The 125,286-nt window shown below is 43.3% G+C and overlaps 3 protein-coding genes across 11 annotated transcripts in view; all 3 read left to right on the forward strand.

Moving 5' to 3' along the window:
- etv5a (ETS variant transcription factor 5a) overlaps positions 1-16,185 on the forward strand; it is a 16,443-nt gene extending 258 nt beyond the window's left edge. The window contains exons 2-13 of one of the 4 annotated variants that reach the window (XM_046363181.1): positions 1,503-1,636; positions 2,026-2,119; positions 2,195-2,254; positions 3,017-3,067; positions 5,742-5,865; positions 5,996-6,307; positions 8,178-8,470; positions 11,571-11,633; positions 12,146-12,211; positions 12,522-12,691; positions 12,938-13,045; positions 13,257-16,185. In XM_046363181.1, coding sequence (XP_046219137.1) covers positions 1,589-1,636; positions 2,026-2,119; positions 2,195-2,254; positions 3,017-3,067; positions 5,742-5,865; positions 5,996-6,307; positions 8,178-8,470; positions 11,571-11,633; positions 12,146-12,211; positions 12,522-12,691; positions 12,938-13,045; positions 13,257-13,493 — 1,626 coding nt within the window. In that variant the 5' untranslated portion in view covers positions 1,503-1,588 and the 3' untranslated portion in view covers positions 13,494-16,185. The remainder of the gene's footprint in view (positions 1-1,502; positions 1,637-2,025; positions 2,120-2,194; positions 2,255-3,016; positions 3,068-5,741; positions 5,866-5,995; positions 6,308-8,177; positions 8,471-11,570; positions 11,634-12,145; positions 12,212-12,521; positions 12,692-12,937; positions 13,046-13,256) is intronic. The other 3 variants (XM_046363182.1, XM_046363183.1, XM_046363185.1) reach the window with 3 other exon arrangements.
- A 3,312-nt stretch (positions 16,186-19,497) lies between these two features.
- rbm44 (RNA binding motif protein 44) lies at positions 19,498-30,963 on the forward strand. 6 transcript variants are annotated; one of them, XM_046361076.1, is made up of 18 exons: positions 19,509-19,597; positions 20,730-20,892; positions 22,345-22,393; positions 22,676-22,782; positions 23,003-23,077; positions 23,596-23,659; positions 23,789-23,916; positions 24,188-25,527; positions 25,616-25,677; positions 25,810-25,995; positions 27,569-27,734; positions 27,825-27,859; positions 27,946-28,202; positions 28,377-28,562; positions 28,734-28,801; positions 29,034-29,107; positions 29,301-29,568; positions 29,730-30,963. In XM_046361076.1, exons 2-18 carry the CDS (start codon positions 20,733-20,735, stop codon positions 29,985-29,987), a joined length of 3,483 nt encoding a protein of 1,160 aa, XP_046217032.1. In that variant the 5' UTR covers positions 19,509-19,597; positions 20,730-20,732; the 3' UTR covers positions 29,988-30,963. The 6 variants fall into 6 exon arrangements, with proteins under 6 accessions (XP_046217037.1, XP_046217032.1, XP_046217031.1 ...); XM_046361075.1 differs by lacking the exon at positions 19,509-19,597 and adding an exon at positions 20,268-20,371; XM_046361078.1 differs by lacking the exon at positions 19,509-19,597 and adding an exon at positions 20,268-20,371 and having other exon boundaries at positions 28,377-28,496.
- A 1,959-nt stretch (positions 30,964-32,922) lies between these two features.
- On the forward strand, positions 32,923-120,176 carry itgb5 (integrin, beta 5). The gene is made up of 15 exons (XM_046363186.1): positions 32,923-33,559; positions 34,134-34,219; positions 34,674-34,881; positions 37,297-37,546; positions 40,449-40,617; positions 46,632-46,793; positions 57,642-57,737; positions 59,601-59,690; positions 62,052-62,186; positions 82,312-82,741; positions 106,975-107,197; positions 107,938-108,038; positions 109,395-109,514; positions 114,498-114,664; positions 119,138-120,176. Exons 1-15 carry the CDS (start codon positions 33,478-33,480, stop codon positions 119,231-119,233), a joined length of 2,415 nt encoding a protein of 804 aa, XP_046219142.1. The 5' UTR covers positions 32,923-33,477; the 3' UTR covers positions 119,234-120,176.
- The last annotated feature ends 5,110 nt before the right edge of the window (positions 120,177-125,286 follow it).

Below are 125,286 nucleotides of genomic sequence, written 5' to 3' on the forward strand. Positions count from 1 at the left end.
TATATCTCTGCCATGGGCTAAAACGGATCGCCATCTTCTCCAAGAAAGCGTTTACTTTAGCAACCATTTTCTTTCGCTTTGTATTAAGTTGTGCTATGCACTATATTCCTGTTTTTAAATTGTGCTGTGTATTTGCGTGTACCTTTATCTGAGTCTGCATATTTTAGTTTTCTAATCTCCGAGGTTGATCTGCTGTTTGTGATTTTATGAATGGAGAGGTCAGGTTTTTTCTCTGTTCCATACGGATCGAGTTTCACTTCATTGACAAAAACAAGGGTTCAGTGAAGAGAGGGGGTGTTGGGTAGGATGTTATTCATCTCCTATTAGCTGCAATTTGCTTTTATAAAATGGCTAAGATTTTTTAGTAGGATGTTTTTTCAGTAACTATTTGAAACCAAAAGCGTCTTAATGTCATTTAGTTTTTCTAGCTTATAGTATAATTATCAAGTAATTTGTCTTGCTTTTCTTGATTGCCGACAATGTCCCACTACCGAGTTTTTGCAGAAGTTATAAGATCGAAGGCGTGAATTCCATTCAAATTGTAGCTTTATTAGGCTATTATTCTAAATTGTGATAGCGTATTTTGGAATAGATATGGGCCATTACCTAATGCTACTGTTTTCACAGCTTGTCAATATGTGCATCATTGTGTACACTATTGGACTGGCACATTGTATGCATTAGTAAATGCATCTTTTCAATGTGTTGCTACTATATGTCTCTTTAATGATTGGCCAGCTATGCCTTTATTCGTCAGAATAAACCGGGGTTAAAGTCTAGTGACTGACTCGTATCACTCTTGAGGAGGTTTAGAGCGCGAGAAGTATCCGTGTGGAATGGAAGGACATGTAGGCAGGCTAATGTTACTGTTTTCTATTCCCGGACTTTATATATTTTTCACTGTAACGTGCTTTGCAATGCCCAGGGGACACGACAGCTGTGCTACATTTTTATATTTAAAGGGCAGTATCTACTACAAGTATTTTGCCCCAGAATGGTGGCATAGTAAAGAGCCGTTTCCATTGGACTTTATTTATAGAATGTTTTTATGTCTTGTCTAATACTGTTCTCCACTGTCTCAAGTTGTTTTGGGGTTAAACACTGTACAGTAACACTCATCTGTGCTTCATACAACGCATGGTCACCCAGTGCAGTATCCTGAAATAGGTACAGGACTAAGACCCATCCTTAAGTTTTCCCAGCTCAGTCTTAGCTGATTATTATTGCAGTCTCCTAATCGCCTGCACAGATGGTTGGCTTTGCCTTATGTAAGAGTTACATAAGTCACACAACTACAGAGTGTATTTACATTGTGCATGCTCTTAACCAGCATGTTCACTTAAAAGCACGAGGGGTGGAGATTATTGTATAGGTGCTGATTATAGCTCGGTAGTAAGGTTTCAGCTTGCTTTCAGGTCTGTCTATGAGTGAAGGATAAACTAGGTGACTCCCAGAGTACTCAAGAGTTTTGATCTAAACATGTTTCTATGTTTTGTCCACAGTTGAACAGCTAGTACAAAAAGTGACCCTCGCGCTATCGCTTTAAGGCGAATACCTTTTTCTGGGAACCTTTGGAGACCCAGTTAACATGGACCGATTCTACGACCAGCAAGTCCCATTTATGGTCCCACCCAATGTAAGAATGCTCCTCATGTCTGGTATTCTTCATAGAATTACTAGAACCATTGAATTTTGAATGGTGATGCTGGTTCTACTTATTCTATTTCTATGGTTCTCTTTATCAATCCTAAGCATGGACATCATCATACGCTCCAATTCAATATCTACACGTCCATACTACTTGGAATGCAGAATGTATTGGCCATGTATTATAAATGGTATTCTAATGTGGATATTGGAGGAGAGCCATAGATTTAGGCTTGTCAACTTTCCAGCTAGAAGTGGATTGGATGGGACGTGGCGTTCAGTCTCAATCATGAGTCACACCAGAGCCATTTACATACATAAATGGCTCTGAGTGACACAGACGGCACTAACATGTTGGTTGTGTTTTCATCATTGCAGCAGAAATCTCATGTGGAGGAACCATACAGCAGACCAGTCATCGACAACAGGAAAAGGAAGTTTGTAGACACAGAACTCGCCCAGGACACGGAAGGTAATTGGACAACTTAATTCCCCTTTGTGACCTTGTCATAGCATATCATCATTTTTAATTTAACCTCTGTTTCAGACCTGTTCCAAGACCTCAGCCAGTTACAGGAGATTTGGATTGCAGAAGGTGAGTTATCTTGTACGTATACCATAGAGTTGATACCGAATGCTTCCCTTTTCTGCTGAATTTATTTTGATGTATTCTGTTGCTCTCAGCATCATCTAACATCACTTGCCCTCTGGTAGACATTGGTTATGTTAATTAAAAACTGTCCATATCTGACAGCTTTGGCCAAGCATTACAATTCCCCTTGAAGTAGCTGCCTTCTGTGCATGCAGAATAATAAGGCTACTATTTAGAAAATAAGGCTAAGTGTGAGATAATTGGTCAAATGTCTTGGGTGGTTTAATTATGTTTCCAACAAATGGTTAAGATTCATCGAGCAATTTGGCAGATTACCGATTAACCAAAGCTGGTCACTTTAAATATTACGGTTTTCTTTCTGTGCACTCAATTAGAGCAAAGTCCCATGAATGAGCAACTTTGCTGACTAGGATAAAGTAAAAATTGTTCTAGACTTATAACAATTCTTTAAACGCACCTTTTAATTGTCGTTATTCAATTTCTTATTAGACAGTTTCCCTCTTTTGGCAACAACACCAGTAGTGCAAAGGTGAATTCATTAGGGACTAGTCCAATGTTTTGAGATTGTGACAACTATAGTCCCTGTTTAAAGTGCCCAAGTAACGGCCAACTTAGCCCCCCCGCGGTGGGTTGAACAAAATACCTTTGGCTCTTTTTGAATCAAGACCCTAAGATGAGATTGACAGTTCAAATGTTGTTCACCGGGCAGAGGCCCAGTTAGTATCCACTTTAACTCTCCTCTCTCTCCCTCCACAGCCCAGGTACCTGATGACGAACAGTTTGTCCCAGATTTCCAGTCTGATAGCTGTGAGTACCTGAGATGTATTATTTCTACCAGGCTGGTATGTGGGACCGGTGGGATCCAGCCAGAGCCCTGTGTCTTCTGGATCTAGGTATCCGTGCTGTTTTGAATCCCAGCCAACTTTGTCAAACGTTTGAGTATTCTGCAGACGTCAGAGACCGTGTCAAGTGCCCCCAAGCACACAATGTAGCTAGATCTGATCTTGGGACTATTGCTGTGCTTGACAACCTAGGCCTGCAGGATTAAACTGCTTCACCGAACGAGCCATTTGCCCTCACAGTTTTACTCAGTTTGCTCTTGAAGTCTTTACTCTGCTACATTGACTGGGTTCATCTTTAAGATAACAACCCCTGACAAGATCTTGCTTGTTTGCCTTTTCTTTCTTGCTTTCATTCTGCCAGGTCCTGACTTTATTCTTTCCCTCAACCACCTTTCCTCTGGGAATATACCCCCCCACCCCATTTTTTGGGGGGATGTTATCAAGCGATTGGCATGGGGCATCACATGAGCCAAGCTCATCTGATTTCACTCTTTCATGCACTCACACTCAGCTTCTGGAATGGGTCTACCCACCTCTATCCAAAAGAGTGTCCAGTCTTTCTCCCACCTCCTAGAGTTTCTGTACAGCTCCACTTTCCCCCATTTGTCTGCAGTGTACAGAGCCTTTATATGGCAGCCAAGGGAAATATTTGAGTTATGTTCAATGGAGTGTATTTTACAGTTTGTTTTTGTCTGATGTGGCAGCAGAGACGGGACGTGGTTGCTCAGTCTTTGTTAGTGTATGGATCCAGATCTACATGGTAGCCCAGTGTGTTCTAATGTATTGACCGCTAAGCTGAGATGTTGCACCATATTATTGAGGTTGATGCCGTCACATCACGTGTGTTTAGATAGTGAGGCCCATGCTAGGGTGTGTGTAGGAGACTGTAGAACGCCAGTTTGTTCACTGTGGTTTCTGCAGTATAGTTCTTGACATAGCTGTGCGTTTGTAAGTGTGCAGGATAATGTGTGCGCGTGCGTATGTGATTGGCAGCAACCCCTTTAGCCAGGCAGGGGGCCAGACTCTCACAGGCCCTCTATTCACCAGCTCCATGTGGCCCCTGCCGTGCCTGCAATCATCCGGCCGTCACATGGCAGCCAATGCGCTGCGCACACACATTCCTCCTGCATTGTGCTGTACTGAGCCTTGCCCTCCCATCATCCCGACCCCTGTCTAGAAGGGGGGGGGGGTCCATTATACAGTCTTTCTCTCCTGAAGCATTACTGCATGTTGCCCTGCTCTGGGCTTCTATAGCATGCATATACAGGGAGTTTGGCTCATGTGCCTATTGTTTCCCTCGCTCCTGTCCCTGGTCCATCAGACCCAGGTTTAGGGTGAGGCATCCAGCTCCTGACACTCCTCTCGCCCGGGTATCCAGTTTCACTACACCATTATGTGGCGCCGGAAATGGGAGCCGATGTGAGACTGGAGATCTAGTGGGCTAATGGTTACAGTGAGGGGAGGAAAATCATTGAGTTACGGCCACACTGATTCATGGGTATTGACTGGGACTGCATCCCAAATGGCTCTATGGGCCCTGGATCAAAAGTAGTGCACTGAATAGGGTGCCATTTGGGACAAAGTCTGGGTCCTTAATGGAAATCAAAGGGGAGATTTTAGATGTCACGTGCAGACCGTGGTGATGGTATGATCCTGATGGAGGTTTTATTTGGTTGACCCACATGAAAAAATAGTTTACTTTTGAATACTACAGTTCTTACTAGAATATTGTGTTCCCTACAGGTTATAGGAAGAGCTGTACTATCCATTCAGGCCCCAGTCCTACCTACTTACAGGTTATAGAAAGAGCAGAAGAGCTGTACTATCCATTCAGGCCCCAGTCCTACCTACTTACAGGTTATAGAAAGAGCAGAAGAGCTGTACTATCCATTCAGGCCCCAGTCCTACCTACTTACAGGTTATAGAAAGAGCAGAAGAGCTGTACTATCCATTCAGGCCCCAGTCCTACCTACTTACAGGTTATAGAAAGAGCAGAAGAGCTGTACTATCCATTCAGGCCCCAGTCCTACCTACTTACAGGTTATAGAAAGAGCAGAAGAGCTGTACTATCCATTCAGGCCCCAGTCCTACCTACTTACAGGTTATAGAAAGAGCAGAAGAGCTGTACTATCCATTCAGGCCCCAGTCCTACCTACTTACAGGTTATAGAAAGAGCAGAAGAGCAGTACTATCCATTCAGACCCCAGTCCTACCTACTTACAGGTTATAGAAAGAGCAGAAGAGCAGTACCATCCATTCAGACCCCAGTCCTACCTACTTACAGGTTATGGAAAAATGCTCTTTTAGTATTTCTTCAGTAGGTTTTCTGAAGGAAAAATTCTCAACTTCTATGTCAAAACTCTATGTAATGTAATGTAAATACTACAGTTCACTTAGTCTGCAAAAACACTACAGTGAATACTAATTTTTGTACCATAGTACTTTTTTATGTGGTGTCCGCTGTCATTAACATGTGACAAATGGTTGAGGGGAGAAGACAAGAGACTGTCCAATGTCCATACCATTGAAAATGATCAACGAGGATATTGAATAAGCACCGATTTGTCTTCACTGTTTATGGGTTGAATTCGCTATAGCAATGTTTGATGTGTTGCCCCTCGTCCTCCTTCTCTCCTCAGTGATGTTTCATGGCCCCCCACAAACCAAGATTAAACGGGAACTGAGTCCTTCCAAAGAGATTTCTCCTTGTAGCCAGGACAGGAGTCTCATGCCGTACGGAGAGAAGTGCCTTTACAGTTACAGGTGTGGACCGTTTTTATTTTGATTTATAAATCTATCCTTTCACCACACCAACAAGACAAGAGCCCAGTATTATCACCATGCTGACCCAAGCCCTCTGTCTGTCTTTGTCTGTATCTCCTTCTCTCCACAGTGCCTATGAGAGGAAACCCAGTTTGGGCTACAAGCCATTGACCCCTCCCTCTACACCTGTGTCACTGTGCAGCTCTACCAACACCCCAGGGACACACCCACTCACTGAGCAGACTCCTCCCCCTCAAATACCCAATCAGAACCAGGTGCTTGGGCCACATCCACTGCAGCACGGGCAGTCTGGCAACCAAGCAGTCAGCTCCGCCCACAGCCAGCAGAGGCCGCTCTCCCTCCACAGCCAGAGCCCACCCTTCGCAGTGCCCTGCCCACCCTCACACCTCAGTCAGGATGGCACCTACAGCCCTGAGCACAGGTGAGTGGTCCTGTCATGCTGTGCTGCAACAACTCACCGGGGTTGAGTGGCAGGAACCCGGTTACTGAGATTTACTGCGCTTCACTGCCCAAAACCACTCCCCTTTTCCCAGGATAAATAACTGCAACCAGTCAATTATAATAAATGATTTATATGAACATCATGGTGTGAAATGGAACTGTTAAATTATATGCGATGTGTAAATCTGGCTTCCCTACTGCCTCTGCATAATGAATCAACGTCCAGGGTGGGGACAGACAGCCCATCTCATTATGGAGCGCAGTTCAATGCATGTAGACTTATCAACTCATGGTAAATGTTTTTCTTGTGACAGGTAGGCCTACATTTGCTGCAGCATAGTCTAAGCTACACTAATATAAAGACTGACTGTCTAATTTACCCAGCTCCATCTGGCTTTTGCTTCAAATTTTTTAATTGTAAAGATATACCGTACCAGTCATATGATTGGACACATCATTCAATGTTTTTTCATAAAAAAAAAAAAACTATTTTCTACATTGTAGAATAATAGTGAAGACATATAAACTATGAAATAACACATATGGAATCATATAGTAACCAAAAGTGTTAATGAAGTGTAACTATTTTAGATTCTTCAAAGTAGCCACCCAGCTTCACCTGGAATACTTTTCCAACAGCCTTGGAGTTCCCACATATGCTGAGCACTTGTTGTCTACTTTTCCTGCACTGTGCGGTCCAACTCATCCCAAACCGGACCTGTATATAGCCGCACTATTGTTATGTAATCTTATTGTTACTGTTTATTTAGCAAATATTCGTAACTCTATTTCTTGGTTAAGGGCTTGTAAGTAAGCATTTCACAGTAAGGTCTACACCTGTTGTATGTGGCGCAAGTGATACAAAATTTGATTTGATATGCTTTTGATTGACACTTCTGCTTTTGTTGGGAAATACCGGGTTACCGTGGAGAAAAGTGATTTATTGCCTCTGGTAAATATTCTGAATATGGAGATTAAACATCCAACATCGACCAACCGATGAAGGACTCCTTCCATGTGTTTACTAACATGTAAACTAATGAGCGTGTGTGTATTTCTCTACTCTGACTGCTCTAAATGTACACACCATCTTTATCTCAAGGAGACATGAGCTCATGTTTCCATTGCCCTGTGAGACCCAACGTGCCATTTAAAACACCAAGCTCAGTGGAGAGTGTCAGGCCTTGTGACCTTTCACTAATGCTGACTTTAGGGTTGGAAGTGCACTTATGATGTTGAGGAAGGGCCACGGGTGGCAGGCTCCTCCTTTGGAGATTGTCTAAACCAGACCCCCGTGAGAATGACCCACGTCCCCTTACACACCACCTGTCACCCCCACCTGTGACAGGACTCCTGGTCGGATGTGTTGGAACGCAGGGCATGTCATCACCAGCCAGTAATGTGGAACCAATGTGCAGCCAGAAGCCATTGGCCTTGTATCTTTGGTGTCCAGGCCAATGAGCTCCGTCTAGAAAAGGGAGTCTTACTGTCACTGGAGAATCTTTTTATATCTGCTAGCTAGTGACACCTGCCCCAACATCTCATTTACAGCGTGTATTCACTGGCTTGATTGCAATAAGTGAGCCAATTTGGCTCCTGAGTGGCTTGTGTGTCTTGGTCTAAAGCTGGATTCTCAAGTTCATCAATAGTTCAAGAGACTCACTCTTTTATCACCAACAGTTTTCATTCACTCTAAATCTGTTTTTATGCAAACAGTTTATCAATAACCATAAGTAGTTAATTAGAATATTTTAAACTTTCATTCAATCTCTGTTCAGTTTTTTTCTATATCAACAGCTTTCATTAATAACCACCATCCAACCACCCTCCCATGTCTTCCTCCACCCCAGGTTCCAGAGGCAGATGTCGGAGCCGTGTCTCCCCTTCCCTCCCTCTGAGAGCCAGGCTCGCCCCCAGTTCCTGGCCCAGCAGCAGGCTCCCAGCCACAGCACCCTGCCCAGGGATGGGAGGCCCCCCTACCACCGCCAGATGTCTGAGCCCCTGGTCCCTGGTCTACATGGCTTCAAGCAAGAGCTGCTGGACCCCCGCTACACCGAGGAGGGTGTCCCCTCCATGGGCTCTCAGGGTGCCTTCCACCCCATGTCCATCAAGCAGGAGCCCCGGGACTTCTGCTTCGACTCTGGTGAGTGGCTGGTTACCTCCAGGCTGCTCTGGATCGATCTGACCCAAGGCGGCTTGGGTCATAAGTTGTAGCTGACGCACAGGGTTCTCGTCGGGTTGAGGGTGTGAGTCTTTACTTCCAATTATCTACCCTTCTCAAGTGTGCACTCAATCTATTTCTTCCACCAGTCCTTTCCTTCCATAAAAGGGCGTGCGTATTTAGGAAAGAAGGATGGGTAAGCCGGACACAACCTTGGGGCTCTCTGATTATGGTTGCTGTCCTGGGAGAGTTAGTTAAAACCCCTCTTGCCTTGCACAGCGCTGTATCAACACTCACATGACCGCGTGGCTCTTAAATCACACTGCTCTCTGACCCTCAGGCCAGTAAACATGAATCTCTGAGCCCGGATTAAGGCTCTGCCAACAGGTAAATAGGTACGTCATCCCGGCCAGGTTCAAGGAAACCTACTTTACTAGTATTATGCTACCTAGGATAGATTTGGGCCACTACGCTGTGTTTACAGAGGGAGCTAGTATGCAAGTATGAACTTTACTACCATTACATTGAAATTAATTCAATATGCAGATTGACTTGCCAGATGCAGTTGTCTCCCATCTCAAAAGTCTTAGCTACGCAATCCAACACTATTTACCTATAGGTAAGGTGGCAAAATAAGAACAGTTGTGTACCCGCCCCCCCAGCTGTTGTCCCTCTTCTGCCACCAGTGCCCACCTCTCCTTCCTTCCCTCTGCCCAGGCCAGCTTTGCACTGTCCACCTCATTCTCCCTCTCAGCTTTGATTGAGAGGCCAGTGACGTAATGCTAAGCTTCTTACAGCCTATAAATACGTACATCAACATAAAGGCTCACTGGCCCAGCCTCTGTCTCCATCTCTCTCTCTCTCTCTCTGGATGGATTTGTGTATATGGGCATAGCCCATACGCACATACTTAAACAGGTGCCTGGCTAATAAAGAATACTAGTAAACAACAAGAAGGCCCGTACACTGTTAAAGCTCCCAATTCACTGCTTTTGACGATGATCCAAAACGGCTCTTCAGGTCAAAACGGAGTGTCTACATCCCAAAATATACACATTTCACCTCACGTAACCATTACGGACATGACACATGGTGGGTGAAAAAACAAATGTATAAGCCACCAGGGAGACTTATTGTGACCTCCATTGACTGAAAATATTCCTGCTTTTATAGTTTTTTTTTTTTTAACATAAAAAAAAAACATTTTGATTGAGGGAGGGGTGTGTCTTTAGCATGGACCTATACATGAATTCCCAGTTATGTGGAGACGGCTTTCCCCCCCCCATACCTCCTAAAAAAGAGCCTCCCCATCAGCCAATAGTCGCATACGCAGGATTTGTAGTACAGTGACCATGGCAAACAAGCCGCCCATCTGGATGAGCATTTCAGACAGCGGGGTTACCCAGAGGAATGGCTGCACGGCGCAAGGGAACATTATGAAAATATGACCCAGGGTGACAGCCTCACACCCAAACCTCCCCGCCCTTCGGTACTCCCTACTTGGTAAATAGTCCGACCACATCATTAAAAGACACTGGCACATCGAGCACTGATCCACAACTGGAGAAGACGTTTAAAGAGCCCCTGTGGGTCGTCTTCAGACACCCCCATTTGACTGATGTTGGGGGCGCGAGGTCTTCCACCAGCGCTACGTAGTACCTTTTCTAGACCATGTGCCAGACAGTAACTACAGAGGTGGCGGATGTACCCAGTAACTATTCCAACAAATGCACAATCGCCCTATTACGGGCAAGGCTCTTGAGATTGAGGGCATCATTACGTGTTCCACAAATATACCTGATCAGATATATCTATGGTCTATGCTACGTAGGAAAACTAGAATAGCAGAACACAGGAGTAATATCAGGAGTGATGACCTTGAGGAACCCTGTGGCTGCATATTTCATGGAGGCTCGTCGCAACATCAGCTCTCTGAGACACATTGGTATCGAACATGTTAATATAATAATAATAATGTTAAGACTCCTAGGAGGGGGGGAGGTACTGATAATCTATTATTGAGAAGAGAATTTTATTGCATTCACTGTGTAACATGTCTCATAGAGGTCTGAACCAAGAGTTAGCTATCAGACTATTTCTTACATGAATATCATTTGATTTGTGTTGCCTTCCAAGTCACCTACTTGGGTATTTTGTAAATGATATATTTATTTTCTGGAACTACATGTACCCGCATGACTACATGTACCCGCATGACTACATGTACCCGCATGACTACATGTACCCGCATGACTTTTGCATTATGATCAAAATTGGTGCTATATATATATATATATATATCAGTGGCATCCAATGTGTTGCAATTGGATAGAGCATATTATGCTGTAACAGGCTCAACTTGCGTTGACAGTACTAGATTAAACATTTTGTAGAAATGGCCCTGAAGTGTAATAAAGATCTGCTCCTCAGCAGAGGACCGTAAATGTAGGGTGGGTGGGGACACTTCACTTCCGCCACAATGACACAGAAGTTAAAGGGGGCGGGGCTTGATCCCATGGGCGACAGAGGCGTAACTTGATTGTTGTGATTTAATATCTGAAAGCCCAACCCGTTCTAATGCCGATGGGTAATCCTATTTGGGGGCTCAGTGGACATGCGAGGCCTGTTGCGCGCTGCATAGTGTGCTCTGATCAGGGCTTAGCCCGCTCCAACAGATGTGATGGGATAGCTAGTGGACTTTTCCAGCCCAGCTGTTTTGCTGCTAGGTCAAAGCCAGTTATTTAAGAGGAGGAAGTGCTGCAGCAGCAGGTAGAACAGTCGTAAAGCGTTTTGTTCCACACTGTTCATCCTCATGTCACCAACCACGTGAATGGCTGGGACCACAAATGCAACTTGAATAGTTTGTGCCACAATTCAAACAGAAACCGAACATATCCCAGTGACACACATACAGTAAATGGATACTTCTTGTATGCATGAGCTCCCTTTACTAGTAAATATGTACAATCTCTCTTTACTAGCAGCGGCTAAATATACTCATGGCAGAGGTTTTTGTGTTTAGAGTGTGAGAATGGAAAGAGGCAGTCAGTGTAACCTGTCTTCTCCCCTCCCTCTGTTATAGAAGTGCCTATCTGTCAGTCTACATTTGGAAGAGCAGGGACCTTCTACCAAAACAACCATGAAAGTAAGTTGTTGTAACCGTTTTCCTGTCTTAGCAGAGGAGGATTTCAAGTTTATTTGACATGTGATAAAAGCATTGTAAATCGTATTTATTAGAGCTCTTGCAATAAACATTACTAGGAAGGTGTGTGAATAGCAGCTAATAAAACAAGGGAAACTCTCTCAAAGCCATGGTAGCCGTTGACCCTGTTGGGACATATTTCCCTGTTAGAGTGCTGCATGGTTGGGTAATGGGGCAGGCCGGATGGTAGAGCTCAACATTAGAATGACGTCTCTCGGGATGTTGCATCTATCAACGAGTCCTGTTTAGGTTTTCACTATGTGAGCATTTCAACACAGCTCCGCAGCACTGCATGATATTAGCTCAACAGAATCTTCCACTCTTGGGAGGCTGCCTGGCTATATTGCTTTGTGAGCAGTTTAGTCCCCCTAGAACATTAGTAGCTGGCCTCCACAGCAAAATGGAGGCCGCATTCCCACGCCCTAGCTAATGTCTCTCTCTCTCTCATATTACAGGTTTCTCCTTCAGAGAGCTTCACCTGTACTATGACGATACCTGTGTGGTTCCTGACAGACTTGAAGGTAAAACATATATACTTTCACATCCCTGGATCCTGTCCCTTGGGGGGGATTTACACGCAGCACAGGGAGGATTCTCTCAAATGCTGACAGCAGTGGAACAAAGGACAGGATTATTAGGATGTCTGTTGCATCACTGACTAAAGGAGAAGAACTGTAGAAAGTCTCCTTTGAGCAGCTGAGATGGCAGGCAGGTGTAAAATGAGCAGCCTGCTCCACTTCACTGTCTCACCACCCTGTAGCTGACTGGTGGAGTACAGTTCTCACAGATACAGCTCTTTCTGTTTCTCGCTCTCTTTCCCCCTCTTCACAGGGAAGGTCAAGCAGGAGCCCTCGGTGTACCGTGACTGCCCTCCATACCAGCGTCGTGGCTCTCTGCAGCTCTGGCAGTTCCTGGTCACCCTATTGGACGACCCGGCCAACGGTCACTTCATCGCCTGGACAGGCCGGGGCATGGAGTTCAAACTCATAGAGCCTGAAGAGGTCCGTTGGGAAGATGTTTTGTTTAAATCAGGGTTTTATTGTACTGTTACATTGATAAACATGGGTGATTTGGTGAATTTTTCTTTTTTGAGCTAATCTTCAACAATGACTTAAGAGGTCAGGTCTGTGCCCTGGTCCTAATAATAGTTTAGACTATTGAAAGCTAGCTACTCAACGTTTTATTTTTGTTTCGTTTAAAAAAATATTTAAAAAAGATGTTCAGTATTTTCTGTCTTTTCTCTTCAGGTGGCTCGCCGCTGGGGCATCCAGAAGAACAGGCCAGCCATGAACTATGACAAGCTGAGTCGTTCTCTGCGATACTACTACGAGAAGGGCATCATGCAGAAGGTAAAGGCAGGTTCACCCTTTCTATCCTTCCTCATTTCTACTTAGCAACAGCATTAAGCTGCCTTCGGAGCAAGCTAGCTATTGGCTTACTTGAATAAACCTTGGGGGATGATGCTGCAGTTCCGCAGGGTCTAACCATAGTTGCATATAATGTTTTGTGTTTTATTTAATTCTGTGGGTCAAACTAACTTATTATCCTCTGATTGGTCTATTGCAGGTTGCTGGTGAGAGGTACGTGTACAAGTTTGTGTGTGACCCTGAGGCCCTGTTCTCCATGGCCTTCCCTGACAACCAAAGGCCCAACCTGAAGGCCGACCCAGACAGTCTGCCCTGCGGTCAGGTGGACGATGACACCCTGCCTCTCACCCACTACGACAAGAACACCCCTTACCTGGGGGATTCTGGGGAGCAGTGTGTAGGAGGCCTACCCTTCCCTGACGGCTACGGCTACTGACGCGCACTTCCCCTACTACTAAACCCCACCCAGAGATCAAACGGCTGAGGCTGAGCAAGAAACTATCAAACCCGAAACCTTCCTCTCCTCTTACCGCTAAATTACTCCTCCAATCTTAGATTAATTTAACCCTCCCTCCCCCTGAAAACGACTGAGGAGAAACCTGCACCAACCACCATCTCTGGCATCATCTACTGTACCAAGAGAGGGGGGGGGCCATGGAAGTGTGGAATGGACTCCAGTGGTTCCGCCAACTTAAGGCGAGGTGGTGTTGTTGCAATGGAGACCAAGAGGACGTGATGGCGGGCCAGGGGCTGCATTATGATGACAACATGCCGGAGGACTGTCTGATCGGTCTCTCTGCGCAGACTGCAAGAATTGTAACAATTCTGATTGACAATCTGCTTTTTCTGAAAGAGTATAATAAGTATCTTAAGTTAATTCTGACAAAATATATATAAATGCAGCACTATTCTGTAGTTGCCTTTTTCGTCCCCCATAATTATATATTTTCTGCCACATATGAACAATAAGATCTGTGTAAACAAGGACTTTAATTTGCAAAAAAACTCCAAACCTACAGACCTATTTGTTTCTGTAGGCTTAAACGTTAGTGTAGAAATGTCTGTAAGTATGCTGGCTTTTCTACAGTTGGTTAAAGATCTAGACCTAGTAGTGCTCTAACCCACTGGGACGTTCTATGGTCTCAGATTAGATGGATGGATTCCTCCAACCAGAGGCCTACGTTTTTGTTTGTTTAATGCCGGCCCGGCAATGTTTTTATCCAGTAATTATTTAGTGTTTGTTCTGTTCTGCTGGGTTACCTGTGAGTGCCCTACTAGCGTAAAACTCCAGGCTCTCAGAGCTGTGGCTACATCTGAAACGACACTATTCCCTATATATAGAGCACTACTTTAAAAAGCCCACCAGTCTATGGTCAAAAGAATTGCAGTATAAAGGAAATGGGGTGAATGTTGGATGTGGACTCGGGGCGACCAGACATTCTCCACACCCTTTATTTTTTTCTCCATAAACTCACTCCTTATATTGCCTCAGTTGTAACTGACTGACTAATTAGCACTCCACCTCCTTAAATAAAAACTAGGCACTGCAGGAATCCTTTTTCTTTTCCAAAAGGGACACCTCAGTCAATTTTTCCTAGAGATTTTGAATTTATACATGCCTAAAGTTATTAAAACGGTGAAATCTTATTTTTATCTTATTTTATTGGGTGCTTGACGTTTCCTCAGCAGTGAGTGTACTATATTTCTCAGATGCACTAGGATGGCATTGTTCAGGACTTTGCATGCGAAGGGGTGAAATTCTACACCGTTCCCTGGACTCCTTTCTGCCAATCACAGGTTGTCAACAAGAGACCTCTGCTTCTCTTTGCATGACGGTGTATTCAAACAAATAAACTGTCCACTAACATATCGCTCTACTCTGGACAAAGAAGCAGATTGTGAAACTTCTCTGCATTTTGTTCATGTTTTGTTTCTTAAATGGGGAAAAATACAAACTTATATAAATATATATTTTTGCTAAGTCTGCAACTGTTTTGATTTTATTGTATAAGCCTGTATAGTTCTGCCTATAACAACATATGCATCTTAAAAAATATATATCAGGATCCCTGTGACTCGACTATTACTGCAGACAGTTTGCTTTAGAGGCCATTTTTGGTGAATGAAAGGGTGAAGAACAAGAATATTGTCTTATTTATAAAGGGTAGTATGGCTGGGGTTCATAGTGTGTCTGCATTCCAAATGACACCCTACTACCTATATAGTGAACTACTTTTTGACCGGAGCCCTATTGTCCCTGGTCAAAAGTAGTTTACTATATACATTGAGTTTACAAAGCATTAAGAACACCTATTGACACCTAAGAATCACCCCCCCCCCCCTCCGCAAGGTGTCAAGTGTTCCACAGGAATGCTGCCCCATGTTGACTCCAAGGCTTCCCACAGTTGTCAAGTTGTCTGGATGTCCTTTGGGTGGTGAATCATTCTTGATACACACGGGATTGATACACACTGATTGTGAAAAATAACTAACACTGCAGTTGACAAACCGGTGTGCCTGGCACCTACTATACCCCGTTCAAAGGCACTTCAATATTTTGTCTTGTCCATTCACCCGCTGAATGGCACATACACAATCCATGTCTCAATTGTTTAAAAAGGTTAAAGGATTTTTTATTTTATTTTTTACTGGGGCGACAGCCTACTGGTTTGAGCGTTGGACTTGACCGAAAGGTTGCTAGATCGAATCCCCGAGCTGACAAGGTAAAAACCTGTCGTTCTGCTCCTGAATAAGGCAGTTAACACACTGTTCCTAGGCTCTCATTGAAAATAAGAATTTGCTCATAACTGACTTGCTTAGTTAAATAAAGGTTAACAATAAATCTACACTGATTTGAAGTGGATTTAACAAGTGATCTCAATAAGCGATCATAGCTTTCACATGGTCAGTCTGTCATGCGGTATTCATAACGTTTTGTACTTTTCAGTGTAGTGAAAAGGGTGTCATTTCAGATGAAGAGATGTGTGTATCTACCTATAGTCTTTTCCCTGACCAAGGGTTGTCTGCACTTGTATAGGCTTCACCTTCTCTCCCTCTTCACAACGTGTACCTTACACTGAGTTTATAATGATCTGTACTGGGTACAATAAAATGTCCTTTCTGCTTCACTTCCTGTGGTCTGGTCTGTTGTGTCCTCATTCCCTTTCCTGTTCCCAGAGGCATCATGCCTATAGGGGGACAGGGGCATGTGGCCCCTCAGATTTGTCCTGTAAATACATTTTTTTTTACGCTATCAAATTAGTAAGACAAGCTAGTAAATCTATCTTAGCTGCCATGCCTGCTGGCAAGGTTGGCAGACTTTTGAAAATCAAGCAATAACAATGTACTGAATAAGACACCTTCCTTTTAATCTTTTATCCAGATTTTAGCAGAGAAGCATATTTTGTTTCTTCAAAAGAACCACCAGTCAGGAGGATAGACTGAAGAGATGCTTAGATGTGCAGCAAATATGTATGACTGTATTACATAGAATTAAGCATAATGATTATGGCTCTAAATGGACAGGCGGTGTAGTCCCCCCCCCCCCCCCCCAATACTTTGTGCCCCCTCAGATTTTGCCCCTGCCTGTTCCCTCTCATCACTGACAGACTGCATACCAAATGGCCCCCTACTTCCTATATAGTGCACTACTTTTTCCTGACCGTCTGAATATCAAATGGCCCCCTACTTCCTACATAGTGCACTGCTTTTTCCAGAACCCTGGTCAAAAGTAGTGCACTATATAGGAAATAGGGGGCCATTTGGGATTCCACCCACAGTCAGCTGATCTGCACTGAAGGTCACTGTGCTCAGCTTTGCTAATTAAGGACAAGTCACATGCCTTTTCTCTGTTTGATATTTCCTTTGTTAAAGATTACCCTCGATTCCCATTGCTACCGGTTGAGCAACACTGAAGAAAGAATAAACCAGGACTCTGTGGAAAGCAGTGGCAATTGTCACTGGTTAAATAAGTAAAATGAATAAGGGCAGTGAGTTTGTTTGGCCCTTTTTTAAGCTGGCATGACGACATGTCAGAAGAATTGTTGAAAGTTGGAAGTGGTCATTTGATTTTTTCCTCAAGCAGGCTAGTTTCAACTCTGCGTAGGAAGATATTCCCTTAGCCTGCGCCTTTACAATGACAAACAATAGCTGCTTTTCAGCGATTATACATTTTCATAAGTTGGTTTACAATACAGTAGTCTTGAAAATACCATATTTTTAAATACAGTACTAGTATATTCATATCATATTTGTACATTTTACGTAGGGAAGTACGCAAAGAAACATGACGCAGGAAACACGTAAGCCTGACAAATTATGCAACAAAAAGGCAACCTGTGTATTAATAAATATTTCAATTTTTCTATAAATGAAAGATTCATGCTTTCATGACAGTCGTGCAAAACCTCAACAAATAATTCATAATCTAGAATTACAGGAACCTGTTTAGGACAGAGGAGTAACTTACAGATAGTGGTTATTTTACTCATACTAGCTAAAACAGGGAAATGCAGATCCTATGTTCTCGACAGAGACCAAGCACAAACTGTGCCCAGCTCTTTATTCTTTGTTAATCAAGGGCTCTTTAAAAGCTCAGAGTGTGTCAGGGCCAGAGAGGGGTTTGCCCTCCATTACTTGTCTGGCTCATCACTCTCTCCATCTCGCTCTCTCTCTCCCCATCGATTGGAAGAGCAGAGAAAAGAGTGCTTCTCATTGCTGTTAAAGGCCCTTTGGGGGTCCCAGAGGGACTCAGATGGCCCTTCGATCAACTGCATCTAGGCAGCTAGTGGGTTTCGCTGAAGAGCCCATTGTGTCTGCATCCCAAATGGCACGGAGTCTGCCTGCCCTGATGCTATGGAGCATCACTTAGCCATTAACTGATGTTTATTTAATCAACTCTGCTACACTGTAGGTGCTCGCCCCACTGTATGTTTCTGACTGTGAGTTCAAAATCTAGACACTGCACAGACGTTAGGTTATCAAGCCATTGATTTTCGATTATTCATTTTCACAGTTTTAAAGGATAGAACCGACAATCTATATAACATACACTACATTCCGGTACACTAGCCTACATCTCTAAGCCACTATAGGGACTCGCAAAAGGAGCCCAGGCCTACTTCATGTATATCGTAGAGACTAATTCACATGTAGCTTGTAATTCCTTCACAAAAACCATTCTTCAGTGTGAGGTAAAACAATACAAGATAGAAAAACTTTTTGTTTTCATGTAAAATGTATAGGTTTGCTAAATGGTCCTAAACTATAGTACTCTCTGTTTGTGAACTACATCGGGAAAACAGTTGCACTTCTGTATGTAAAATAGATGAGTAGGGGCGATTGTTTTGGAACTCTCTTGGAAAAACTGCTTGTGAAGGTAGTTGACTATTTTCAGTGGAGTGGTAGGCCTACTCAAAAGATGACACCACAAATTATGTTTATTCTACACAGTAAATAAATACAATCTAGTTCATTTTCAGAAATGTCTGACCAAAGTCTTCAATGTTCCTTCCAGCTATCTCTCTCTCTCTGTCTGTCGCTAATAATCTTCCCTCCCCCTCACACCCTCTCTCTCGCTCAATCAGGTTTTAGCACTGATCCCTATTTGATGGGCTTGAGCCACTTACCGAGGACGCAGTGATCAGATTGAGGCTGATCAGATGTCACATCACTGTGGAAATGTCCAGTCTTAGAAAGCCACTTAACCTTCAGCCCGCCCACTTCACTCCTCCCTGGAAATAATAGTGCATCTAGATAGCAGACCTGGGTTCAAATAGTATTTGAAATAATTTCAAACATCAACATACTTATGACCATACAGACAGCTGATTACTGCATCAAAATGACTTATCGATCCCCTCTCCAAGAAACAAGATGTGGCAGGCAGACAACTAATGCATACAGAGGTTTTAGTCCAGCACCACAGGGCCAGGACTCACTGTAGTTTGTTGCTTTCATGCAGTACAAGCGGTAGGAGACACCCTAACTCTCAGTGTTTCCTGGTTTGTGAAGAAGAGGAATGTTTGATAGGAACATTTAGACAATGTTATGAATATAATGTAACACTAACAGGCTATTTCTCTTTTTGATATTAAAATACATTTCTTAAAAGCATTTGGGACAACACAGATAATTTCTTTGGGTTTTCTACAGATAATTATTTCATGAAATACAACTAATGATGAAATGTGGCCTATTAAGGTCAATTAAAATACCAGTGAGTAGGATACAGGAACAGATATAGGGGGGAAAGCAAAAGGTGTCTATCCTCACGTTCACCCCTGATTAGACCCAATCCTGATCTCTCTCAGAGCTGTCACACTGCCCTTGATCCTCTGTATTACACAACAGACTTCACCTAGGACACACACACGCACACACACACACCTTGAGACGGAGAATGTATTGTACTACCGCTTCATTGAACCATACAGCCCTCCAGTGGAAAAGCGATGTTACTACATCTACAAAGAGGGCTGTGGGCAGCAACACGTGCTCGTTGAAAAATAAGAAAATCGTGATTGAATGATGATCTATTAGGTAATTCAAAACTGTATTATACAATTAATACTCAGGATTATAATTGGAAATGTGGATGTTTCATTGTGCAGATCTCAGTGCTAAAATCATCACCATGTGAGTAACAACAGACAGTGTTAGCTAACGTTAGCTAGCTAGCTAAATGTTTACCAGTTCATTATTTTAACCATAAGGACAAACATAAACCAGCCAACTAGCTGCATTTGATTAACTAGCTATTAGATAGGATCATAAAAATCGTGGTAAAAAGGAAGGAATATGTCTGTCAAAGAAATCCGCCAGCTAGCTAGCCACTTTAAAAAGTGAAGGTATTTCCGTTTTCAAGTTCTTACAATTTCCATACATGTTTTTGCTCATGAGATTCATAGCAAAAAGAAATCATAGCAAAGATGGTGGATAAATGAAGATAGTTCACACAGGCCGTTTACCATTGAAAAAAATGGTCAGTTACGGTCTCCCATAGACACCAATGTAATAGCAACTGGGTCTGGTTTACTTAATAAATTGACTAAGTAGACCAGACCCAGGTGGTGAGGTGTTTTGCTTCCTCTTCCGTCTCTGATTCATAGCACACCTCACTTTTTGTTGAACAACATAGTACAACAGTAGCAAACCAGATTAAATGCCTGAGCCTCTAATTACGTTTCGGTGTCGAAGAACCTGATTGGCTGTCAAAAATCAATCGACAGGTGGCGTGCACGTGCAATCGACAGGTGGCGTGCACGTGCAATGTTTTAAATAATCGCTTCACAACATAATCCCACTTCGACCAAGGTAAATTGACACAACATAATTTGTCAATATTTATCGACAAACTACTTGATATTCTTCGTTACAGTGATGTTAGTTAGAGCTATAATGTCACTGCTTTTAATGTATTGCAAACACCTGTAAAAAAGAAGTTTAGCTGCGTTAGGCTATATATAGTAATGTCATGGGAATGTTATAAATCGGCTTCCATATCTAGTTGAATTGGTTCATATTCAAATAAATCTAAATTACTCAGTTAAATGATCGTTATTAATAGCTAAATGACTAGTCATGTCCACATAAATTCAAACCGCATCTATTAATTTATGGCCTTCGTCAAAGTGCATCGGCTCCATCTGATAGTTGGTTGTATGTTTTTCAGAACATGTGGTATCCCTTCCCAATGCTCATGCCGTTGTCTCTGTCGCCGGAGCCACAGCGTCCATCAGATATTTCTCAAACGCCCTATGCATCAGGGATGATTCAGATGCATATGGTACCTTGTGACCAACGTTTCTTTCAAAATGCAATGAACGGGTTGGCTGGTAAGTCAGAGGGAAGTGCTTTTAAAGATGCAGTATGCAGAAATCGCGCCGCCATTTTCTGGTTGCAAAAATTCTAATAGTACGCCTAACTTCGTTTGTGAAAAAACGAGTATTTGATAATCATTGTACTATACTAAACCGCTGTGATATATATATATATATAAACCAAAAATATTGTATTTTCAGATGTTTGAAATTGGTGTACAAAACAGTAAAATATGCAAAAATGAAAGTACAGAAATGGAGCACTTAAAACAGATCTCTCATGTAGACTTTCTTCCAATGAGAATGACAGATTTATAACTCTCATTTCTATGTGCATTTGGTCAGGTCACCAAAAAATGGCAAATTGCAAGCTTTAAAACCACTGTTTAAACCCCATCCTCCTAGTGGTGCAGCGGTCTAAAGGTGCCTGTTCCATGCTTCCCAGCCAGAACAGTCCGAAAGGGATTGTGCATATATTATTATTTTATGTTTTTGTTTGTTTGGGACTTTTACAATTTTACAACTAAGATGTTTGATGCAGTATTTCTCAATAGAAAAATTTGCATGAAAAGGAGTTGGTGGTTGGTCAACAGTAGGTAGGTATTCTTCAAAGTCTTTGTCATTCAACGAGAGACTCGTTTTCATGCAAATGTTTTCATTGAGAAATACTTCATCAAACATCTTAGTTAGATGTAAAATTGCGCGACTTAGATTTCTTGAGTCATCTTAGATTAGTTGACTATTTTGAGGAAGTGTATACTGGCTATGGTGTCTCAAAAAGGACAAACAGTACTATTGCTGTTTTTTTTTAAGTGAAGGTCTTTTAAGAGTGTATGCAAGCACACACGTTCGGCTAGGTGCCAGCTGAATTGAAGTATGTTGACGCCTTATGGCACTGAATCTACAGCCTGGGGTTCGATCCTAGGCTGTCGCACAGCTGGCCATGACCAGGATCACCATAGGGCGGCGCACATTTGGCTCAGCACCGTCGGGGTTAGGGGAGGGTTTGCCCGGAGACTTTCTTTGGTTTATCACACTCTAGCGACTCTTTGTGGCAGGCCGGGCGCGTGCAAGCTGACTTCGGTAGTCAGTCGAAAGGTGTTTCCTTCGACACATTGGTGAGGCTGGCTTATGGGTTAAGCGAGCAGTGTTTTTTTTTTTTAAGCAGCTCGGCTTGTCCGGTCATGTTTTGACCTTCGCCTCTCCCGAGCCCATTGGGTAGTAGCAGCAATGAGACAAGATCGTAACTACCAAATGGATATCATGAAATTGGGGAGAAAAATGTTAAATTATTTTAAAGTTAAGCACGAGGGATGCTTCTTCTTGCAACTCATAACCAATGGAATGCACTTTCACTTTAACTTGAGCTTTACAAATTCATTACAACATATGTCCAAACCATTTATGTTCTCCTTCATTGCCTTGGGAAAAGACATGCATTAATAATGTGCCTTTACCTCAATACAGACCCTCCGTCTTTGTGGATAGAGGACTGCAGGAAATTCCTTCTCAACAGGTATAGACCATGTCTATTAGTCCCAGCACATTCTTCATGCTGTAATGTGAGAATCATGAACAAGAAATAATCTATTGTGCATCCCATTTCTCAACCCTTCTGCTGAAGTGTGCACTTGCACACACTCCCTGACATGGTCTCAATAATGGTGGAAATTCTGTCCAGCCAACACTTACACCAATCCAATGCTTTTAAATTCAAGAATAGGAGTATGCAAGTGCATACTTTGGGAGAGGTTTGGCGTATCGGGAAGCAACCTAGGTCCAACTCTGCATGTTACAGGTCTGTGTTTGACCTGGTGAAAGTCACCCATTTCCTGGAGCTGACAGACCCCAAGCTGCTGGGTTGGTACTTATCGCTGCCTGTGGAGGATAGGAAGCTCATACAAGGTACAGTGGTGACCAGGGAAGGTTATATAATAGACAAACAAAAAAAACAATAGTGTCCTTATAGTTTTGCCGTCAAATTACGAAACAGTTGTATAGAATCCCTATCCAGGGCTACCAATTGCCTGTAAAATATTAATCCTATTGACAGCCTACTTTCTGTAGTCTCAGTGAAAGCTGAGCCACGGATTAATTCTTTCCCTTTCAACTTTCTGTTCCACAGAGGAAGGAGGACTCCATCGGTTTCTGCAGAGGCATCCGGCTCTGAACGTAGCCAGACAACTGGTTTATGTGAAACGTGAGTTATGGCTCTGCTTGACTTTAACTGTTTTCTGTTGTAACCCTGGTTTGAATTATCCTTGAGCACTGGCGTACCAGTGCTCATAGCATATGAACACATCATAAACCATGTCAAAATGTGTAGATTAACAGGAAATTAGCTTTTAAAACAGCAAACCTTTCTTTCAGCCTCATGACGATGTGTAGAATATCATGATATTAGTTATAAAAATGTACATTTTGCTCTGCCCCATGGCTAAATGTGTAGAGTTGCAGGAAATGTGCTTTAAAACAGCATCTGTTTATTTTTGTCCCATGGCAAAATGTGTAGAATTACAATACATTTTTCTGAGAACAATGGCCCTTTAAACCTTGCAGGGGGCCTTGTGAAACAGGTACAACACTGTCTCAGAGAAAGAATAGCCTATATATCAGAATTACATATACCTGTAAACTGTCTTTACTCAATTAATAGTTGTATTATACTTTTATAACACTTTTTATTTGATCATGTTAAAATGTTTATTTTGTGTACAGAACAGGTGAGAGGTTGCTGGAAACCTCCTGCTGTTACGCAGACGATGTCGTCAAACCTAAACAAGTATGTGTTCTCTCCTGTCAATTCAGATAACTACATTTGTTGATCACCAGGTGTGATTCTACAACCAGTAGTTGACCAGAGGAAAAATAACAATTGTCCTAAATTTAGCATGGTTTCGGCTATTCTCAGATCCAGAAGGCCCACATTCTATGGTGTGATTCAGTGTCCCAACTGTGGAACCAGTTGTTCTTCAGGAGCTAAAATATGCCGACGCTGTAGCACACCTATCCATAAGGAGATCCCGGCATGCCATTCAGGTGTGGTTTAAAATCATAATTCAAAACAGACTGTAATATTTGCATTGTGTGGACAGATTTGCTATCTTGGAAGGAACATGCCCATTCATAGTCAGTTGTATACTAGTGCACAGTCAATGGGTAATATTAAATGTCTCTCATTCCACACTAGCAGTTAAGTAATATTACTTTATGAATTCCACAAAGTTACATTGATTTCACCACCATAAGTTGTTTTCCTTTAGCTCTGTTTCTTTATTTTGATACAACCATGTTGTTGTCTTCCTCATAGAAGAGGAGAAAGAGTTAGGTCTTCTTCCCAACAACGTGAAGGAGGAGCTTAATCTGTTCAACTGTTCAGGGCACGGAGGAGTCCAGTCAGTCCAAGCCCACCACCAGGCGGAAGCAGGAGCAGTGCAACAGTTCAGGGGATGTCAGCCTCAGTCCTTTACTACTACTACTACCTTCCCATCCACAACAGTGGGCTGTCTGGTCAACCTTCAGGATAGCTTCCAGTCAGCCTGTGGTGATACCAGTGGCAGCCATATTGGAGCCACAGAGGATTCTCCAGGCCAACAGGAGGCGCACTTCTCCAAGGTCGAGCTGCTCTCTCAGCTGTGGGAGGAAGGGCGGTGGCAGGATGGCAACAACTGCAGTAGTGTGGCGGTATATAAGGATCCGTCTGCCCAGACTAGCTTCTCTCTGGATATGGAGCTGGAGATACAAAGCCAGAGAGGAAAAACCCTGAGCCAGTCTGCCATCGAAAGCCAGGAGGGTGAATCCATGGCCAAATCCATGTCCATGCATGACCACATGGCAGACTTCCCCATGTTGGACCGGGAAACTCCTCCAGAGTACTACAGCTTCAACAGCACTAGGATGGACCGCACAGAGTGGAACGACACCAGCATCAACACCAGCCAGTTAGCAGAGCCGGACCGCGACGACTCACTATCACTCATGGCCACCATTAAGAGCACTGAGCAGCCTAGCGGCGCAGTGGAGGTGGAGCCACCTGAAGGCAGTATGGTGTCTTCCTGCGCTGGAGACCGCAGCGAGTACTGTGATTGGACTTACGACAACTGCCCCGGCAACCTAGCAAATGAGGAAGAGGCCTCAAGATGCCAGATAGAGAATAACGGTGTCGACTACCGGAGCCTCATGAAAGAGGATGGGAGTATTCTCATGTATAAAGCAAGTAATGAGGGGACACCTGACTTAAACGTGACACCCCCTCAAGGCCAAACCAAAATGGACCAGTCTGGTTGGTCTAGAGAGAGTCTCAGTGCACCCCAAACCCTGAAGAAAGAGGAGCTGTCCATCTATGAGGAGTCCTTCTTGTCAATAAGCCCTGGTGGGGCATCGGCGGACGTCGTGACCACCACACAGCATGAGAACGGTATGTCTACGTTCTCGCTAGTCAATCTGAACCAGACTTTTGATCTCTCGCCTTCACGGGTCACAGAAGCCAGGCTAAGCACAGCCGACCATTCAACATCTAAACATGTGTTGGTTGGTATTGACCACAGTCTAACAGGCTGCAACCAGAACACACAAACTCAGGGCACAGCTACAACTGACAAGTCTGTCATCACTGAAGTCCACATGGCAGACCTGGAGTATCTGACTGAGGTACAGTTAATGCTCCTCCTGTAATGTTCGTAATCATTCAGATTTCCTTTTTACTGAAATACATTTCTTCAATATCTAAATGTCTAAGGAATTCATCAAGCTGAAATTTTCTCAAGAGGAACTGAAAGAGCTGAAAGAGCAAATGGCAAGGTATTTTAGACACTTCATTCTGTTATACCTCCATTTCCAATTTTTTTTTGTTGAGATCGTGGAAAATATCCATGGTTCTATTCTATCTGCTGAGGTGCTGATCATGGCTATGTCTGTTGCTGCCTGTATCAGCTCTGCAGGCGGTGTGAGTGTGAGAGATGTAAGAGGCTGCGACAACGCGGACCGTGGGCAATGTGACTGTGGCCAGCGTGCCATGCGGGCAGAGCTGAACCTGCTGGCCCTGCAGTATGGGATGTGCCAACGGCACTGCTGGAGACGCTACTACACCTCACCTGAGGGAGACCGTCTGGTCCAGGGGTAAGGAACAGGACAGGAGATATGACAGCTTGGCACCTTACAAAGTTGTGCAGAACTGTCGTACATAATTTATTCCAGGGTAAGGGACAGGAGACAGCAGGGCACATCACGATTAAACTCATTGATTTATTCAATGAGTTCAAAAGATCATTGGACATATATCTGTTAGTGTTATTTCTATTTGATCGTACATTTCTCCTGCTGATCATTCAGTTAGGCATTATAATGGTCATGTAGCTGTTGCATACACCTTCCCTGTTATGGCAGCTCTAAAAATCCTCTTAATTGAACATTTTGTTTTTAGTCCAGGAAACCAACGCTATATTATTCCTATGTTATCATTCCAGTATGTAAACTCGGCAAAAAAAGAAACGTTCCTATCTTTCAAAGATAATTTGTAAAAATACAAATTACTTCACAGATCTTCATTGTAAAGGGTTTGAACACTGTTTCCAATGCTTGTTCAATGAACCATAAACAATGAATATGCACCTGTGGAACGGTCGTTAAGACACTAACAGCTTACAGACGCTAGGCAATTAAGGTCACAGTTCTGAAAACTGAGGACACTAAAGAGGTCTTTCTACTAACTCTGAAAAAAAACAAATTATTATGCCCAGGGTCCCTGCTCATCTGCGTGAACGTGCCTTAGGCATGCTGCAAGGAGGCATGAGGACTGCAGATGTGGCCAGGGCAATCAGACCATCCGCAATAGTCTGAGAGAGGCTGGACTGAGGGCTCGTAGGCATGTTGTAAGGCAGGTCCTCACCAGACATCACCGGCAACAACGTCTCCTATGGGCACAAACCCACTGTCACTGGACCAGACGGGACTGGCAAAAAGTCGCTGTTTTGTCTCACTAGGGGTGATGGTCGAATTCTCTGGAGCGGGATCGATTTGGAGGTGGAGGTTCCGTCATATTCTGGGGCGGTGTGTCACAGCATCATCGTACTGAGCTTGTCATTGCAGGCAATCTCAACGCTGTGCCTTACAGGGAAGACTTCCTCCCTCGTGGTTCCCTTCCTGCAGGCTCATCCTGACATGACCCACCAGCATGACAATGCCACCAGCCATGCTGCTCGTTCTGTGCGTGATTTCCTGCAAGACAGGAATGTCAGTGTTCTACCATGGCCAGCGAGGAGCCCGGATCTCAATCCCATTGAGCATGTCTGGGACCTGTTGGATCGGAGGGTGAGGGCTAGGGCCATTCGCTCCCAGAAATATCTGGGAACAGGTGCCTTGGTGGAAGAGTGGGGTAACATCTCACAGCAAGATCTGGCAAATCTGGTGCAGTCCATGAGGAGGAGATTCATTGCAGTACTTAATGCAGCTGGTGGCCACACCAGATAAAGACTTACTTTTAATTTTGACCCCCCCTTCCCCCCTTTGTTCAGGGACACATTATTCCATTTGTTAGTCACATGTCTGTGGACGTTGTTCAGTTTGTCTCAGTTATTGAATCATTTGTTGATACAAATATTTACCCATGTTAAGTTTGCTGAAAATTAACAGTTGACAGTGAGAGGCTGTTTCTTTTTTTTGTTGCTGAGTTTATATTCCCATCCCCCTGTAGGACTGAGGGCCCTCCTGAGAGCCTGGTGACAGTGCTGCAGCTCCTGGAGGTAGACTACAGAGAGATGAGGAGACGCGTCCTGTCAGGTATACCCCTGGACCAGCTCAGGCCCCTGTCTGTCGACTCCCAGAGGATCACCTCAGGGACCAGCTATGTCCCCCAACATGTAAATTCCCTCTGGTGCCCTTCCTTCCCCTCAGTACATTGTGTTTGTACTATGCAGTGTGGATCTCATGGTTGTTTTTCCCCTTTTCAGATAATTGACGAGTCTTTGGGAAATGCTCTGTCTGAGTATGTATTTGACTAATTGAATAATGAGTGAGTGAATGAATGAATGAATGAAGTTGGCTGTTTTTAAGATATTTTCTATCCTCCAGTGCCTCAGGTAGGAGCTCCCAGCAGTTGCAGGTAGAGGATGCCCGTGTCGACGACGCCAGTGCAGGTGGTGATGGAGAGTTAAACAGACCCAGTCTGTCCCAGTCTGTTTTATCAGTCCTTGGACAGGATGATGGGATTTTTGGCAGGATCAAGGTAGAAGGGCCCGTTGGTAACCCAAAGGATGAGGACTGCAGATCTGTGAAAGCGGTCATCCACCTCCCCCAGCAGCCTGTGGTCAACCGGAGGCCCAGGCCAGGTAATGAGACCTGTTTATTCATTCATCAATGGTTTATTTGAATAAGGAGGGATCGATACAAACACATTGGCGCATTGAATTTATAAACATACAATACGTTGCACTACAGTGTTCCATAGTTTTCACAAAGCTGGTTCCGATCCACCTGGATTTCAGAACTCTCGCACTCAACAGGTGGAACCAAAGACCACAACTCCAGCGAGGCGTGGTTCGATGCAGAGGAGGACCTTGAGCCTGGTGGTGTAGAGCTGAAGGAAGGAGGTCTGGCTGAGGTCCTGGTGGAGGAAGGAAATGGCAAGAATAGGGTTGAGGGGGAAAAGCCACATGACAAACATACCCCTAAAGATTTTTCGTTTACGGGTATTTGAGTTTCAAATGTTTCAATGTGTGTTGTACATAATTTGACTGAATCTTGCTGAATTTTATATTTCTGTAACACTACCTACAGGTACATAAGGATTTCATGACACATTCATAACCCACACCTAACAAGTTCATAGGCAGTGTTCATAAATATTCATTCATATTTAGGAATAATTGGGGAGAAGGATCAGAGCTCCTTCCTGTGCATCACAGACCTTCCCAGTGATGTAACGGAGGTAAGCCTCATCATGTGACAATGTCTCCAACTCAATCAATCTTCAATTCCTTGCCTCTGTTGCGTCAAATGTTTTGGAGAAGTTCCAAGGTCCCTTCCCTTGGACCTTCTTCTCCAATGCTGTTGAAAGGAAGCAAGGAGATTGACGAATCTCGGATAAAAATGGGAAAGTTGGAGTGATTTGGCCACCAGGGGCCAACAGACCCTAATAAGTCTCCTGTCTGTCTTCATAGAGAGAAGTTATGCTCTGGTTTGAGAAGTATCAGGCTTCTGAAGTGAGCATTTCCACCTTCAGCAACAACCTCCGGTAAAATAAAACCAGTGACCCTGTAGAATGAGACTACGTTAAGGAATGTATAAGCGTTCCAAGGCAACTTAACTGTTACATCAAGATTTCAATATAATAACATCAACATACTTTTGTATAAAGATATTGTCCCCTCACATGAAGCAATGGAGTACATGTCAATGTTAACACCTTCTCTCTCTGTTCCATGCAGAGTTGCTATAGTGACTGTGAGTGGTCCAAAGATGGCTGACAGTGCAGTGAGTGAGATGGACGGGTGCAGTATGCATGGACAGACAGTGCATGTGGCGCACATCTGCAGCCCAAGCCACACTGGTAACCAGAGCCAGAGCCAGGGTCAGGGGCGGCAAACCCAGCAGCAGCATATTCCCTCAGCCAGCACCAAGGCAGGGCCCTCTGGAGACACTCCATGCCCCCAAGACTCCAAGAGGAGAAACACCCATATCACCACCCCACTGATGGTTAGGTTCTCTACAGTTTTAGTTTTGTAGTCGGGGATTGTAAATGGGAATTTTATTTGTTTTCAACCTGTTGCAATGTGTGGATTGCTCCCTGAATTATTGGTCAATAATGATTGCTTCTCATGTCTTTGGTCTCTGTTCTTGTCTGTCTCTCTCTCCAGCCCCTGCAACTCAGCCTCCAGAAGAGGACCACCGTGTGTGACTCCCCCACCGCGTCGGGGACCTGTGTGCCCCAGCACTACGCCACCATGGGTAGTTTCGATACACTGATGGCCCATTTGTCATTGCGCCACCCAGAGGCAGGGAGGCAAAGGATTGTAGATGCCCTGCTGGACCTGAGGGCCAAACACCAGGGGTTCCTCAGTGGCCTGCCTCTCAAGACCATTGTAAACATGACCTCTGACCTGCTGACACGATAAGGACTCCACTTTCTATTCTATTGTTGATATTTGTTGTTGTTGAAACACAGGTTACAGGTTTGCCCAAAGCCAGGCTTTTGATTTACTTGGATGTAGTAAACAACTTATCCACTGTTTTGTTTGTTCCTCACATATGGAATGTTATTACTCTACTCTTTTGCTACAATACTCAGTGAATTGTTTTATCTACTTTTGAACCTGAAAAGTGCAAATATAAAAAATATAAAATTAGTTTGCAAATGGTTCAATTACAATTGAATTGTTAAGTTAATTCAAATCACAGTAGAATTGCAAAGGAGTTTTGCAGAATGTTTTATGTTCTGTTTCAGTTTAAATAAATCTGAGAACCTGAAATGTTCTTGGATATCAGGGTAGGTTGTGTTTAAAAATACATTTGTTTTGTTCTCAACAGGACAATTTGCTTAATGTCTGGAAGTGTAGTTCACATATCCTTCCAGATTCTACCATTTTCCCCTTTGTCCACCCTTTCAGTATTAGAATACTGTTATTGACAAAGCTACAGTGCCTTCAGAAAGTATTCATACCCCTTGACTTATTCCACATTTTGTCAGACTGAATTCAAAATGGATTAAATAGATCTACACACAATACCCCATAATGACAAAGTAAGCATGTTTTTAGATTTTTATTTTTGTCATATGTATTGAAAATGAAATGCCGAAGCATCTCATTTACATCAATGTTCACACCCCTGAGTCAATACTTTGTAGAAGCACCTTTGGCAGTGATTACAGCTGTGAGTCTTTCTGGGTAAGTCTAAGAGCTTTGCACACCTGGATTGTGTAACATTTGCCCATTATTATTTTCAGAATTGGTTGTTGGTCTTTGTTACAACCATTTTCAGGTTTTGCCATAGATTTTCAAGCTGTAACTCAGACACTCAGGAACATTCACTGTCTTCTTGGTAAGGAATTCCAGTGTAGATTTGGTCTTGTTTTAGGTTATTGTCCTGCTGAAAGGTGAATTGATCTCCCAGTGTCTGGTGGAAAGCAGACAACCAGGTTTTCCTCTAGGATTTTGCCTGTCCTCACTGCCATAATATTGTTTTTTGTTTTCTTTTATACTCCCCAGTCCTTTACGATTACAAGCATACCCATAACATGACGCTTCCACCACTGTATTTTCCGAAGGAACTGTACTTATTAGCCTGTTGGATGTATAATTTCAGTTTGGATATTGTTGCTTTAATAAAAGAGACTATAGTTTGGGATGTTGTGTGGGTTGTGAATTGAGTTTCTCTCTCAGCCCCAGCTAGCCTTGATGTGTTTGTATAACATGCATAGGCATACATCTCTCTTTATCATGCAAATTCTCACATTTCAGTTAATGGCCAGCAGATGGTGCAAGCTTCCAGGTTTTGTTGATCGCTGAATACTAGACTGAATAATCTACTGAGCTGGGCCAGTGAGGTGTAAACCATAGGGTATTACTGCGCATGTTAAAGCGGTGCTGATTACATGAGCTCCCCGAACATTAGTAATCACTAATCAAATTTATTGATAAAGCCCTTCTTACATCAGCTGATATCTCAAAGTTCTGTACAGAAACCCAGCCTAAAACGCCAAACCGCAAGCAATGCAGGTGTAAGCACGGTGGCTAGGAAAAACTCCCTAGAAAGGCCAGAACCTAGGAAGAAACCTAGAGGAACCAGGCTGAGGGGTGGCCAGTCCTCTTCTGGCTGTGCCGGGTGGAGATTATAACAGAACATGGCCAAGATGTTCAAATGTTCATAGACGACCAGCAGGGTCAAATTATTATCAGTGGTTGTAAAGGGTGCAACAGGTCAGCACTTCAGGAGTAAATGTCAGTTGGCTTTTCATAGCCGATCATTCAGAGTATCTCTACCGCTCCTGCAGTCTCCAGGGCGTTGAAACAGCAGGTCTGGGACAGTTAGCACATTCGGTGAATAGGTCAGGGATTTCATAGCCGCAGGAAGAACAGTTGAAACTGGAGCAGCAGCACAACCAGGTGGACTGGGGACAGCAAGGAGACCTCAGGGCACATGGTCCTAGGGCTCAGGTCCTCTGAGAAAGAAAGAATTAGAGAGAGCAATTCACACAGGAGAAATACTCCAGAAAAACACTGACCCTAGCCCCCCCCGACACAAACTATTGCAGCATAAATACTGGAGGCTGAGACAGAGGGGTCAGGAAACACTGGGCCCCGTCTGACTATACTCCCGGACAGGGCCAAACAGGCAGGATATAACCCCACCCACTTTGCCAAAGCACAGCCCCCACACCACTATAGGGATATCTTCAACCACCAACTTACCATCCTGAGACAAGGCCGAGTATAGCTCACGAAGATCTCCCCCACGGCACAACCCAAGTGGGGACGCCAACCCAGACAGGAAAATCACATCAGTGACTCAACCCACTCAAGTGACGCATCACTCCTAGGGATGGCATGGAAGAGCAAATCTAAGCCAGTGACTCAGACCCTGTAATAGGGTTTGATGCAGAGAATCCCAGTGGAGAGGGGAACCAGCCAGGCAGAGACAGCCAAGGGCGGTTTGTTGCTCCAGTGGTATACAATCTGATATACCACGGCTATCAGCCAATCAGCATTCAGGGCTCGAATAACCCAGTTTATAATGACTGTTGTTGCCCTGCCAGGCAAACATGGATGTGTGTCTGTTATCTGTGTCAATGCAACGTGTTGAAGTCATCTGAGGTGTTTAACAAACGAAAGGGTTAACCATAGAAAATGATAGAGGCCTCTAGTGGACAAAAGGCTGTTTTAGCATGGGCAGTGCCATTTAGTGCTTCCACCGTGCTTCCGCCATTTTAAAGTAGTAAGCTGGGTGGTGTTCCTATTGGTTGTAGCCTCAACAGCGACGCCGATGCTGTCACAGGCGCTATAATGGCATCGTAATGGAGACGACTCCTCTGTCTATCTCTATGGGGTTAACGAATGGGCGGAGACTAGCGGCTGGATTTGCAACTATAGAGACTGATTAAAACACACATTTGCTAGGGAAAAGCTATTCTAATGAACTGAAATTTTGTTCTACATTTCGACCGAACTTCTACTTTCAACTAATTTTGACTGGCAATTATTGCACAAAAATAAGGGCTTATAACCATTTGAAAAGTAATGGAAAACAATAACCAATGGTGTCAGTTATGAGTGAACTCCGGACATCATGGTAAACTGGCTCTGCATAACTACTTTCAAAAATCACAGCTTTTGACTTCTTAAACCCAACATTGCAAAATATTGTTTTCCTCCTGTTGTACGGAATTCTTCAGAAGGACAATGAATTGTAATGTTTGTCTGGAGGTCGCGTTTACATTATGAGGCCGATTAGCTTTGCTGGAGTTCAAATGGACAAAGAGAATGGTTCACTAGTCTTCACCGAGCGAGCAGACAGAACCTGGATCTAAAGTGAGGTTCAACTGCCGACTTCAGTGCCATAACTTCACAAACATAGACTTTTGAATATCGGACCCACTACGAGGAAATTATGTGGAGCCCATTGCAGTTGGTGTACCGTACAGCCTTCGGCTGCATGGTTCTGGAAATATTTATTCACAATGTTGCACAAGGTAAGAACGTTTTTTTTCTTCTTGAAAATGAGGAGCAAAACATTCTCGAAACGTGTTCTAAATGGCCTATACTGGCTGTAATCCACGGGAAGGTGTTCTAGAAGACTAGTTTTCGTATGCAGTCGCTTGTTATAGTGTATTAAAAGTGGGACAATAGTTATAGTAGCCGTGAAATTCATGCAACAATGTTGCCATACACACTCGATTGTTTCCCTGTGAAAACTAAATAGCCTGTTGTGGTTGTCACTCTTTCAAATGTTTGACACGTTGCATTGAAGTGTAAATTCATGTTTGAATGATAAAGGCTATTTCTAAACCAACATCTTCGATCATATACCTATAAATCGATTTAAGCACTATGTTTCACGCTGACGTGGAAGAAATGATCTAAATTGTATTTGCCATATTCCACCTGCGCTTGAATAAGAAAAATACTAAATATGTGTGTATTACATGTCTGTTCACGTGAGTTTGATTGTCTGGAAATCTAATCTATTGTCTGGAAATCTATGTAATGAACGATCAACACTGTTCCAGAGATTCTGTTTGGTTACTTTTACTACTTTCTCATTAGGACTCAATGTTTGTATGAGTGGCAGCGCTACATCCTGTGAAGAATGCCTCCTCATCTCTCCGAGCTGCGCCTGGTGCGCGCAAGAGGTAGGCATGTGCCTCACTCCTCCAGTGTTAGGTTTACTTACAATGTGGTGGTGAGATTAGTAATACTCTCACAACATTTCTAAATGTGACATACTGAACCCAATAGTTGTCTTAGTGTGAGGTGAGGACTCTCATACTGTTGTGTAGTGTTTCGAGTTCACATGCAAAACGAAAAGCCATCATCACTCCTGAGCATGTTTAGCCAACAGGATGTAGGAGTGCACCTGTGCAGTTCTGAAAATGTGTTCTCTGTACATAGTGGATTTTCTACACCTGCTTTCAGACCTACAATTGTCTCACAGAACTAAAAGAAAAATGTACAAGATTACTCCAATCCTTTAATTTCGCTTACCAATACTCAACTGAAGCGGAGAGGCAGGGCTGAGAGGCAGACAAGTGTGTACACTAGCTTTTACATTGCATGACAGGTGTCATTAGTTTGTTCTTTCCTCAGGAGTTTGGCAGGGCGAGGACCCTGACGTCGCGGTGTGACCTGAGTCAGAACCTGCAGAAGAGAGGCTGTGAGGCCCATAACATAGAGAGTCCGAGTAGCACAACTATGGTAGTGAAGAGCGAATCCCTCAGCTCCAAAGGCTCCGGGCCGACCCAGTATGATGTCATCCAGATCATGCCCCAGAAGATCTCCCTGAATCTTAGACCAGGTAAGCCCAGTCCTAGCCTAGTGATCCAGTCTTTTTGTGCCATGTAGGCCTATGTCATGTATGAGACCAGGCAAACACAGAGAATCAACCCTCTCAGAGCACAATGTGACAGGGTTTGAGCACAAAGGTAACAGAGTTTGAACCAAAGGTTGGAGAGACATGAGCTGTATATGGAACACTGTTTACATATCTTTACTGAACAAAAATATAGAAACGCAACATGTTACAGTTCCTATTAGGAAAATCAGTCAATTGAAATACACTTATTAGGTCCTAATGGATTTCACATGACTGGGCACGGGCGCAGACATGGGTGGGCCTGGGAGGGCATAAGCTTAGAAATAAGCTTTTTGTGCATATGGAACAGTTTCGGTTTTAGCATGTAATCTTGGTGGGGCAAAATAATATAAGTGGAATGCATGCCAGCAAAGCCACAACACTAAACAATACATGAATTGCACTATAACGGTGACAAAAGGTGCCCATAAACTGTTAAGGCCTACATAAAGCTGTCCCAACATCTTACCACTGCTACACCTGGCTATCAGCGGAGCCTTGTCTGGCAACGAAACAGTTTAATTCAGCCTAATTTACTGCCAAACTATGGCATAAGGGGACAACGAGCGCATGAGGCAATCGTTAATTTCGACTAAGACATTAATGAGCGAGAGATACTGACTACATCCATCATAACTATTTGTTTAACACTTTTGAAATGTACAGCAACAGAATTCAGAACATGGGCTGTTCTTAGTGTTCTCCTTGTACACCAAGTTAGAACCATAGGATAAATATAGAGGGCATATAAGCAGACAATGAAAGCTCTTACAATATTCAATTATTAAATTTCTCTAAAACCGGTTATAGGCTACATGTGCACCACCAAGTCAGAACACTAGGCGAAATTAAGTGGGTTAAATAGAACAAATTATTAGGGTGACGCACATGTGCTACTAACATCTTACTACACAACATACGCTTAGTATTACTTTCTTAACTGCACTATACATATCTCCCTGGCATATTACATAATTTATGCAGCAGCCTACAATACATTTTTGGACTCCCCTTGTTGTGCTGTGCTCACTTGAAATGGAAGGTGGTGCGGCGGTCCTTCGTGGGCAAATTTTGTCATCGTAGTCTGGCATTCTCTGTATTTATGGTGCTTTCAAAACCACTGGGAACTCGGGAAAAAACAAGGTTGATTCATGATGACATCATTGATCTCCGGTCGTAGCTCTAGAAAGACGCCCGGCTTTACAATTCAAAGTTGGATGAAAGTTGAAAACGTATTTCCCAGTCGTAGTTTCTTTATTCCGAGTTCCCAGTTGTCTTGAACGAACTAAAGTCAGATTTTGCCGTTCCAAGTAAACAGTTGTTTTAAGTGCTGCACAAATCATGCTTCATTGACAGCATGGCCGATGTTGAAAGTTTATCATTTTAAACTTGGAAAAGTGCCCTTTAATCCCAGGTGTGGGACCACACAGCCACTGAATAGCAGGCTAGTGATTGCTTTGCAATGCTTGCAGTTAGCCACTGTCACTGATTCCTTCCAAACCACTCATTGTTGAATTTGCGATTTCCAACTTGTTTTGTAATGTTTATCTCCAATGGCCGATGAGCTCTATGTTTTATCTATAATTTCTCTTCATTATTTATCTTCATATCACAAGGATTAAAAACGTTTTGCCAGTAGATTTTCGACTTGATTTATGATGACTGCTAGCTAAGATTTTGAAAGTATGATGATGACATGATCAGTCCAATCAAAGCTACTGTAGATGTCATTTTATCTGTGGCAAATAACCTTTTTTTTCCCCACACCTTTATTTAACCAGGTAGGCCAGTTGAGAACAAGTTCTGACCTTGAGCCTTCTTGGATGGGCTTTTCTTATGTAACTCTATGCCAGCACACAGGGGGATAGAATTTTCTAGCTCTACCCTCAGACTTGGCGGTGACGTAGTGCCCCCCCTCCCCCCTCCCATGAGTGACAGAACACTGCGCAACACTCTCTGCCTTACTCAAGAAACAAAAAAGAGGCCATATTTGTATGCGGCTTTATTAACTCCATGATATATATTTTTTTACATTGTTTGCAAACTGATATGTGACACGTGTTAATGCCAGAATAACAAGCAATAAAACATGTATTTTCTAAATAACAAGGCAAGTCTCAAATGACGGGTTGCCACTGGTTTGAAACCTTTTTCGGAACTTTTATTTCAGCTCATGAAATATGGGACCAACACTTTACATGTTGCGTTTATATTTCTGTTCAGTATAATTGGGGGAAAAAACACTTTTCTTAGAAAATATTAAGTCAACCCACTGTACAGGGAAAATGTAGGATGCTGTTTGATTTGTAAACCTATCAAAGCAATGGCACAAATCAATAAATTTCCCCCTCCCGCTAGGTGACCAGACCTCATTCGAAGTGCATGTGCGTCAGGTGGAGGACTACCCTGTTGACCTGTACTACCTGATGGACCTGTCTCTGTCCATGAAGGATGACCTGGACACCATCAGGAACCTGGGCACCAAGCTGGCTGACGAGATGAGGAAACTCACCTCAAACTTCAGACTAGGCTTTGGCTCCTTCGTAGACAAGAACATGTCACCATTCTCTTACACAGCCACCAAGTACCAGGACAACCCCTGCAATGGGTGAGAACTGAGGAAGGGCATTGTTACTGACTGCAAGAACACAACCATGTGTTTTCGGTTGATTTGGGAATCCAATAGGGAGTGCAGCTGAAATAATTTGGGTTCATGTTGGGATTTTGTGGATTTCATCTAGGATCAAGTGTAATATCAATATTTTAGTATACATATAGTATTTCTACTAAAATGGAAGTGAGGGCACTTTGCTTAGAATGTCTTCCTCCAAAACTAGAGTAGTAGTGTGAGAGAGGGAAAGACTGTATCACTGTGTCAGTTCACTAACCACTTTATATCTTCTTATACCATTCACACTTCAGGATAATTTTTCTGTGAAAGTGGTAATTGACCCTGTCCTGTCCACTCTGTTACAGTGGGGTCTGAAATGATTGACACCCTTAACGAGGATTAGAAAAATGACTGTATACAATAATTACTCAAATACTGAGCTGTAGAGAAAGAGACTGAAAATTAAAAAAAGATGACTTCTTAAACAAAGGTAGGAGTAAAAATGGACACCCCTGTTTTCAATACCTTTCTTTTATTTATTTAACTAGGCAAGTCAGGTAAGAACAAATTGTTATTTACGGCTTAGCAAAAGGCTTCCTGGGCCTGATTTACATTTTTTAAAATTTTATAATAATTGTGTGTGTATATGTATGACAAAACACACATCACAGCAAGAGAGACAACACTACATAAAGAGAGACCTAAGACTACAACATAGCAAGGCAGCAACACAGGACAACACAGCATGGTAGCGGTACAAACATTTATTGGGCACAGACAACAGCACAAAGGGCAAGATACAACAATACATCACACAAAGCAGCTACAACTATCAGAAAGAGTGTCCATGATTGAGTCTTTGAACGAAGACTGTCCAGTTTGAGTGTTTGCACTCGTTCAAGTCGCTAGATGCAGCAAACAATGCCTCACCCTGCGACGATTCCTGTCCTGAGCCTTTTTCCAAAATGTTTTTTGAAGAACACATTGGGTTTGTTTTTTGGACTGCCGCCTTCAATTCAAGCTCTATTTTCATGTCATCTGACCATATATTCTGGTACTAGGTAAAGTTCATGATGACATTAACCAATCCAAGTGCCAATGCCGTTTAGCAAACTTCGGGGAGATTACATTTGTTTGATGACATGAGAATAGAGCTCTTTGGCAATGCACACCAGTGGTGGGTCTGGCATCAAAATGAGAATAGAGCTCTTTGGCAATGCACACCAGTGGTGGGTCTGGCATCAAAATGAGAATAGATCTCTTTGGCAACGCACACCAGTGGTGGGTCTGGCATCAAAATGAGAATAGAGCTCTTTGGCAATGCACACCAGTGGTGGGTCTGGCATCAAAATGAGAATTAGAGCTCTTTGGCAACGCACACCAGTGGTGGGTCTGGCATCAAAATGAGAATTAGAGCTCTTTGGCAACGCACACCAGTGGTGGGTCTGGCATCAAAATGAGAATAGAGCTCTTAGGCAACGCACACCAGTGGTGGTTCTGGCATCAAAATGAGAATAGAGCTCTTTGGCAACGCACACCAGTGGTGGGTCTGGCATCAAAATGAGAATATAGCTCTTTGGCAACGCACACCAATGGTGGGTCTGGCATCAAAATGAGAATAGATCTCTTTGGCAACGCACACCAGTGGTGGGTCTGGCATCAAAATGAGAATAGAGCTCTTTTGCAACGCACACCAGTGCTGGGTCTGGCATCAAAATGAGAATGGGGATCTTTGATGTTATGGGGATATTTAGCTTCCGCTGGAGTGAGGCCCTTGTTAAGGTTAATGGCATCATGAACTTTACCCAGTACCAGGGTATCTTAGCCAAAAACCTGCTTACCTCTGCCTGGATGCTGAAACTTGAAAATGCAAGTTATTCTTCCAGTAAGACAATAACACTAAGCACACACAATATCAACATTTTTCAATGGCCGTCTCGGTGTCTGGACTTGAAACCCATTGAAAACCTGTGGTTTGAATTGAGGGATGTCCATAAGTGCAGATGAAGGATATCAAATATGTAGAATGATGCTGTATGGAGGAATGATCTAACATCCCTCCCAATGTGTTCTCCAACTCATTAAACATTTTAGAAAAATGCTCAGCAAGGTGAGGTATTGACAACAGGGGTGTCAATTTTGACCCCTAGCTCTTTGGAGGAAAAAAATAGTACTTGTTAAGCAAAATCTTTCTCTAAGCAATTGTATTAGTATAATCTAATTTCCAAATGTTTTTGAGCATACACTATAGCTCAGTATTTGAATTATATACAGTAATTTTTGTTCATCTTTATCAAGTGATGCTGAGGCTTGCTGTGGATGATGATGATGATGATGATGATGGCAGGCTGAAAGGGAACAGAATAGAACATAGAGGTTGAAAGCAGCCGCCCACACATCACACACCACATTTGCCCTGGAGGTGAGATTACGCCGAAATTACTTAGTGCCATCATCACGCATCACTGCCCAACTAGGTTATGCCCTGGGTCCTGTGTGTGGACTGTGTGTCAGTCAAAGAGGCAGTACTGCAGGAAAATGTTAGGGGCAGAGGACAGATCATGCCGTTTGGGCCTCTCGTCCTTAACACACCTCTGCCCTTGCCAAAACCATCAAATGCCCCAAAGGATATGTGTTTCCTCCAGGATGAATTGTGTGTTAGAATGTCACTGAGGTCTTCCTCTTGAGGAAACTGCATTATACCATGTTAAATGTAGCCAATATTTGAAATAGTTTGCCTGGATGAGAGCCTGTGTGGGGGTGCCAAATGGACAGGGTTTGCACTATTTCATTGGTTCCACTGTGCCAGACAAGCTCAATCAAACACAAACCAATACTATTTTAACCCAGGTCTGTTACATACATAGCATACTTTATTTTAAAAGTTCCCTCTCCACAGATACAAGCTGTTCCCCAACTGTGTCCCTTCCTTCGGGTTCCGCCACCTCCTCTCCCTGACGGACAAGGTGGATCGCTTCAACGAGGAGGTGCAGAAACAGATGGTGTCTCGCAACAGGGACGCTCCGGAGGGAGGCTTCGACGCCATCCTGCAGGCTGCCGTCTGTAAGGTGAGCTGAGGCCGGGGTGTGATTAATGGGATGTGACCGGCTGGTATGCCAACCTATAACCCTGACCCTAACCTTAATCTTAAACCTTAATCCTAACCAATCAGAACCAGATTTTCTGTCAGTCAAGTCCCTTTAGGTTTTCTCCTGTGAGCTGTCAGTCATGTAGACATGATGGATTGAGGCCCTGGTCGTGTTCATTAGCACACACAATGGAATACGAAAATGAGCATTTATTACTGAGTAGGTGTAGGTAGTCCCTCCCTGGTCTGATTGTCGTCGTCGTCGTCGTCGTCGTCGCCGCCCCCCATTTTGTGCTTAATGAACACAAGTCACAATTGAGACTTTTAGGGTTAATTGAGTCTGTTAATTCAAAGCACCTGGTGGTTGAACAGGATGTCTAGTCTGGTGCAGCTGGTTCAACAAGAAGACTCACTAACAGAAACAGGCCCAGTGATATCACAGTATATATCACAGAGAATGACTCCCTCCCTCCCAACTCTACCATGCGATTTGTTGTAACAGAAACTTGGATCGGGGCAGTCTGTTTTGCGGTTGCGCCAATACTTTCTTGATATGTTTGTATCACTCGGTTACGTTGTCAGAATATTACTTTGACTAATTCATAATTTGCTTTGCTGACCATTGTAGAATATTCAGCTAAACCTATGCCTCTTTGTTTCCCTGTAAAATATATATATATATATATACATGAAATGGGCATGGTTGCATGACTGTCGTACATAGTGAACTAACTACCACTCCAGCCAATACGCATTTGAAGCATGGCAGGTTTGTTTAATGTCTCTAGCATTCCAGCATGTTATTCAAAAAGGGCCCCGTATGCCAACTGCCAACCCACATCTCTTTCTATTGTGTACTGTGGCACATAATATTTGTATTTATTTTACCAGGTAAGTTGACTGAGAACACGTTCTCATTTACAGCAACGACCTGGGGAATAGTCACAGGGAGAGGAGGGGGATGAATGAGCCAATTGTAAGCTGGGGATGATTAGGTGACCACGATGGTATGAGGGACAGTTTGGGAATATATTGGGCTGGGCATCACAAATGGATGCCTTTTTATGTCTAAACATGGGTGAAAGGTCAGGTGTGTTTAGTGTTATGCTATTACTCGGCACTATGTTTAGTGTTATGCTATTACTCGGCACTATGTTAACTTTGCTCTTACACTTTTTCTGACCTCTGCTTTCCATTGATAATGACCTTGTTCTGGATAAAACACCTGCTACTCTCCTTGTTGATGTATGTGGTTGTCAAGCTTGTGGAAAGTGATAGTTTAATATAATAATAATGATGAAGTGATAGTGTTTTATAGGGGCAGGAACTACTCTTTACAGCTAGTAGTGCAGAGCGATTAGTGCATTTTGAGGTCGGTTTCGGTTAGACATTAAATGCATTATGTGGGTTGAATGCTGTAACACAGAATAAAAAATGTGTCCCATGATGGTTGTGACTGCCCGTTGCTGCTTATCACTTATTAACCATAATTTATTCACAATACTTTAAATAAAATATTTATTTTATTTGATGACCAAGTATGACCAAGTATTTGCTACTTATCACTTATTAACCATAATTTATTCACAATACTTTAAATAAAATATTTATTTTATTTGATGACCAAGTATGACCAAGTATTTGCTACTTATCACTTATTAACCATAATTTATTCACAATACTTTAAATAAAATATTTATTTTATTTGATGACCAAGTAATCTCTTCTCTGTACAGGTGGTGTCTATGCTCTCTGACAAAATCACTATTTTAGTAGTTCTTCAATGTAAATAAGGCATACTTTTCTGACTGCTGAATACCAACTGTTAATCACTTAGATCATGCATTTTCAGGTATGCTTTCTATTCCTCTTGCATGTTCTCACTTCTCTCTGTTTCAGTCAACGAGATAGGTCTCATTGTCTGCTCCACACATACCAAGACCGGACAAGTAAGCGTGCGCGCAATGGATTATAGTCATTGCAGTTAATTACCACGTTTTCTGCGCTAAACTATGTACAATATTGGCCTGTTGGCAACTACAACTCCCTACTACATTGAAAAAATATATAAACACAACATGCAAAATTTTCAAATATTTTACTGAGCTTGGTTAATATAAGGAAATCAGTCTATTGAAGTTAATTCATAAGGCTCTAATCTATGGATTTCACATGACTGGGAAAACAGATATCTGTTGGTCAAAGATACCTTAAAAATAAAAGGTAGGTGTCACACCCTCACCATAGAGAGCCCTTGGTTCTCTATGGTGTAGTAGGTCAGGACGTGACTAGGGGGTGATCTAGTATATTTATTTCTATGTTGGTGCTAATGTGGTTCCCAATTAGAGGCAGCTGTTTATCGTTGCCTCTGATTGGGGATCATATTTAGGTAGCTATTTCCCCACCTGTGTTTTGTGGGATATTGATTGTTAGTGTGTTTGGGCACTACGTCCTCACGGTCTTTGTAGTTTTGTTATTTTGTTTTGTTAGTTCCACATATTTATTTAAGTGAAACTATACTCATGCTGCGTCTTGGTCCGCTCATTTCCAAGAACGTGACATAATATCTCACCAAACAAGGACCAAGCAGCGTACAACGATGGGAAAAATAAGTTGGACCTGGGAAGAAATCATGGAAGGACAGGAGACCCTTCCGTGGCAGGAGTCGCAGAGGACACAAGAAGGATGACGCCGGGGACCGCGGCCACAGAAACCCCAAGATTTAATTTTGGGGGGTGGCACATGGAGCTGGCGACTGAGCAGAGGGACAAGCCAGAGAACATCTGGGAGGCGATGGAACAGTGTGAGGAGGGATACCGGAGAATGGAGTTGGCTAGGAGTATGCGGCAATGCAGGCGTTTGGAGGAGCATATCATCAGTCCGGTGAAACCTGGGCCGGCTCCACGCTTCTGGCCTCCAGTGCGCCTCCCCAGTCTGGTACGTCCTGTGCCTGCTTCCTGCACTTGCCCTGAAGTGCCAGAGACGGTCAGGTAGGCATTGGGGAAGTTAGGAAAGAGAGATGTTGTGCAAGTGTCTTCTGCTCAACATCTGACCAGAGGATCCAGTTAGCAGTCTGGTGCAACTTGGGCTGGCTACATCCTTCTGGCCCCCAGTGCGCCTCCCCAGTCCAGTACGTCCTGTGCCTCCTCCTTGCACTCGCCCTGAAGTGAGTGTCCCCAGTCCGGTACGTCCTGTGCCTGCTCCTCGCACTCACCCTGAAGAGTGTGTCACCAGTCTGGTGCAACCTGTGCCGGCTCCACTCATCAGGCCTCCAGTGCGCCTCCACAGTCCGGTACGTCCTGTGTCTCCTCCTCGCACTCGCCCTGAAGTGTCACCAGTCCGGTGCCACCTGTACCAGCTCTACGCACTAGGCCTCCAGTGCGCATTCACAGTCAGGAGCTTCCGGCGACGGCTCCCGGTCCGTTGCCTCCAGGCAAGGCGTCCAGTCCCGCTCCATGGTAGGAGACTTCCTCTGCACCGCTGCCCAGTCCAGGCACGGCGTCCAACCCAGCTCCATGGCCGGAGCCCTCCTTTTCGCCGATGCCCAGTCCAGGCATGGCATTCAGCCCAGCGCGATGGCCGGATCCGGGGTCTGGGCGGCGGCTATGACCTGCACCGGAGCCGCCACCGACACTAATCACCCCCCCCCCCCCCACCCTCCCCATTTGGTTTCAGGTTTTGAGGCCAAAGTCTGCACCTTTGGGGGGGGGGGGGGTGGGGGGGTGTACTGTCACGCCCTGACCATAGAGAGCCCTTGGTTGGTGTAGTAGGTCAGGGCGTGATCTAGTATATTTATTTCTATGTAGGTGCTAATGTGGTTCCCAATTAGAGGCAGCGGTTTATCGTTACCTCTGATTGGGGATCATATTTAGGTAGCTATTTCCCCACCTGTGTTTTGTGGGATATTGATTGTTAGTGTACTACGTCCTCATGGTCTTTGTATTTTGTTTTGTTAGTTTCACTTAAATAAATATGTGGAACAATACTCATGCTACGCCTTGGTCCGCCCATTTCCAAGAAGGTGACAGTAGGGGAGTGGATCAGAAAACCAGTCCGTATCTGTTGTGACCATCATTTGCCTCATGCAGCAAGACACATCTCCTTCACATTGAATTGATCATGCTGTTGATTGTGGAATGTTGTCCCACTCCTCTTCAATGGCTGTGTGAAGTTGCTGGATATTAGGGGGAACTGGAATAAGCTGTCATACACGTCAATCCAGAGGATCCCAAACATGCTCAATAGGTGACAAGTCTGAGTATGCAGGCCATGGAAGAACTGGGACATTTTCAACTTCCAGGAATCGTGTGCAGTTCCTTGCGACATGGAGCCATGCATTATCATCCTTCAACATGAGGTGATGGCGGCAAATGAATGGCACGACAATCGTCGTCAGGAACTCTTAACGGGGTATATGTGTGTTCAAATTGCCATCAATAAAATGCAATTGTTTGTTGTCCGTAGCTTATGCCTGCCCATACAGTAACCCCACCGCCACCATGGGGCACTCTGTTCATAACGCTGACCTAAGCAAACCACTCGCCCACACGTCTGCCATTTGCCCAGTACCATTGAAACCGGGATTCATCTGTGAAGAGCATACTTCTCCAGCGTGCCAGTGGCAATCAAAGGTGAGCATTTGCCCACTGAATTTGGTTATGAAAAAAACTGCAGTCCGGTCAAGACCCTGGTGAGAACGACGAGCATGCAGATGAGCTTCCCTGAGATAGTTCCTGACAGTTTGTGCAGAAATTCTTTGGTTGTGCATGCTCACTGTTTAATCACCTGTCTGGGTGGCTGGTCTTAGACGACCCGCAGGTGAAGAAGCCGGATGTGGAGGTTTTGGGCTGGCGTGGTTACACGTAGTCTGCGTTTTGTGAGGCCGGTTGGACGTACTGCCAAATTCTCTAAAATGACATTGGAGGCGGCTTATGGTAGAGAAATGCACATTAAATTATCTGACAGCAGCTCTGGTGGACATTCCTGCAGTCGGCATGCCAAATACACGATCCCTCAAAAAATGAGACATCTGTGGCATTGTGACAAAACAAACAGCAAATTTGACTTGCTTTTATTGTCCCCAAGCACAAGGTGCACCTGTGTAATGATTATGCTGCTGGTGGATGGATTATCTTGGCAAAGGAGAAATGCTCGCTAACGGGGATGGTAAACATTTGTGCACACAACTTGCGAGAAATACGCTTTTTGTGCATATGGAACATTTCTGGGATCTTTTATGTCAGCTGTGTCTTGCCAAGCTCTTTTTACATTAAATATTTTACAAACACTTTTATAAAGGCTTTATAGTACAGTTATATCTTAAATCAATTTCTATCAATGATAATTTAGAATGAACTTGTCTCTTTTTGTTCTTATCAAGCCTGTATTTCTTTCTTGATTTCATGGACTGATCCCCTGTGCATCTACGAAAGTACAAAACTACAGGTAGCCTAGTGGTTAGAGCATTGGGCCAGTAACGGGAGGTTGCTAGATCGAATCCTCGAGCTGACAAGGTACAAATCTGTCGTTCTGCCCCTGAACAAGGCAGTCAACCCACTGTTCCTAGGCTGTCATTGTAAATAAGAATTTGTTCTTAACTGACTTGCCTAGTTAAAAACTTTAATAATAATAATTGCCTACTGTAAACTGGAGGAGACTAAAAGGCACTTCATGGTCAATACGCCATCTGCACTGGCCAGGATCTACTGCAACGCAGACGTCAGGGCTTTAATACTACTTGCGCTTACCAGGGCAGAGCTATTGTGAAGGAAGTTTCCCCCACCTACCATCATCCAATCATGTCGATACGGAGCCCTCCTCATTGTTACAGAATTTGAGAGGCGCACATCAATGTGGTACGGAGCTTGATTTAGCCTCTGCATGCCTCCGGAGGCCACATTTTACGGCTCAAGCATAAATTGGCTTTAATTTACACCTCAGTTATTAGGTGTCTCTAAAACTTTCAGTAAAGTGACCATCTCTTCCCTTGTGCAGGAGAGGATAGGTTGGAGGAAGGAGGCCTTCCACCTGCTGGTGTTTGCCACAGACGATGTGCCTCACCTGGCCTTGGACGGTAAACTGGGAGGCCTGGTCCAGCCCCATGATGGGGAGTGCCACATGAATGAGAAGAACGAATACAGCGGCTCCACCAAGATGGTAAGACAAGGCATGGTTTCCATAGAGCTATAACATGGTTACTGAAGCGTTTTAACGTTATAACATGGTTACTGTAGAGCTATAACTTCCTTATAACATGGTTACTCTAGAGCTGTAACGCTATTGTAACATGGTTACCCTAGAGCTGTAACGTCATTGTAACATGGTTACTCTAGAGCTGTAACGTCATTGTAACATGGTTACTCTAGAGCTGTAAAGTCATTGTAACATGGTTACTCTAGAGCTGTAAAGTCATTGTAACATGGTTACCCTAGAGCTGTAACGTCATTGTAACATGGTTACGCTAGAGCTGTAACGTCATTGTAACATGGTTACCCTAGAGCTGTAACGTCATTGTAACATGGTTACCCTAGAGCTGTAACGTCATTGTAGCATGGTTACCCTAGAGCTGTAACGTCATTGTAGCATGGTTACCCTAGAGCTGTAACGTCATTGTAGCATGGTTACCCTAGAGCTGTAACGTCATTGTAGCATGGTTACCCTAGAGCTGTAACGTCATTGTAGCATGGTTACCCTAGAGCTGTAACGTCATTGTAGCATGGTTACCCTAGAGCTGTAACGTCATTGTAGCATGGTTACCCTAGAGCTGTAGCGTCAATGTAGCATGGTTACCCTAGAGCTGTAACGTCAATGTAACATGGTTAACCTAGAGCTGTAACGTCAATGTAACATGGTTACTCTAGAGCAGTGGTCACCAACCTTTTCTGAGTCAAGATGACTTTCGCAGTCAAAAAGCAAGCTGAGATCTACTCCTCAGAATTTTTTACATTTAACCTTACACAAACAGTTTTGTAGGAATGAGGTTTGGGCAGTAGGCCTAATACATTATCACAGCATATTGGTTATGATCGGCCTGCCAATATTGTTCATCAGACCATATTATATTTAAAAACTCGAGCTTTGATAACAGAATAGATCAGTTGGTTTAGCACTTGAGGCACTGTGGAGCATGAATTTAAATATTTATCTTTTTTATTTTACTGGACTGATGGTACCTGCATCTGATGGTCAACAAGGTCAAATGACGACATCAGTGTACTTCAGGTCAAAAAGTTGGGGGGTCTATTAATATTTAATATTCTTTAATATTAAAATCGAGACTATGAGCTTTTAATAATAATAAAATGCAATGCTATTGATACTTGGCTACTCATTTATTGCAGCTGCAGCCCGAGCGGAACTACGGAAAAGTGCCTTTTTGTAATAGTTTTGAATAAAAACAGTGACATGCTGAATATAAATTTAAACAAATATATACATTTAAACACACATAAAAACAGCAGCTCTTTGCTGTATTCGTTGACAATCTCTCTGTGGTCATGGTTTTTATTAGTTACTAAGTCTTATGTAGGCTAGTAGCCTGTTAAACTTGGCTGTGGTCAGTGTCACAGTCTTGACTACACCCCTCGCGTCGCGTGCACAAGCGTTGCAAAATAAATGTAGGAATCTATATTATTAAATTATTGCACCCACACTGCTTGCGCATGCCAACGAGGGTCTGCGTTGCCAAGGGCTAAAATAGAAGTCAGTTCTATTTGTGACGCAGATCGCACTGCAACTCCTGCCTCTCCCATCTCCTCATTGGTTTACAGAAGCAGGTACCCACTGAAAGACGAACGAGGTCGTGTTGGAAATGCACCTAATTCATGAAAGTTGCCCATGGCAATATAAAGTCAAGTGAAGAAAAGGCCTGGAAGGAGGAGATATGACTAGAAGTGATTCAGTTCACCGTTTTTATGTGTGGATTAGTTGTCGGAGTAGAGGACCTTGTGCATTTCAGGTAAAATAACAACTCAATGTTTATATCCCAGGACAAATTAGCTGGGCAAGTGCAAGCTAGCTAGCTAAATTGGCATCAATGTTTAATGCTTTTAAACCTGTCGCCAAATTTAATGTAATTGGTTCAGAGTCTGTTTAGATATTTTAACCTGCGTGTCGTGATCACTGTTGGTGTGGGGGGGAGAAAATGTATGCACGATGGCGCACGCGTGCAGCCAGTTTGGGTTCGTGTCATGGAAGCTCTGTAGCCATGGTGATTTGAGCTATCTGACGGGCAGCAGAGTAGGTGCACTCGATTCAGTCACAGATTTACCGGTCCGCCGGGTAGGCGGAGTTTGTCTCATGGGAACACTTTGCTTACCCGGTGCGCAGGACTTTTGAATCAAGTGCACCTACTGGCAACAGCTCAACACGATTTAAAAAGGAGTGTAAGCCTTTATCGTTCGTTGGCTTTTCTACCGAAATATTTGGTGATCGACTAGGAATGCCATGAAGATCGACTTGTCGACTGCGATCCACCGGTTTGGCGACCACTGCTCTAGAGTAACCATGTTACAATGATGTTATATCTCTAGAGCAGGAGTCGCCAACCAGTCCATCTCGGTCGACAAGATGATCTTAGAAGTCGATCGCGAGGAGTTTTCAAAATCAGAGGGTGAAAAAAATCAAATGTCAATGTTTTTATTATTTATGAATTTAATTTAAAATGTGCCATGTGTGCCCTGTGTGTAGTTATGGTGGTCGAGGTGCGGGGGAGGGGTATATCGGCCAATTAAATACATTTTCTAGGTTTGATATCTGACAAATTAAATCCCTGACTCCCTCCTTAACTAGCTCAGGCACTTGTTGTTATAATATCAAGCTAACGAAAAGCAAACTAACGAAACGATGGCGGAGGCACAAGGGAGAAAAGCAAAAAACGTCTAATTTTAATTTAGAATGGGAACACGATTTTCTGTTCATCGTAGTTAAGGACAAAAGGATTTGCCTGATTTGTCACCAGGCTGTAGTGCTAGCAAAACGGGGTAACGTGGAGCTGCACCGCAACACCATCCACCCCAAGTTCAAAGAAACTTACCCGCTAAAGAGCATGCTTCGTTGAAAGAAAATTGACCAGCTCAAGTCTATTGAAAGCACAGCAGTTGCTTTTTACCAAACCGACAGCTTAAAATAAGGCTGCAACAGAGCCTTCCTTCCGTGTTTAGCCAAGAGATGGCTGACATAAACTGTTCACTGATGGAGCGCTACACAAGGACTCAATGGTGGTTGCCGCCAAGACGTTATTTAAAGAATTCAAAAACAAAGAGGACATAAAAAAATGCTCTCTGAAGTGGGACACTATTTATTTATTATTAAACACTTGGCACTGTGACAAGAAGGGTAGAGTCTCTCGGATAACGTGAATCAACAAGTGCTCAAGGATTTATCACTGAGTGCTTTTCGCTGAAATTTGATGAATCCCAGGATATGACTGCACAGCTGATTTTCTTTTCATTTTTTTATATTTAAAAAAATTTTTTTAACCAGGTAAGATCGTTGAGAACATGTTCTCATTTACAACTGCAACCTGGCCAAGTTAAAGCAAAGCAGTGCGACACAAACAACAACTAGAGTTACTCATGGAATAAACAAGCGTACAGTCAATAACACATTAGAAAAAGAGTCTATATACAGTGTGTGCAAATGGCGTGAGGAGGTAGGCAATAAATAGGCCATAGTAGCGAAATAATTTATATTTAGCAGATTAACCTCTCTGGGATATGTGGGACACTAGCGTCCCACCTGGCCCAAAGCCAGGGAAAATGCAGAGTGCCAAATTCAAATAAATTACTATAAAAATCTAACTTTCATTAAATCACACATGCAACATAGCAAATTAAAGCTACACTTGTTTTGAATCCAGCCAACCGGTCAAATTTCAAAAAGGCTTTTCGGCGAAAGCAAACGATGCTATTATCTGAGGATAGTACCTCCGTAAACAGAGGGAGAAAGCATATTTCAACCCTGCAGGCGCGACACAAAATGCAGAAATAAAAATATAATTCATGCCTTACCTTTGATGAGCTTCTTTTGTTTGCACTCCAATATGTCCCATAAACATCACAAATGGTGCTTTTGTTCGATTAATTCTGTTGATATATATCCAAAATGTCCATTTATTTGGCGCGTTTGATCCAGAAAAACACCGGTTCCAACTTGAGCAACGGGACTAAAAAATATCTCAAAAGTTACCTGTAAACTTTGCCAAAACATTTCAAACTACTTTAGTAATACAACTTTAGGTATTTTTAACGTACATAATCGATAAAATTGAAGACTGGATGATCTGTGTTCAATACAGGAGTAAAACAAACTGTAGAGGCGTGTGACCAGAAAGCATGCTATCTAACAGTACACTTCAAGTGACCCTCGTTCAAGATGGCCGTACTTCTTCATTACACAAAGGAAACACCTCATCCAATTTCTAAAGACTTGACATCCAGTGGAAGTGATAGGAACTGCAAGAAGGTCCCTTAGAAATCTGGATTCCCAATGAAAACCCATTGAAAAGAGTGACCTCAACAACAACAACATCTGAATGGTTTGTCCTCTGGGTTTTGCCTGCTAAATAAGTTCTGTTATACTCACAGACATGATGTGGTCCTTCTGTAGCTCAGTTGGTAGAGCATTTGTAACGCCAGGGTAGTGGGTTCGATCCCCGGGACCACCCATACGTAGAATGTATGCACACATGACTGTAAGTCGCTTTGGATAAAAGCGTCTGCTAAATGGCATGATGCAAACAGTTTTAGAAACTTCGGTGTTCTATCCAAATCTATGAATAGTATGCATATCTTATCTTCTGGGGTTGAGTAGCAGGCAGTTGAATTTGGGCATGCATTTCATATGGACATGAAAATACTGCCACCTGTCACCAAGAAGTTAGCTCTGGAGTGATAAATGAATAGATGATGATGTGCAAGTAGATACTGGAGTGCAAAAGAGCAGAAAAGTAAATAAAAACTATATGGGGATGAGGTAGGTAGATTGGGTGGGCTATTTACAGATGGACTATGTACAGTGGGGCAAAACAGTATTTAGTCAGCCACCAGTTGTTCTCCCACTTAAAAAGATGAGAGTGGCCTGTAATTTTCATCATAGGTACACTTCGATTATGGCAGACAATTATTTTTTTTAATCCAGAAAATCACATTGTAGGATTTTTATGAATTTATTTGCAAATTATGGTGGAAAATAAGTATTTGGTCACCTACAAACAAGCAAGATTTCTGGCTCTCACAGACCTGTAACTTCTTCTTTAAGAGGCTCCTCTGTCCTCCACTTGTTACCTGTATTAATGGCACTTATTTGAACTTGTTATCAGTATAAAAGACACTTGTCCACAACCTCCAACAGTCACACTCCAAACTCCACTATGGCCAAGACCCAAGAGCTGTCAAAGGACACCAGAAACAAAATTGTAGACCTGCACCAGGCTGGGAAGACTGAATCTGCAATAGGTAAGCAGCTTGGTTTGAAGAAATCAACTGTGGGAGCAATTATTAGGAAATGGAAGACATACAAGACCACTGATAATCTCCCTGGATCTGGGGCTCCACGCAAAATGATCACAAGAACGGTGAGCAAAAATCCCAGAACCACACGGGGGGACCTAGTGAATGACCTGCAGAGAGCTGGGACCAAATTTACGAAGCCTACCATCAGTAACACACTACGACGCCAGGGACTTAAATTCTGCAGTGCCAGACGTGTCCCCCTGCTTAAGCCAGTACATGTCCAGGCCCGTCTGAAGTTTGCTAGAGAGCATTTGGATGATCCAGAAGAAGATTGGTTTCATATGGTCAGATGAAACCAAAATATAACTTTTTGGTAAAAACTTGTCGTATTTGGAGGACAAAGAATGCTGAGTTGCATCCAAAGAACACCATACCTACTGTGAAGCATGGGGGTGGAGACATCACGACTGGTCTGCCGACGCTGTGCCTTCATCCGGTCCTCCGTCGGAACAGATGTTCCTACTAGCCCAGGGCTACTAACTTTAAACGCTGTTTCGCTAGCGTAGTGGCGGCTCCCCTGTTCCATCTACTGCTGCCCCCTGGACACTATGATCACTTGGCTACATAGCTGATGCCTGCTGGACTGTCCATCAATCACGGTACTCCATTCTGTTTATTTATTTTTTATCTGTCGGACCCAGCCGCGAACTAAGGCTCTGTGTGTAGTTAATCCGACCCTCTATGCCTAGTCATCGCCATTTTACCTGCTGTTGTTGTGTTAGCTGATTAGCTGTTGTCTCACCTGTTGTTTTAGCTAGTTCTCCCAATCAACACCTGCGATTACTTTATGCCTCGCTGTATGTCTCTCTCAAATGTCAATATGCCTTGTATACTGTTTTTCAGGTTAGTTATCATTGTTTTAGTTTTACAATGGAACCCCTAGTTCCACTCTAAGGTCTTCGAAAGCCAAGTCAACAAACAGATCACTGACCATCTCGGATCCCCCCGTACCTTCTCCGCTGTGCAATCTGGTTTCCGAGGCGGTCACGGGTGCACCTCAGCCACGCTCAAGGTACAACATCACCACCCTGGATGGTTCCGACCTAGAACATGTGGACATCTAAAAGTACCCAGGTGTCTGGCTAGACTGTAAACTCTCCTTCCAGACTCATATCAAACATCTCCAATCCAAAATCAAATCTAGAATCAGCTTTCTATTTCGCAACAAAGCCTCCTTCACTCACTCCGCCAAACTTACCCTAGTAAAACTGACTATCCTACCGATCCTCGACTTCGGCGATGTCATCCACAAAATAGCTTTCAATACTCTACTCAGCAAACTGGATGCAGTTTATCACAGTTCCATCCGCTTTGTTACTAAAGCACCTTATACCACTACTCTAGTCGGCTGGCCCTCGCTACATACTCGTCGCCAGACCCATTGATCCAGGTCATCTACAAGTCCATGCTAGGTAAAGCTCCGCCCCGCCTTATCTCAGTTCACTGGTCACGATGGCAACACCCACCCGTAGCACGCGCTCCAGCAGGTGTATCTCACTGATCATCCCTAAAGCCAACGCCTCATTTGGCCGCCTTTCCTTCCAGTTCTCTGCTGCCTGTGACTGGAACGAATTGCAAAAATCTCTGAACATCAGCTAACCGATCGCTGCAGCTGTACATAGTCCACCGGTAAATAGCCCACCCAATTTACCTACCTCATCCCCATACTGTATTTATTTACTTTTCTGCTCTTTTGCTCACCAGTATCTCTACCTGCACATGACCATCTGATCATTTATCACTCCAGTGTTAATCTGCTAAATTGTAATTATTCACCTACCTCCTCATGCCTTTTGCACACAATGTATATATACCTTTTATTTTTTTCTACTGTGTTATTGACTTGTTTATTGTTTACTCCATGTGAAACTCTGTTTCTGTCTGTTCACACTGCTATGCTTTATCTTGGCCAGGTCGCAGTTGTAAATGAGAACTTGTTCTCAACTAGCCTACCTGGTTAAATAAAGGTGAAATTAAAAACATTAAAAAAATAAAAGCTGCAGCGATCGGTTAGCTGCTCAGATTGCTGATGTTTAAAGTTAGTGAGGGAAATATAAGTCTACAGCTTCAGCGATTTTTGTAATTCGTACCAGTCACTGGCAGAGGCGCATGACTCAAAGTAGCGTCAGTTTGTCTTCCTGTATTGAACACAGATAGTCCTGTCTTCAATTTGATTGATTATTAATGATTTTAAAAATACCTAAAGTTGTATTACAAAAGTAGTCTGAAATGTTTTGCCAAAGTTTACAGGTAACTTTTGAGATATTTTGTAGTGACGTTGCGCAAATTGGAAGCTGTGTTTTTCTGGATCAAGCGCGCCAAATAAATTGACATTTGGGAATATATCGACGGAATTAATCGAACAAAAGGACCATTTGTGATGTTTATGGGACATATTGGAGTGCAAACAAAAGAAGCTCGCCAAAGGTAAGGCATGATTTATATTTTATTTCTCCGTTTTGTGTTGCGCCTGCAGGGTTGAAATATGCTACTCTTTGTTTACTGTTGTGCTATCATCAGATAATAGCATCTTATGCTTTTGCCGTAAAGCCTTTTTGAAATCTGACATCTTGGCTGGATTCACAACGTGTAGCTTTAATTTGATACATGTGTGATTTAATGGAAGTTAGATTTTTATAGTATTTTATTTGAATTTGGCACTCTGCATTTTCCCTGGCTATTGGCCAAGTGGGACGCAAGCGTCCCACCTATCCCAGGGAGGTTTCTTAAAATCAATACATAAGTTGATTTGTTTTTTTTTAAACCTGCATATTTCGTTAATATTGCCTGCTAACATGAATTTATTTTAACTAGGGAAATTGTGTCACTTCTCTTGCGTTCTGGCAAGTCTTGATATATGCAGCAGTTTGGGCCACCTGGCTCGTTGTGAACGGTGTGAAGACCATTTCTCCCTAACAAAGACCGTAATTAATTTGCCATAATTGTGACAACATTGAAGGTTGTGCAATGTAACAGCAATATTTAGACTTAGGTTTGCCACCCGTTAGATAAAATACGGAACGGTTCCATTTTTCACTGAAAGAATAAACGTTTTGTTTTCAAAAATATAGTTTCCGGATTTGACCATATTAATAACCTAAGGCTCGTATTGCTGTGTGTTATATTATAATTAAGTCTATGATTTGATAGAGCAGTCTGACTGAGCGGTGGTAGGCAGCAGCAGGCTCGTAGGCATTCATTCAAACAGCACTTTCCTGCATTTGCCAGCAGCTCTTCGCTGTGCTTCAAACACTGCGTTGTTTATGACTTCAAGCCTATCAACTCCCGAGATTACGCTGGCAATACAAAAGTACCTATTAGAACATCCAATAGCCAAAGGTATATGATATACAAATGGTATAGAGAGAAATAGTCCTATAATAACTACAACCTAAAACTTCTTCCCTGGGAATATTGAAGACTCATGTTAAAAGGAACCACCAGCTTTCCAACAGCATGTTCTGAGCAAGGAACTTAAACGTTAGCTTTGTTTACATGGCACATATTGCTCTTTTACTTTCTTCTCCAACACTTCGTTTTTGCATTATTTTAACCAAATTGAACAGGTTTCATAATTTATTTGAGACTAAAATGATTTTATTTATGTATTATATTAAGTTAAAATAAGTTTTCATTCAGTGTTGTTGTAAGTGTCATTATTACAAATATATAAATCGGCCGATTTAATCGGTATTGGCTTTTTTTGGTCATCCAATGATCAGTATCAGCGTTGAAAAATCCTAATCGGTCGACCTCTACTCTAGAGCTATAACATCTAACTGTAACATGGTTACTCTAGTCTAGAGCTATAAACTAACATTGTAACATGGTTACTCTAGAGCTATAAAATAACTATAGAGCTAGCTTATAATACATCTCGGCTATAACATCAAATGTTATTGGCAGCTTACACGTATTCTATCTCAGAAACATAAGCATTTCTCTGCACTTATCTCCAACAGGGCAGTAATACCGAATAATACACACAAATGTAAATAAAGAAATAAAAAAATATCTGAACAATTTCAGTGTCCGAAATATCAATATGTATGTATGGACAGTATATGATTAGAAAGTGTGTACAGCAGTATACAACATGATTAGCTATGTTATTTAACACACACACACACACAATTATAGAGTACAGTCAAACCTCCCTATGCCTTGTAACCTATTTGAAATGGTTATTTTTTTTATCCACATTGTCAGTGTAATATATTATTAGGCTAAAATTCCATACTGAAGCAGCAGCTCTCAAGAATAGACTTGGTCCAGATGGATTGCTTTGAGGTAAAGCGAACATAAATGACTCAACCTTCCAGACACAAAGCATTTAACTGCTGGTCTGATTCTTTGATGGCCGGAGCAAGGCTAAATTTAGGTAAGGAGGAATGCAATGTAAACTGAGGTATGCTCGTTCCCTGAGTCTGCCTGGCTCTGCTCCTAGTGGAGGTCCAACTGACTTATCTACGAAGAGCCATAGGGTGCTGTAGGTAAAGCTTTAATGAACTCAGGGATGTTCACTTAGTTGGGAGTTAATTTAGACCGCAGGTAGGGTGAGAGCTCAGCAGTCTTAAGAGCGGACACAAAGACATGTTACAAGCCATGTGAACTTTTTTTTTTGTTCTGGAAATTAAGGTTTTGGATTTTGTATGATGAGACTGCATCACATAAAAAACTAGATATTTTTCTGCACGGTTTGTTTACATGGCTAGCACTATTTTGAAGTCTGAAGAACTAATGCAATAAAAACCTAATAAACATCATGCTCATTTCAACCAATCCAACTCAATGATATGAACATGGATTAAGTGAATGAAAGTTTCTCCTGGAATCGCAATGTTTTATTTGCTGATCTGCTGAGTGTCATTTGGTGCTCTGGGCTCGAGAGTCCTGTTACGTCTCAACACATTAAGTTCAGTGGAGGTACTCCAACACAAATCAGACTTCAACACCAATGGATCCTCAGCTTGAGTAATCCCCAAACAGGCTAAGTATGTTTACCCTCATCTCATCTGAATGTGGGATGGAAGAATGGGTGCTTCCCAGAACAGCACTGTGTTTTTCAGGAAAATCGGTAAACCTCACGGGCCATTTCAACTGTAAATCTCACTGTTGCTTGATTTGTATGTACACAATGATAAAGGCTACTGAAGACAAATCTCAAATCTGAGATAAAGTGATTGCTTATTAAATGCTTAAACATTTTCACTCAGTCATGCCTTGACTATACTGTATCTTTGACTTAAGTGGAAGTTAGGTTTTGCTCCTCAATCCACAGCTCTTGTGCAGAGCTGTAAATACATAGGTCTAAATCACTTCTGACTTCGTTCTGCTGGTGAAAAATGAAATGTCAGGGGACTCGTGTAAAGACAACACTGGAATCAGAGGAACAATGACTTCCCTTCCCTGGGTGAGCTGGAAGCTAAACTAATGAACTTGAAATGGCTCTAACATCCTCTTCCATGCATATCTATCTGTCTGTCTGCAGGACTATCCCTCTCTGGCTCTGTTGGGAGAGAAGCTGGCGGAGAACAACATCTATCTCATCTTCGCTGTGACTAAAAGGCTCTACGTCATTTACAAGGTACGTTAAAAAATGTTTATGTATATGTATGTACACACTGCTCAAAAAAATAAAGGGGACACTTAAACAACACAATGTAACTACAAGTCAATCACACTTCTGTGAAATCAAACTGTCCACTTAGGAAGCAACACTGATTGACAATACATTTCACATGCTGTTGTGCAAATGGAATAGACAACAGGTGGAAATTATAGGCAATTAGCAAGACACCCCCAATAAAGGAGTGGTTCTGCAGGTGATAACCACAGACCACTTCTCAGTTCCTATGCTTCCTGGCTGATGTTTTGGTCACTTTTGAATGCTGGCGGTGCTTTCACTCTAGTGGTAGCATGAGACGGAGTCTACAACCCACACAAGTGGCTCAGGTAGTGCAGCTTATCCAGGATGGCACATCAATGCGAGTTGTGGCAAGAAGGTTTGCTGTGTCTGTCAGTGTAGTGTCCAGAGCATGGAGGCGCTTCCAGGAGACAGGCCAGTACATCAGGAGACGTGGAGGAGGGCAACAACCCAGCAGCAGGACCGCTACCTCCGCCTTTGTGCAAGGAGGAGCAGGAGGAGCACTGCCAGAGCCCTGCAAAATTACCTCCAGCAGGCCACAAATGTGCATGTGTCTGCTCAAACGGTCAGAAACACTCCATGAGGGTGGTATGAGGGCCCGACGTCCACAGGTGGGGACCAACACCGTGCAGGACGTTTAGCATTTGCCAGAGAACACCAAGATTGGCAAATTCGCCACTGGCGCCCTGTGCTCTTCACAGATGAAAGCAGGTTCACACTGAGCACATGTGACAGACGTGACAGTCTGGAGACGCCGTGGAGAACGTTCTGCTGCCTGCAACATCCTCCAGCATGACCGGTTTGGCGGTGGGTCAGTCATGGTGTGGAGTGGCATTTCTTTGGGGAGCCGCACAGCCCTCCATGTGCTCGCCAGAGGTATCCTGACTGCCATTAGGTACCGAGATGAGATCCTCAGACCCCTTGTGAGACCATATGCTGGTGCAGTTGGCCCTGGGCTCCTCCTAATGCAAGACAATACTAGACCTCATGTGGTGGGGGGGTGTTAGCAGTTCCTGTAAGAGGAAGGCATTGATGCTATGGACTGGCCTGCCCATTCCCCAGACCTGAATCCAATTGAGCACATCTGGGACATCATGTCTCGCTCCATCCACCAAAAAAAAATCCACCAACGTCACTTTGCACCACAGACTGTCCAGGAGTTGGCGGATACTTTAGTCCAGGTCTGGGAGGAGATCCCTCAGGAGACCATCCACCACCTCATCAGGAGCATGCCCAGGCGTTGTAGGGAGGTCATACAGGCACGTGGAGGCCACACACACTACTGAGCCTCATTTTGACTTGTTTTAAGGACATTACATCTAAGTTGGATCAGCCTGTAGTGTGGTTTTCCACTTTAATTTTGAGTGACTCCAAATCCAGACCTCCATGGGTTGATACATTTGATTTCCATCGATTAATTTTTGTGTGATTTTGTCAGCACATTCAACTATGTAAAGAAAAGTATTTAATAAGAATATTTCATTCATTCAGATCTAGGATGTGTTATTTTGGTGTTCCTTTTATTTTTTTGAGCAGTGTATATATACACACATATGTGTATATATACACACGTGTGTGTGTGTGTGTGTGTGTGTGTGTGTGTGTGTGTGTGTGTGTGTGTGTGTGTGTTATATATATAAATAAAATGTGTTCATGTTCAGGATTGAGAGTAGCTGTGTGTATAGTGTACACACATTGTGTATGGTGTGTACACTTCGGTGTGTATGGTGGCCTTTGATATTGTGTTTATTGCTTTGTTATATTTGTTTATCTTAATTAAAACAATATCTGGTGTTTATGCAGAATTTCACAGCACTGATACCTGGAACTACAGTGGAGATTCTGGATCAGGACTCCAAGAACATCATCCAACTCATCGTTAACGCCTACAATGTAAGTGAAGGAGCGTTCTCTCCCATTTAGAGCACAGGGTGTGTGTGTGCGCTTGAGAGGGAAAGAGTCTCTCAGCTGTCCTCTTCTGAAATGGATGTTGGTTGACAGTTGGCTGAACACGTTTTGAAACCAGGAAACAGACCGGTATACCCTGAACCTGTCATTTTTGTTTTCCATTGCAAAACTGTGAGGCCTACTGAACATGTCCCTGTCTCTAGAGGACAAGAGGAAGTGTTGAATTTTTATGCTTTAGCATTGGAAATGGAGACCCTCATCCAGCCCCTCTCTTTGCTGTGGTGATATGGAGACCCTCACCCTGCCCCTCTATTTGCTGTGGTGATATGGAAACCCTCACCCTACCCCTCTATTTGCTGTGGTGGTCTGGGGTTTACTCTACTTCTGGCTCACACTACGGCACTGTCTTTAACTCTGCACTAGCACTTTATGGTTACTGAAGAAGAAACAGGTTTATGGCGCAAATCCTGCCTGAGACACTGTGGTGCTGCTACTCCCCAGTCCCCTCCATACAGGAAATAGATTCCATTCTTCCAGTTATTTGAAGGAAGGGCCTGAAAAGGGTTCTAGAAGGGATTCTTGTGTATTTTAAACACAATAAACTGCTATAGACTCGTGTGCTAGGAGATTTACATCTTGATAAATCATGATAAATGTATAATCTTCATTCTACCCAAGTTAAGCAGGGGCCTCAAATGGTCTTGAATTCTAATTTGACGTTAGTGTTTAATTGTCACAGAAGACACTCTCTCATAATCCATTCACAAAGCATAGAATCATCCTGTCTTGTATTTTTGTGTTGTGGTCTGTTGACTAAAACCTGACCCTAGATCACTGAGTGAGTACTCTGGCACTGTGGCTCTGGTTTGGCCATTTAGGGATCTTAAAGTCACAGTCTGTGATTTGAGAGTGGTTTGGCTAGATTTCTCCAGCCCCATACCTCAGCTTACCAAACAAAGTGGCAGTCAGACTGTTGAAATTGCAGATTTAGCCTTCAATGCACTGCTGGAAAGCAGTTATATAATTCACTTTTGTTGACTAGTTGAGAGAACAACATTTTAAGGGAAGAACGAATCTCTCTCCATGTAATTTGAATATTTTAAAACCAAAGTATTTGCCTGTTTTTAGTTAACTATCCTCAAAAATATTTTCCAATAAAGCAGTGTTTTTTTTTCAGTCAAGCATTTTTTCCTTCCTGTGGTTGAGAGGAAATACAACTTGATTTTGCAGAGTAGACTCAACTCGTGTCCTTAACAACTGATAATTATGGTATTTAATTTTTAAACCTTTATTTAATAGGCAAGTCAGTAAAGAACAAATTCTTATTTACAATGACGGCCTACCAGGGAACAGTGGGATTTTTATCTTGTCAACTCAGGGATTTAATCCAGCAACCTTTCGGTTACTGGCCCAACGCTCTAACCACTAGGCTACCTGACACCCTTATATACCAAGTAGCCTACATTCTGTTCACTTTACACAATGGGCAGATGGCACCACATTTTGGTTCCTATCATAATTGTATCTTTTCTGAGTATTGTGAAGTTTGAACACAAGCAGTTTAGTTATTTCAACACATTTTGTTATCAGTTCATTGTGTTCTTTCTCCAGTACAGGCCAAAACAGGGCATAGATCAATCATGGGTATCTGTCAGTCGGGCATGATTCTGATTACCCCCTTCCACAGTTCTGTAGCTTTTATGCGCTGGAGTGAACACGCACATAAAGTACAGATAAGGCTGGCATGTAGCAGCAAAGGCACGCTATGACACACACAGTCACGCGCTCCACATCCATTCATGCCAACCGAACCGCTGTGGGTTTGGGGGAAGTTTACAGAAGACAGAATGACCTGTATAAATCTTGCTTAACTAAGGCATTTTACGCTCTTCCCAACTATCTTTTTCACTGTTTTCCACCCTGCCTGCTAACAGATTAAATAACAGGCTCTTACTGGTTTCATTCTAAAATGCTGAGTTGTGGTGGTTCTGAGTGGATCCAGTGCCAGGGGTACTGGAAGCATTTAACATTCAAATAGTATGGAAACCACCAGGAAACCTCTGTGCCAGCTCTAATATACACACATACTTTAATGCTCATGTGATCTATTGATAGGAGTCTTTGATCAGACATATTTGGATAGTTGACCAGTGGACCATCCGTCTTGTTTTCAAATAAATGACATATTTACTACTTTGATGCAAATGTCAAAAGTACTTATTCATAAGTGTGTGTCTATCTGTATATGTGTCTGTCTGTTGTTGTGTTCATGGCATATGTATCTGTGAGTTCATCCAATCTCTGTCTCTCTGTCTCTCGGTCTCTGTCTCTGTGTCCTCCCTCCAGAACATCCGGTCCAAAGTGGAGCTGACCGTGTGGGATCAACCTGAAGACCTCAGTCTGTCCTTCACGGCCACCTGTCAGGACGGACAGCCCCTACCAGGCCTCAGGAAGTGTGCCGACCTCAAGATTGGAGACACGGTGAGTCTCTCAGACCTCCTGGCTTCCTATGGATTTGCACTATCAGGCCAAACTGGAAAGTCAAAATTGGCTATATCGTGAATATTTATATAAACGAAAATACGCTTTTTGGTTTATCAAAAGTTGGGGTTGGTTATAAAAACAGATTTTTAGGACTTTGAGTTTGCAGCTTTGCCTGATAGTGACCAAGTGAACCTTTCCCATCCTGCCTAATGTACAGGTGATCTGGCTGTCATGTCATGGACATCATGTGAATGATGCAACACAACTGTAACAGGATGTAATTCCAGCCTGTGGACAGATGCATCATGGGGTTTTTGCATTAAGGCTTAGTTAGCCCAGTCGCATGTCTCTCTGCAACACTGACAGGAATATCATGGATATCATCCACCCAGCCAGCGAATGACTGACTGAAGGAAGCAAGTTGTGACTTGGCAGCACAGTGTGACCTTTCAATCCGCTTAAGTTTGCAGTTCCTGTTTGATTAAATTAAACTGCAGTTGCCGGGAGACTAAAGGAGCGATATCGGCCATGTCTTAGACTCTGAGAAAAAGAGTGATTGAGTGAGAAAACAACAATGTTGTTGCTTTGCTTACTCTCTTTAACAGTTAACATGTGTGTGCGCTTTACCCTGCTTAATGTATTTGATATGAGCAGACCATGACTGAAATAAGGCAAACATATTCTTTCCCTTGGAAGAAACCAAACTGGGGGTGGCAAAAATGCTTCTGTCTGTCTGTTTTGGAAAAATATTAGTCATGGTGTCCATCCCTTCTCTGAGACTCCAGAATGTCCTGTCTCCAACCAACACATACTCTGTCAACACACGGCTGTCTCAACAGACACTGGCCATTCTCAAGGCAAGGGTCATCCTTTTCCTGGGATAGCAGTGGGAGTTTGAACTGACTTAACTTATTCTTGGCTTCTGAACACTGCAATTGGATATCAGTTGTGCTTTCCAAATAGCCCTCCAAATAAGCTATTTTGGATGGCTTTGGATGAAGTAGTCTATGGGATATGTGGCATCAGTAGCCTCTGCAGAAAGCATTTTAGTGTGAGTAGACCTACATATAGGGGGTGGGATTATAATTTGTCAGGGGAAGAATATTTTAGCTGGCTTTTTAATTGTGTTCCAACATGTTCTTGCCATTTTAGATGGAATGCAGTCTTCTCTTCCTTTGTTTCAGCTAACAAAACTCTAAAGATCAGGTGACGTGGGATCACTGCACATCTTAATTGCTTTGAATTCTGCACTGTTCAAATCCTCAGGCCCCAATGAGGATTTGTACAGGATCTATTGAAATGCTCAGTAAGGGGCTACTTTGTACACTCCACCACGCAGAGATCCGACCCTGTGGAATTCTTCTTCCCAAAGCCCCAGTGTCTCCCTCACTGATTCCTTATTTATCTTAATTGAATGTAGGAAATAAGGATGGTGTGTGGGGATGGAGGGTGAATGAATAATAGTAGTGAATGGGGGAATCACTTCTCTGCCTGGCCAGGGTGATGGGTCTAACTCTGTCTTTTGTTCTGCAGCGGGGGTATTTTCTCTGCAGGCCTCTGAGTGCTAATCTGTCCTCCTAAAAAGGTGAGGAAAGAGGACGCGAGGAATAGAGGGAGGAGAAATTGGGAAAGTTCCCAGGTGTCGGTCACAGGGTCTCTGGCTGCAGCCTTGCTCTGAGGCCTGATGCTGCATGTCAATGTCCAAATTACAAAAGTTAGAGAAAGAAGAGTTGGTGAAACCAGAGGCGATTTAACGAACAAAGACGACATGGTGTCTTAGACCCAGTGTACAAACTAAAGCCCACATTCCTTTCAGTGTGACACTCTCAAACCTTAGAGAACTAAATATTTCCCATACAGATGTAGGATCTTAATTTGATCAGTCTAGTCCATAATGTTGCTTATTCAGTTTGTAGATTATTAACTGACCAAAATTAGGCTACATGAAATCTTATTTGTCACATACAGATGTTAGCAGATGTTAATGCGAGTGTAGTGAATTTTTTAATTGTAATTTTTTAAAAGTTTTACCTTTATTTAACCAGGCAAGTCAGTTAAGAACATATTCTTATTTTCAATGACGGCCTGGGAACAGTGGGTTGACTGCCTCTTCAGGGGCAGAACGACAGATTTGTACCTTGTCAGCTCGGGGGTTTGATCTTGCAACCTTCCGGTTACTAGTCCAATGCTCTAACCACTAGGCTATGCTTGCGCTTCTGGTTCCGACAATGCAGTAATAACCAACAAATAACAATTTCACAACAACTACCTTATACACACAAGTGTAAAGGGATGAAGAATATGTACATAAAGATATATGAATGAGTGATGGTACAGAATGGCATAGGCAAGATGCAGTAGATGGTATTGAGTACAGTATATACATATGAGAGGAGTAATGTAGGGTATGTAAACATATATAAAAGTGGCATTGTTTAAAGTGGCTAGTGATACATGTATTACATAAAGATGGCAAGATGTAATAGATGGTATAGAGTACAGTATATACATACAGTGCCTTGCGAAATTATTCGGCCCCCTTGAACTTTGCGACCTTTGGCCACATTTCAGGCTTCAAACGTAAAGATATAAAACTGTATTTTTTTGTGAAGAATCAACAACAAGTGGGACACAATCATGAAGTGGAACGACATTTATTGGATATTTCAAACTTTTTTAACAAATCAAAAACTGAAAAATTGGGCGTGCAAAATTATTCAGCCCCTTTACTTTCAGTGCAGCAAACTCTCTCCAGAAGTTCAGTGAGGATCTCTGATTGATCCAATGTTGACCTAAATGACTAATGATGATAAATACAATCCACCTGTGTGTAATCAAGTCTCCATATAAATGCACCTGCACTGTGATAGTCTCAGAGGTCCGTTAAAGGCGCAGAGAGCATCATGAAGAACAAGGAACACACCAGGCAGGTCCGAGATACTGTTGTGAAGAAGTTTAAAGCCGGATTTGGATACAAAAAGATTTCCCAAGCTTTAAACATCCCAAGGAGCACTGTGCAAGCGATAATATTGAAATGGAAGGAGTATCAGACCACTGCAAATCTACCAAGACCTGGCCGTCCCTCTAAACTTTCAGCTCATACTAGGAGAAGACTGATCAGAGATGCAGCCAAGAGGCCCATGATCACTCTGGATGAATTGCAGAGATCTACAGCTGAGGTGGGAGACTCTGTCCATAGGACAACAATCAGTCGTATATTGCACAAATCTGGCCTTTATGGAAGAGTGGCAAGAAGAAAGCCATTTCTTAAAGATATCCATAAAAAGTGTCATTTAAAGTTTGCCACAAGCCACCTGGGAGACACACCAAACATGTGGAAGAAGGTGCTCTGGTCAGATGAAACCAAAATTGAAGTTTTTGGCAACAATGCAAAACGTTATGTTTGGCGTAAAAGCAACACAGCTCATCACCCTGAACACAGCATCCCCACTGTCAAACATGGTGGTGGCAGCATCATGGTTTGGGCCTGCTTTTCTTCAGCAGGGACAGGGAAGATGGTTAAAATTGATGGGAAGATGGATGGAGCCAAATACAGGACCATTCTGGAAGAACCTGATGGAGTCTGCAAAAGACCTGAGACTGGGACGGAGATTTTGTCTTCCAACAAGACAATGATCCAAAACATAAAGCAAAATCTACAATGGAATGGTTCAAAAATAAACATATCCAGGTGTTAGAATGGCCAAGTCAAAGTCCAGACCTGAATCCAATTCGAGAATCTGTGGAAAGAACTGAAAACTGCTGTTCACAAATGCTCTCCATCCAACCTCACTGAGCTCGAGCTGTTTTGCAAGGAGGAATGGGAAAACAATTCAGTCTTTCGATGTGCAAAACTGATAGAGACATACCCCAAGCGACTTACAGCTGTAATCGCAGCAAAAGGTGGCGCTACAAAGTATTAACTTAAGGGGGCTGAATAATTTTGCACGCCCAATTTTTCCGTTTTTGATTTGTCAAAAAAGTTTGAAATATCCAATAAATGTCGTTCCACTTCATGATTGTGTCCCACTTGTTGTTGATTCTTCACAAGAAAATAAAGTTTTATATCTTTACGTTTGAAGCCTGAAATGTGGCAAAAGGTCGCAAAGTTCAAGGGGGCCGAATACTTTCGCAAGGCACTGTATGTGCAATGTTAATAGAACTGTGTCTTAGTGTGGGTTTTCACTGAATTTCTGTAAATCATGAAGCTCATCTGCATTTATCTGCAACAAAATTCAGAAAGTATTCATACCTCTAGACTTATTCCACACGCTGTTGTTACAACCTGAATTCCAAATGGACAAACACCCCATAATCACAAAATAAATGTTTTTAGAAATGTTGGCAAATGTATTGAAATACAGATATCTCATTTACATAAGTGTTCACACCCCTGAGACAATACTTTGTAGAAGCAACTTTGGCAGCGATTACAGCTGTGAGTCTTTCTGGGTAAGTCTGTAAGAGCTTTCCACACCTGGATTGTGCAACATTTGCCAATGTATTCTTTTCAAACTACTTCAAGCTCTAGTTCTTGCAGTAGATTTAAGTCAAAACTGTAACTCGGCCACTCGGTAACATTCACAGTATTCTTGGTAAGCTACTCCAGTGTAGATTTGGCCTTGTGTATTTAGTTTATTGTTCTGCTGAAAGGTGAATTGATCTCCCAGTGTCTGGTGGAAAGCAGACGGAACCGGGATTTTTGCCAGTTCTTAGCTCCATTCCATTCCTTTTTTTATCCTGAGAAACTCCACAGTTCTTAACGATTACAAGCATACCCATAACATGATGCAGCACCACTAGGCTTGAAAATATGGAGAGTGGTACTCAGTAATGTTTTGTATTGGATTTGCCAAATATAACACTTTGTAGTCAGGACACATTTTCTTTAGTATTACTTTAGTGCCTTGTTGCAAACACGATGCATATTTTTATTCTGTACAAACTTCCTTTTTTTCACTCTGCCCTTTAGGTTAGTATTGTAGAGTAACTCCAATGTTGTTGATCCATTCTCTCCTATCACAGCCATTAAACTGTGTTTTTAAAGTCACCGTAGGCCTCATGGTGAAATCAAATCCAATTTTAATTATCACATGTGCCAAATACAACAGGTGTGTCAGGACCCGGTTACGAACCCAGGTCTCCGGAGTGAGAAAGTCACTTAACCAACTGAGCCACGAATAGTCGGCAGAACTCAGAAGATGAGGCAGACACAGCAGTACTTGAGACGGTGTATTTCATGAAGTAAAAAGTGAAGTTCTTCAGGAAAACATGTAACTCCACAACCTCAAAAGGAATCCTACAAGAACAAAGGTAATCCTCCAAGACAAAAAAGGTAAATCCACAAGGTGGAAGGTAAAGCACAAAAAGCCTCAAAAGATACTCAAAAAACAAACAAACAAGAACAAAAAACAGAATTCCACAAGAGAGTCCACCGGGATCAACAAGAGTTCTCAGCGTACTAGGGCTGGGTGCTAACATACAAACACAGAGCAAAGAACAGAGGAAAACAAAGGGTTTAAATACAATCAGGGGAAACGAGGCACAGGTGCAAATAATAATGGGGATCAAGGGAAAACAAAAGGTCAAAAGGCACAATGGGGGCATCTCATGACCAAAAACCGGAACAACCCTGGCCAAATCCTGACAAGGTGTAGACCTTAATGTGAAAAGCTTACTTACAAGCCCTTAACCAACAATGCACCTCAAGAAATAATTAAGAAAATATTTACTGAATAAACTTAGTGAGAAATAAAATGAAAATGAACACAATAACAATAACGTGGCTATATACATGGAGTACCGGTACTGAGTCAATGTGTGGGGGCACAAGTTAGTTGAGGTAATTTGTACATGTAGGTAGGTGTAAAGTGACTGCATAAACGGTAAACGGCGAGTAGCAGTGGTGTAAAAACAAAGGGGGGGGGGGGGTTAATGTAAGTAGTCCGGTTGGCCATTTCATTAATTGTTCAGCAGTCTTATGGCTTGGGGTAGAAGCTGTTTAGGAGCCTTTTGGTCCTTGAGTTGCTGCTCCGGTACTGCTTGCCATGTGGTAGCAGAGAGGACAGTGACTTGGCTGACAATTTTTGGGGGGCCTTCTTTTGACACTGCCTAGTATATGGGTCCTGGATGGCAGGAAGCTTTCCCCCTAATGCACTAGAGGTCGACCGATTAATCGGAGTGGCCGATTTTAATTAGGGCCGATTTCAAGTTTTCGTAACAATCAGTAATTGGCGTTTTTGGACACCGTTCATGGCCGATTACATTGCACTCCACGAGGAGAATGCGTGGCAGGCTTGACTACCTGTTATGCGAGTGCAGCAAGGAGCCAAGGTGCTAGCTAGCATTAACTGTTCCTAGGCTCTCATTGAAAATAATAATTTGTTCTTAACTGACTTGCCTAGTTAAATAAAGATAAAAAATACAAATGGAACGTATCTTATAAAAAAATCAATCTTAACATAATCACTAGTTAACTACACATGGTTGATGATATTACTAGTTTTTCTAGCTTGTCCTGCGTTGCATATAATCGATGCGGTGCCTGTTAATTTATCATTGAATCATAGCCTACTTCGCCAAATGGGTGATTTAAAAAGCGCATTTGCGAAAAAAGCATTGTCATTGCACCAATGTGTACCTAACAATTAACATCAACGCCTTTCTTAAAATCAATACACAGAAGTATATATTTTTAAACGTACATATTTAGTTAAAATAAAGAATGTTAGCAGGCAATATTAAACTCGGGAAATTGTGTCACTTCTCTTGCGTTCATTGCACGCAAAGTCAGAGTATATGCAACAGTTTGGGCCGCCTGGCTCGTTGCAAACTAATTTGCCAGAATTTTACGTAATTTTGACATAACATTGAAGGTTGTGCAATGTAACAGGAATATTTAGACTTAAGGATGCCACCCGTTAGAGAGAACAGAATGGTTCCGTATTTCGCTGAAAGAATAAACGTTTTATTTTCGAAATGATAGTTTCCGGATTTGACCATATTAATGACCTAAGGCTCATATTTCTGTGTTGTGTTATAATTAAGTCTATGATTTTATATTTGATAGAGCAGTCTGACTGAGCGGTGTTAGGCAGCAGCAGGCTCGTAGGCATTCATTCAAACAGCACTTTTGTGCATTTGCCAGCAGCTCTGTTTATGACTTCAAACCTATCAACTCTCGAGATTAGACTAGTGTAACCGATGTGAAATGGCTAGCTAGTTAGTGGGGTGCGCGCTAATAGCGTTTCAAACGTCACACGCTCTGAGACTTGGAGTAGTTGTTCTCCTTGCTCTGCAAGGGCCGCGGCTTTTGTGGAGCGATGGGTAACGCTGCTTCGAGGGTGGCTGTTGTCGATGTGTTCCTGGTTCGAGCCCAGGTAGGGGCGAGGAGAGGGACGGAAGCTATACTGTTACACTGGCAATACTAAAGTGCCTATAAGAGCATCCAATAGTCAATATGAAATACAAATGTTAGAGAGAGAGTCCTACAATAACCTCAACCTAAAACTTATTACCTGGGAATATTCTCATGTCCTGTCAAGGAACTTAAATGTTAGCTTTTTTACATGGCACATATTGAACTTTCACTTTCTTCTCCAACACTGTTTTTGCATTATTTAAACCAAATTTAACATGTTTCATTATTTATTTGAGGCTAAATTGATTTGATTGATGTGTTATATTAAGTTAAAATAAGTGTTAATTCAGTATTGTTGTAATTGTCATTATTACAAATACATTTAAAAATATTAAATCGTCCGATTTAATCGGTATCGGCTTTTTTTGGTCCTCCAATTATCGGTATCTGCATTGAAAAATCATCATTGGTCGACCTCTAATATGCACTACCCTCTATAAGCGCCTTATGGGCGGATGCCGAGCTGTTGCCATACCAGACGGTGCTCTCGATGGTGCAGCTGTAGAACTTTTTGAGGATCTGGGGACCCATGCCAAATATTTTCAGTCTCCTGCGGGGGAAACGGTGCTGTCGTGCCCTCTTCGCAACTGTATTGGTCTGTTTGGACCATGATTGTTTGTTGGTGATGTGTTGTCCTGGCACCACACTGCCAGGTCTCTGACCTCCCTATAGGCTCTCATCGTTGTGTGCCATGACCTATTCATGCCTAAAAGAGATCCAACTCGTTTAACCTCTCTGGGATATGTGGGACAATATAGCGTCCCACCTCGCCAACAGCCAGTGACAGTGCAGGGCGCCAAATTCAAAACAACAAAAATCTCAGTCAAAATTCCTCAAGCATAACATTACACAATTTTAAAGATGAAATTCTCATTTATCCAGCCACAGTGTCTGATTTCAAAAATGCTTTACAGCGAAAGCACCAGGAACGATTATGTTAGGTCACCACCAACTCAGAAAAACAGCCATTTTTCCAGCCAAAGAGAGGAGTCACAAAAAGCACAAATGGAGATAAAATGTATCACTAACCTTTGATCTTCATCAGATGACACTCATGGACTTCATGCTACACAATACATGTATGTTTTGTTCGATAAAGTGCATATTGATATAAAAAAAATCTAATTTTACATTGGCACATTACGTTCAGTAGTTCTAAAACATGCGGTGATTGTGCAGAGAGCCACATCAATTCACAGAAATACTCATCATAAATGTTGATGAAAATACAAGTGTTATACATGGAATTAGAGATATACGTCTCCTTAATGCAAATGCTGTGTCAGATTTAAAAAGAACTTTACGGAAAAAGCAAAACATGCAATAATCTGAGTACAGCGTTCAGACAACAAAGCAGCCAAAAAGATATCCGCCATATTGTGTTGTCAACATTAGTCAGAAATTGTATTAGAAATATTCACTTACCTTTGATCTTCATCAGAATGCTCTCCCATGAATCCCAGTTCCACAATAAATGTTTGATTTGTTTGACAATGTCCATAATGACCATTTATGTCCAAATAGCTTCTTTTGTTAGCGCTTTTGGTAGACAAATCCAAAGGCGCGTTCAGGTCCAGCAGAATGATGGACAAAAAGTTCAAAAAGTTATATTGTCAAACTAAGTATAGAATCAATCTTTAGGATGTTTTTATCATAAATGTTCAATAGAATTCCTGTCTGTAGAAAAGCAATGGAACGAGATATAAATCTCTCGTGACCGCGTCTCAGAGCCTGTGGCACTCTGCCAGACACCTGTCTCCATCAGCTCTCATTTCCCCTCCTTCAAACTAGAAGCCTGAAACAACATTCTAAAGACTGTTGACATCTAGTGGAAGCCTTAGGAAGTGCAATATGACCCCATTTACACTGTATATTGGAATGGCAAAGAGTTGAAAAACTACAAACCTCAGATTTCCCACTTCCTGGTTGGATATTTCTCAGGTTTTCGCCTGCCATATGAGTTATGTTATACTCACATACATCATTCAAACAGTTTTAGAAACGTGCAACTGTTTTCTATCCAATACTACTAATGATATGCATATATTAGCATCTGGGACAGAGTAGCAGGCAGTTTCCTCTGGGCACCTTATTCATCCAAGCTACTCAATACTGCCCCCCTGTCACCAAGAAGTTAAATAATTATAGGCCCATCTCAAAAGCTGTCACCCCTGGTGAAAATACTTGAAACCCTTGTGAATGAACAGCACATCACAATTACAGCAGCCATGAAGGTTTTACATTATATCACTGGAGCACTTGATAAAAAACAGCACTGTCTCACTTTTTATTGATCTCTCTAAGTCTTTTGATACAGTTGATCATGCTATACTAAGGCAGAGATTGTCAAGTGTAGGTCTTTCAGAGCACGCAGTTGCATGGTTTGCTAATTATCTGCCTGATAGAACTCAGTGCACTCAATTTGATGGGCTTCTGTCTGTTAAATTGTCTGTCTTTAATGGTGTGCCCCAAGGCTCTGTACTTGGTCCTCTCTTATTCACTATTTATATAAATGATTCAGACAAAAATGTCCAAAATGGGCAACTTCATTTTTCTGCTGATGATACTGTTGTGCCTCATCTCTTACAAAAGCTTTCCAGAACTTGCAAACTACTTTTTATACTGTTCAACATACTTTGTGTCAATTGAAGCTTAACCTCAATACTGACAAAACTAAACTAATGGTGTTTTCTAAAGCAAGAAATAGACCTCTGAACCTTTCACCTATTACTACCCGTCAGGGCAAGGAGATTGAGGCTGTAACCTCATGTAAATATCTTGTCATTTTAATTGATGACGGCCTCTTTTAAATTGCATATTCAGCAACTTACAAAAAAATTTAAGCTGAAATTGGGATTTTATTTTAGGAATAAGGCCTGTTTTTCTTTTGAAGCCAGGAGGCTAGTATCAGTTACATTTATGCCTTTATTGGACTATGGGGATATGTTATATATGAATGCTTCCGCTCAGTGTTTTGAGATCAATTGACACCCTTTACCATGGCACTTTGAGATTTATTTTAAACTATAGAATCCTTACGCACCACTGCACTTTGTATACCAGGGTTGGCTGGCCTTTTCTAGTCACTTGTAGGCTCAGGCATACTTCTATTTACAAAGCCATTTTGGGTTTACTACATTTTTATTGTTCAGAAATGTGGTGGGTACTCTCTTTCACTGGACTTTATCCTGCTAACTGTTCCAAATGTCTGAACTGAATTTCGTAAAATGGGTTTTTATGTACTCTACGCCATCGTCTTGGAACGCCTTACAAAATACTTTTAAACTGGAAGAACTTGTCCCGATTGGTATTTTTAAATCACTGATGAATGATCCCTGACCTGACCTGTCAATGTGTTTAACCTTTTTTGGATAGGGGGCAGCATTTTCACTTTTGGATGAATAGCGTGCCCAGAGTGAACTGCCTCCTACTCTGTCCCAGATGCTTATATATGCATATTATTATTAGTATTGGATAGAAAACACTGATGTATGTGAGTATAACAGAACTCATATGGCAGGTGAAAGCCCACTTCCTGGTTGGATTTTTCTCAGTTTATCTGAGGTTTGTAGTTTTTCAACTCAACCCCTATTGAAGATACTGTGGGATATTGGTTATGTTGCACTTCCTACGGCTTCCACTAGATGTCAACTGTCTTTAGAAACTGGTTTGAGGATTCTGCTATAAAGGAGAGGCTCATGAGACCTGTTTGGAACAAATCAGTTGTTTGAAACAAAACATACATGTATTGTGTAACATGATGTCCTATGAGTGTCATCTGATGATCATCATTACTGATTCATTTTAACTATATTTCTGCTTTTTGTGAATCCTATCTTTGGCTGGGAAAATGGCTGTGTTTTTTTGACTTGGGTATGACCTAACATAATCATATGTTGTGCTTTCGCTGTAAAGCATTTTTTAAATCTGACACGATGGGTAGATTAACAAGTTGTTTCTTTCATTTGATGTATTGGACCTGTTAACCTGTTGCGTCGAGCAATCCCGTATCCGGGAGCGTAATTATAGCCTCAAGCTCATTACCATAACGCAACGTATTCATGAAAATCGCAAATGATATTAAATAAATATATTGGCTCACAAGCTTAGCCTTTTGTTAACAACACTGTCATCTCAGATTTTCAAAAAATGCTTTTCACAAAACCAAGAAAAGCATTCAAATAAAATAATTTACCTTTGAAGAACTTCTGATGTTTTCAATGAGGAGATTCTCAGTTAGATAGCAAATGTTCAGTTTTTCCAAAAATATTATTTGTGTAGGAGAAATCGCTCTGTTTTGTTCATCACGTTTGGCTAAGAAAAAAAAAGAAAAATTCAGTCATTACAACGCCAAACTTTTTTCCAAATTAACTCCATAATATCGACAGAAACATGGCAAACGTTGTTTAGAATCAATCCTCAAGGTGTTTTTCACATATCTATTCGATGATAAGTCATTTGTGGCAGTTTGGTTTCTCCTCTGAAGCAAATGGTAAAATACACGCAGCTGGAGATTACGCAATAATTGCAACGGAGGACACCAACCGGAGCACCTGGTAAATGTAGTCTCTTATGGTCAATCTTCCAATGATATGCCTACAAATACGTCACAATGCTGCAGACACCTTGGGGAAACGACAGAAAGTGTAGGCTCATTCCTTGCGCATTCACAGCCATATAAAGAGACATTGGAACAAAGCGCATTCCAAATCTGGGGCATTTCCTGTTTGAAATGTAATCTTGGTTTCGCCTGTAGCATCAGTTCTGTGGCACTCACAGATAATATCTTTGCAGATTTGGAAACGTCAGTTTTCTTTCCAAAGCTGTCAATTATATGCATAGTCGAGCATCTTTTCGTGACAAAATATCTTGTTTAAAACAGGAAAGTTTTTTTATCCATAAATTAAAAGAGCGCCCCCTATATCCAAAAAGTTAATGTGTGAAAGGAACATATTTCTAAAACATATTTTTGAATTTTGCGCGCTGCCTTTTCAGCGGAATGTTGTCGAGGGGTTCTGCTAGCGGAACGCCTGCTAGAAAGGTTAATTTGCGGTTTTAGATTTTGTTATGCTCTTGTGAATTCTAAGTTTTTTACTAGATTACTTGTAGTTTTTCATGTTTGTCTGTAATTTTTGTAATGACTTGGTGCTGCCTATCTTGACCAGGACACTCTTGAAAAAGAGATTTTAAATCTCAATGAGCTTTCCTGGTTAAATAAAGGTAAAATAAAATAACATGAGTGCAGTCATTTAGGTAGGTTACCTTTGCATTCTTGGGTACAGGGACTATGGTGGTCTGCTTGAAACATGTAGGTATTACAGACTAGGTCAGGGAGAGGTTGAAAATGTCAGTGAAGACACTTGCCAGTTGGTCCGTGCATGCTTTGAGTACACGTCCTGGAAATCCGTCTGGCCCCCCGGCCTTGTGACTGTTGACCTGTTTTAAAGGTCTTGCTCACATCAGCTACGAAGAGCATGATCACACAGTCATCCGGAATAGCTGGTGCTCTCATGCATGCTTCAGTGTTGCTTGCCTCGAAGCGAGCATAAAAGGGATTTTGCTCGTCTTGTAGGCTTGAGTCACTGGGCAGCTCGCGGCTGGGTTTCCCTTTAGTCTGTAATAGTTTGCAAGCCCTGCCACATCCGACAAGCGGCAGAACCGGTCTAGTAGGATTCAATCTTAGTCCTGTATTGACGCTTTGCCTGTTTGATGGTTTGTCTCAGGGAATAGCTGGATTATTTATAAGCGTCCGGAGTAGTGTCCCACTCCTTGAAAGCGGCAGCTCTAGGCTTTTTAGCTCCGTGTGGATGTTGCCTGTAATCCATGGCTTTTTATTTTTTATTTTTTTATTTCACCTTTATTTAACCAGGTAGGCTAGTTGAGAACAAGTTCTCATTTGCAACTGCGACCTGGCCAAGATAAAGCATAGCAGTGTGAACAGACAACACAGAGTTACACATGGAGTAAACAATTAACAAGTCAATAACGCAGTAGAAAAAAGGGGGAGTCTATATACAATGTGTGCAAAAGGCATGAGGAGGTAGGCGAATAATTACAATTTTGCAGATTAACACTGAAGTGATAAATGATCAGGTGGTCATGTACAGGTAGAGATATTGGTGTGCAAAAGAGCAGAAAAGTAAATAAATAAAAACAGTATGGGGATGAGGTAGGTGAAAATGGGTGGGCTATTTACCAATAGACTATGTACAGCTGCAGCGATCGGTTAGCTGCTCAGATAGCTGATGTTTGAAGATGGTGAGGGAGATAAAAGTCTCCAACTTCAGCGATTTTTGCAATTCGTTCCAGTCACAGGCAGCAGAGTACTGGAACGAAAGGCGGCCAAATGAGGTGTTGGCTTTAGGGATGATTGGGATATGTACTGTCACTGTGAGGGATGACTTACTGATGAAGCCGGTGACTGAGGTGGTATACTCCTCAATGCCATTTTGATGAGTCCTGGAACATATTCCAGTCTGTGCTTGCAAAACAGTCCTGTAGCGTAGCATCCGCGTCATCTGAGCGGTGTCCTTCCTCCCCAGCAAATGTGGTAGGAAGTGCGCCTGTATCTTTGTAGTGAATGGGTGTATTGATACACCATCCAAAGTGTAATTTAATAACTTCACATGGCTCAGAGATATTCAATCTCTTGTCTACTGATAGGTGTACTCTTTTGTGAGGCGTTGGAAAACCTCCCTGGTCTTCGGTTGATTCTGTGTTTGAAATTCACTGCTCGACTGAGGGACCTTAAAATGATCTGTATGTGTGAGGTACAGAGATGAGGTCATCATAAAGTTACGTTAAACACTATTACTGCACACCGAGTGAGTCCATGCAACTTGTGTCTTGTTAAGCAACTGTTTTATCCTGAACTTATTTAGGCTTGCCATAACAAAGTGGTTGAATACTTGACTCAAGACAGACTTGGTGATTAATCTGCTGCTCTCTCCGTTCCACTCCTCCATTCCATACCTCTCTCACAATCACAGCAGTAATGTCTTGGGATTTGGTTCCCTGCCTTTTTACTCCAGCAGCTTTATCTCATGGTTGCTAGTTTCCCTAATGAGCCACATGGTTAAAGGAGATGGGTTCCTCGTGACTCACTCCCCTAAATCTCATTACCTCGTTAGGAAGGGCACTGCTGTAGTGGAAGAGGCAAATAGCAGACAAGCAGGTCTTCCAAGTGTTATGTGGGCCCTTCCTTCCTGTGGACTCTGATTGGAGGCTTATCTAGTACTCAGCAGGAACATACCACAACTCTGTGTTCATGTCCTGTTCTTCTGCAATGCTGTGCTTGTGGATGACAATAGCTTTGTTATTGATGTTTTTTATTTATTTTTGACTCGTGTTTCTGTATTACCTACAGACATTCATCACTTACTAACGAGATCAATGGTTTGGGTTGGACAGATGACGCAGTTTGATGTCATGAGTGTTTACTCCACACAGCCACACCCTCATATTGCCTCATATTGTACAGTGTTTCATATTAGTCAGCGGCTCACCCAGTAGGATCTGTGGTACTATGACCTCTTCACCACTAAGCCTGTTGATGTTCACTGGGGCAGCAGGGTAGCCTAGTGGTTAGAGCGTTGGACTAGTAACCGGAAGGTTGCACGTTCAAATCCCTGAGCTGACAAGGTACAAATCTGTCGTTCTGCCCCTGAAAAGGCAGTTAACTCACTGTTCCTAGGCCGTCATTGAAAATAAGAACTTGTTCTTAACTGACTTGCCTAGTAAAATTTAAAAAATTAAAGTAAATAAAATTCTCATTGAAAGAGGAAGGGAAGATGGAAGACACTGATGACCTAGGAGACCTATAGAGAGAGAGCAAAAGGTCCTGCATTCTGAGTGACAGGCCAATGCTCTTTTTCTCTCCTGAAGACTCAGATCGTTGCATGCAGAGCTGCTGCCAACATCAACACGGCCCAAGCATCTGAGTGTTTGCCTTTGGGGCTGCAGTCCAGAGGGCTACGGCCTTCAGTCTTGGGAGCTAAACTTCAAAGCACAGCATGTGCCCCCTCACATCCCTGCCTCTCCACCTCCAATGACCCCTCCGGGCTCAACACTGCCAAAGGGCACATAGGCTACCTGTAGGTGTGTGTGTGTGTGTGTGTGTGCGCTTCTTCACTCATCTAGAACCACTGGGAGAAGGAGAATGATGTGGAAGAGTGAACCTTATCAGACCTACGTCATGGAAGGACATCCTTCCTGAAATACCCCTACAGCTGCCTCAGATTAGCTTTTCTCTTTGCTAAAATATTTTTGTGGTTGAAAGTATCCATGCTCTCATCCAGAGCTGTGTTATGTATTGAAAAGTTAACCACATTTCATATGTATTCTAATTGACGTTATTGAAGTCGGTCCTTGTGTTTTCTTTGGACAGAATTGTTCAGTTTTAAAGATGAGAGCGTTTTCCAATGCGCCAAAGGTTATATGGAAGGTGATGATATATCAACTGACATATATACTGTACATTGCAGTTTTGTAGATTCGTGGTAGTATCAGTTTAACTGGAGAAATTCACACCATTACCCCATCTAAAGTGAGTGAAACCACAAAGAATAACACACTGCCTCATCTACGGCACGTACACACACTAGAGATGGTTGCTGTGGCAGTAAGCTACAGAGGACACAGTAATGCGCTGCAAATGAAATGTTATTTGTCACATGCTTTGTAAACAACAGATGTAGATTAACATGCTTACTTCCGGGACATGCTTACTTCCGGGTCTTTTTATAACAATGCAGAGTTAAAGATCAATAGAATTGGTGACACGAGGAATAAATACAGTGAATAACAATAACCAGTAAAAAACAACATGGATCGAGGTTAGTGATCGCTGTTCTGGGGCCGATTTGAACCAGTTGGTTGTAAGTGGTTTGTAACTCTATGTTCGATATGCTCTACGTGGACGTAAAGATTATACCTGTTGCATCACCTGGGCGTGAGCCCTTCTATGAGCTATGCCTGGGTGTGAGCCCTTCTATGAGCTATGCCTGGGTGTGAGCCCTTCTATGAGCTATGCCTGGGCGTGAGCCCTTCTATGAGCTATGCCTGGGCGTGAGCCCTTCTATGAGCTATGCCTGGGCGTAGACTCTACGCCTGGTCGGGAGGCGGGACTATGCTATTATTTTCTGTACATACCATGAAGGAACAATCTATATTTTCTAAAGGATGTGAGTCTCGTGTTCATATTTCACAACCTCCGGGCTTTTCGAGTTGCCTATACGTGGGTCAATAGCAAAATAATACACTTGATTCATGCTACATTACAGCATGCTAAATGTGTCTGATCAGATATTGGAAAACTAATAGATGAGCTGCCACCTCCACTTTTATTATAGCTCATATCTCATTTACATAAGTATTCACACCCCTGAGTCAATTCATGTCAGAATCACCTTTGGCAGCGATTTCAGCTGAGTCTTTCTGGGTAAGTCTTTAAGAGCTTTACACACCTGGGTTGTACAATATTTGCCCATTATTCTTTAAAAATTCTTCAAGATCTGTTCAAATTGGTTGACCATTGCTAGACAACCAATAGGCTACCTTAGACTACATAACATGCTAGCAAAATGTTCTGATAATGCTGTTAGATGAGCAAACTAGACTAAAGATTATCATTATGAACACTGACCCCAATTTGGCTAACATTTTCCCAGCCTAAATGTAATCAAATATCCAATCGGAGGTTCCGGGGAAACAAAAATCTGGATGATTGATTTATGAAGACGATTCCCCACGCTTGTCTAAAAACAGGGCGATAATGTTGTCCCTGTGGTCCTTCTGTAGCTCAGTTGGTAGAGCATGGCGCTTGTAACGCCAGGGTAGTGGGTTCGATTCCCGGGACCACCCATACGTAGAATGTATGCACACATGACTGTAAGTCGCTTTGGATAAAAGCGTCTGCTAAATGGCATATATTATTATTATATTAATGATAAGGGGCTGAAATTATAGTTGACCACACGGCTATTGCTTTAAAGTATTGAAAACAGTTCGATGACTTTGGGAGTTTCAGTAAGCAACAATATGAAAAATGCCTTCAATAGCATTAGCCTACTTTATCCAATAACTTTGTCATTCAGTGATATTCATTCCACAGTAATTATTGATTGATTCATCAAAGTATGGTTAAGAGAACAACATGCATGCATAGTGGTGGGCTTTGAAGTGATGGGACATGCCTGGCAAAGTTTAAAACTGCCACCAGAACAGTAACAGCCTAGTAATGGGTGCTGCCTAGCAGCCACCATTTTGAAGCATCAAATCTCATGCATTGCTAAATCATTGCTTACACTGGATTTAGCTACGACTAGTCTTTTTGGTTGGTGCAGCAGGTGTAGATTCTGATCCCAAAGTCAGACGTAGATACACCTGACCTAGCATTTTAAGACTTTATTTTTTAATCAAATCAAATGTATTTATGTAGCCCTTCTTACATCAGCTGATATCTCAAAGTGCTGTACAGAAACCCAGCCTAAAACCCCAAACAGCAAGCAATGCAGGTGTAGCGTCTGCTAAATGACTTAAATGTAAATGTAGAAGCACAGTGGCTAGGAAAAACTCCCTAGAAAGGCCTAAACCTAGGAAGAAACCTAGAGAGGAATCAGGCTTCTATGAGGGTGGCCAGTCCTCTTCTGGCTGTGCCGGGTGGAGATTATAACAGAACATGGCCAAAATGTTCAAATGTTAATTAATGACCAGCATAGTCAAATAATAATCACAGTAGTTGTCAAGGGTGCAGCAAGTTAGGACCTCAGGAGTAAATGTCAGTTGGCTTTTCATAGCTGATAATTAGGAGTATCTCTACCGCTCCTGCGGTCTCTGGAGAGTTGAAAACAGCAGGTCTGGGACAGGTAGCACGTCTGGTGAACAGGTCAGGGTTCCATAGCCGCAGGCAGAACAGTTGCAACTGGAGCAGCAGCACGGCCAGGTGGACTGGGGACAGCAAGGAGTCATGCCAGGTAGTCCTGAGGCATGGTCCTAGGGCTCAGGTCCTCCGAGAGAGAGAAAGAAAGAGAGAATTGGAGAGAGCATAGTTAAATTCACACAGGACACCAGATAAGACAGGAGAAGTACTCCAGAAATAACAAACTGACCCTAGCCCCCCGACACAAACTACTGCAGCATAATTACTGGAGGCTGGGTCAGGAGACACTGTGGCCCCATCCGATGATACCCCCGGACAAGGCCAAACAGGAATGATATAACCCCACCCACTCTGCCAAAGAACAGCTCCCACATCACTAGAGGGATATCTTCATCCACCAACTTACCATCCTGAGACAAGGCCGAGTATAGCCCACAAAGATCTCCGCCACGGCACAACCAAAGGGGGGGAACCAACCCAGACAGGAAGATCACAGTTGAGAGAGGGGAACCGGCCAGGCAGAGACAGCAAGGGCGGTTCGTTGCTCCAGAGCCTTTCCGTTCACCTTCACACTCCTGGGCCAGACTACACTCAATCATATGACCCACTGAAGAGATGAGTCTTCAGTAAAGACTTAAAGGTTGAGACCGAGTCTGCGTCTCACACATGGGTAGGCAGACCATTCCATAAAAATGGAGCTCTATAGGAGAAGGCCCTGCCTCCAGCTGTTTGCTTAGAAATTCTAGGGACAATTAGGAGGCCTGCATCTTGTGACCGTAGCGTACGTGTAGGTATGTACGGCAGGACCAAATCAGAAAGATAGGTAGGAGCAAGCCCATGTAATGCTTTGTAGGTTAGCAGTAAAACCTTGATCAGCCCTTGCCTTAACAGGAAGCCAGTGTAGGGAGGCTAGCACTGGAGTAATATGATCAAATGAAATTTATTTAGTGCTTTTTCCGGGTAGCCGGAAAGTAAAGCATTGCAATAGTTGAACCTAGAAGTAACAAAAGCATGGATTAATTTTTCTGCATCGTTTTTGGACAAAGTTTCTGATTTTTGCAATGTTGCGTAGATGGGAAAAGGCTGTCCTTGAAACAGTCTTGATATGTTCGTCAAAAGAGAGATTAGGGTCCAGAGTAATGCCGAGGTCCTTCAGTTTTATTTGAGACGACTGTACAACCATCAAGATGAATTGTCACCCAACTCGTGTGTCTGGCCCCTGGTGTCCAAAAGCTATTTTCATTCGTAACAAATGATGGTGAAGACGGTGTAAAACATATTTTTCAGTGTAAAAAAAAAACATATTTGAGAATTATTCTGGAGTCCGTAAAACATCTGCTATCCAATGCAGCACCATATTCCAATCAACGTAACTGATGAGACAGGCCGATCTAAAGGGAGGGTGGAGTTTCTGTCTTGTTCAGACTTCCTTCCTCAGATCAATCAAATGGGTGGCGGTCCTGTCTGTGTCCTCTGCTGCTTGAATTGGCTGTGATTAATCAACTAACTGACTCAAAGCCACAAACTGTCCTCTGATCTCCTCTGATCGCGCTCTCTCACGCCTTCTCTCTCTGAGATAATTCCACATGTATAAACACAGCTTGCAGGTCAAATGTAGATCACAGCCAAGCCTTAATATGAGCAAAAATGGTTTATCTGGAGGTAGATGGTGTAATTGTGATGGATCCAGATTGAGACCATTTTAAAATCCAGTTATGAGTATGACGTAGGTTTGTGTAAAACTCCTTGATTGAGAAATTGTGGCAATTTGTCTAATTCCAGTCCATATACTAACCCTGTTGTACTGTTCTTCCTTCTTCCAGGTGTCCTTCAACGTGAGTGTGGATGCTAGGGGCTGCCCTGCCCCTGGCACCCAGCAGAGATTCACCATCAAACCTGTGGGCTTCAAGGATCGTCTGGAGGTGTCAGTGGACTACCGCTGTGCCTGTGGCTGCACCGACCAGACCCAGGCTAACAGTAGCCGCTGCAGCTCTATCGGACAGTACACTTGTGGTACCTGCCGCTGTGACCCGGGCTACCTGGGCGCCCGCTGCGAGTGCCAGGAGGGCGAGGCTGGCAGCATGTACCTGAGCGCGTGTAGAGAGGCGGAGGGGAAGCAAATCTGTGGTGGGAGAGGGGAGTGCAGTTGTAACCAGTGCCTCTGCTACGAGTCAGAGTTCGGGAAGATCTACGGGACCTTCTGCGAGTGTGACGACTTCTCCTGCGCCCGACACAAGGGCATCCTCTGCTCAGGTAGGTGTGCAAAGAGAAGGGAGCACTGCCGCTACCTCACTCTCCTTTCTACTTCTGCATGTGTACAACATAAATTATTCAGACATACACAGTAGTGCTTCGTACAGTACCTGATACATGTGCAGAAACACGAGTCCTAGATGTGTCGCTATTGAGGGTGTGTCTAAGTTTGCTTGTGCTGTCATGTTGATGCTAAGAGACGCATTCAATGAATGTTTATTGATCTACAAGGCTGTATTTAAAAATATATATATTTTACTAGGCAAGTCAGTTAAGAACAAATTCTTATTTTTAATGACGGCCTAGGAACAGTGGGTTAACTGCCTGTTCAGGGGCAGAATGACAGATTTGTACCTTGTCAGCTCGGGGATTTGAACTTCCAACCTTTCGGTCACTAGTCAAACACTCTAACCACTAGGCTACCCTAGTGAGCAGGTGGGATGTTGTTTCCAGGGTCATAGTACCACATCACTCTGGTCTGTGTTTATTAGGCAGGTTGGCATTTATTGAGATGACTCATGTACTGGAGGCAGCTGGCACTACCACAAAGTCATATTGATTTTAAACCTAACCTTTACCATACTGCTTGGCCTAATGCCTAACCTTAAATTAAGACTAAAAAGCTAGTATTTTTTTCATGCATTTTTACGATATTGCCAATTTTGACTTTGCAGCATGCCTGTGTAGTGGAAACCACTTAGTTCTTTCTGCCTCCAATGCAAGACTCATGACATTAAACGTCAACCTGCATTTATTAGAGGAAAAGCCACCTGTTAGTGGTGCAGCGTTGAACACAGCCCTGCAGGTCTGCTACTGTTGTGTGTGTGTGTGTGTGTGTGTGTGTTAATACCAAACCATACATGTTCGGGGTGTTTTTTTAATGATAAAGGTCTCTTGATTCTGAATTTCTTCTTTGGGAAAGGTAAAGTGCTCAGGAACAGCTGCTGGGAGCTAGTTTGTTGTGCCGTTCAAGTTTTACTGTCTCTAGCTGAGCTGTATTCTCTGGGTGCTTTGGCTGTGTGCAGGATTCAGGAATTAATTCTAGAACCAGACCAGAGCTGTTCCTTTCTGAACAGACCACCAACATTTTTCCTCCCTATACTATTCATGTGCTCTATTGATTGAATGTGCATGTGCTGATACTGACCACAAATCCTGTTTTCTCCTGCCTGAGGGTCTTGCTTGCTTTGAAGCCCATGCCCTAGTTTTCTCTCACACTGGCCTGGGCAGTAGGCAGGGTTGCTAGCTGGGAGCAACTTAGTGACATACTAAACAGGCTGTCCTATTGGATTCCCAGAACATCGGGTCCAGTCCAAGTAGCCTCTGTGCGTTTTGTGTCGAGACCTGCTGGATGTTGGCCAAGGGCCCCTGGCTCATCCCCAAGCTAACGGCTGTTCCACCAAACCACAGAGGGGGCTTTGTAACATAGGCCCTGCTCAGTGCCTTGTGTGTATTGCCAAATACAATTCATGGGTCTATACTCAGTTAAAATGCCTTGTTTCGTTTAGTCAGCAGGACCAAGCAGCGGACAAACACAAAATGGACCATTTTGTTTGTCGGTTGGTCTGACCATAAGTAGGCCCTTAGGGTAGGATGATAACTGGAAGGGGTGGGGTAGTAATTACATCTTAACAGTCCAGTATGCTCTGTGGCCCCCCATACTCTCACACACACACCTCCTCGCTGTGCATGGTTGGCTCAGTTTATAATGAGTTCCTAATGAATCTGAATGAAAGTCTCTCCCACACTTCTCTGGCACTATTACTTAATCGTGTAATAAACAGTGTTGTAAAATAATTCTGTATACCACCATTGGTCCCCTAAACCCACGAATGGTTATGGGGAGGTTCAGACTCTGTGCGAAGTCCCATTCCCCTCCTGTTACATGCCATCTAAACAGTATTGTGCAATAGGTTAGATTGGTTACGCTGTGATGATAGCAGCTCATTTGCTCTGTGTTGTGTTAGGAAGAGAAGCTGGTTTGGATTGAACTGCAGGATCCAGACTGATTAATTGCTGGAAGGCATTTGTCATTATTAAAGAGAAAATAAATTGGTGCGTTGTCCTTGGGTGGGTTCTCATTTCTAGCTCAAAGCATTTAAAATCTCCCAGCCTTTTCATGATAACCGCATTGTCAGCAAGAAATCTTGACGTTTATCTTGTTGTTTTGATACGCTTGTTTTGAATCAAAGTACTGTATCTATTCACGACCGCTCATGCTGTAAAAACAGTCCAGTTCAAAGTGAATGGCACATTCATATGTAGTATATTTACATGTAGTCCTACTGCAGCTCTGATTTGTTATGGCACACCGGTCTGTGTAGAGTGCGGGCCGGCCTGAGTTGTGCCTGTCAATGTAATAGAATCCTACTTCGATGCGTTTTGCCTACAATCTCTTGCGTAGTTAGTTTTGCATACTAAGTCTTGCATAGACCACAAGCATTTCGCTACACCCGCAATAACATCTGCTAAATATGTATATGCGACGAATAAAACTTGATTTAGTAGGTTGCGTTAAAAGTGACTAATATTGCATTGATTCGATTATAATTGCCACAGTAAAGGAAAATATTGATAGTGTTAACTAACAGGGAAAACTCTACAAAGTTGTGTGAAGTTCAATCTCGTGCTTCTCTGGGTGCTCTGATATTTCTTCTGTGCGGCAGTGTATTAGTCAGACCTACATGAGGCTGAGGGGGTCAGGGGTTAGGCTAGAGATCAGTGTAGCAGCCAGGCCTACATGAGGCTGAGGGGGTCAGGGGTTAGGCTAGAGACCAGTGTAGCAGCCAGGCCTACATGAGGCTGAGGGGGTCAGGAGTTAGGCTTGAGACCAGTGTAGCAGCCAGGCCTACATGAGGCTGAGGGGGTCAGGGGTTAGGCTCGAGGCCAGTGTCGCAGCCAGGCCTACAGGAAGCGGCTCCTTCTCACTAGGGCCTTGACTCTTTTCCTTCTCCTTGATGCTTCCCTCCATCTAATCTGATTACTGTGTCACGGCCAAAACGCACGCCAGGCCAGGACAAGAATATTGGTTCCTGCTTACGCACTAAAAGACAGCTGTGGAGAGAGACAAGAGTGGGTCCCACTGTTCTTGTAAATAGAGCTCTGAGGTTATATCATAGTACTACTACAGTACACAATCATTTTATTTTTTACCAGAATCTTTTTACTGCAATTATAAATACACAGATATTTGACTGTGCCAACCTGTACCATCCTCTCTGTGTTTCTGGAATGTAGCTATGTCATTGAGCTTTTACCCACACTATTTCACTACCTACTGTTTTTGAGTATGTTGTTTCCTTCTGCTCTTTGGAGGAAAGGACTCTCTTCCTAGATTACTTCTTTGATAGCTTTAGCAGCCATGCTCTTGTTTGCCCTGGCCCTCTGAGTAGAGTGAGGAGGACCGATAGATGGAAGCCAGGCACGCTCCACACCCAGCTGTTGCTGTTGTCATGTCTGTGCTGCCTGGTGCTGTGGTGATATAATATAGCACCAAGCCAAACCTCCCATAGAGCCTAACTGCCTCCAGTCTGGTTTTTCTGACCAGTGACTGTCACTGTGGTGGTGTCATCAGCTGTACATGCCTGAACTAATTACACCCACATCGAACCAATGATTCAATCAACTGGTGTATTTAATGTAGTTGGCAATAGGTCAATACAATTTTGGAAACATCCACTATACTAGTAATTTAGCCCACAAAATGGCCGAAATGCTAATAATAATAACCCATAATTTACAAAGCTCAGGCATAGAAGTTAACTATTCACAGCTTAATTTGAAGTTGATAGTTAGAAATAGTTTGAGAGACTGTGTTTTTGGTCTCTTCACTCACCTTTCCTACATGTGTTAATGGTCTCTTAACTCACCTTTCCTACATGTGTTAATGGTCTCTTCACTCACCTTTCCTACATGTGTTAATGGTCTCTTCACTCACCTTTCCTACATGTGTTAATGGTCTCTTCACTCACCTTTCCTACATGTGTTTTGGTCTCTTCACTCACCTTTCCTACATGTGTTAATGGTCTCTTCACTCACCTTTCCTACATGTGTTAATGGTCTCTTCACTCACCTTTCCTACATGTGTTAATGGTCTCTTCACTCACCTTTCCTACATGTGTTTTTGGTCTCTTCACTCACCTTTCCTACATGTGTTAATGGTCTCTTCACTCACCTTTCCTACATGTGTTAATGGTCTCTTCACTCACCTTTCCTACATGTGTTAATGGTCTCTTCACTCACCTTTCCTACATGTGTTTTTGGTCTCTTCACTCACCTTTCCTACATGTGTTAATGGTCTCTTCACTCACCTTTCCTACATGTGTTAATGGTCTCTTCACTCACCTTTCCTACATGTGTTTTTGGTCTCTTCACTCACCTTTCCTACATGTGTTAATGGTCTCTTCACTCACCTTTCCTACATGTGTTAATGGTCTCTTCACTCACCTTTCCTACATGTGTTAATGGTCTCTTCACTCACCTTTCCTACATGTGTTAATGGTCTCTTCACTCACCTTTCCTACATGTGTTAATGGTCTCTTCACTCACCTTTCCTACATGTGTTAATGGTCTCTTCACTCACCTTTCCTACATGTGTTTTTGGTCTCTTCACTCACCTTTCCTACATGTGTTAATGGTCTCTTCACTCACCTTTCCTACATGTGTTAATGGTCTCTTCACTCACCTTTCCTACATGTGTTAATGGTCTCTTCACTCACCTTTCCTACATGTGTTTTTGGTCTCTTCACTCACCTTTCCTACATGTGTTAATGGTCTCTTCACTCACCTTTCCTACATGTGTTAATGGTCTCTTCACTCACCTTTCCTACATGTGTTTTTGGTCTCTTCACTCACCTTTCCTACATGTGTTAATGGTCTCTTCACTCACCTTTCCTACATGTGTTAATGGTCTCTTCACTCACCTTTCCTACATGTGTTAATGGTCTCTTCACTCACCTTTCCTACATGTTTTTTTGGTCTCTTCACTCACCTTTCCTACATGTGTTAATGGTCTCTTCACTCACCTTTCCTACATGTGTTTTTGGTCTCTTCACTCACCTTTCCTACATGTGTTAATGGTCTCTTCACTCACCTTTCCTACATGTGTTAATGGTCTCTTCACTCACCTTTCCTACATGTGTTAATGGTCTCTTCACTCACCTTTCCTACATGTGTTAATGGTCTCTTCACTCACCTTTCCTACATGTGTTTTTGGTCTCTTCACTCACCTTTCCTACATGTGTTAATGGTCTCTTCACTCACCTTTCCTACATGTGTTTTTGGTCTCTTCACTCACCTTTCCTACATGTGTTTTTGGTCTCTTCACTCACCTTTCCTACATGTGTTAATGGTCTCTTCACTCACCTTTCCTACATGTGTTAATGGTCTCTTCACTCACCTTTCCTACATGTGTTAATGGTCTCTTCACTCACCTTTCCTACATGTGTTAACGGTCTCTTCACTCACCTTTCCTACATGTGTTTTTGGTCTCTTCACTCACCTTTCCTACATGTGTTAATGGTCTCTTCACTCACCTTTCCTACATGTGTTAATGGTCTCTTCACTCACCTTTCCTACATGTGTTAATGGTCTCTTCACTCACCTTTCCTACATGTGTTAATGGTCTCTTCACTCACCTTTCCTACATGTGTTAATGATCTCGTCACTGATAAGCTGCTGTATCTCTGCAACCGGGTTAGGTAAACTGAATGAAACACTGGTGGTCTTCCGCTGCGTCCAGTGTCTTTCAATGAGTGGAAGGGTTTCAGTTGGTTTGGGTGGGATGCGTGTGTTGGAGGGGGGGAATGCTTATAGACAACGTTCCACCTTACCCTCTGATAGGATAGAGGGAATATTCACCATTGACGTACGGAACTAATGGTGCCTAGAGGTTATGGGGTTGTTTCTGGATAGGGTTGATAGTGTGATACTAAGCTTACAGTCAAAGAACCTCTTATGGCTGTGCAAGGGCAACCCTGTTCTTGTGAAACTAAGACAGTGGCCTGTAGAATGAAGGTCAGGTCAGGGGCATTAATCAGTCTCTGAAGTTAGTAGGTCTGGCAGGAGCAAGGATAGGGGAGGAGTGGTGTCAGTAACCTCCCACAGGGGCCACACTGTGTGCTTGTGTTTGAGGTTACACATGTATGAGAGTACAGAGAGTCTCTGACCTGTGCTCAGAGACTCTCTGTATTCTCATACATTTGTAACCTCAGTGTCTTCTGCAAGGCCAGACTTTCTGCCCTAAGGCTTGTGCTGAGTCTGTCAAGATATCTGGAGGATTAAGTAGGCGTAGATAGATGGGTACGATATGGATATAATTAGTCTTTATCACTTACAGTAAAGTATGAAAGGGTGATTACCAGGGTGTGAGAGAGTTCAAATATGTTCATAGAGGCAAACAGTAAACTTACTTTCTTTGCGTCTTTCTGTGTAAGCATGGATCCGCTAAGTCTGTGTGTCGGCTGCTCTTGACGAGGCCTCAGTAAACAGACTTTGTGGTCCTCTGCTCTGTCACACATCTACAGCTGCTTATCGGTAACAATCTAACCACTCAATAGCACCAAACGCCAGAAATAGCATGGCTGTTTTCCACACTTGCACTTTACCCGTGAACCCCTCCTCATAAATCGTCAGCCTCAGATGGAGGATTGAAACAGTAAATGTGAACATGTGTTTATTAATGTGTGTGTGCCTGGCACGACTGTGCCTTTGCCTTATTGAAATGAAAGCATTTAGCCTGGCTTCCAATCTCTCTCTGACATGATTGGCCTATTTTGCTAAATAGTTAGCGTCGACTGTAACTGGTCCTGTGTTTGCAAAACATCTGGCAAATCCAAGCGCTGTGGTTTTATTGCTTGTCGGTCAAAATGTTGTAGAGCCGTCCTTTATCCTACAGCTTCTTCTATTCTCCTCCTCAGCTCTTTAATTTATAGACACTGCCAATAGAAAATGCATTTTTAGACTACGGTACTGCTGTCTGGCCTACTCTGATTGTATGAAAAGCCTGCAGCGACAGCTGGAACATGGACAAGTCGAAACACAGCTAATACCAGTACTCAATATGTCCCAACAACCATCATGATTTGTAGCTCCTGCTACTACCTACTGTAGCACCTACTCCCTGCCCAGTAGTAGTCTGATTTCACGCAATCACTTTGATGTTTTTGACTGGAACATAGTTTGAACAGAATCTCTGGTTCTACAAGGCTGAAGCAGCAGTTCATTAAACATTTTGGCACAGCTGTGGAGTCGGTTAGTGTTTTTATTTGTAGTTCGTTGAACACACAGCAATTAGTAGTCAACCTATTCTGGGTTAATGCTTGGCAGACAGCCCAGGATGTAAACTCACTACGGAGCTCAGCAGTGCGTATTGAGCAGAAATGTGCCTATCATATGAGCATGCGTGCGTGTGCATCATTCCGTGTTCTTCGGATTTTGTCCCTCACCCCATATCTCCCTCCTCTCCCTTGCTAGGCGGAAGCTAGCTCAACAGCACCTAGGTTCTTACTGCTGCTCAGTAGGCTAGTAGTAGCCCCCTGACCCAAAGCAAACACAGGATGACACGTCAACCCCCCTCAAACCTGACTGAACCTGACCATGATAAAGACCCAGGATTGTTCTTCCTCCACTCTCTCCTCTAACTAATAAATACTATACAAGACTCTCTCCATTCCCATGCCTGCTCTGTTTGGGGCCTATTGCCCCATAGAACTACTTCAGATACAAGGATTCCCTCCCCGTGTAGTAAATAACCTATTCCCCTCAAAGCACTACAGGTGTTTCTGCTGGAAACCTACAGCTCTCTCAGCACCATCTTGATGTATTTGAAGAGTGGTACTCCAAGGCTGCGTCCAACATAGCACCCTATTCCTTTTATATTGCACTATTTTTGACCAGGGCCCATTGGGCTCTGTTCAAAAGAAGTGCACTGTACTATATAGGAAATAGGGTGCTATGTGGGACGCACCCCGAGACGTGCATACTGCTGGGCTTCCAGAGGAGAGACACTGAAATATTTAGTGAAATATGCAGAGAAAATGTGACACAGAAAATGGGGTCAGATCTCAACTCAGAGCTTCTCTTTTCTCCATTGTACTTCTGTAGTGGTGAGAGGGCTAAACACTGCTGCTGCAGAACCTTTCTGTACACATTAACCACTGTGGCCAACAGGGCATGTTCTTCCATGTTTTCCATCCTGTCAAGGATCTGAGGTCACTGTCCCTAGGACAGACAGGAAGCAGAATAGTGTAGTTTCTGCAATCCACACACCACACTCCCCTTCTCTAGATTTATCTAATTATATTACAATGGCTGCTACTGACTTCACCTCTTTGTCGATACATGTATGCAGCTGTGATTACCATGGCTACCAAAGGTCATTGTTACTATCATATTCATGCTACTCCTACTGTACATTATTTGTGTGAAGCTCTGGGCAGGTTGCCAATAACTCTTACATTACTCATACCACGTGTATATACTGTATTTTATACCATCTATTGCACCTTGCCTATGCCGCTCATACATATTCTCATTCACCCCTTTAGATTTGTGACTTATTCGGTAGTTGTTGGGGAATTGTTAGATATTACTGCGCTGTTAGAACTAGAAGCACAAGCATTTCGCTACACTCGCAATAATGTCTGCTAACCATGTGTATGTGACAAATACAATTTCATTTGATAACTTGAAATAAGTCTGCATATGTCATCTGAGGGATTTGCATTAAGCTCCTAGTTGCTTGTTGTCGACTTCAGGTTAGGATTGGCCCTTTGTTAGGGAAGGAATTATCTCTTATGGCGTGTCACTTTAAGGTATCATTTGCACCACAGTTTAATAACAATCCCTTAACGCCAGATTAAAGCATTTGCACCTGAGCAAAGTGAGTGACTTTATGTTCACCCCAAACGTCAGGTGGGAAGAGTTAACAGTATTTGCTTTTTATTTTGTGGGCTGAACACATGTTTTAAAAACGTTTTCTGAATTCTTCTGTCTTTATGACGTGGCTGTATTCTAGGCGGTGCCTGAAGCCCTCCAGAACTCCATACAGGTCAGGTTGGAACAAGACTGTAATTGCTTGGAGGAAGATAACAAGCCACAGCTGTATAAATGGTGGTTACTGTTGGAGGTCTATGGCACCTGGGGTCAGAGTGCTATATAAAGGAAATAAATGGAGGAAGGGGAAAGGAAAGCCTTCTTCCAGGCTCTGAGCTGTGGAGTGTGCATGTTTATTTTTTATCTCTCCCTCAAGTGAGTGCTAGACCTACTGGGTTCAAATAGTTTTAGAAATATTTCAAATTCTTTGAGCATATGATTGAACCTACTTTGAGTGCAAGATGGACACGGTTTTCTCCAAAATTACTATTCGAATCCCACCAGATCTGGTGAGTACGGTCGGTGCCACACTCAATGGTGTCTGAGCTCTGAGGCGTCTGGCTGGGCTGTTTACAGTAAATCTCTCTTTCTGCTGGTCTTGGCAGCCTCTACCTCTGACTCTGTGATCAGTCACAATGCTCCCGGCATCCACTGCTCCTCCTCCAGAATAGAATCGTGTCGAACACAGAAGCGCATCCGGGGCATGTCGAGATGTTGTACATTCCCATACATGATCCTCCTGTGTGGCGGTAAAAGGGCATCTGGGACCTGAGAGGCAATTGGCTCATTATTTTGACTTATGACTATTGTTCTATTCATGTTAGAGGAAGTCCCATCACTCCCATGTGTTTCCTGATGAGTGAATATATTGTGGTGTAAAAGTCAGCAAAAGGCTTCTGAGGGAAAGAAATATGCTGCCTTAGCATAACAAACACACACACTGGAGTGTGTCAAATGCCTACTCAATAACATGAACACCATGTTGCCAGCACCCGTAAATGATAGAGACAGCCAGGTTATAGACCTGTGAAAATGTTCACGGTTTACTTCATGTGTTCTAATCAGCTGACCAGTTCAAAGGCCTAAACATTATTTTCATGCCCTGTAATTGCTGTTGTCTGGTGACTGGTACAGTTGGCATGTGATGTTTGTCATCTGTGCTGACTCGGGACAAAACGGTCAATGCCAGTAGGTATTTAAACTGCAACCATCCCTCTAGTGTGTGTGTGTGTGTGTGTGTGTGTGTGTGTGTGTGTGTGTGTGTGTGTGTGTGTGTGTGTGTGTGTGTGTGTGTGTGTGTGTGTGTGTGTGTGTGTGTGTGTGTGTGTGTGTGTGTGTGTGTGTGTGTGTGTGTGTGTGTGTGTGTGTGTGTGTGTGTGTGTGTTTCTAGGGCTTTAAGAGCTCATTGTACTGGTTGTTTCACAGTTAAGGTTTGTCAACGGTCTGGTCTGCCAACACTGTGTCAAATAGTGTGTTCACTGACACAGGATATTTGAAAGTAGTGTTATTATAAAATAATCTTAAATCCTCTGCACACAAACCTAAGCATAGCTTAAATGTAGTCATCTAATGTAGCCGTAGTGACTGTAGTTATTTGAATACGTCTCCTACCCCTCACATCTTACAGAAGTTTGACTATATTTTCTTTATTTTTTGCTGATGACGACCCAAGCTTGACTCGGCATACAAGCGGCAGCTTGTCTTGGCCTGCCTGCATGCTTAACAACACACTTCTCTGTTGAGAACTGTGTTACGGTTGTCCTCCGATGGAGAAGAGAGGCACAGACGGGCCAGTTGTTGTGATACTGTCTTGAAGGAGAAGAAATTGTCATGTCTAATAATTCATTGTGCTGAAGGAACATCAGAGCAGACTACAATACATTAACTCATACAGAATGGCACCCACATCAGAGCGGACTAAAAATAATATGTTGGAGCTCAGTAGGCAGCATATGGGAACAGTTTGGGAGGCAGGCCCTAACTAGAGAAAAGGGGTGAATTGAGCCAACTGTGTGGTAAGGAACAGTCCTCCACTAGACTTGTGTGTCACATCTGGGTCCAAACTCCACGGTGCCCTTGGTAACTGAGAAACCTAGATCCATATATACAGTTGAAGTCGGAAGTTTACATACACTTACGTTGGAGTCATTAAAACTTGTTTTTCAACCACTCCACACATTTCTTGTTAACAAACTATAGTTTTGGTAAGTCAGTTAGGACATCTACTTTGTGCATGACACGTCATTTTTTCAACAATTGTTTACAGACAGATTATTTCACTTAATTCACTGTATCACAATTCCAGTGTGTCAGAAGTTTACATACACTGAGTTGTCTGTGGCTTTAAACAGAAAATTCCAGAAAATGATCATGGCTTTATAAGCTTCTGATTGACTCAAATGATGTCATTTAGCCTATTGGAGGTGTACATGTGGATGTATTTCAAGGCCTACCTTCAAACTCACTGCCTCTTTGCTTGACATCATGGGAAAATCAAAAGAAATCAGCCAAGACCTAAGAAAATAAATTATAGACTTCCGCAAGTCTGGTCATGCTTGGGAGCGATTTCCAACCGCCGGAAAGTACCACGTTCATCTGTACAAACAATAGTACGCAAGTATAAACACCATGGGAACACGCAGCCATCATACCATTCAGAGATGAACGTACTTGATGAACGCGAAAAGTGCAAATCAATCCCAGAACGACCGCAAACCGTGTGAAGATACGGGAGGAAACGGGTACAAAAGTATCTATATCCACAGTAAAAACGAGTCCTATATCTACATAACCTGAAAGGACGCTCAAGCAAGGAAGAAGCCACTGCTCCAAAACCACCATTTAAAAAAAGCCAGACTACGGTTTGCAACTGCACATGGGGACAAAGATCCTACTTTTTGGAGAAATGTCCTCTGGTCTGATGAAACAAAAATAGAACTGTTTGACCATAATGACCATCGTTATGTTTGGAGGAAATAGGAGGCGTCTTGCAAGCCGAAGAACACCATCCAAACCGTGGAGCACGGGGGTGGCAGCATCATGTTGTGGGTGTGCTTTGCTGGAGGAGGGACTGGTGCACTTCACAAAATAGATGGCATCATGAGGTGGGAAATTATGTGGATATATTGAAGCAACATCTCAAGACATAAGTTAGGAAGTTAAAACTTGGTCGTAAATGGGTCTTCCAAATGGACAATGATCGCAAGCATACTTCCAAAGTTGTGGCAAAATGGCTTAAGGACAACAGTCGAGGTATTGGAGTGGCCATCACAAAGCCCTGACCTCAATCCCATAAAAAATGTGTGGGCAGAACTGAAAAAGCGTGTGTGAGCAAGGAGGCCTACAAACCTGACTCAGTTACCCAACTTATTTTGGGAAACTTGTGGAAGGCTACCTGACACGTTTGACCCAAGTTAAACAATTTAAAGGCAATGCTACCAAATACTAATTGAGTGTATGTAAACTTTTGACCCACTGAGAATGTGATGAAATAAATAATTATCTCCTATTATTTTGACATTTCACATTCTTCAAATAAAGTGGTGATTAAATGTCAGGAATTGTGAAAAACTGAGTTTACATACACCTTAGCCAAATACAATTAAACTTCAACTGTAGCTCCTTCCTGGGCCCTTGACTAGGAATATATTAGGCCTTGGTAACATTTTAACCTCTGTTTTGGTCCAACTCAGCCTCTGCTTCTCCTCTGGTTTGTGTTCCCGTTGAACCGTTGTCCTATGTTCTGGATGTTGAGAGTAGCGCAGATGTTGTGCTGTTGACAGCGCCTGGCTGACCCTCTCTTTTTCTCGCTCTCTCGCTCTCTCTCTCTCTCTCTCACACACACACACACACACGCACGCACACACACACACACACACACACACACACACACACACACACACACACACACACACACACACACACACACACACACACACACACACACACACACACACACACACACACACACACACACACACACACACACTCGCACGCTCTCTCTCTCTCCCCTTACAGTGCCAGGCTTCGAGGAACATGGCAGAGCACTATGGGTCTGACTGTCACAGACACACATACTACTGCCCTCCCTCTCACTGACAGAAAGCATTCGCTTCTCCCAGGCCCAGCCAGGCTCTTCTCTGTTAAACTAGGCCATAGCAGCACTCTGGCTCACTCACTCACAGTCCTACCATACATAATACAGCGGGCATTCCACGTTCCTCTCAACTCGGCCGGGGTTTTTCTTTCTTCTTCTCTACCGCACACGGCTGTCAGTGTCAACGTCCACTTTTATTCTGTGATGTTTTAGCTGTTCCACCTCATAGGACACGGCAAAGCGGATTTGCCCTTCCTCAAAAACAGTTAATAATGTGGTATTTCCCTATGCTAAAACTGGATGATATCAATGACCATTCCCCCCACTGCAAAGTTAGCTTTTGTTCTCCCAATGTAGCAGCATTAAATATGAGCAGCGCTGACCTTAAGGTGTTGGGAGTCAGGAGGGAGGCCCTGTGTGTCTCTGACTGTGCAGTCTATGGCGTTGCTGCCTGCCTGTTCTGCTGCTGCCTGCCTGTTCTGCTGCCGCCCGCCTGTCCCGTTGCTGCCGCCCGCCTGTCCCGTTGCTGCTGCCCGCCTGTCCCGTTGCTGCCGCCCGCCTGTCCCGTTGCTGCCGCCCGCCTGTCCCGTTGCTGCCGCCCGCCTGTTCCGTTGCTGCCCGCCTGTTCCGTTGCTGCCCGCCTGTTCCGTTGCTGCCGCCCGCCTGTTCCGTTGCTGCCGCCCGCCTGTTCCGTTGCCGCCCGCCTGTTCCGTTGCCGCCCGCCTGTTCCGTTGCTGCCCGCCTGTTCCGTTGCTGCCCGCCCGCCTGTTCCGTTGCTGCCGCCCGCCTGTTCCGTTGCTGCCCGCCTGTCCCGTTGCTGCCGCCCGCCTGTTCCGTTGCTGCCCGCCTGTTCCGTTGCTGCCGCCCGCCTGTTCCGTTGCTGCCGCCCGCCTGTTCCGTTGCTGCCGCCCGCCTGTTCCGTTGCTGCCGCCCGCCTGTTCCGTTGCTGCCGCCCGCCTGTTCCGTTGCTGCCGCCTGCCTGTTCCGTTGCTGCCCGCCTGTTCCGTTGCTGCCCGCCTGTTCCGTTGCTGCCCGCCTGTTCCGTTGCTGCCCGCCTGTTCCGCTGCTGCCCGCCTGTTCCGCTGCTGCCCGCCTGTTCCGTTGCTGCCCGCCTGCTCCGCTGCCTGCCTGTCCTTCTCTACAGGGGACATGCAGATTAGCAGCTGATAATGCCTCATTCAGACCAGGTTTTTCAGGAAAATGGTATTACCTCTTGGTCTTTTGACTTCTGATTGAAGACCTGGGGTCGTAGCATAGACCCCACTCTACGAAATATCTTAGTAATGTCACTATAAACCCACAAAATATGCAGAGTTTAAAAAAAATAAGTTTATAATTTTTCATGAATGAACTTTGGGATTGAAATGTATTGTGTGAATATCAAATCTCAGCAAAGTTTCCATTGCTCAGCAAAGTTTCCTGTCACATTGTTGACACTTTGCAAAGCTTAGAGTCTCTCTCCCTGTAGTTTTTGTGGTTTTCTCCCCCCATTGTGAAACCATCTCTGTACTCTTTGGCAGCGTGCTGACCACCTGGGAATGCTGTGCACTGTTGTTGTGATGTGCTGTGATGGGGAATTGGGAATGTCTCTACATTGGAGCCTCTTGGCAGCTGTGCTCTGACTTCTTCTCTCTGTTGGGTTTGTTTGGTGCGTTTGTACAGCAGCCAGAAACTCGACGTCTGCATTTGTACAAAATAAGTTCCAATCTCCTCAAAGACTTGTGTACAGGCAGACTGTTTGTTGCATCTACACAACAGGGTCCTTTATAAATGAACCATGCAAAACAAATGGTGGACCCACAAACCACCATAGCATAACCCTGGACTGAGGTCAAACAGACCAAATACATGCTGGGATAGATGTGGTTATGGTGATATTGTTCTGCTTTCAAAGTGATCGTTAGAGGCAGTAGACTTCCCAAGCAAAGGGAGTGGCCCAGTGTAATAATGGATGCCTGTAGCTCTTCGAAATCTGGTTTCAAACCTACGACAGTAGTTCTCACTTTGTCTTTCAATCTTCTAGAATAGGATAGCATGATTGACTCTGACTTCACCTGTACTTTACTGACGTTTTGAAGAGGGATGAATGTAGCTCAGCGTCGTCCGGGTTATGGGTGAGTCTGGCCAGGGTAGGCCGTCATGGTAAAATAAGAATTTTGTTCTTAACTGACTTGCCTGGTTAAATAAAAAAATATCTATGACAAGGCCTTTTCCCATATCTAGAAAATAGATTATAAAGAAGTTTGAAGGCTTGTCTTTAAAGATGGAAGCTGCAGTAGGGGAAACAGCAGCGCGGTCCGGCCCCACGGTCCGGCCCCAGCACCTTGGTTGTTGTTTTTGGACAAAACAGAGGTGAGGTGCGCGGAGCAGGATGGTCAAAAAGATTCCAGTACGTCATCTGCTGTTCTATCGACATCGATGATGTCAGAGGGGATAAACACAGTATTCGCTGTTTGCACGTCTTTGTTGTTGTAATATCCCAAACGAACTGACAGTTTAAGTATTCCAGCTGTAAACAGGCACCTATGACTCCAGTATACAGTATGTCTTTATAGCTTCAGTCTGGGACACTGTGGAACGCAGCAAGGTCCATTCTTTACATCTCATTCTCCATCTCGGCTCCATCAATCAGCCATACCACTCGAGCGCAGCATGGCCCAGCTTCCATCCTCACCTATTGGCTTACTTAATAAAATAATACTTGCTTCCTCTCCTCAATCTCACTCCATCTCAGCCCTAGCATGAATCAGCCCTCTTTTCCCCATCAGTGACAACATATCCTCATTCCTCACATCACTGTGCTCAACTTCAGAAAGTTTCCTACTGCTACACCGGAGTCACTGCCTCTGGTAGAAGTGTGTCTATCGGCATGGGGAGATTCTAGTATCCCTGTGTGGCCATGGCACCACCAGATAGGTGATGTGTAATCTTGGTTTGAGTTATTTAGGGTCCTTCTACAGGGCAGGAAGCCAAGACAGAGTTGTTGTGAAAAGACTGCACAAATAATAGTTTGTGTGGTTGTGTTCTGTGTGGACAGTATATGCACTCTGTTTGGTTTTAAACCCATAGAAATGACTGTTGTCAAGTCAATGACTTCATGTATGCTTTGTATTCAAACGAGCAACAACACATTTGAGTGTCATCAACATGGGACTTGTGTTGTGCAGTCCATGTAGTGTTTTTGCTTTGTTGTTTAAAATATTTCTACTCTTCAGTGGGGGGGGGCTTAACATTTCAGTGACCCATTTTGTTTTTAAAGCTGTACTATTTTGGTCCATATGAGCAACAGAATCAAAAGCAGTAGAGCGCTACAGTTGATGCTTTCAACCAGATCCAGGCTCACAGCAGTTCTAAATAAGTTGAACGATTCCTTCTCTTCCTGTTGTGTTTTTCTCTCTCTCTGTCGGTCTCTCGATCTGTCTGTGAGTCTGTCTGTGAGTCTGTCTGTGAGTCTGTCGTTCTCACAACACACAGACAGAGGGTAGTGAGTCAGCAGGAGTTTGGACAGTCTCAGGCAACAGGAAATACTGTATTTGGAAACACAGCAGTTGGTCCAGACTTCAGTAATAACTCGGTATGGGAAACATTGTTTATTTTGTGTCATCAACATGAGACCCATGTGTTGTGCAGTCCATGTAGTGTTTTTGCTTTTAACAGATTTGTAAAAAATCTTTCTACCCTTCAGTGGGGAGGCTTAACATTTCAGTGACCCATTTTTGTTTTTAAAGCTGTACTTTTTCAAATTAAAATACTATTTTGGTCTGTATGAGCAATAGAATCAAAAGCAGTAGAGCGCTACAGTTGATGCTTTCAAACAGCCCCGGGCTCACAGCAGTTCGAAATAAGTTGAATGATTCCTTCTCTTCCTGTTGTTTTTTTTTGTCTGTCTGTCTGGTCTGTGTTGTGAGAAGGACAGAGAGCAGTGAGTCAGCAGGAGTTTGGACAGTCTCAGGCAACAGGAAATACTGTATTTGGAAACACAGCAGTTGGTCCAGACTTCAGTAATAACTCGGTATGGGAAACACAGTTTATTTTGGAGCCTCTTATGAAGTGGCCTGCATAAACTTGACCTTTCTCTCATTTGTTTTACAGTTGAATCTCTTCGCTCTATCGCACTTAAAAATCCATACGCCAACAGTGCAGCGACCATTCTCTAACTAACCCACACTTACCTGCCTCTCTAACACTTCTTAGGTTCCCTATTATCCTGCTCTGAAGTCAGCCAATCAGCCAACCTTATACTGAACACATTGAAACACTATACTTCCCCTATATATCACCTTATATTCCAGGCCTATATTTTCAGTGCTAAACCCTGAGGGAGGGAGGCAACAACACACTCAGCCCAACCTGCCACTTTAGTTGTTTGAATGCCTCTCTCTCTCTCTGTCTCTGTCTCTGTCTCTGTCTCTCTCTGTCTCTGTCTCTCTCTGTCTCTGTCTCTCTCTGTCTCTGTCTCTCTCTGTCTCTCTCTCTCTCTCTGTCTCTCTGTCTCTGTGTGTGTGTGTAGATCTGCACTCCCACACGTGTGATTTGGTTGCTTTGACTTGGCTTAGTGCCCTGGACTGAGCTAAGCTGGGCTTTGGCTGTGAAAGGGATAGACGACACATTGGTTGGTCCTTTTCTGCCTGTATCTCGCTTGTTGTTCTCTGTCAGAAAGAGAGCTGTCCTTTAGCCAGAATGGCAGTGATGCGAGATGTGCATTAACTTAACTCAGTGACCTGAATCCTGACAGAGGAGAGAGGGAGACGGCGAGAGTGAGAGCTTGCAGAGCTGGGAGGAATGGCCTCTGCAGCAGCATGCCAAGCTTGTCTGACTGGGATGAAGTGGGTCGGTTCTCCCCTCATTATGGCTCGGTTTATCTGAGGCTAAGCCTGCATCCCAAAGTCTGCATCCTGATGGGCCCTAGTCAAAAGTAGTGAGCTAAATAGGGAATATGGTGCCATTTGTGACACAGCCTCCGTTTGATCTCTCTGCCTGGTGTGCTGGCCTGGATGTCAGGATGACCAAGTCATTAGAGGGGAAAAGATAAGCAAAATATAAATTGCTGAATAACAACAATAGTACAACGATGATTAATAGCACCAGACCAGTACCCATGCATTATGCCAAATGCACATCTGTTTCAGGGTGTGAGTGGAATTAAGTGACGATTATGGAAAGTGTGCTAGTTGTTACATAAAGTTGGGTATTTTAATAATGTATTGCTACATTAACCCGTATGCTTTCTCAGTGAACTCTGTCTGCAGCTAGATAAAGAGCATGTCTGTTGGTGACCCATTCCCAATGGATAATCAGACCCAAAGTGTTTTAGATGTACTGTAGCCCTATCTGATTGTATGCCCATAGTAACCAACCAAATGATGTAAAGGGTCAATCAGGGATAAGGATTATTAGTAGGGCTGTGTGACCATGATGAGTCCACACCAGTACTGACCTTCAATCAGAAGAGAAATGGTCTTGATGCTATCAGAGGAAATACTTGTACTGCGTCCTGACTTCCCTGGGCCATTTTATACCAGATCACATTAAACCAGCTCATTGACATGTTCTAGGATCTCTGCCTCCTCACTCTCATTTAAAAACACACTTTCTCTCACAGACAAACACATACGCACGTGCGCACACACACACACACACACACACACATCAACAGCATCCTCCCGGATACCCTAGACCCACTACAATTCGCATACCGGCCCAACAGATCCACAGATGACACAATCTCAATCACACTCCACACTGCCCTTTCCCACCTGGACAAAAGGAACATCTATATGAGAATGCTCTTCATTGACTTTAGCTCAGCATTCAATAACATAGTACCCTCAAACCTCATCACTAAGCTAAGGACCCTGGGACTAAACACCTCCCTCTGCAACAGGTACTGGACTTCCTGAGGGGCCTCCTCCAGGTGGTGAGGGTAAGCAACAAGTCTGCCATGCTGATCCTCAACACTGGGGCCCCTCAGGGGTGTGTGCTTAGTCCCCTCCTGAACAGCCGGTTCACCCATGACTGCGTGGCTAAACACGACTCCAACACCATCAAGTTTGCAGACGACACAACAGTGGTAGGCCTGATCACAGACAACGACGAGACAGCCAATAGGAAGGAGGTCAGAGACCTGGCAGTGTGGTGCCAGGGCAACAAACTCTCCCGCAATGTGAGCAAGAGAAAGGAGCCGATCGTGGATTATAGGAAAAGGTGGGCCCAACAGGCCCCCGTTAACATCGATGGGGCTGTAGTGGAGCGGGTCGAGAATTGAAAGTTCCTTAATGTCCACATCACCAACAAACTAACATGGTCAAGCACACCAAGACAGTTGTGAAGAGGGCACGACAACACCTATTTCCCCTCAGGAGACATTGGCATGGGTCCCCAGATCATCAAAAAGTTCTACAGCTGCACCGTCAAGAGCATTCTGACCGGTTGCATCACCGCCCTGTATGGCAACTGCTCGGCGTCTGACCATAAGGCGCTACAGAGGGTAGTGCGTACGGCCCAGTACATCACTGGGTCAAGCTTCCTGCCATCCAAGACCTACAGTTGAATTCGGAAGTTTACATTCACCTTAGCCAAATACATTTAAACTCAGTTTTTCCCAAGTCCTGACATTCAGTCCTAGTAAATATTCCCTGTCTTAGGTCAGTTAGGGTCACCACTTTATTTTAAGAACATGAAATGTCAGAATAATAGTAGAGGGAATCATTTATTTCAGATTTTTTTTTAAATTCTGACTTTCATCACATTCCCAGTGGGTCAGAAGTTTACATACACTCAATTAGTATTTGGTAGCATTGCCTTTAAATTGATTTAACTTGTGTCAAACATTTCAGTTAGCCGTTCACAAGCTTCCCACAACAAGTTGGGTGAATTTTTGCCTATTCCTTCTGACAGAGCTGGTGTAACCGAGTCAGGTTTGTAGGCCTTGCTCTCACACACTTTTTCAGTTCTGCCCACACATTGTCTATAGGATTGAGGTCAAGGCTTTGTGATGGCTTCTCCAATACCTTGACTTTGTTGTCCTTAAGCCATTTTGCCACAACTTTGGAAGTATGCTTGCGGTCATTGTCCATTTGGAAGACCCATTTGTGACCAAACTTGAACTTCTTGAGTGATGTCTTGATGTTGGTTCAATATATCCGCATTATTCTCCTGCCTCATGATGCCATCTATTTTGTGAAGTTGTTAGAAGTTCACCTAGGGGTCATGATTGGGGCTGTACCAAATGGCAACAGGTGGAAATTATTGGCATTTAGCAAGACACCGCCAATAAAGGACTGGTTCTGCAGGTGGGACCACAGACCACTTCTCAGTTCCTATGCTTCCTGGCTGATGTCTTGGTCACTTTTGAATGCTGGCGGTGCTTGCACTCTAGTGGTAGCATGAGACGGAGTCTACAACCCACACAAGTGGCTCAGGTAGTGCAGCTCATCCAGGATGGATGAGCGAGATGTGGCAAGAAGGTTTGCTGTGTCTGTCAGCGTAGTGTCCAGAGCATGGAGGCGCTACCAGGAGACAGGCCAGTACATCAAGAGACGTGGAGGAGGCCATAGGAGGGCAACAACCCAGCAGCAGGACCGCTACCTCCGCCTTTGTGCAAGGATGAGAAGGAGGAGCACTGCCAGAGCCCTGCAAAATGACCTCCAGCAGGCCACAAATGTGCATGTGTCTGCTCAAACGGTCAGAAACAGAGTCCATGAGGGTGGTATGAGGGCCCGACGTCCACAGGTGGGGGTTGTGCTTACAGCCCAACACCGTGCAGGACGTTTGGCATTTGCCAGAGAACACCCTGGGTTGATAAATTTGATTTCCATTGCTAATTTTTGTGTTTTTGTTGTCAGCACATTCAACTATGTAAAGAAAAAGTATTTAATAAGAATATTTCATTCATTCAGATCTAGGATGTGTTATTTTAGTGTTCCCTTTATTTTTTTGAGCAGTGTACATTGAGGTTTTAATATTGTTCCACAGTTTTCTAGTTCTCGCGCTCTCTTTCTTATAAAGAGACCCCTCGAAGAAATGTGTGACTGAGACAGAACTCTGTAGGGGAGAGAACTACTCAGACATTCCACTATAAATCAACTTGGTCATTTACTGCTAAGCTTTAGATAACACACTAACAGCTTTGTTTATATAGCTTTGTAGGCATGGTTTTGGTCTCATGAGTAAAAGATAATGACGTAGGCAGTGACATCACGAGGGCTGGATTTCGGGTTTGATAAAATAACATGTGACCTTTTTGTTTGATGCAGAACTTACTGGGAAACATGCGTGCCATGTTCCTGATTGTCAACTTCTGTCTGCAATTGTATTAATAAAGGTTTTTTAGTTATTTAATTAAAGATATTGTCATAATGCTGATTTCACCAATGATTGACAAGGAAACAGGAACGAACCCTAACAAAGTGCACCAGTCCCTCCTGCAGCAAAGCACCCCCACAACATGATGCTGCTGTTCTGGGATTGATTTGCACTTTTCGCACAAAAGTATGTTTATCTCTAGGAGACAGAACACGTCTCCTTCCTGCGCGGTATGACGGCTGCGTGGTCCCATGGTTTTTATACTTTTCGTACCAAAGTATGTTTATCTCTTGGAGACAGAACACGTCTCCTTCCTGAGCGGTATGACGGCTGCGTGGTCCCATGGTTTTTATACTTGCGTACTATTGTTTGTACAGATGAGGATGAACTTCTGGCCCACTGGAATTGTGATACAGTGAATTATAAGTGAAATAATCTGTCTGTAAACAATTGTTGGAAGAATTGTGTCATGCACAAAGTAGATGTCCTAACCGACTTGCCAAAACTATTTCACATCAAGATCTGCACTGTATTCTGCGCATGTGACAAAGTTTGATTTGAGACGCACACACAATATTGAGAAGTAGGGAATAGGAGAAACCGCAGCACGTCAGGACATGCCTCAGTGTTTGAAAACAATATTGTAGAAGCCACGAGGCAGTAGTCAGTGTGTCATGTAGACAGTCAAGTGAGCGTTACCCAAACAAACCTCCAAGATGAATCACGCTCTCCAACCCTGTTCCTGGAGAGCTACCATCCTGTAGGTTTACACTCCAGCCCCAGTTGTAACTAACCTGATTTCAGTTTATCAACCAGCCAATTATTCAAATAAGGTGCGCTAGATTAGGGTTGGAGCGAAAACCTTCAGGATGGTATCTCTCCGGGAACAGGGTTGGAAAGCCCTGATCTACTGTGACATTGCCACTCACACTATGAATTTCCCAGCAATGCCCTCTGGTTAAAGACATGTTCCCAGGCCTCGCTCACAGTGACTCAGCCGCCAGGACCAGGAGGCACACACCTGTCAGTTGTGCACACAAACACGCGCACACACCCTGGTTGTGCTACTGGCCGCCGTCAGTGACCGTTGTTGGGTGCGGCAAAGACATGATCATAAACCACAGGGGTGATTAATCTGACCAGACTCAACTTTTCCACCTCTTAAATTATGGTCCTTAAAAACAACACTAATCCCATTAAGACATGTTCTGGTACATTGGCGACTAAACGTCTTTTTTTTTTTTTTAACCTCTCACTTTGGGCTGGATGTGTCGATGTGTAGTTCATATATGCATAATCTATGAGCAAAATTACTTAGCCACGAAATCCTTATTACCGTGATTTAAGGGTGTAGTGTGTCTAAATCAATGTGAACATCCTACCCAGACAGCACTAATTACATTTGTTAGGCGTTCCACAGTCTCTGGGCCCTGTCTGTCAGTCGGCATACATCTCTACTGTACCACAACAGAATGGAATCCTTCTGTAGATTCTAGAACAAGCTTTAAAAAAACGGCTCCATAGATGAAACATCACACTGTACGCTAGTAGTTTACCATCATTGTGATTTGCTGCAGTGTTCAGACTGGTTAGTTAGACCCATGTTGTTCAACCTTTAAGGTTTATTGTATGTAGTATTAGGCTTTCTTCATATTTAAACCCTGTGGAATTATCCTGCCATTAGAGGGGACTAGGCTAAAACACCTGGATTAGGAAAGATCTCTCTTCTACCTATATGGAACAAAAATATAAACACAACATGTAGTGTTGGTACCATGTTTCATGTGCTGAAATAAAAGATCCCAGAAATTGTCCATATGCACAAAAAGCTTTTCTTTCATTTTTTTTTTTACAGTAGACTAATTGTTTTACTTTGATAAAGCTTTTAAGGGGTTATTTCTCTTGTCTGAAGAACCCAGCCTACTGTCTGTTACTGTGAGATCTGCCCTTAGTCCTCCCCAACACACACACACACACACACACACACACACACACACACACACAGGTCCCAGCACCGCTACTGAGAAAAATCAGTGTTTGATCTGTGATTAACTCTGACATCACACCTATTAAGGCTTAGCTTCACCTTGGGCTGCTTCCAATGTGGATAAGCTTCATTCCATTTAAGTTCGTTAGCCTTGCATGCTCGTTATTGGTTCTAGAGACCCAAGCCCCAACTGGAATAATTGAAAGTAATCCAGTTGTTCATGACTGATGAAATAAAATGTAACCTTTTATTTAACTAGGCAAGTCAGTTAAGAACAAATTCGTATTTACAATGACGGCCTAAACCGGCCAAACCTGGGCAACACTGGTCTAATTGTGCGCCCTTTGGGACTTCCAATCACGGCCGGTTGTAATACAGCCTGGATTAGACATCTTCGCCACTCGGGAGCCCGGAGACAAGGAAGATCACAGCTTTTGTGATCCATAACAATTTGGGTTAAGCCGAAGGATTGTGAATGGCTGTGTTGTCTATAGATTGTTCAAACATTAAGAAACTTTCTTCCCAGTTAAAATCCTTTCGTGGAATGTGTAGGTGTATGTTTTTTACTTTTCTCTAATCAGCAGTTAAAACCATAAAAAAGCCTCCTCCCTCCTGGGCTTGGAGAAATGTGTCCACACTCAAATTCATGTCAAGGACAGACCATTGATGACATCAAAATGATAGTTTTAACCATGTTTTGAGGATATACAGTGTTTTACATTTAGTTTGTTTACGAACATTGGATACAAACAAGTTTATATTTTGTGTTCTGATAGTGTTCGACAGTTGAACTAAGCATTTATAGTTATATTCTTCAAGAATCAATAGGTACAGATCATGCATTTATAAGACCAAATGTATGTATCAACTGCATATTGCTCCTTACCATATGGACCTGTGTTTAATACCACTTGACACTGTCTGTGATGACTGTCCTCATAGTCTCTCCCTCCTTACCTCCTCTCTTCTCAGGTCACGGAGAGTGCCACTGTGGGGAGTGTAAGTGCCATGCGGGCTACATCGGGGACAACTGTAACTGCTCCACGGACACGTCTTCCTGTGTGTCTGATGACGGGAAGATCTGTAGTGGGCGAGGCAGCTGTGTGTGCGGGCACTGCCAGTGTACAGAACCAGGGGCCTTCGGGGACACCTGCGAGAAATGCCCCACCTGCCCCGATGCCTGTGGCACCAAAAGGTACGAGACAGAGAGGAAGGGATGTGTGGAGGGAAGGCAAGAAGAAGAGTAAGGAGGGAGAGGAGGGTCAACCATGTCCTAAGTGTCCAGGGGTTTCTAATGTGCACCTGAAGCTGTGGTTTGACCTATCATGGTAAGACGCATATCATCCATTACCTTGCATTAAGGTACAAAAAAGGATTTAAGACGCATATAACTCAGTCTAGATTATTTCTGTAAAGGGTCTATCAGAGTACAAAATGCTTTGGTTGGGAATTGTGAGGATGTGCGCTTTTGGGCTGCACGCCCCCCATGGATGGTAGTCTCAGAGCCACACAGCTATATCACAATGGGATGCCAGACTAGCGTGTCTCAGCGACTGTGGACTATGATTTGCGCTTCAGAAAGATGTTAAGACGGCTCCCATTCCATTGGTGTCCCCCAAAAAAGCAAAAGGTTTACGACTCAAACTCCTCACTCGAATCACTCATCCTATATCAGGAGCAGAGTGTATCAGCAGGCTATCCCAGGGAATGTGTTGCTATCAGTCACAGTTGTACCCTCCCGGCATGCTCCTATACTCACACATGGCTCTCATTTCAGAGGTAAAAGGTGAACATTTTGGGTGTGACCCTTGACCATAAACTGACCTTATACTCTAGGCCTGGTCAGCTCTGCTCCTGTAAACACGGCACATATGTAATTATGCCACGCACGGTCTCCCTTGTCGCTCTGTCATCTCTCTCTTTCTCCACTCCAGGGGAATGCATCGAGTGCCGGCTTTTCGACTCCGGAAGACTGTCCGACAACCAGACGTGCCAGCGGCTATGCAAGGACGAGATCATCACTGTGGAAACGCTTAGTGAGTAAACAAAACACTGACTGACTGTGGTTCCCCTCTCTAACATCAGCTGGTCAGCAGAGAGAGAGAGACACACACACACACAGAGGAGTATCAACATCTGTGATTAGTGTCTGCAGCAGTTTGTTGTTGATGCATTACAGACGCCTTCCCTTGTTCTAGTTTATTAGCTCTCTCCCACTCTTATTGAGCACAGACTTGCCAACACACGGCATACGTACCGTTTGAGCTGTTTTAGCTAATGTGACATCACCCAGCTGCTCTGACGGTTTAGCTCAGACCAACGTAATGCACGCTTCTCCAACCCACACACACGCTCATATGCCTCATCTGTAATTACTTATGAAAATAAATATACCCTCTCCAGTCCAGAGTGGGTGTCTGTTATTTTCTGGCGAGTGTCAGTCTGGGTCTCTAGTGGCAGAGCGGACGGACATCTTCTGTTCTGTCCTCTGGGCAGCAGCTTATAATAACGGACAGCGCCATGCAGCCAAACCCATCATTTGATTCAAAGACACGCAGCCCCATTAAAACATGATGCCCCCTGCCTACTCCCCATCTACCCCACCCTCTAAACAAACATGTAACTCTACCTGCACCCATAACTCTAAACTGTCATCACGTGCTGTCTTTTAAAACGCACAGGTCTTAAGTGGAACATAGACAGTCCCAGGATTTGGTCTGTCTGGATCCCTTCAGCGTTTTGCATTACAGGGGATAGTTAACTAGGAATGTTTTAATATATGTTAATGTTGCTTGTGGGGACATTGTGATGCTGAGATGGCAATAAGGTGCTGTTTCAGACTCAACATGGGCTCTGGATTTAAAGAGATTGTTATATCTTAAGGCCCTCCCCTCACTGTCGCTCTGCCCTCACTGTCCTAGAACTGCTCTGTTCACTGCATTCTCTCACTCTGCTATTCCAACCGTCTGACCTCCCCTAATAGACTCTGCATGTACATTCCAGAAACTTCTCTCCCGCCGAAAGCAGAGAGGGGAGAGGAGGCTGGAGGGAATCGAGGAGATGGAAGACGTTGGAGGGGTTAGAGCTAGTCTAATTCCTCAGTCCACAAGGCATTTAGAATATTTGAATGATAAGAGTTCACAAAAAGCAAAGCAAATGGCTCTGTCCTTACTGTGGAATGTGATCAATCACTTATCCAAGAGTGATTTCACAATAAAGCAATGCATCTTGATACATTTTCCCACATTGTTGTGTTGTCGGAGCTCTCACAATTCTCTTGTTTTCTTTCTTATGTCTTTTGTCTTTTGTCTCTTCTCTCTGTAAGTTTCGCCAGCACTTTTCTTGCTTGTGTCTCAGCAGTGCTCCTCTCTCTTTTTTTTGTCCTCTTATAGAAACGGAAGACCCAAACGCTGTCCTTTGCTTGTACAAGACGGAGAACGAGTGTGTGATGAAGTTCATGTACTCTGAACACGCCAACGGCATGTCAGTCCTCACCGCGCTCAAAGAGCCAGGTCAGTACTGCTACAGAAAACATGGACATAACATATCAGCCAGCTGCTTCTCTTCACATTCAAATATATGGAAGATAAAACAATAACAGAGAAGGTCATGTTGTTGTAGTATGAAATAGTGTGTATACCATGTCTGTCTGTTATTATCTGGAGAGTGTCAGTCTAGGCCTCTTTTGGACATGCACTCTATTGGACAATTGGGTTATGATATTAGATTTATATGTTTTTGCGTAAACGAGGCCTGTTTTTTAACAGCCATTCTGTACGATTGTTTGACTCTTTCTTTCTTGCATCTCCCTTTGTCTATATTCCTATCTCTCTCTCTCTCTTATATACACTGCTCAAAAAAATAAGGGGAACACTCAAATAACACATCCTAGATCTGAATGAATTAAATATTCTTGTTAAATACTTTTTTTCTTTACATAGTTGAATGTGCTGACAACAAAATCACACAAATTATCAATGGAAATTAAATTTATCAACCCATGGAGGTCTGGATTTGGAGTCACACTCAAAATTAAAGTGGAAAACCACAGTACAGGCTGATCCAACTTTGATGTAATGTCCTTAAAACAAGTCAAAATGAGGCTCAGTAGTGTGTGTGGCCTCCACGTGCCTGTATGACCTCCCTACAATGCCTGGGCATGCTCCTGATGAGGTGGCGGATGGTCTCCTGAGAGGTCTCCTCCCAGACCTGGACTAAAGCATCCGCCAACTCCTGGACAGTCTGTGGTGCAACGTGGTGTTGGTGGATGGAGCGAGACATGATGTCCCAGCCCAGATGTGCTCAATTGGATTCAGGTCTGGGGAACGGTCGGGCCAGTCCATAGCATCAATGCCTTCCTCTTGCAGGAACTGCTGACACACTCCAGCCACATGAGGTCTAGCATTGTCTTGCATCTGCTAAATGACTTAAATGTAAATGTAAATATGGTCTCACAAGGGGTCTGAGGATCTCATCTCGGTACCTAATGGCAGTCAGACTACCTCTGGCGAGCACATGGAGGGCTGTGCGGCCTCCCAAAGAAATGCCACCCCACACCATGACTGACCCACCGCCAAACCGGTCATGCTGGAGGATGTTGCAGGCAGCAGAACATTCTCCACGGCGTCTCCAGACTCTGTCCCATGTGCTCAGTGTGAACCTGCTTTCATCTGTGAAGAGCACAGGGAGTCAGTGGCGAATTTGCCAATCTTGGTGTTCTCTGGCAAATGCCAAACGTCCTGCACGGTGTTGGACTGTAAGCACAACCCCCACCTGTGGACGTCGGGCCCTCATACCACCCTCATGGAGTCTGTTTCTGACCGTTTGAACAGACACATACACATTTGTGGCCTGCTGGAGGTCATTTTGCAGGGCTCTGGCAGTGCTCCTCCTTGCACAAAGGCGGAGGTAGCGGTCCTGCTGCTGGGTTGTTGCCATCCTACAGCCTCCTCCATGTCTCCGGGTGTACTGGCCTGTCTCCTGGTAGCGCCTCTATGCTCTGGACACTACGCTGACAGACACAGCAAACCTTCTTGCCACAGCTCGCATTGATGTTCCATCCTCGATGAGCCACACTACCTCAGCCACTTGTGTGGGTTGTAGACTCCGTCTCATGCTACCACTAGAGTGAAAGCACCGCCAGCATTCAAAAGTGACCAAAACATCAGCCAGGAAGCATAGGAACTGAGAAGTGGTCTGTGGTCACCACCTATAGAACCTCTCCTTTATTGGGGTTGTCTTGCTAATTGCCTATAATTTCCACCTGTTGTCTATTCCATTTGCACAACAGCATGGGAAATGTATTGTCAATCAGTGTTGCTTCCTAAGTGGACAGTTTGATTTCATAGAAGTGTGATTGACTTGGAGTTACATTGTTGTTTAAGTGTTTCCTTTATTTATTTTTAGCTGTGTGTGTGTGTGTGTGTGTGTGTGTGTGTGTGTGTGTGTGTGTGTGTGTGTGTGTGTGTGTGTGTGTGTGTGTGTGTGTGTGTGTGTGTGTGTGTGTGTGTGTGTGTGTGTGTGTGTGTGTGTGTGCGCATACATACACACACACTGAACATAAATATTAAAGCAACAATTTTATAGGTTTTAGAGTTATTTATTTATTTAATTTTTTTCACCTTTATTTAACCAGGTAGGCTAGTTGAGAACAAGTTCTCATTTGCAACTGCGACCTGGCCAAGATAAAGCATAGCAGTGTGAGCAGACAACACAGAGTTACACATGGAGTAAACAATTAACAAGTCAATAACACAATAGGAAGGGAAAAAAAGGGGAGTCTATATACATTGTTTGCAAAAGGCATGAGGAGGTAGGCGAATAATTACAATTTTGCAGATTAACACTGGAGTGATATATGATCAGATGGTCATGTACAGGTAGAGATATTGGTGTGCAAAAGAGCAGAAAAGTAAATAAATAAAAACAGTATGGGGATGAGGTAGGTAAATTGGGTGGGCTATTTACCGGTGGACTATGTACAGCTGCAGCGATCGGTTAGCTGCTCAGATAGCAGATGTTTGAAGTTGGTGAGGGAGATAAAAGTCTCCAACTTCAACGATTTTTGCAATTCGTTCCAGTCACAGGCAGCAAAGAACTGGAACGAAAGGCGGCCAAATGAGGTGTTGGCTTTAGGGATGATCAGTGAGATACACCTGCTGGAGCGCGTGCTACGTATGGGTGTTGCCAGTGAACTGAGCTAAGGCGGAGCTTTACCTAGCATGGACTTGTAGATGACCTGGAGCCAGTGGGTCTGGCGACGAATATGTAGCGAGGGCCAGCCGACTAGAGCGTACAAGTCGCAGTGGTGGGTGGTATAAGGTGCTTTAGTGACAAAACGGATGGCACTGTGATAAACTGCATCCAGTTTGCTGAGTAGAGTGTAGGAAGCAATTTTGTAGATGACATCGCCGAAGTCGAGGATCGATAGGATAGTCAGTTTTACTAGGGTAAGTTTGGCGGCGTGAGTGAAGGAGGCTTTGTTGTGGAATAGAAAGCCAAGTCTTGATTTGATTTTCGATTGGAGATGTTTGATATGAGTCTGGAAGGAGAGTTTACAGTCTAGCCAGACACCTAGGTACTTATAGGTGTCCACATATTCAAGGTTGGAACCATCCAGGGTGGTGATGCTGGTCAGGCGTGCGGGTGCAGGCAGCGAACGGTTAAAAAGCATGCATTTGGTTTTACTAGCATTTAAGAGCAGTTGGAGGCCACGGAAGGAGTGTTGTATGGCATTGAAGCTCGTTTGGAGGTTAGATAGCACAGTGTCCAAGGACGGGCCGGAAGTATATAGAATGGTGTCGTCTGCGTAGAGGTGGATCAGGGAATCGCCCGCAGCAAGAGCAACATCATTGAAATATACAGAAAAGAGTCGGCCCGAGGATTGAACCCTGTGGCACCCCCATAGAGACTTCCAGAAGACCGGACAGCATGCCCTCCGATTTGACACACTGAACTCTGTCTGCAAAGTAATTGGTGAACCAGGCAAGGCAGTCATCCGAAAAACCGAGGCTACTGAGCCTGCCGATAAGAATATGGTGATTGACCGAGTCGAAAGCCTTGGAAAGGTCGATGAAGACGGCTGCACAGTACTGTCTTTTATTGATGGCGGTTATGACATCGTTTAGTACCTTGAGCGTGGCTGAGGTGCACCCGTGACTGGCTCGGAAACCAGATTGCACATCGGAGAAGGTACAGTGGAATTCGAGATGGTCAGTGACCTGTTTGTTGACTTGGCTTTCGAAGACCTTAGATAGGCAGGGCAGGATGGATATAAGTCTAACAGTTTGGGTCCAGGGTGTCTCCCCCTTTGAAGAGGGGGATGACTGCGGCAGCTTTCCAGTCCTTGGGGATCTCAGACGATATGAAAGAGGTTGAACAGGCTGGTAATAGGGGTTGCAACAATGGTGGCGGATAGTTTCAGAAATAGAGTGTCCAGATTGTCAAGCCCAGCTGATTTGTACGGGTCCAGGTTTTGCAGCTCTTTCAGAACATCTGCTATCTGGATTTGGGTAAAGGAGAACCTGGAGAGGCTTGGGCGATTAGCTGCGGGGGGGGGCGGAGCTGTTGGCCGAGGTTTGGAGTAGCCAGGCGGAAGGCATGGCCAGCCTTTGAGAAATGCTTGTTGAAGTTTTAGTTTATATAAGGAAATCAGTCAATTTAAATGAATTAATTAACTAGGACTGTCTAGGAATGTATGGATTTCACATGACTGGGAATACAGACATGCATCTGTTTTTCAGATACCTTTTTTTTTTTTAGGGGCATGGATCAGAGAACCAGTCAGTATCTGGTATGACCACCATTTGCCTTATGCCGCACAACACATCTCCTTAGCATAGAGGCTATTGATTGTGGCCTGTGGATCCAGAGCATCCCAAACATGCTCAATGGGTGACATGTCTAGTGAGTATTCAGTTCATTCAAGAACTGGGACATTTTCTGCTTCCAGGAATTGTGTACAGTTCCATGGGGCTGTGCATTATCATGCTGAAACGTGGATGAATGGCAACGGGCCTCAGGATCTCGTCACAGTAACTGCATTTAAATTGCCATTGATAAAATGCAATTGTGTTCATTGTCCGTACCTTATGCCTGCGCATACCATAACCCCACCTCTACCATAGACCACTCTTATAGCGGCTAATGGTAGAGAAATTAACATTCTATTCTATGGAAACAGCTCTGGTGGCCATTCCTGCCAATTGCACCCCCCCTTAAAATCTTGGATTATCTTGGCAAAGGAGAAACGGAGATGTAAACTATTTGTCCACAACGTGAGAGAAATAAGCCTTTTGTGCGTATGGAACGTTTCTGTGATCTTTTATTTCAACTCATGAAACATGGGACCAACACTTTGACCATGGTGTTTATATTTTTGTTCAGTGTATATTACTCTTTATATATTTCTCCTATCTAGATCTTTGTGTATTTTCTTAGTTCCTATGTATATCTGCTTTTTAATCATCTTTGTTTGTCTCCCCTCCCGTCTCCAGAGTGTGGCGCAGCGCCGGATGCCATGACGGTCCTCCTGGCAGTGGTGGGCAGTATCCTGCTGGTGGGCATTGTGCTGCTAGCCATCTGGAAGCTGGTCATCACCGTGCACGACCGACGGGAGTTTGCCCGCTTCCAGAGCGCACGCTGCCGCGCACGTTACGAGATGGTGAGGAGGATGACTGTCCTATTTATAACAGTGATTTACAGTGCCTTCAGAAAATTGACTTTTTCAATATTTTTGTTGTTACAGCCTGAATATAAATATTTTTGATGTCACTGGCCTACACACTGTCAAAGTGGAATTATGTTTTTCGAAATGTTTACAAATGAATAGAAAATGAAAAGCAGAGATGTGTTGAGACAGTAGTATTCAGCCCCTTTTGTTATGGCAAGCCTAAATAAGTTCAGGAGTAAAAATGTGTTTAACAAGCCACATAAGTTGCATGAACTCTTTGTGCATTAATAGTGTTTAAATTTTAAAAAGTATGACTACCTCATCTCTCTACCCCACACATATATAAGGTCCCTCTGTAAGGTCCCTCAGTCAAGCAGTGAATTTCAAACAGAATTAAACCACAAAGACCAGGGAGTGTTTTCCAATGCCTTGCAAAAAAAGAAAGCAGACCTTGACTATCCCTTTGAACATTATTAATTACACTTTGGATGGTGTATCAATACACCCAGTCACTACAAAGATACAGGCGTCCTTCCTAACTCCATTGCCGGAGGCCAATTGTGACTTTAAAACAGTTCAAGAGTTTAATGGCAGTGATTGTAGTTACTCCACAAAACTAACCTAAATGGCAAGAGTGAAAAGGATGCCTGTAAGAGTGAAAAGGATGCAAAATATGCATTCTGTTTGCAATAAGGCACTAAAGTAATGCTGCATGGAAATTAACTTCATGTCCTGAATGCAAAGTGTTTTTTTAATGGAAAATCCAACACATCACGGAGAACCACTCTTCATATTTTCAAGCATGGTGGTGGCTGCATCATGCTATGGGTTTGCTTGTCATCAGCAAGGACTATGAGTTTTTTGAGGGGGCGGGGATAAAAATAAACTAAATAGATCTAAGCACAGGCAAAATCCCAGAGGAAAACCTGGTTCACTCTGCTTTCCACCAGACACTGGGAGATGAATTCACCTTTCAGCAGGACAGTAACCTAAAACACAAGGCCAAATATACACTGGTGTTGCTTACCAAGACGACATTGAATGTTCCTGAGTGGCCTAACACCAGTTTTGACTTAAATCAACTTAAATCTATGGCAAGACTTAAAAATGGGTGATCAACAACCAACTTAACAGAGCTTGAAGAATTTGAAAAGGAATAATGGGCAAATATTGTACAATCCTGGTGTGCAAAGTTCGAGACTTACTCAGACTCACAGCTGTAATCACTGCATAGTGTGGTTTTACCATGCATTGATTCAGGGGTGTGAATACTGATAAAAGCGTCTGCTAAATGGCATATATTATTATTATTATTATAAATATCTGTATTTCATTTTCAATAAATTATCAACAAAAATCTAAAAACATGTTTTCACATTGTCGTTAGGGGGTATTGTGTGTAGATAAATGGGTGAGAAAATACATACATACATTTTGAATTCAGGCTGTAACACAACAAAATGTGGAATAAGTCAAGGAGGGGTATGAATATTTTCAGAAGGCACTGCACATATAAACAGGTTGAATTCATATGTGACTGAGCCACATTTGATATGGGAGTCAATGAGGACTATTACACCATCTATCAAATGAAAGGCTGTGTGAATTGCTGTGATGCCTGTTTTGGGACAAGAGTAGGCCTATATAAGTGATGACACTTGCATGTCTGCGAAGGATAGGATATAAGCACATCCCATTTGAAATGCCAAGTTGTGGAATATATTGTTGTCTTTCATCTCATTGTGGTATACATCTAATGTATTTTTGGAACAGTTCCCATGTATCATAACACTGAAGCCATATGTGTGAACTGGGGAAGGAACAAAGATGTTTTTCAAAGTTTTATTCCCCACGTGCACAGGACACAACGGGTGTAAAACAGTACAGTGATATTCTTACCTTGAGAGCTATTTCCCAACAATGTAGTAATACTAATAATATAAACTCAGCAACAAAAAAAGTTAAGACACTAACAGACGCTAGGCAATTAAGGTCACAGTTATGAAAACTTAGGACACTAAAGAGGCCTTTCTACTGACGCTGAAAAACACACACAAAAATATGCCCAGGATCCCTGCTCATCTGCGTGAATGTGCCTTAGGCATGCTGCAAGGAGGCATGATGTAAATGTGGCCAGGGAAATCATTTGCAATGTCCCTACTGTGAGAGGCCTAAGACAGCGCTACAGGGAGACAGGACAGACAGCTGATTGTCCTCACAGTGACAGACCACATGTAACAACACCTGCACAGGATCGGTACATTTGAACATCACACCTGTGGGACAGGTACAGGATGGCAACAACTGCCCGAGTTACACCAGGAACACAATCCCTCCATCAGTGCTCAGACTGTCCGCAATAGGCTGAGAGAGGCTGGACTGAGTGCTTGTAGGCCTGTTGTAAGGCAGGTCCTCACCAGACATCACTGGAAACGACGTCACCTATTGGCACAAACCCACCATCGCTGGACCAGGCAGGACTGGCAAAAAGTGCTCTTCACTGACGAGTCGCGGTTTTGTCTCACTAGGGGTGATGGTCGGATTCACGTTTATCGTCGAAGGAGTGAGCGTTACACTGAGGCTTGTACTCTGGAGTGGGATCAATTTGGAGGTGGAGGGCCCATCACAGTCTGGGGCAGTGTGTCACAGCATCACCGGACTGAGCTTGTTGTCAATTGCAGGCAATCTCAACGCTGTGCGTTACAGGGAAGACATCCTCCTCCCTCACGTGGCACCCTTCTTGCAGGCTCATCCTGACATGACCCTCCAGCATGACAATGCCACCAACCATACTGCTTGTTCTGTGCGTGATTTCCTAAAAGACAGGAATGTCAGTCTTCTGCCATGGCCAGCGAAGAGCCCAGATCTCAATCTCATTGAGCACGTCTGGGACCTGTTGGATCGGAGGGTGAGGGCTAGGGCCATTCCCCCCAGAAATATCTGGGAACTTGCAGGTTCCTTGGTGGAAGAGTGGGGTAACATCTCACAGCAAGAACTGTCAAATCTGGTGCAGTCCATGAGGAGGAGATTCATTGCAGTACTTAATGCAGCTGGTGGCCACACCAGATACTGACTATTACTTTTTATTTTGACCCCCACTTTGTTCAGGGACACATTATTCCATTTCTGTTAGTCACATATTTGTGGGACTTGTTCAGTTTGTCAAAACTTATGTACATACAAATATTTACCCATGTTAAGTTTGCTGAAAATAAATGCAGTTGACAGTGAGAGGAAGTTTCTTTTTTTAGTTTAGAAAATATAATAACATTAAGTATGAATAAAAACCACACAAGAACTATGATGAGAGTTGAAGAAATAAGAGAATGCAATTTTGTCATTTCACTTTGATGTGAATTAGGCTAAACTGTATCGCAGCCTGTGAGATAATCACAATTGTTTGCGTCCCCTCTCCCCTTCTCCTCAAAATACATTAGAGGAAAAGGTCAGAGGAGAGGGACCTCCAGCTTTCTCATTCAATGGGTTTTGAGAAGATATGAGAAGTATGCAATTGAGATTTATCCACTGACTCAGAGTAGCCTTTCATCAGTCTACCAAAGGTTTCAGAAAAATGTATGTCCGGTAGCTTGCAAGTAGATACTGAGAAATAATCAGTAGGCCTAATATTGTATGATTCATTCTACATTTATCCCCATCTTTTTTTCTTAACAATAGGTTAAATTCCATTGTAAAATGTCTTCATTCAGTTACAAATCTAACAGTCCTGTTTGAACCTCATATGCGGGTGCAAGTGTTGACCAGATTAAAAACTTTACTTCTGCCTCGGAGAGCGAGATCACCAAGTCCTCTGGGACGTCGGGGGCCGTTGTGCATGGCTCTGTGGTGTTTTTGTTGACACGTGCATAAAATGCATTGTCTTTTTCTGGTAGAGAGGCATTGTTGGATAGATCACGGCTAGATCCACCTTTTGTAATCTGTTATGGACTGTAGCCCATCGAAGCCGGTGTTCCACAAGGGTTCCACCTTGATCCTATATTGTCATTGTGCCTGTTTGATGGCTCTGCTGAGGTCGTAGTGAGAATTCTTGTTCGTGTCTTCAACCATAGCTTTGGAGTTGGCTGCGAAGCTCTGTGCTCTAGCTCTGTATGATATGCTCTATATGATATGCTCTATATGATATGCTCTATATGATATGCTCTGTATGATATGCTCTATATGATATGCTCTATATGACCACTTAAATGTGATCAGTGTGAAGAGCCTAACTTGAAGCATCTGCTGGAACAAAAACAATGTGTTGAACCATCAGACCTCATGTTGGACCACATAGCTGTCAGTTAGTGGAAGAACTGTTTGGAACACTTACTGTTCCAAAATTCAGAGACTGGCTTAAATGTCCATCCTGCCTCAACATGTGCATGTTGCTGAACTGACAAATTTTTCAAACTTTCTGTTACTCTCTCCCCTTTTCTCTCTCTCGCTCTCTTTCATCTCTCTCTTCAGGCCTCCAACCCCCTCTACAAGCAGCCCATCTCCAGCCACCCAATAGAGACAGACTTCATTATGTATGGCAAGTCTTACAACGGAGCAGCCCACTGACCACCTCCCCATGGGGGTGTTGGTGGTGCGGGGGCACGGCAGGACCGGTCCAAGTAGAGAACCAGGAGGGGTGGGAAATGATTAAATAAACTTAACCATCTATCTGATCTGCCAAGGACTTATGACAAACAGAAGTAAAAGTAGTAGTCTGGATTGTTTCTGGGGACTGTGGCCTTTTTTTTCTCTCTGACTGAGGAGAAACAAAGTGACCAACTACCATGAAGTAATGAGATGTGACTTAAAGCTCTAGGCTGCTCTGTATGGTTTACTGATGTCAGTAGAATACAGCCCAGAGGACAAGCAACAACATTCTCCTGGTCTGGAAATTGTTTAGAAGACAGAGACAATAATCTGTGCTCCTCTGAGTCATCTCTCTAGCTAACAAGCGGATGTTATATAAGCAGACTGAACTATGTAGACAGAACAATGAAACCCTATCTGTCACTGACAATTTGTGTTAAATTGCCAACTTCACATCACAAACCAGGGTTTCCCTAACTCTGTCCTCACGACCCCAAAGGGTGCACATTTTGTTTTTTTTGTCCTAGCACTACTCAGCTGATTCAAATAATCAACTAATTATCTAGCTTTGATCATTTGAATCAGCTGTGTAGTGTTAAGGAAATACTAAATGTGTTCCACTTGGGGTTCCGAGGACCGAATTTGGGAAACGCTGTCATAAACCATAACATCTCCTTCACATAAACAGCAATACACATTGTACAGACAGCCAAGGCATCGACTTATATTTGTATGTATATATTTTTTTTACTCTTAAAAATGCCTATCCTGACACTCACTATGCATCCTCCTTCATAACAAATGGAAATATGAATTAATGTACATCAGCAGGAGATTTTCAGGTTTATGAGATAATAACATCACATTTTTTTGTGGACTTTGGCGTCATGGTACTAACATTAAAAGAACAATAGTTTTCTTACCCTTGTTTCACACAATTTATTATATTATTAGGAGAGGCTCAAAGTGACTAGGAATCTCCATCTATTCTCATTGTGTTTCTATTATTGTTGTTACACTATATATGTACTTCTTTCTCTAGTCTAGATCTATTGTTTGTGCTGTGTCAGCACCTATTGTCATTGCCAAACAAATAGATCCATTTGGATACAGCACAAACGGATCTGGGACCAGGCTACTATTCAGTATGACTGCAATAACCCTGCTCTCTGTCATGGCTACATTACTTGCACTGTGAGTGTGGGTGGGCGGAGAGACAGGGAACGTCTCTAAGCTGTGTTGACATGGGACATAACTCTCTCCCTCACCCATTCCAACAGGAAGAAGCAGGCTAAAACATATCACTGGAGTTATGAAAGGGCTACAGTATGAGATGGGAGGGAATACTTCTCATTAAATGTGTTCCATGGCCTTTTTTTGTGATGGTGAGCTAGGCTTGAGAGAGTGCAAGAGAGAGCGGGAGACGATGGACGAAAAAAGTGTGCGCACTAACTTTTATGGATGTGTGTGTGCCAAACGCAATAAGAATCATATAAAAACAATCTGCTTACTTGTGTGTCTTGGCACCATGTGAGGAAATGCATGAGCCTAGACCATTCCTGTACAGCATTGATAATTCACCATTAGAAACCAATAGATTTACAACACTACTGTGTGTACATGTCATTCTGCACACAGAGTAGGTATTCACGAAACAGCAATAAATGGATGACTTAAAAGCAAATATATCCCATTTATTTGACTTTTACTCCCATGGTGATCCTCTTGCAATTTTTCCCCCACTTTGTCTAGACTCCTCAACCTTTTATTTGTTTTACCTATGCATAGTTTCACCTGTTTCACCAATAAACTATACTTCCTAGCAGCAGCACATTTCCAAATAACAAAAATAAACAGCCAGTGTTGGAGGGTGACTGAAGGTTAAGAGAGACATGAATGAAATGGAGTGTTGGAGGGTGACAATGTTAAGAGAGACATGAATGAATTGGGGGTCTGTCTTTGGCTTAGACCTCAGGTGCCAGGGAAGATGTGCATGTGCTCAAACGCATCTGTTCTCACTCTCAACCAATAAGCAACAGTCTACTGCCCTCATACAGAAACACAGAGTAAAGGTGGTCTTGTCTCCCTTTACACCTTGGTTTCTGCTGTCGCCCATGACAACCCTCACCATGTGCTTCTCTCCCTAGCTAACCCAGATTTGTATTTTAGCTGCTAAATTAGTTGCATAAATTCAGCATTTTTTTCAGAGATGAAATGAACTGCAAATAAGACTCATAGAAGCACTAACAACCCAAAGTAATCTCAATAAACACTTGGAATATGTGTACACCCTATTTGTTATTCAGTTTTCTGAGAACTTGATGGTTCACATGAGCTGGAGAATGTATTCTATTTCCCTGCTAACTTCATAATTTGGAATATCCCAAGTATACAGGGAAGGGGGTGGAACTAACGCTGGGATATGGAACATGTCTATGGGACTGGAGGGGCTGTTATTTCAGCCTGAAGTGAGGTCATAAATCCCCCCCCCGGTGGGGGCCTCATCCCCTGCGAGGCAGGGCCCAGCCTCAGTCCAGGTTTCAGCTGTAGGGAAAAAGTAGGTTAGCGTGTTCGTTTATTATCTCTCAGGGACACAGGGCGCAGTTAAAATGGAAGCTATAAGGACTTCCAGTACGGTAAGTGCACTTGTTTGTTGAACAGTAAAGGAAATAATGCCGAAGGCTTCCGAAAGATCAGGCCCAATCAGCAGGTAGTCTCTGTGGACTGGAAATCTAGCCTCATTAACACAATCAATACTTTCATTAAGCACAATCGAGCTGGCCCCGGAGTGTGATGTAGACTGGCTGTGGGTCTGGAGGGGTATAATGAGGGGCAATGAATGGGTGGTTGAAAAGAGAAGTCAATGGTAATAGGACCAATACGTCAGCGACTCCTGATAGATGCCATTCACTCCTCAGTGCACATGATTGGGAAATGCATGCTGGATAAGATGTGGGATGTAAACGGCACTCGGAGGGGTTGAGTCGATTTGGAGTTACATAATTGAAATGTATTTTCCAATGTTATTGTGAGCAGGGAGGGAGCTCCTACAATAGTGTAGATAAGCTTGGAAATCTGTGTGTTGTGTGTGTGTGTGTGTTGTGTGTGTGTGTGTGTGTGTGTGTGTGTGTGTGTGTGTGTGTGTGTGTGTGTGTGTGTGTGTGTGTGTGTGTGTGTGTATTTTGGAAGAGGGTAGCAGACTAATGATGTGAAAGTGTGTCTTCCATGCACCCATTTCCTTACCTCTCATCACACTTTGACAAACCTGAAACTTCTTCCATTGGTCAGCTGACCTTCTCCCATGTTTCTATTCTTTATTCACACATGTCCCGCTTTCGTTTTTCTTTCTCTGCTGTCTGTATTGCTCCCTTTCCTCTTTCTCATGTTTTCGCTCTCTTTAGACTACACATCCTCTTTCCAGCTTCCCACTCTTCGTCTTGTTCCTCTTCTTCACTTCCCGTCTCACCTCAGATGTGTCAAGATGACCCAGTACCATCTCTAATCCTTACAGCCTGAGGGAGAGCACTGATCGCAAGAAACACTGGATGCCAAAACGACAACTCGCAGCACAAGCTATCTACCATCTGGATGTGTATGCTGTTTTCATTGCTGTTGCTAACTGCACTAACAGCATGGGGCCCTGACCACGTGATGCATCAGTTTGGTTGGGGCCAGACAAACTGCACTCCATGATTGTCAATAACTGACACGACTGGAATTAGAGGAATGTTAAATAAGCTTCTCAAAAGCAAGACACTAACTACCATTTTATTCCTCGGGAGGAAATTCCACATAACAACAACTCTAACTCAACTGTCTGTCATAATGTATAAGAGCGTCTGCTAAATGACTTAAATGTAATGTAAATGTAATAATGTATCTCATCAAAAAAGGGGAAAGCACATACAAAGTCAACTCTCTCCCATTCTAACACCGTTTTAATGTATCCAGTCAGTGCTTCTAACATCAGGACTTAAGAAATTCAGATTGGCCCCTAAGACCCTCACAAACTTTTACAGATTTACAATTGAGAGCATCCTGTCGGGCTGTATCACCGCCTGGTACGGCAACTGCACTGGCTGCAAGTGCAGGTCTTTCCAGAGGGTGGTGCGGTCTGCCCAACGCATCACCGGGGGTACACTGCCTGCCCTCCAGGACATCTACAGCACCCGATGTCACAGGAAGGCCAAAAAGAACATCAAGGACATTAACCACCCGAGCCATGGCTCTTTAACCCAACTACCATCCAGAAGGCGAGGTCAATACAAGTGCATCAGCTTCTATCTCAAGGCCATCGGAATGTTAAATAGCCATCACTAGCCGACTACCACCCAGTTACTCATTCCTGCACCTTAGAGCCTGCTGCCCTATGTACATAGACATGGAATCACTGGTCACTTTAATAATGTTTACATACTGTTTTACTCATTTCATATGTATATACTCTATTCTACTGAATTTTGGTCAATGCCACTCTGACATTGCTCATCCTAATATTTATATATTTCTTAATTACATTCTTTTACTTTTAGATTTGTGTGTATTGTTGTGAGTTGTTAGATACTACTGCACTGTTGGAGCTAGTAACACAAGCATTTTGCTACACCCGCAATAACATCTGCTAAATATGTGTATGTGACCAATCAATTTGATTTGATTTGTACTAGAGTGGAACAATGAAATAACTCAGTGGAACTGGCTGAGGCCCAGAGTTCAGTTTAAGCGGTGTAGAGAATGATGAAGATGAACACTTCACAGTAAAGCTTATCCACTATAGAACTTCATACTGTAGTATAGAAACAAAACAAAAAAGGGATATATTTGAGGGTTTTATGTTGACGTTTCAGCAGCACAAAGGCCTTTCTCTAGACCCGTCACAATGAACAATTATGTGACACATTGTAAACAGTGTCAGACCCCCCCCCATGAAGTCAAACTAAGCTACTGTAATAATATAATTAAGCCAAATTATTTACCCATTCTCCTGGAATTAAACATTGACAGGGTCATGCAACTGTTGCAGCATGCAAAGCTAGCTTTCTCTCTTCTTCACAGCTTTGGAGGGTCCAGGGGGAAAAGGTTCTGCAGTAAGAAGTGTTGTTCAGTAGGGATTAGCGTCTCTTTGTGATGTAAATACTCTGTAAACTATGGCCTAGTTCCCATGTCCGTACCAAAGACCATACAGGGACCAGGAGGTTTTAACATGCATGCAGGCAGTCTGTGCCAATCATCACCGGGCTCCTGTCCCCACCAATGGCATCCACACGCTTCCATGCGTATCCCGCTGTGCTCCCATGCCCAGGCCCATCATGCCAACTATGATGTAGTGTTAAACAAAGCATGTAGCAAATATTCATCACAAAGGCCCCGTGAGCCATAACAAGCACAATATTTTACCAGAACGTCATGCTTTTGTGAATTTGAATTGTCCCCCTGGTTGTGAATGCTTGGTTTGTCTGCCTGCATCATTCCAGATATGAGCGATAAATCACATTAATTACATCTACCTTCATAGATGTTGACACACATGCACGCAGATACACCCAAATACACACACACACACAATCAAACAGGTCCAGTTAAACTAACACAGCGGTAACATAACCTTTGACCCGAGTTAGGTAGCATTATCCTGACCATGTGTGTCTTAGTTCATATCAGATTCACTTATATATCCTCGGAGTGAAATGACAGGTGTAGATCGACCTAACAGATATGATAAAGAATAGATGTAAAAAATATCCATGCAAAAACCATGCCGTAGCCCTCTACAGTGAGCCAGGCAGATGTGTTATCATGTGGCTCCACATGCTGGACTTTACAGTACATGACATCTCTGGAGTAAACTAATGGCTAATGACTGACTCCCCACACTCTAATATAAAGTGTATTTTGTTGCCATCTACTGGATGGAGTGAAGTAGTAGTAAGTGCTTGATACTTTTGTTCATTTAGTAGTCTAAACCAGGGGAGGAGTTCTACTCAACTGTGGGCTGGTCTCACAGACAGGGTTTAGTTTAAGCCAGGAGTAGG

Source organism: Oncorhynchus gorbuscha, linkage group LG09 (genome assembly GCF_021184085.1).
Source record: "Oncorhynchus gorbuscha isolate QuinsamMale2020 ecotype Even-year linkage group LG09, OgorEven_v1.0, whole genome shotgun sequence".
In the NCBI taxonomy this organism is placed as follows: Eukaryota; Metazoa; Chordata; class Actinopteri; order Salmoniformes; family Salmonidae; genus Oncorhynchus; species Oncorhynchus gorbuscha.

What these genes read in the sequence shown, in the direction of transcription:
- rbm44 (XM_046361076.1), top strand. Translation starts at nt 20,733, where the DNA reads ATGTGGTATCCCTTCCCAATGCTCATGCCGTTGTCTCTGTCGCCGGAG. An exon ending in TGCAATGAACGGGTTGGCTG is followed by an intron (nt 20,893 to 22,344) that starts GTAAGTCAGAGG and finishes ACCTCAATACAG; the next exon opens with ACCCTCCGTCTTTGTGGATA. An exon ending in GGATAGGAAGCTCATACAAG is followed by an intron (nt 22,783 to 23,002) that starts GTACAGTGGTGA and finishes TCTGTTCCACAG; the next exon opens with AGGAAGGAGGACTCCATCGG.
- itgb5 (XM_046363186.1), top strand. Translation starts at nt 33,478, where the DNA reads ATGTGGAGCCCATTGCAGTTGGTGTACCGTACAGCCTTCGGCTGCATG. An exon ending in GCGCCTGGTGCGCGCAAGAG is followed by an intron (nt 34,220 to 34,673) that starts GTAGGCATGTGC and finishes TTCTTTCCTCAG; the next exon opens with GAGTTTGGCAGGGCGAGGAC. An exon ending in GGCTCTACGTCATTTACAAG is followed by an intron (nt 57,738 to 59,600) that starts GTACGTTAAAAA and finishes GTGTTTATGCAG; the next exon opens with AATTTCACAGCACTGATACC.